The 121,896-nt window shown below is 37.5% G+C and overlaps 1 protein-coding gene across 1 annotated transcript; it reads right to left on the bottom strand.

Annotated features, from left to right (window-relative positions):
- Positions 1–45,525: 45,525 nt before the first annotated feature.
- On the bottom strand, positions 45,526–121,653 carry MYOM2 (myomesin 2). Its single transcript, XM_051615823.1, has 38 exons — positions 121,571–121,653; positions 116,385–116,464; positions 113,607–113,740; positions 112,441–112,560; positions 110,653–110,791; positions 110,341–110,498; positions 109,386–109,478; positions 100,559–100,647; positions 100,428–100,478; positions 100,013–100,177; positions 95,741–95,902; positions 94,629–94,770; positions 92,805–93,004; positions 91,555–91,608; positions 88,828–88,955; positions 85,736–85,919; positions 82,538–82,712; positions 81,169–81,290; positions 78,925–79,112; positions 76,271–76,397; positions 71,837–72,015; positions 71,563–71,677; positions 70,816–70,972; positions 70,606–70,712; positions 68,535–68,579; positions 67,938–68,074; positions 63,952–64,096; positions 63,786–63,845; positions 62,481–62,548; positions 58,631–58,744; positions 57,225–57,312; positions 54,335–54,373; positions 53,547–53,652; positions 51,926–52,089; positions 51,598–51,634; positions 51,450–51,472; positions 50,544–50,599; positions 45,526–46,593 (listed from the first exon to the last, which is right to left on the bottom strand). The coding sequence occupies exons 3-38, from the start codon at positions 113,711–113,713 to the stop codon at positions 46,261–46,263; spliced, it is 4,377 nt and encodes a 1,458-aa protein (XP_051471783.1). The 5' UTR covers positions 113,714–113,740; positions 116,385–116,464; positions 121,571–121,653; the 3' UTR covers positions 45,526–46,260.
- Positions 121,654–121,896: the final 243 nt, after the last annotated feature.

Raw genomic sequence — 121,896 nt, forward strand, 5'->3', positions numbered from 1 at the left:
GAATGGTCAGCCAGTGTAATGATGCTTGGGCAATTAAGACAGAGAGAGAGCATTGCAACCATGAGGCAGCTGATTTTGCTGATTTATCTCTTGGGTATTATTCAGCTAAAAATTTTTAAGAGTTGCAGCTGAACAGATGACTATGTGGGTTGTATTCAAAGAGTAAAAACATGGAGTCCTTAGTCAGTCACAGGTTTGTGGGCCCGATCTTTGACCATCTTAAGATTAAAGTTCTTATTCCAGCTATGAGACAATCTTCTTTTATATTTGCTAGTGTCTTTGTAGGTGGTTGGGAGATTGTTATTCCAACTAAATATTTAGCTGCGGTTGGACATGCCTTCATAAAACTATACCCTTTGTATCCAAAATCACAGAGGCTGTGATATAGTCCTGCCTTTCCCCCCCATCCCCCCCACCCCCCATGCTCTGCTATTCCTACTAGTATTACTTCTTTCTGCCATTTCTACTTACGGCTCTCTCTCTTGATTCATAATGATAAGCATATCTATAGAGATCAATCAGTGCTACCTCAGTGCATTTTTTGTTCTCCAAGCACCCAGGGATTGGAAAGATACAGAAGAAATGCAAAAGAAATCTGGGATATACAGCTAATCCACTAGAATATCAGTCCTCTTGGAAAGCTGGAAATGTAGAATTTAAGAAAGCAGTTTATGTCAGCCAGTTAACAACATCTCATCATTAAGGATTTAAGCCACTTGCTTTCCAATTTAGTTACCGTTAATGGGGATCATGAAGATTTTTTCAAACATGAGCTAAGCACGTATATTTTATTCTTTTTCTATTCTAACTCAAAGTCCATATAGGATATTTTTCCATGCCTTCACTTGAAGTGGTTCTTTCAGTTGATGCATATCTCTTTGACGCTAATAAAAATAAATTAGATGCCTTCATTGGGTTCCGATTCAAGACTTTGGGTCTTCAGACACATATGTGGCTTTTCCATGTTTTTCAGAGGAATTTTAGACATCCATCACACACAACAGAGTGCAGTTGGTTCATATCTTTCACTACACTACTTGAAATAAAAAAGGTGAAGATTCAAAACACGGCACTAACTTACTGCAACTGTTACTTCTTAGTATTGTAATTGTGCCAAGAGATTGAAGGCATGACATGGGACTTCATTAAGCTATACAATGCTTCAACACTAATAGAAAGGTGATTCTTCTAGGTTCTTAAGATGATTCACACCTGGTGATTTAATCCAGCAAATGAAGACTGGAGTATGACTGCTGTCTCTGTTAGGTGGAGCCAGAAACAAAGGAGACTAAACAAATTCTAACTTAAAGATTAAAGCTATTTGGTCTGATATAACCATAGATTAATGCAGGCAGAAACTTGATGTGTTGGGTTTGGTTTTTTTTAAACTAGAAGATCAAACTACAGTATTCTGGGACAACTTTCCTTTAGATATAATAGTGTAAACTGCATTTTTGTAATGGAGCTAAGAAAGTTTGTCAAGTGCTTGGGTTGTTAAATGTCCTAGAGATTTTAAGTAAGGACAGGATCAAACAGGCATTAATGCTCATGTGCATAGTTACCAGAAAGCACAATATGTAGTGTTCCAAAAACTTGAACATCTTTTCACTTATGGATGAAAGAGACAATATTTTAAGGAGATATTTCTGTCCTAGGAATGGCAGTGAAAAATGTATTATCCTGTGGAATGATTTAAAAAAACAAATAAGTAGAACACATAACCTGTCATGAAGAAGGGAATGATATGAAACAAAATTATGTTTTGGTTGCAATGCCATTTGAATGATGGAAAAATACCTTCACTGACTCAACTTTTTTGCCAAAAAAAAAAATACATGTATTTATTCCACAATATACTTCTAGTGGAAGACAGAATTTTGATAGAAATTACAAAACAGTTGACATCAACTTGATAAAATGCTTTCAGCATATTATCTGATACTGAAGATTTATAACCTTCAGTAAAATTTCACTGGCTGATAGTCTGTGCATTCCAGTAGGAATCTGGCTAACCCAATCGTTATTTTAATACATACCTCATAAGTCACAGGTTCAAGTTCAGTCAAAAAGAGTAAAAAATCTCAAAGACTAGAAGAGAAAGGACTTTTTTTTAATCCTAGCTACTTACTTTTTGAAGCTATTTATTAGCAGACTTATAATGAAACTTTAAATGTACTATAAAGGCATAATTTGATGTTGGCATCTGTAAATTTACTCTTATGATAAATATCAATAATTGGTTCCTGCAGTACTTGAGAAATTTACATTTTCATGGAAGCAACTGTTACAGGAGAAACCATAATCAAGCAAGGAAAACAACAGCTAGACTTTTTAGGTTTTCCCAGTTGTGGCATTTTGTTTGATTCATATTTTTAGTAAAAATGGGGTTAACAGGAAGAAATTTCAGAAGTATTTTTCTGAAGAATGATTTCTCACTTTCCTGTCAGCTTCATATATAATAAAGTCTGAACAGAAATAAAGTTAGTTGGGTGAGAATAAACCTTGTGTTCCCTAGAAAACTCACCTCACCTCCAAAGGCCTATCACCATTATAGTAATAATCGTCTTTAGGATATAGTATATTTTTATCTAACAGACTGAACAAGCTTTCAGAACAAATTTCTCCATTTCCCCCTCTTACCTTGCTTTGTTTCATGCTCTGAGAAATCCTGGAGCATGCAAACTCAATGACTTTAGGATAGAACTAAACTTCATGAGCGCACATAACATTTTTCAGTTGCTAATGGGTACACAGTCCACAGGAGCACCCTCGAGCTGCTCCAGCAGAAAACCCTCAAAGCGCAGTGTGACTGTCAGGTCCTCAGCACCAGTCATTCAATTATATCTGTCCTCTGGTTGCACCACACACACACACACACACCCCTAGATACAGCTTTCCTCAGATCAGTTCTGAGATCAAAGCCTCAGACCCTGAAGGTATTTAAATACTTTCTGAATTCATAGATGTTAGATACCTGAGAGCCCCTGAGTCTGCAGGAATAATCGGGTGTAAAATATTAAAAAACAGAGGAATATCAATTGTACTGTCAGTGCAAACTATTAAAAATAATTCAGGTGTATTCCTCACAAACAATACACTATTCTGTGTTATATTTTTAACTTTGGTTTTCCTCAGTCTTAAATATTTTGTCTATCACTAGCTGGGAAAAAAAGTTTTGTAATTTCTGTAAATAACAGCTTGGTTTATTAATTTCAGTTTAATGAGCCTACACCATTACTCAGAACTTGGGTATGCTATCTGATTTTGATACAGTTTTAATTTTAGTCCAATGGCTTTTAAATCAGGTCACTACCTAGTACATTTACCCATCTTCAGTTAGAGCAAATATATCCACATTATGCTTTGTGGAGCATTTCAATGTAGTGGCAACCTCTAAGATTGCATTATAAAATCTTGCAGATAACAGCATATAATTTTATCTAAACAGCAAAAGTTGTTAAACGTAACACATCAATACAGTTTGCAGTCAATTCTCATTACTGTTCTTTACCATTTGTACTGAACACCACAAATTCCTGAATGCCAATAAAAACAGTATTAATATCAACTGAGATCTCAAGATTTGTGCAACTGAAGAATTTGGGCCAAGTTTTTAAAATTCTTGAAGAAAAGAAGCTGCTGGTTTTTTTCTGTGTTTGCTACATCTGATTACCTTTCAGCTCCTGTCATTACTAGTAGCTAAGCTTTACTTTAAATTAATTTCTTATTAAAAGGTCAGGAGTTGTTAGGATTTTTAAATATGCCACAAGGCACTAGAATAAATTCTACACTGGTGGATTTTTTTAAGATATGTATTTTTTAAAATAGAGATTTTTTTTTATCTGTAGTTGTTTGGGTTTTTTTTCAGCATCATTATTTGTTTATTCTGACTGTTATTGGGCTAGTCAGAAACTCACTCATTGCTTTATATCCTATATAGTACCTCAAAGGAAAAAACACTGAAAGGCACATTTAAATAACCTTTAAAATTATATTATATCATCATAAACATCCCATAAGTACTTCTGCAAATCTTAACATCATAAAATACTTGTCAAAAAACCTAGAGGTTTTATGATAATATGAAAGAAGTCCTTGATAACACAATATAAGCAAAGACATCAAAGTCACACAAGTGGAATTGAAATTTAGGAACACTAATCTTTATAAAAAATTGATTCAGATTAAAAAATATCTGGTCTAGAAATAAATCTATCAACAACTATAAACTGATACTGTAATTCAAAAGTGACTATAAACATGTAAATTCAGTCAAATAGCTAGAGCCAAAAATAAAAAAAATCTAAGGCCTTAAATTTAAATATTGAACAAGAATATAGTTTCCAGCATCTTGGTTATCAAGCCTTGAATAACAATATGCCACATATCTGCTGTAGAAGAAATTGTTGATAAACATGAAGTATAAGTCATAAAACTTTGTGCATCTCTTCCCATTTTGCTTTGAATAAAATAAATATTGCTGACATTTAGGCATTTTTTAAAAGTTTTCACTCCGGCTTCATTAGATTTCATATATTACCTTATCTTTTAACATTAATCTAGGACATATCACAGAATCATAGAAAGCCAGGTGTAAAGGGACCTCAAGGCTCATCTGGTCCAACCTTTCTAGGGACTACTACAGTTTATATGAGATGGCTCAGCACTCTGAAGAGCTGAGACTTAAAGCTGTCCAATGTGGGGGAATCTACCACTTCTCTTGGGAGACTATTCCAGTGTTTGACTGTCCTCATGGTGAAAAATTTACCTCTTGTTTCCAATAGGAATCTTCCCAGGATCAACTTGTGCCCTTTACCCTTTGTCTTTTCCGTGTGACTCCTGGTAAATAGGGAGTCTCCATCTTCTTGGTAGCCACCCTTTAAGTACTGGAACATTGTCATAAGGTCTCTCTGAAGCCTTCTTTTCTCAAGGCTGAATAAACCAAACTTTCTCAGCCTCTCCTCATATGACAGGTCCTTCAGTCCTCTGATCATCCTAGTGGCCCTTCTCTGGACCCTCTCCAGCCTGTCCACATCGTTTTGTAGAGTGGAGACCAAAACTGAATGCAATTCTCCAGATATATGTTAGAAGTTGTGTCCAACAATGTGGCCTTCCAATACAAAGGATCATGTTATTTGATTCAGTGATCCACAGACCTGTGCTTCTTGATGGGAAGGATGCCTGCTGCAACTCTTCTGCTGCATTGTTAGACAGCCTCCTAGTGGATGGAGTGGGTTTACTGTTGGAACCAAGAACTCCATCCCCACACATGTAAAGATGTTGATACTGATGTTCTGGCTCAACATGGGCAATTAGTATGCCCAAGCTAAAAGAGCATACAGTAAAACTAGGTTTTCTCTTTTGAGAGAAGTGAAGTGTCAAGACACATTTCTGAGGTTCTGGGCCTTGGCCAGAAGAATCCAGTTTATGAGGGACCACATGATGAAGAAATGTTTTAGGACTTCCTTTTTATCACCTCATACTATGCCACGGTCAAGGACATCCTTAGTAAGGAGAAAAAAAAAAAAGAAAAGGGGAAAAAAAAAAAAAGAGCTCTGGTCATAGATATAACTGATAAAAGTCTGAGTAAGAACACAGAAGCAGCAATATTTGATGGTAAAATAGTACAGCAATAGCTACAACTTAAAAATATTTCTGTCCTTCTAAACTTCCTCAAGTTCTAGGAAAAGTACATAATGTGCACATTATACAATAATCTGATGGATGAAATAACTCATGATTGGTTTAATATACAAAGTGCTTTATACTGAAAAACAGTCTTCATCATTTTCTAATAGAAACCTTTTAAGGGGAAAATTGATGCAATTATAAAAACAGTACTTTATTTTCTTTCTTACCTATTAATCTATTTTCTGTTACACTGAAAGAGATGGTCAAGGTATAAGGGAATCATCTGGTTGGAAAAGATTATTAAAATTTGAAAATGGTCCTACAGTTCATTAAGAACTTTAAAAGAAGTGTAACCTAATCAACATTCAACCTTTATGTTCTAATTATGTGATAATCAGTAATCACCATTGTCTCAGATTATATGAACTAATAAAAATCTCTCCCAGCTGCACAATAAAGTGCCACAACATTAACTGAATTACATAGCAAGTAATTTTTTGTTTTAACATTGTTAGTAGACTTGATTGTATTCTTCAGAGGTTGGTTTTGGTTTGGTTGGCTTTTTTTATTTATTTTTTTTTTCAACTATAATGAGCCAGTTGAAATGGGAGATCCTTTCCAAATTAAAAAAATAAAAATAAAAAAATCAAACTGATTCACAAATCTCCCTTAATTTCTGTTCTACTGCAGTGTATTTAAGAACAGTCTCCAACATAATCAAGCAGTGAGGCTATGGGCTACAAGGCTACATTGGATTGGAGGAAATTTGGAGCTCTCTGCCAGCTTTGATAGAAATCTTAGAACTGAAATGCCACTGAATTAGTAACATTCCAATCTATCAAATCTGTAGATGATTCATTTCTTTCTCTTTGTATTGAACAAGTGATAAATTATTGATTAAATGGTCATATGCTACTGCACCATACTGAGCATACTAGCTCAGTCTGTAATTTATGCTTTTTGCTGCAAGAAAAAACAAAACAAAAACAAACCAAAAACAACAAAAATAAAAACCACCAAAACCAAAACAAAACACCTGTGACAAATGTCAACATTCAGAACCTTGTCATTTATTTTAATTTGTCTGATGTAAACACATATGTTAATTTCCACTCATTACTATAATCTTTCAGTAATTATAATTAACACATATCAGCAGTTATTTTACAGTTGTACCTTGAGCTGTTACTGCCATTTCTGATTCTAAATGTGTGCACCCAGCTGTAAATATCACACAGAAATTGAACGGCTAGTTTTTAGTGTAGCAAACAGTGAAACAACAAACATTAGCCATTCTGACAGTTTAGACTGGAACTGAGTAAACTTAGGTATTTCATGAACTGAAGTGAGGAGGAAAGTTTAAGAAGCAAGATACTCTTATACATAATGCAAATTGTTTACCCTCTTGGCTTCTGCAGGTGTTTGTATTATTTTGCTAGATCTTTACTAAAGATTAGAACAAAATTCAGATATTGGTTGCTAGCAGCTATAAATGCACGCCAAATTTAGGATGCAGAATTTTTAAAGAATACCCAACATGATGAGAAAACAACAAATGAAACACTTTATTTTGGTAAAAAGGAATTACTTCCAACTTTTTTGTTTGTTTGAAAAGAGAAGACTTTGAAAACAAAATTTACCTGTATTTCATTAAATTTTACCAGACCCTTACAATAACATGAAACAGTATTTCTTTCAGATAAAATTCTTTGGATTGCTTATAACACATTTATTCATTATTTTGTTGGAAGAATGAGAACAGCAGGTTTTTTAAATCCCTGCATGCTTTTTATTCCAGCTTTTAACCTTGGCTGAGGAAGGGCTGCAAAGCACTGAGAAGGAGGTGTGCATTCCTGCTGGCATATTCTGCAGGTTTGCAAAAGTGTTTATCAGTTTTGCAGGCTGCAGATGGACTCCTCTTGCAAGGACAGTCTCAACTGTGCTCCAGGACTCTGAATTCCCTGACTGCCATGGTACTTACCTGCTCTCCAGACCAGCACAATAGCATTTATACTACAGAAGAGTGAAACTCAGCAACACCCAACCTTACACTGGCCTCCCAGCACCTTCTCAAGCAGGAACAAGCCCATGATCATTAGGCACCACTGAAAAAGAGAAAATATTCTGTGTCTGTAGATTACACACAAGTGTTTGCTTGCCTTTACATATAAAATGCCCTGGCTTCTTATTTACCTCGGCTGTTAGACCCCAACTGAAAGCACCTGGAGTCTTCTCAGAAAGAAAAGCACACAGCTGAAAAAAAACCACACCGGACAACAACAAGCACAACCAAACACCTCTTCAAGCCTCACAGGACTACCAATAATTTATTTTCACTAAAGGAAGTCTGCCCTTTTGCCACCAACCTCAACCCCATAGTTAGGAGTGGGAAGCACTTCAGGCAGACTCACACCACAGGCTAACATCCAGAAAGGCTGCTTAATGTTGCAGATTAAATGCCTGCTTTTTGTTTTCTGGGCAAAACAAATTTTTATAGTAAAGAAACTCTTCAATAACACAACTGGAAATAAACATGTGCTGCTAGTCAGTCATACTCATCATAGAGACCACTTTGACTTGCAACATCTACCACACATGACAACATTTCATGCCTCCTAGGCACATTCCTTTCCCCTCCACACAACAGAAAATTTGCCAGGTTGTAATGGTTTAATCACAGTGGGTAACTAAAGACCACATTGCTGCCCTCTCTCTCCTCCCCCTGACCCAGGTGGGGTGGAGAGGAGAATCAAAAAATGTAAAACTTGTGGGTTGAGATAAGAACCATTTAGTAATTGAAATGAAATAAAGTTGTTTTTGTTATTAAGTATGAAAAGGAAAATAACAAAAAGAGAGAGAAATAAAACCCAAGGAAAACGTGATGCACAATGCAACTGTCCACCATCCACTGACCAATGCCCTAGCTAACCCTTTGGCCAGCTTGGGTCAGCTGTCCTGGCCATGTCTCCTCCCAGCTGGGGAAACAGGAGCAGTATGAGAAGCTGAAAATATCCTTGGATGAATGTAAGCATTGCCTGGCAACAACTGAAACATTAGTGTGTTATCAGCATTTTTCTCAGCACAAATTCATAGCAGAGCCTCATACTAGCTACCAGGAAGAAAATTAACTCTATCCTAGTTAAAACCAGCACACAGGTGTTCTGCCTTTATCTGTCACCTGCATTGTACGTCCAGAGTCTGCAAGTCCACATCAGACTCCGTTTTCAGACCTTCCCTAGCTCTGACCAGCAATGATGGTGCTGTGGAAAAAGGAAAGACTGCACTCAGATGCTAATAACAAAAAAAATGAGTGTCACTTCAGTCCCAGGACCCCATTTTATCTTGTCTTAGGATATGATTGTCACAGCTTTGGGGAAGAGAAAACTGCGCTTTCTCAACCATCTTCCAGCTACATCTAACTCACTCCCAGGCTCATCAGCCAACAGGAAAGGAAGTCAGCTAGATGAGCCCCAAGCACAGAGGCCAACAAGAGCCTCTACTACATGTAGGTAGAAGAGCACCATGGGATTAGTGCTGGCTTTTTGCTGTGGCTGTCTCTCTTTCTTCCACAGTGAGCAGTATGCACTAGGTGCCAGGCCAGCGAAGACTCCAGGGACTGCCCAGAAGCCTGGGACTGCTGTAATGTTGTGAGGTTGCTGTTCTGTCTTGTCTGTGCATGGCAAGACACCATTCTCATGGCAATTGCGGCAGCTTGGCCAGGATGTTTGGGACAGCAGTTGTGCTTGTAAAGTACAGGGCCAGACAGTCAGGCAACTTCTTTCCTATTGTATCATAGAATCATAGAGCTGCCAGGGTTGGAAGGGATCTTATGAAGTCAACATGTGAGCTGTGATGAAAGGAGTTCCTTTAAGAAAGTACATGAAGGTAATGAGAGAAAACTCTTGCTACAGCTTGGTTTTATTTCATAGCTTGTGCCCACCAAGGTTCTGTATGGAATATTTTCCCTAAACACTGAAATTGCACCAGGGTGAGGTTGTATAGGACTGGAAGAGATCTCCCATTATAAGAGACAATGATAACTGTGGTAAACTGATAAACTGATCAAGGACCATCTTTGAACTAACTCAGATTCCTCTCACTATTTATAACGGAGCTTCTGAGAACTTCAGTCCTGTGGTGACAAGACAACTTCTAATTCCCAGCCTAAACATATTTATAACTGCTTTGCACCCTTTTTTTTCCTATATCAATATTGTCTAAATATGAGAACATTTGTTCTTTTGTCTTCCTCTCATAAAATTTTTTTTCATCCCCTTCTCATCCCATCTCAGAATCCTTGAATCATCTATCACCATTTGACTCAGGTTTGACAACAATGCTCTCAATCCCCTCCCCCTCCCACCCAGGTAGGGAAGGAGAGAGAGAAAAGGAGAGACACTTTACTGGATTGAAAACAAAACTACACAGCTTTAATGAAATACTAATGATAAAGGAAAATATATACAATTATATACAAATATGTTCAGATATGTGCAAAAGCCTCTTGCCTCCCCCCACCTCGAGCAACTCCCACAGCATCTCCTGAGCTGCGAACAGTCCCAAAGAATTCCGGAGCTGCTGGAGAGATCCCCTATTGTTAGGACTCATCTGGGCTAATATTAGCTTAAAAGGTAGCAAAAAAAATCTTTGATAAGTTCGCCAATTACTGAAACAGTATTATGTAGCAAACTCAGTATCTAAGGCTGCATGATTTTATGTTTGAAAATGAGTTTTACTTTATTACATTTTAGAATAAATTTAATTCCCGTGGCTTGCGAGAAACCCTTGATATTTGACAAGAAAAGTCTTGGAACAATAAAGGATCAACAGCTCTAGGTAGAAAGCCCACATCTATGTGTAAACTAAGTGGAAAGATTTTTAAATCCAGAAATTCCCAGGTTTTCTTGGTACCAGATGTGTATCTATAACAAAGGAACTGAAATAAGGAGGAATCCATTAAAAACTCATAACCTCATTTCATTCAGCCAAATGGAGCAATCAAGAGACCAACAGAGGGACAATAAAGTGCTCTGAGTCTATTCTAGAGAAAGGCAGTGTAAAGACCAGCAGTCAGATTTACCTTGCTGAGGAGCTTTCAAATAGCTGGTGATTCTCTATTTTTCTTCTCATTCACTGAAACAGAATTAAATTTAGAAGTGGAATATTAAAGCAGACAAACTTTCCTGGCTATTTGTGGTCTTTGTAGTCAACAGAGCTCAACCCACAGAGAACACTTAAGATCATTACTTTACTAGTACACAAGATGTGCCAGGCAACAAAGACGACTGGATGATTGGGAGGACTGGAGCATCACTCTTAAAAGAAAGATTGAGACAGCCAGGACGGTTTAGCCTGGAGAGGAGAGGACTGACAGGAGACCTTATTAATGCCTATAAATATCTAAAAAGTGGGTGTAAGGCGGATGGAGCCAGTCTCTTTTCAGTAGTGTCCAGTGACAGGACAAGGGGCAATGAACAGAAGCTGGAACACAGGAAGTTCTACCTGGACATGAGGAAAACTTCTTTGCTGTGAGGGTGACAGAGCACTGGAACAGGCTGCCCAGGGAGGATGTGGATTCCCCTTCTCTGCAGATCTTCAAAACCCGCCTGGATGCAGTCCTGAGTAATGTGGTCCAGGCAATCCTGTTTTAGCCGGGGAGTTGGACTAGATGACATTCAAGGGTCCCTTCCAACTCTGATGATTCTGTGATTCTGTGACTTTAAAGAGAGGCCTGTCTAGGCAAAACTTTCATCCATTATACTAAATCATCTTTTATAAGGTAGATGAATCCAAGTTGCCTAGTAAGAGTGGTCCATGGTCCATGTTAAACCTGAACGATGGCAAGAAATCATTTGAGAAAGCACTAAAAAAAAAAAAAAGAAAGCTTTCCAGGAACTGCTCTGGCAACTCACATGACAAAGTTTCAGCAAGCAGGAATGTTCCTTGTCATTATTGCATTTTTTTAACCAGACAATCTAGCAAAAAGATGTAGTCACAGTGTACAACTTCTATCCCCTTCAACAGCATTCAGCTTTGGTTAGATAACTGTTATTCTCTCTATAATGTGAGAGAAGGATTAAGTATCTCAGAAAGTATGTGACTGTAAGGCCCCATAGTCAATACCCAGTTAGACAAACAGCTGAGAAGATTGTGCCTCAGTGTTTCCAGAAAGAGCTAATGGAAGTTCAACTATGTCAGTAATGTGGGCCTGAACCTTTGGTAGGTCCAAATTCCCTGCTCCATCTCTCATTTCTGAAACTGTATTTGGTGTTACCTACTCATCTGATAAAAGCCATATCATCAATCCAACAGGAATTTCCTGCCTTACAAAGACATTCTTATTCTCGGATGTTCTTACTATCCAGCAAATCTTGCACCACCTTTCCACATAAAGTACAGAAAGTGCAGTTCCATGGAAAGGCTGCAGTGTAGATCTTCCCAGAAAAGACTGTTTCCTCATTGTTCAAAAACTGTCATGGAGAACATGGACAAGAACACAGAAGCTGAGATGGGAATTAAATCTATTTGAAAGACCTTCAAAAGAAAGTGATAACTGCAGATGTATTATCTGAGATACCAGATTATTTATTAGAGCTGGTACATGCTCTAAAAATTCAGCCTGAATCTTGTTTTGACAGATTCATTTGGAAAAAATCAGCTATTTCCTTCATCTTCATTGGTTTTACAGATGGGATAGGCTGCTCAGTCAGCCTGGATCTCTCTGGTATGCCATGTAGCATCAAATTCCACTTCTTTTACACTTTCTTTCATACATTCTTTCATCACAGTTTGATACCTAACTTTTGGCTGGAGAAAGGAAGGAAACAAATGAAAATAAGTGATTATTTTTTTTCCTAAGTCAAATTTCCAACCTTACAGACAAGTTCTCATGCTTTAAAACTCCCAAAGCAGGTCATCTATAAGCACAGAGAAAGATAGGAAGCAAAATAATTTCCTCCACTTACATATTCTATTTTCTGTGTAGCTTTTATAATGTGCAAATCATTCAAGTGAAATAGTTTCTTGGATCAAACTGAGCTGAAAAAGCATTAGTGACTGCCTAAAGCTACATAAATAAAAGAACAAAGTGATGGGGTTTTATTCAGTGTTTGACTTTAGTTCTTGTTTTCTTTTCTATTGCTGAACCACACTTCTCAAAACACACACAAAAATAAAAGACACAGAATGTTCGCAGGTCACTTACATAACTTCACCTGGGGACCGAAAAATTTAGTTTTCCAAAATCTACTCCAAACACACGAACCAAAAGATCAGCCACTTAGAAGCACAATGTTTCCAATTTTGAATTCTGCTGTAAAGGAAATACACATTTCAGCATATAAAGTCAGCACCCTTGTAAATAAGTCTTCAAGGCACCTATATCCTCAAATAATCTGCATGAAATTGAAATAATAAGGGAGAATTAGCATGAGGATATTCAGATGCAAGAGGAGTATTTGGGAGGAGGGATCAGGCCTTTAAGACAAAGGTACTTCTCAGCTAAGCTCTTTACATTGCCTATACACATACATCACCTGTAGTGCTCACGAAACAGAGGGCTTTACAGGTAATCTATAGGTCACTCATCTAAAAATATGGTAGCAACTATCTGCCATCACTGGCTGAGTAGCAAACAGACCACCTTATTTTCATTTTCATCATTTCATAATCAGTTTTATTTTCATTTTCATCAGTGTAACCTCAAGCATGCCCTAAACCTGTGTAAACAGACATTCTGTTAAGTATAATTCTTATTTAAATTAAGTGGAAAAGTAATAATTCCACATATTGTAAAGCAAAGTTAGTGATCTCATGGTCCCATTGTATTGCATGCATATTTGTTTATCAGGGTGAAGCAGCTTCTTTTCTCTTTTCCAAGCCCAAGGCAAACAAAGTTAACATTTAATTAGAAACCTCAGTTTCTAAACCTACTGGTGTTGCCTTGCAGTGATCTCTCTGCTCACTGACAAACACCCAAACAGCTCAACTTTCTAAACACTTGTATCTACTGATGTGGGAAAAGATGCCTTTTCTTATTCAAACTTCTTTATTTCAATGTCACCTGAAGAACCACTGAGCAGATCTGGGATGATGGTTTAACCTGATAAACTAGCCACTAGTGTTTTAGTCCTGTTAGTACATATGCAAATGGATTATGATTACTTTAATGGAAGTTTTGTCTACATAAACTTTGCCCTCTAACGGGGGAAGGAGATCTAAAGCTACTCAATTTACATTCGGATCCAGTGGTTCTTAAAGGAATGGGCCTTACTGTACTTTGGTTAACCTTCCACCACTTTGTAGAATTAGAGGCTTCAGGGATCTTCATATCATCTAGACTGATTTCCTGGATATCACAGACCATTTATTTTCACCTATCAACCCTTTAATTAATAGGGGGGAAAACCACAAACAAAACAAACAAAAACAAACTGCTTTATGTTGATGCATCTTACTCCTCAAAAGCTGGAAATGTCGCATAGCAGAAGCAGAGAAGGAGTGAAGTACTGCAGCACTTCAGGGCCCCAGAATAACAGAGAACTAAATAGAGGATGTACACCTCAATAATCCTGCAAGTGCACTCTGCTTCAGATTGCCAAGGAGGGGGGAAAAAAAGGAAGAATTCTGCAACCCTATGAATCTAAATGGCAGGACATTTCTTTGCAGTGCTACGCTGACAGTTATTCGGACTGTATTTTTCAAAACACAAATGATTGTTTTGATCCCCAGACAGGTGACACAGTCCACCTCAGGGCACTGCCTTATGCTGTGTTGGTCACCTCTGAGGTGAGAGAGAGGAAAACAAAAGAAAATAGAATTTATGAGCAAAATATCTACTTGATTGTGCCTAAAGGAAAACTTTCCTTTGAATCCTAGAGAAGATATTAGAAATGGTATTTTCTAATCCAGTTTCTCTTAATGCTGAGCTGCACTTCTATGTGCAATATGAATGTCCTCAGAAGATGAATTAAAGCTTTTTTCTCCTTTGTTTTTACTACCCTCCAAAGTTGTTTATATTTCTCTGAACTGTGGTGAGTCCATGACCTCCCAAGTGTTTAATTACCAGCACTGCAGGTAAAATTCATCTTATCTTAAGGCTGATTTTGTCTAACTTCAACTTCCAGTCACTGAATCCTGCCTTGACTTTTTCTAGGAAAGTTAAACAGTTTCCACCCATCAGATTCAGTTAGGTATGAAAGGATTTCTCAGGCTGCTTTTCAATAAGCTCAATAGATTGTGCACCTAAAGTCTCACGCTCTTTTGCAATTTATAGATCACTTTGTGTGTCTTCCTTCAAGCTGTCTCCATACATTCGCCTTAAGTTACTGAAGCAGATGCAGTGGATTATCATTTCAGCCTTAACAGTGGTGCAGCCAGAGGCAAGCTCATGACCCTATTTCTATTCTTCACCTATAGAAGAATCACATTAGCTCTTCTTACCCTCAGGATTACACTGTGGAGGTCATGGGGAGCTGGTTATTCTTGGTATCCTAAAGGTCTGTTTTCCAAGATTTACATTTTCCCCCTGTAGACTGTCTGCATTTCTTACCTAAACTAACTCATTTTTCAGTATTAAAGTGCATTTTGTTGGCATCTGACCACTTATCCTGGCAATTTATATTCCCAAATCAGAATATGCAGTCCTCATTGCTTATTCTCCCATCAATAGTCATGTCATAGCTGAGTTTGTTTTATGTGATTGGAGCATCTGACATATAAAGAGCATCTGATGTATAAGGAGAGGCTGAAAGAGATGGGACTGTTGAGAGAAGGCTCAAGGGAATCTTATAATCATGTTTAAATACCTGATTGGAGGGAATGAAGACTCTTCTCAGTGGCATTCACTGGCAGAAGGAGAGGCAATGGGCACAAGCTGAAACATGTGAGATTATATCTGAACACAGCAAAACTCCCTCTTACTTTGAGGGTGGTCAAACATCAGAACAGGTTGCCCAGAGAGGCTGTAGTATCTTGATTCTTGGTAGTGTTAAAAACCCAACTGAACATGGACCTGGATAACCTGCTCTGGCCCAGTTTGAACAGGAGGCTTGAAGCAGATAATCTCCAGAGGTTCCTTCCAACCTCAGCCATTCTGGACTTCTGTGATTCCATAAACATTTTATACTGTTTTAGTAGTCTTGAGTCAATGAGGCTCTAATATTTCTTTGGGACTTTCAGTTTTTGCTTTTAGCCATTGAAAACAATAATACATGACTTACCTGAATTACTCTGCTCTAATTGTTGCAGAAGCTGATATGTATGGGCAGACTGATGGAATGCTGACAAGAGCAGGGTGCAACATCAAAGACTGAAGTGATGAAAAGAATACTATCTTAAAAATCCACAGGAAGCTGCAATTTTTTTCAAGAAAACCACTGATATAGACTAGACTGGAAAGAAAACTAGAGGAATGCATCTGACAAGAAAGCACGCAATGAGTAAAAGACAAGTTTTCAAGCTCTTTATTTACTCAGGGTTGCCCATGACATCTGAATTTCCCCATGTTTAAAATTTACCTTGTTGCAGTTTAATATGCTCTTGAAACACTGATTTCAGTCTTGGAATATACTGATGCATTTTGGTGCATTCCTTCTGAAGTTTAGCTCTTATCTCAGTGCATCCTGACACACCTTCACCTGCAGTTGTATTACACTGATTTTGAGATGACTGGCAAACACCAAAAGTGTTCTACTCTTACGCATGTCTGTGAATAGAATCGTAGTATCATAGAATGGCTTAGATTGGAAGGGAACTTAAAGATCAAAACAGGGGTAGAAGTTCATTCATACTGTACCCTGCATCTCAAGTGTCCTCAACTAAAATGCAAACAAGATACTCTCACACTAGGCTGCAATATATACAGGCTTGCACGCCCAGGCACTGGCAGCAGGGAGCTGTAGGGGTGGCCTCTATGAGGAGAGGCCAGGACTGCCTCTTGCCACTCCATTCTGTCTTGGATGGGACAGAGAGTACGTGCTCTGATAACAAAGGGGAGGAGAGGTATTGGTTGAGCCTGGGAAAGGTGGAGGTGGGTGTGTTTTCCTTGTTTAATGTTGGTTTCCTAGTTTTATTGTTATTTCCCAATATCCAAATTAGTAATTAAATATTTATATTAATTTACAATACATTAATTTCCTCAATTGAAGTCTGTATTTCTCACAACAGCAACTGGTAAATGATGCACATTTAATTATCTCAACCCATGAGCTTTTTCACTCCTGTTTTTCCCATTTCTCCCCTGTCCCTTGGAGGAGAAGGAGGGAGTGAGAAACTGCCTGGAACCTTGGCTGCCAGCCAAGGCCAACCCATCACAGACCCCAAGCTTCTGACATGAAGCTAGGTTCTTGAAACCTCACATCTCCTGGGGCTGTAATAAGCGCATGCTTGATTTCCAGTATATTCACTGGAAACAGAATTTGTTGGGGGTAGTACCAGTAACACTGATACAGGAAAACGTGCTCTGAAAGTCTCAGAACATATGCCAGATATTATTTCTAGATGCTGGATACAATAAGTAATATGTACAGGTGGTTTATTTCTTGTGTCTGGACCTACACACCATTTGTGCCTTCAAAACTGAAGAGTAGTTGTCCTAAAAAACCTTTTGGCAGTCCTTCTGTTCTGTAGTTGTACTACAGATTGACCATGAAAAGATGTGCTTCATAACAGATACCCACACAGCAGCCAAGAGGAACATTGGCACCAGGTGTTAAGGTAGCTGAATCTCAAAATTGAAATGCTGTGAAGATCAAATCAGAGCCTACAGAGCATGACAATTATACCAAAGAAAGGAAAAGCTATGAAACCCACTTGGACCACAGGAACCACAACAGTCCTCTGTAGGCAGACTCAATCACAGCAGATTTTACATGTCAGAAATCTGGGCCTTGGGACTTCTAAACAACTGCCTGATTCTGTGAAGCTGCAGGGGCAAGACTGTGGAGTATATATATTAGTGTATACAGATACACAGACACATAGAAAAAAATATTCCTGAAACTAAAACTCCAGGAGAATCAGAAAAAACTCTGGAAACGCCCAGCAATCACCAGATTTTTGTACAATACCATGAATTACTGAGCAACACAGACAGTGTTTAACTATGATGTCAGATCACAGCCCAAGGAGAGAGGAAAGCACAGGACTGATTGTTTAACTCACCATGACTGCCTGGAACCAGTATAAAAAATTACGCAGAAGTCATCCTCATTTCTGTATTATATTCCTTTAAATACTCTTTAAAATTTTCCTTCACCGCAATGGCTACAAGAACCAAGACCACAAGGCATCTAGTGTTGTGCAGTGCAAACTGGGAGTCTCCCACTGGCTTCTGCACACCACATCTTTTCCTGTCTCCCTGCTGACTCCAAACTGTAATTCTGCAGGTCAACTATTCTCTGCCCTATTTGCACATGCATTGGATTCCTCTGTGTTACAAAGTAAATGTATTACAGTCCAAAACTGTTTTTGCTTTTTATCATACGGCATATTGCAAAGATTTTATTCTGTGGAGATATTCACAGAAGACAGACATCGATATGTTTGATTGTCAACATATGTCTGTATTTCCTGTAACTGTATAAATTTACAAATTTACATTTGATGTTATAATTAAATTCTGGTTTACCAACACCTACTTTTATTGTGGTACATTTATCAGGCTTTTTACCAGAATGCATCCCCTATAATAATAACTGAGATTGAACAAGGCTGCTTTTAGGTTTATTTTACCTCTTGTAATTAGCTTCAGGGTGTATTCTCTTCTAAGCAATATTCAGAGATCCAGAATACCTAACAAATCAGTTTAAAAAATTAAACTCCAGCAATTATTCCCCTAACCATATCAATACAGTCAACAAAAATGCATAACACAGTAAAGAACAGAGGAATTAGCTTTTTCCTAAAAAAAAAAAAAAAAAAAAAAAAGTGGTCTGTTTCACTAAACAATTTTTTCCAAGGCAGCAATGTTGTCTTCATACCTAAATTGAGCTTTGGAAGAATGTTCCCATGCTTTCTTTAACTTCATTTTAGATATCTTTAATTAAGAGAAGAAATAAAATAATTATACTTATCAATTTTAAGTTAAAAAGTCTGTTTGTAACTTATAATAAATTCGATTAAACTTTTAATACCATTTGAATGTGTTATTAACTACATGATTGAAAACAAAAAAAGAAGTGAAAAAGCCAGTTTTAATTTTACCACATTTATATACAATCACTAGCTGTAACCCAAGGCTATTTTATAAAATAGGGTATTCTTTTAATTTATCCTTCAGCCAGGAAAATGTTATTAATTGTAGAGACTTACTTCTATAGCTGCGATAAGAATGTATGTCATTAATGTTTCTACAACCTTAGCAACAAGATACTGACGTGGTGGTGTTTTGTTCTGTAGTGTCACACATTTGTTAATAATTCCAAATAACTGTATCTGTTCTTTACAAGCACAGAATGTTCGAGGTTGGAAAGGGCCTTAGGAGGTCTGCAAGCTGGGTCAGCTACAGCCAGTTGCCCAGGACTACAACCAGATGGCTTTTGCATATCTCCGAGGTAGGAAACTCAACAACCTCTCTGAGCAACCTGTGCTGGTGTTCAGTTCAAACTTACGTACATATTTTGTTCAATTATTTTTTATAAATATGTATGTCTTACAAGTATGTGACAAATTCATACTCAGAAGACTTGTAGGAGATGGCAGATACTATTCTAGAGATCCCAAATTCTAAAAGGTAGGGGAGGGCCTCATGTGGCGTTCCCCTCATCTAGCCTCAGACACTGACATCTACACTACTGTCTAGGACACAAAGCACCTTCTTCCAGTTTTCCTCCAGAGAAGAGAGAATCCATTCACTGAATCTGAAGCCTGCAGCTCAGATGTCTGCACTTGAGACAGTCACCTGAAGTACTCATCATAGTCAAAGTAGAGAAATGTTTAAATGTGCAAGACTGTCAAAGGCTTTAAAAGCAATGCAAAAAGTTTACAATACACAGAACACATCACAGAAAAAAAATGTTTGTAGTATGATACCTATTAGTCAAAAGTATCAGTAAGAATTACATGGAATACATATAGAAGATTTACAAAAGTATTCTCAAACTAGATTGATTTACTCATTAAAACGTCCATGTTAGATGTGTTGGTACTACTGGCCATAAAAGGAAAAAAAAACAAACAGCAATGCTTATGTTCCTACAGTTAGTGCCAAACAAGTGTAAATACCTTTCTTCTGGCTCTTCTTTCCTCGTCATTCACCATTTCTAATTGTCTTCTACTCTAGTTTTTTTTTCTTGAAGAAGTCCCATGGGGCTCCTTTCAGTATCTTTTCTGCTGCATATTATTCAATAATTCCTCTTTTTTTTTTCCCCTCTCTTCAACCTGTTATGCAGAGCTGCCTCTGCTACACAGTCTCTAGATTGAGCATGACAGAATTATTGCACCATATTACATATGGTACATGATGATGCCTGAACTTATTGGGTGGGCTCCTGGAAAATAAGTTATTTGCAATAGATATCATTGTGTGAAAAATTAAAAATATATCCTCTTGTAAAAATATACTCATAAAAATACACACTTAAATGCTAAGGCAGACCTTCAACCAGAGTAAATGGCCAGATCAATTAAATTTGCTAATGTACCCTTAAGTAACTGCTTATTGCTTTCTGCTTTGGAAATAAATACGTTGTGGTGTTTTTCTTGAACCAATAGCCTGTGAACAGCTTTTCAGAGGCGGAGAGAATGGATTGGATAGAGAACCACTGCCCCTTTATGCTTACAGTGATCAAAGCCCTTTTGCTTTGCAAATAGTATCTTGAAGAACATCAACCATGCTAGGTTTGTGTGAGTGGGATGACACACATCCCTCTAAGGGAATGAAAGGGAACATCAGGAGGCAGAGTAAATGGCAGTGTATTTACTTCAGCACTGTTCATATATTCACACCAGCTGAGGATCTGGCTCCTGAAGCTCCTTTTCAGTCCAAGAAAGCAAAGTGCCTCATCACAGAGAAACAAACTGCTCAGAGTTGGTGCCATTCAAGACGCAGTTTGCAAAAACAGAAGTACTTTGAAAATACTGGGGAAAAAAGAAAGGACAGTGGTTTTATATCCAGTTCTCTGAAATATTCTCTTCCCAGATGCAGGTAAATCACCAAAGCAGTATAAGATTTACTGCCAGCTCATAAACTACTGAGGAAGCAAAAACCCAAATAGTTACTGATGATCATGCGTGAAAATTAATAACTCTTCTGTTAACCTCTATATCATGTCATAAAAATTGTACAGAGTGGTTTGTGGATATGAGATTTTCTTGTTTTTATAATTCAAGAAACTCCCTCTCTCAAGCAGGCAATCCACCCACTCAAGTAAATGTATAAATTCAAAAGAGGCAGATCCCATTAAGATTGATGTAGTTCAACAGTGCAGAAAATATGCCTTGTTACAGACAAATCATTCTTTAGTTAGGTATATGAACAAGTAAAGTAATGATATTGGTCTTTGCATTTTTTTGAATCAGGAATTGATTTAATTTACAAGCTAAGGACAGAAAATGCTTACAGAAGTAACATTGTTCAATTATATACTGTTCAAATTATGTTGTTTAATGTTTTTCATGGGGTTTTTTTTGGGGGGTTTTGCCTTATTTTCTGTTCATTCATTTTTTTTCAGCATCATGGGACTAATTAATTCATGCTACAGAGGAGATTTTGAGGCAGGTTAGATTTTGGAAAGAAGACACTGAACAGGGAATGACTGCTCAGCCAGTTGCCTAAAAGCAGTTTTTCTTGCTCAAAGAGCAGCTATGTTTATGCAATAGCCTACCTGTAGACTACATCTGCATGCCATGTAGGTGTGCAAGAGGAAAATGTTCAGAATAGGAAAGAAGTCTGGCTGTGGTAAGTCCATATTTCAGCAATCCTCTCCCCTCGTAGCAGACCAGCACAGCAGCAGTCAGCTAAGAGCTGCAGTGTGTGCTGCTGTGACCTATGCCAGGAAACATTTCTGAAGAGCAGAAAAGCAGAAAGCCACCAAGGCTGGTGGCCCAGTGTTTGTTCTAGTCTGCAGTGGACCAGTGTTTGGTGACACTGAGAAACTTGCATTTGTCTGCATCACCTTACCCTCTCGGACATCTGTGTATAAGAATTTGCACTTGATTGCTACTCATTTCCTTGGAAAACATTCTCATCTCCTCTTTTTGTTTAAGGTAAGAAAAATAATACATAAATTACACTAAGGACACTGGAGAAACACAGAGAAAGACAAAGAGCTCTTAGGAACCAACTGAAAGTGAGAGAAGGCAGTATGCTATGATTGACACTTTACTTAGGGAACTTGCTTGTACATCCTTCTTGTTAGAGATCTGCCCTCTATTGCTGACAAAAGCCTCTCTGCAGTCAGAACAAATTCTAACCCATAGTGAAGATGACAGAGCCTAAAATATGCACCTGTTCTAGCTAATCAAACTTTTTCTAAAGTAATTCAACCCTCAGCTTAGCGAACTCTTTTTCTAAATTACTGTTCCTCAAATGAAGGGCTGAAGACATGGAAAGGAGAGGAAAATTTTATCCAAAGTGGAAACACTAGTTATTGGTCTGTGTTGCAGACAGCATAAGCTACAACTTTTCTGCAGAGCCATTTCTCTGGCACCCCTCCTGCCATTGGCAGGCCCAGAAATAAACCAAGAGCTTACTCAAAAGCCAGTGATCCTGGACTCCTGATCTTGACCCATTACCCTTCTCCTCCCTCACACCACAGACCATCTTCAGCAAGCAATGGTGTTCAGTTTTTCCCCTGGGTCTGCTTTCATACAGCTCCAGGCAAACTTGTATTATATTGGCCTGTGAGCAAGCAGTTTCTGCAGAGCACATGGAAACTGTTCCAATTTGAGAAGACAGGCTGGAGCTCCAAATCCTTCTCTCATCAAGCCTATGTCAAGGTCTTCTTGTGCATGGGAGCGGGGATTCAAACAGCAGGCTTACAAGAAGGGCAACAGGCAGGAGCAGAGGGAGTGGACATCCTCTATGGTACTGGCAGTAGGAAATTGAGACTGGCTAATTCTTTTCTTGCAAGACCATCTTAGGTGCAAACTCTGCCATTTTACCTTGATCCTAAATTTGATGTGTTGCCATTATTGTTATGTTCTCTGTTCTGCACTGGAATCACTGGTCTGGATAAACCTTCTGTTCTGGTTTGACTTGGTGGGTTTTTTGGTAGTGGGGGAAGGGCCACAGGAGTGGGTCTGGTAAGAAGCTGAGAAGCTCCCCCTGCTCCAAACCCAGCCAAAGATCCATTAGAGGGACAATAGATGCACGTCAGTGATTAACATACAAAAGAAACGATATCACACCTGAGCAGAGAAGCACCGATGGGAGGAGAGTTGTGCTGGGGAAGGAGAGCTGTGCTGGTGGTTGGTGAGGAAGAAGGGGAAGAAGGTGCCCAAGCAGAAGTTTCCTTGCAACCCATGGCGAGATGGCAGCTGTCCCCCTGCACTCATGGAGGAAGGTGGTGGAACATTCCCTGGGGGCACCAGGAGGGGTGAACTTGGCCAGTGGACTTGGATTTTGTGGCCTGTGGATTTGCTGCCAGTAGACTCTGATTGTGCAGCTTTGGAAGACCCCAGCACCAGGGGAGTTTGTTCCCAAAGGAGCCCGTGACTCTGTGGGAAGCCCAGGCTGGAGTAGCTCCGGACCTCATGGGAAGGACTCATGAAGGAGAGGTTCGTGGAGGACTCTCTCCCATGGGAGGTACCCTGTGGGGAAGCAGGGCAGGACTCTAAGGAATCCTTCGTCCTGAGGAGGATGGAGAGGCAAGAACCTGTGAACTGACTAAACCCCATTTCCCTGTGCCACTGGGGGGAAGGAGGGAGAGAAACCGGGAACAAAGTGCTTTGGGCCTGGGAAGAAGGGAGGAGTAGGGTAACAAATGCAAGCCCTGATCTGTGTGTTGTCTGTGTTCTCTGTGTGTTTGATTAGTGAGAAATTAAATTATTATTTTTTCCCCAAGTTGAGTCTGTTTTGCCCAGGACCTTAATCGGTGAAGAACTCTCCTTGTCCTTTGTCTCAACCCAGGAGCTTTGTCCTCCTCATCCCAGTGTGTGTGTAGGGGGGGAGTTAAGTGATGGGCCATGGGACTGTTCCTTTGTTGTCATATTTCCCAAACCACAACACTTTCAAGCCATCTGTAAACCATATAGGTGGCCAACATGCTTCCTGCAGGGCCTAGATCTATTCTGTATCAGTGTGAACAGTGGAAATAAAAGTCATTGAAGTGCACTTAACTCTGCAGACAAAATAGCGATCCACGGCCTGTGCGTATTCCATACATTCACATTCAAGGTACCAGCAGAAACATGAAAGATTAAAACTTTTCATGTTCTTTCTCGCCATATGTTCAAAGGATAAAAATCTAGACAGAATCAATCATCTGTATAACCCAAGTATTAATTGGAGTGAGACTAGTTAGTTGCCTACCTTTGATGAGAAATGAGATCTCCTCCTCCTCTCTTTTTTAAAGTGAGAGATTTACTGCTCAATTTTAATGGCATTTTAAACGTTTCCTTCTCTTTTAATCTGTGATACTAATTTAATACAGATACTCTGCAGCAGAAGAGCTCTCTGCAGACTGATTGTGATACCTAAGGTGAAGCAAGATAATTTTTCAATAAATTGTAAGAGTCAACCATAAGCTGAATATTATGCTCTTCTGTTGAGCTCAATTAATAAATTTGGACTATGGATTTTAAATGTCAACAGCTGATGTAAACTCTAATAACTTATATTATAATTAGTATCTCTGATGATAAAACTTCCAGTCCAGTCTCTCTTAAAAGCAAACAAACTAAGCTACATCACAATTTGGCATGCTGACCCAATAAAACCATGCTGATTATCACACAGTAATGAAGATATGTCCCATAAATATTCAGTGGCTTAAAACAGCTGTAGTATATTTAAACTACATATTAATGGCAAAGAGACTTTCTAGAAACTCTGCTGAATGTAAGAAAAAAGAAAAATCTTCTCTTTCCACTATCTGAGATCTGATGAATGATACTGTTCTCACTGTTCATTGTATTGAAAGGATTAGTACAGCCACCATGTGATGAAAGCATAAAACCCTCATTATGGAAGTATTCATCTTTGCTAGAAGTTCACTTAAATGAGAAAGCTGAAGCTTTGAAAAGTTTTCTACCATGAAAATAAGTATACAACTGTTTCTTTCAGATCGTGCTGCATTTGGGAGGTTCTAACACAGCCAGAGGTCTGTTGGTACATCTATTTTATCAGCTAATGGCATGACAAATTCAAGAGAAAAAGCTTAAATGAAAGCTTCATGGACTACTTCAACTCTTGTGAGGCTTATGCAGAATAATTCTAATATTTCATAGCATGATTTAGTAAGCTGCACCAATTCCATTCATATGTAGCACACTATGACTTCACTTAGAAACCAGAATTTTGGGTAACAATGTGATAGATAGAATTTTATCAGCAAAGATACACCACGATCCTTTGCCTGAATGCTGGGAATTTTTTGAGGAATTCACACTTCAAAATCATCAGCCTGGTGGGGAAAAGGTTTCCTCACATAGTTTTATATTTACAAGCAACAAAAATAATAATCTATCTCAGTCTGTGTCTTTAGTATTATAAGTTTAGGTTTTGTAGAAAAATGTGATTTTTCCTTACACATTATTATATTTAATTGAAAACTTTTATAATGTTACATATGGGATGAAAATACTGCACATTTAAAAAGATTTTTGAAATTTAAAAAAAATCCTTATAGTGTACAATTGGACCTTTGTGTGTGTAAGATGTTACTAACAATTAACAATAATGATCCTTTGCATGGCTGTTTTGTCCATAATATCCATACTGTAATTTCTGAAATACTGTACCTACTACATATGACTACTCAGGGAAATATTGCAATACTGAACTTGCTCAGGAAGTGTGATTTCAATGGAAGTGTGTGGGTCTGTGTTAGCTCTGGATCTGGGTCTAGGCTGTTTTCACAATGAGTATCAGCTACTTCATAATCAATGATCTAGCTACTACTGAGCCACTCTAAAATATTTGTGAAGGGTCTGAAATACACTAGCCTGGTAAAGGTCTGAGCTAGCATCCTAAGTTATTTCACAAGTGAAATTAATTTTTAAGTCTCTGTAAGCAGCAACATGACACAATATATATGGAATAGAGATAAAACTGGGCAAAGGAAGTGCTTTAATTCTGCTACTATTACTAGCTTTGGCTATGTTTGTTCCCACAAGTAAATTACTTACTTTTTGGTGTACTAATTCACCATCTCCAAATCAAAGATGATAAAACACACCTTGTACAGTTTACAGGAAACTTGCAATTGACTCCTGCCATACACACCCAGTAGCCAGCTCAACATTCCAGCATATGGAACTCACATGATAGAGAGGATCCACAGATCTTCCATTTACTAGACTGGAGAACAGTAGATGTCTTCTACTCAACTTCAGCAAGGCTTTTCACACTGTCCCCCATAAGATACTCATAGGTAGGCTTAGTTAAGAATGGGTTAGATGAGTGAGGTGGATTGAGGACGAGCTAAACGCTGGAACTCAGAGGCTTGTGATCAGTGGCACAGAATCTAATTTTCCTAATGGGAAAAACCTGGCATTAAGGGGAGGGAAAGTGCACACAGGGGCAGAGGTTCCCTCAACTGCAAAGACTGCTCATACTTAAAAGAGTTGAAGACACTGGTACGCACACACACCCTGGTTCTTCTGTCAGTTTTTTCTTGTTTCTCCTCCTTTGCTGTCTTTCTATTCAGAAAGAGGCAGATTTAACTTTAGATTTTTGTTTCTAAAATACAAAAAAATTAGGAAAATGGAGGGGGCATAAGCCTTGTGTGTAGATGGAAAACCAAGTGAACAAAACCAGCTCATGGATTGTTGAGAAAAAGGCTTTGTATGATTAGCTATATACTTGGAAAGAAAGAAAAAAAAAAAAAAAAAAAAGTAATTTTGATATAACCCTACAATGTGAGGCTAACAAAAATTTATCACAAACCAAAGATATTTAACATGCAAGTTACACTAAGGTCCAAAAAATACCCTGATCATGAGATAACTAAGGATGAAATACCAACACTTAATTAATTTTTTTATGGCTTTGAGATATAAGAGATCCACTAATGACAAGAATCTTTGATCTTGCTGAAATAAAAAATTTAAGTAAAACCCTCAAGTAATACAGTCCATGCTTTTCCTAAAATCTAAAGCAGTGCTTGTTACTTCTGTGTATTTTTCCATGGGAGAATATACTGCAATGAAAATTTCCACCCTCACCCTCTCTTTTACAAACTATTGATTCCAATGCAAGTGCACACAAACTTACATTTGCCCTGTCATAACCCACAGCGTACTGTTGAAACTAACAACAAATCCTTCTTTTCACAAGAAAGAAAAAAAAGCATGTACAGTTCTGCACAGTCATCTGCTTAGGAACTGTTGAATTATTAGCCCATTAAATGACTACTGAGTAACAGAGGCCCAGATCGTGGTTCTTGCACCACACTGGCTCCTGCCCTGCTCTGCTGGGAGTCCAGCAAAGGTACAACTTGCTGAAAGGTGAATCTGAACTAGATTTATGGCTTAAGTTACATCCAATCATTTTAAGAAAAGATGAATTCTCATAAGTATCAGACAGTCTCAGAACTCATCAGGTGCTTTTTAAATGTTAGCTGGTAGACTGACTAAAGCAAATCAGAGGACAGTGGTCAAGCAGACAGATTCAGAGAAAATGTTACACCTGAATGGGCCTGCTAATACAGAAGAAGCTTAAAGTGTTAGAGATTAAAAGAAACCCAGTTTGAGAAGTCTGTGATTGGTAACAGAAATCAAGCAGCTTCAATTAGACTTGCCTCCGAGGAAATGTCTGAACCTGCAGTACGGGTACAAATTGCATTGCATTGAAAAAATACAGAAACTGTCTCTTTCAGAACCACAAAACCTACTTTGAACAGACAATAGGCCTACTAGCATATCAAGTGGAACAAATTGAAACTGTCAACATCACAGCAACTGTTTTAAATTGGTAATTTAGCATGACCCTAGAGCAGAATAGAAATTAGATGTTCTGATAACGTTGAGAGATTGAAGGCAGCGATTGGTAGCCTGGCCTGGCAAACAGCAAAGTTACAACAGGCAGAGCCCTTCTAGGAAGAGCAGGCTCACCCACACAAAACACAGCTTTAGGAACTTGTGTAGGTTATGCAATAATCTCTGACAGAATAATCAAGGAAAGTCACTATCAACGAGTAATCACCAGATGAGCGATTTATCACTAGTCTTCTAAATAATTGGTCATGGGGATCGTGACAACTTTGGCTAATATTTTTAAAATGTTATGGAATCAATATATGATCTCTACTGTACTTTGACACATAATCCATAAATGCGTGGAAGGTCTAGTAGCATTCACCACTGCTGTCCTTGTAGTGGTACTGTGTAGTTAAAAATTATGTGTACATTTATATATAAATTGAAGAAAACTAGGCACCTGTTCGTAGCATACTTTTTAACGTTCAATAAATTGACAATTTTACAAATTCGATAAATAGATTAAAAAATTGTTACTCCCAAAATATTCCCCATATACTCAGCAACCGGTCACAATCAGCAGTATATAGAATCCCATAAGAATTTAGGAATCAAACTGTTAAGTTTTGTGATGCCTAGTCTTTAGGCAGGACAGCTAGACCCACAAAACCCAGTATACCAAGGGCAGAGGAGACTAAAGGGAAGCCCCAGATAGAAAGTTTCCGTTTAGTTAGTGCACAAGCACTATCAGGCATCACAACCTTCTTTTGGGGTTTGCAGCCTGGAAACTTCTTAGACCCTTTTCCTCCTGACACCCCACCCTGAAAACAAAACAGAAAAAATAAAATAAATAATAAGATAAAATAGAGCAGGAATTTGTGTTTTCATTCAACTGACTGATGTTTGTAGAAGGAGTGTTTAAGACCAACACTCACCTCTCTGCAAATACTATCTGAAGACACAGGAGGAAGAGACTCACTCAGACAGAGCCTGTCCCATGAGCTCCCTGGCATCGTCACAACTGAGGTACTAGCAGGTAACTTCCATGTTCTATACTAGTTATTTAACAAATGTAAATGGTGAGTATTAAAAAGAAGCTGAGTGAGGGTCTGAGGATCTCAGTTTATGAAAGCTGCCTCATTCATTCAAAGAAAAACAAAGCATGAGGCTGCAGCTCATTCAGTGCTGGCCCGATAAACATAATAATGTGATATTATGCTGAACTGATATGCTTGACTGGTTGCTTGCTGACTGGCCCACAATGTGCTGAAACTGCAGTCTGTGACCTTTCAAGGGTGAAAGTTGCTCCATGGTGCTGACATTTACCCAGGCTTTGGGAGTTTCTGTTTCCTAACACAGTGACTACTTTACGAGAGTTCTGGCCTATTCCACAGGGAAAAAAAAGTATGCGAGGAGGGCCATGTAAAAAGGACTTCAGTAGCCTAGGTTACTGATACAAGGAGAGGAGAATGGAAGAAATCTAGACATGTGGGCTGACTATTATCCCCAGCTCACCAAAATCCCATTAATTTTACAGCTATGGTTTAAACTATGTGGATTTTATTGCACAGATGATCAGTGGCTCTTCCCTGCTAAGCCTGTCCTAGTTTTACATGATTCAATTGCTAACTCCAAACTTCTGTTTGTTGGTGTGCCTGACTGCAGATGTTCCTTCCTGTTCTTCCACTAGATTAATTTCTGTTAGTTTGTCTCTAACAATTATCTGCAGATGATAAAACCTGAAGATCTTGAAATACATTCAGAAAACTGCAAAATATACAAGATTCTGACCAAAAGCCCCTGCAACATAATATATAATACTTGGCAGGCAGCCAAGCAGGCAGGCACACATTCTAACATTCTAATATCATGAGATTGTGAAAACCGTAGAGAGGATGCTGTAGTATTGTCTGATAATTTTGTCAATAACATTTCAGTTGCCTTTTCTTACCCCTATGAATAGTCTTTTGGCACCATTAAAAACATTTTCTTGGACCTAGGCTTTACAATGAAAGCAAAATTAGTGTCCATGTTATTACAATAAAATAGAATGTAAACCAGTAACAAATGCAAATCAAGGGAAAGTATATTGTCTTAGCTTGTGCCTTGAGTTCAAGATGACTTACAGCATTTTACTGAATCAAAAGGGCCAGTAGAAATGGCAAGATTATTCAGAGTGGGGTAATTTTCTATCTGGGCAGAAAAAATTAACATTTCCCATGTTACCTTCAACCCTACAAATAGAATAAGGAAGGAAAGGGAAACAAAATCCTGGCAGAGTCTCAGCATGACACTGGCTTTACATTGCTGCCACAACAGCCATTCAGGACCTCTCACAGCAGCACTTGGAATATTGTAACTTATGTCACTGGTCTGGTGTGATACACAGCTGGCCCAGGGTCAGGGTAATGGCATCCAAAGTAATTTACAGCATCTGTGCACCTCCCCAAAGTTACACTGTGTGCCTCGCGGCTGCAATGAAAATTTTGGATCATTAACTTTAGAGGCATTTAACTTATGCTTGCATTATGACTGCTGCTTGATGGCATCTGACTCCTCTCTGTGTTCTTAGGTTGCCATGACAAACTAAAAATCTTGATGCAATGAGAAGTTAGTAAATCAGATGAGTTCCATAAGAATTTAGGGGCTAGCAGTTCTGCTTCCACTATCTTACCAGATAATCATTTTCATGGCCACTTGACAGGGGCAACAGTTATGACTTCTGCATACTGCCTCATTAACATTTCTAGGATTCAGCACTCTGCAAAGACGCTACTGTTCTTTGACTCATGAGCACTGCACATCTGCACAGAGGCTACACATGGCCAAATATTCATTAACCCACAGTTGGGCACCTGTGTACGTGACTGCCTCTCATCATTACTGGGAACCTTTAACCCATCTCCTTGGCATCACGAGAGTGTTTCTACTCATATTCTAATAAGAAATCAGCTTCCCTTCTTCCTCTTTGCCTTGACTGAGAAGATAAAAAAAGTTTGTTTCATGAAGTCGTAAATGATTATATAACATATTGGTAAGTTGATTTTTTAACTGTGAATGTGAGCTAAACTGGTTGATTTATGCAGCTTTGTAATGAGCACATCCAGGACTAGGTATCTCTTTGAGTTTAGTTTACCCCTCTAAAGAGTAAATATTGAAGATCTGCTTTAATGTTGGTTCAATTCAGAATGATCTTAATTTTTTGCAGAAGGTCTTCTAGAATAGTTTTTATTCAAAAGTATGAAAAACAAGTGTTTGTTTTTCTTTTGTCAGGAGCAGAGATATTATGTGACAATTATGTTAATAAGTATGTAAAATTTTGTCATAGAGTAGCAGAAACTGGGACAATAAAAAGGACAGCAGTTAGCTGCATAAAGAAGCTTATTTACAATTTTATGTCTGAAGATAAGAGTTCTGTCATGAAAATCATACATTGCATTATTGTATATTGCAGTAAGTAGACTATCATTTGAATATGATCAAGAAGGCTTCTTGCACAGCTAAGCACATTGCTGTGCCTAGAAATCAGACCCATGTATGCAGGAAATCTTTGGGTTTTATTTTAAGCAGGTTCTTTTCTGGTAAATCTTGATCTTCATACTATTTGAATTACAGGTGAAGGTAAAATTCATCTCACTGTGTTCATATATAATTAACTATCAGCCAAATGCCTTCAAGTTTATGATAAAATTATAGCCCAGCTATGCTTACCTCATATCCAGTGGGGTTTCATGTGGTCCATCAGGAAAACTAATTCAGTGCAGAGCTGCTATCAGCGTCCACCTCCAGAGCTTCAGGCAGTTCAGTAGCAGCAACCAAGAAGTAGGAGTTAAGACTAATAAATTTATTTGATTCTGTCATGTTAGGAGGGAGGAATCCCAAGGAAAAATAGTGGTGAGGAGCAGGCTGCAGTTAACAAGGTCAGTTCATGTGACCTGAGGGAGAGCTTTTCCCACCCCATGCTACCTCCAAGGAAAGAGGTTTCGTAGCATCTAGTTCTTCAATTTGCTCCAGTGGCAGCAGCCCACTCCCAGATGCTTTTATTTGGGTGCACCTGGGGAGGCCACACTTGTGAATGTTGTGGCTCGAGTGGACAGAATAAGCCCAGTTCTACTGGGAAGAATTAAATGCATTTGATTGGTTTTTTTCTGTTCTAAGCGTAAATTATTGTATTTGCTGACTTCACATTTTTCCAACTTTTTCTAGCTCAAGTTCATGTTCTCAAGCTTTTCTGCACCATCACCAGATTATAAATTAAGTCTTATGTTTTAAATTAAAGCTGATAGTATAGGACTTCGAGTTTAAATTCTGAGGTGGTACAGTAGAAATTGCAGCCTTTGGCAACTTTACAGCTCATTGATGGGTCTAGGAGGTTTTTTGTACGACTTCTTGTATCAGTCACCCATGATTTTTACCAGAAGTTTGAATGTTATTGTAATAAAAATAATGAACACTTCTAATTTTAGTATGATTGTTAGATACCTTTTTTTATCTATCCTGTATTACAAACACCACTTGAAAGATAAACCGTCCTACTACTGAAATGCAAAATTATTTAATGAGACACACTGCTATAAACTCTCTTTTATTCCAGTCAGCCTTTAGCATTATCAAGGGAGTGCAATATCAAATTAGTTTAACTTCTCGACTCACAAGACAACACAAAGAGCTCACAAATTAAGATTCTCCTGCAAGAACGTTTTTGTGCCAGGATTAACTGGGAATGACCAGCTGATTGATAAGCAGAAGTAGTATGGGCAAATAAAGTCCTTGGGGGCCAAAACTTCCCAGTGCCCAAGAAGATATCACTTAGTATGACCTCGTTTCTTTCAATCATATCACAAGCCTGTGACTCAACATTTCAGCCTGATGCTATAGAAGGAGTTGTACCCAACTGAAAATCTCTAGTGATCTCCAGCTCTAAATGCAGACAGCTGTATGTTGTTATACATGTTGTCAGATATTTTTTACACTGGGAAGAGCTTAATCTCTGCTCCCCAGTAAGTGAGATGTCTCACAAAAACAGAGTTGAACTTCCCCTTTTGGTTACTTCTCGTTGTGGTTGAGCTGTGTACCTTTCATGATTACAAAATCATGACAGATCTTGTCCCTGAATCCACGAGCAAAGAAAGGATTAATTTCACTTAATATCACAAGAATATGTGGGAATACTGCAATTGCCTAATGGATTTTTAAGACAGAAAGAAAATAATAGACCAGCCTGAACAAAAAAAAAATACCCACAAACTAAGTTGACTAGCAATTATTAAATAACTTGTTATTTAACTAATATGTAATTATAAAAATAGAGCCTCTGTTTCAATTTCTATTGAAAGATATGTCCCATGTGTTAATTCTCACTGTTGAAAATTAGCTTCTTGCTTCCAATTTGAATTTTGCTAGCCTCAAGGAGGGTTATTTCCTCCTAATATCTGATTTTGAATGTTTATCACTAAGCCATGTTTCAAAGCAATGAGAGCTGAACTCCTCATACTGCTGATATTTTCACACACCATTTTTCTTATGCTCTCATGAATGCTGCATTATACAAGACAGAGAATCACATATTTGTTTCTAGAGGTATATGTACTGTAGGCCCTATGAAGAACTTACCCCTTCAGGGGAGGGTACCCCAGAGCGAAATTGAGGTGTTGTTTTTTTGTTGTTTTTTTTATGGTGGATCAGTCACTGTGTAGAAGTGCTCAACTTCTTTAATTTTTGCCTTTAATTTCCTCTTTAAATTTTAACAGGTGGGAAAAGCTACAACAGATCTATTTTTATCAGGTTGTTTTGTCAGAGCTTCCTACATTCTCACTTGTTAATTTTATTCCTGCTCATGACTTCAGTTTTTTCAAGTCTCACTTGCTCGTGATATTCCGTTTGTGGTATTTTTTATGTCTGGAGTGCACTACCTTTTATCTGCTATCTTGTCATCTTCATTCTGGTTTTCTGGAAAAAGTTTGAACAGTGATGTGTTAGAGCTTTTCACTAAAAAACGTATTCCCGGTAAATAACAGCTAAGATGTTGTCATTCTGGGTTGAAAAGGAATATTATGGCAGTTGTTATCAAGATTCTCAAACGTGATTCATACATAAAAGAGTGTATACACTCAGTCAAATCCTTGTAAAAAAAAAAAAAAAAAAAGGAAGTGATACTTGTGGTCCATCTGGGATTAGCTACCAAAATAAAATTTTAAAAAGGAAAACAAGAGCTACATGAAGTAGCTTCCCATTTCTCTTCCAAATGAGGCACAGGTTCATAATTGAAGTATTTATTAGTTTTAATCAAGAAAATAAAGGAATCTAGTAGGTCAGGGCTTAAAAATCAGAAAATGGCAGTTAAAATATACAAATCTGTTTTCTGCAAATTCAGTGCTGCAACTCCACACAAATGCTCATGGCCACAATGGTAAGGTAATGAAAGCAAAGGAAAGGCTTGAAAACAAAGTACTTCCACAGGTAAGAAAAATACGCAATAGATAACTGGGGGTTGTTTTGTACCATGCCAAAGAGCAAGAGTCATAAACATTAGGGTTATAGCCACAGTGTGTCACTGGAGCCAGATACAGGACACATTATCTCTTATTGTTTTGTCTGTGAAAGATTTTTATTTGGGGAAACCAAAGCAGAAAGCTATATGCAGCCTGACAGGTGAAATAACTGCAGAGAGAATACTGGCAGCTGTGCAGTTCCTGCTCTGCCCTGTTTGAGATCCATCCCACTGCCAGCCAACCAGAAAAGAATGTTTAATCAGGTTGAGTAGCCCAAACATGAACTTTCTTTTTTTGATCATTTTGTTATTAGCATTTGGACAGCTAATAAGGCAAATAAGCTCTCCAAACCAAGGAATTAGAACATCCTACTTCTCATAATGGCTAATATATTCAGATCACTCTATCTATGAAGTTTAGCATGCTCTGTGCTATGGAGATCTTGAGAAGGGAGCAGGTTTAATTACCAGAAAGTTTTAGATTGAGATTTTGTGAGTTAACCTTCAGGGTCTGGTCACAGACTGTCATTTATTTATTTAGAATTGTGTAGCTGAGTCCCTTAGTGAGCTTGGTAGTCCTCACGTGTAGAAGATCAGAGCATTGCAGGGATATATATGTCATAACTAAAAGAACACTTGTTATATTCATCTGACTAGTTTGAACCTACTTGTGCAGTTCAATCACACATCTCTGCTTGTGATGCCAGTCTTTTGCCACCTAACCCTTTCAGCAAAGAAAATTGAAATTCTAATGCTCCCACTGCAAATACTCTCATATAGACATTAATAAACCCACTATCAATCTCCTTCTCCACTTGCAAACTAGGATGAATGTTTAATTTCTTTCTTTCTTCCTTGCATACTCTGGTTGGTGCTATTGCAGAGTATTGCTTTACTATCTCGGTTGGTACCTTTTCCATATTACTCTGGCTTGTGTTCTGACATGGTCATCCCCAGGTACAGCAGCATCTTTCCCTTGGTTTCTCACCAGTGTCTCTCTTCCTGTCACTGCTTAGGTCTTTTGGTTCTCCTGGATTTCACCCATGTTGTCCCACTCACTTGCCATGTTCTGCTTCCTTAGGAGCTGTCAAATAATAGTTTTGGCTACTCAGCAGATGATTTAACAAAATGTAGTAATCTAAGATACGCAGAGATGTCCATGATCTCAGGCTCTGGAAAGAAACACAGCCATGTCATCCAGCCCATGCTGGTGCTCTTACTGGTTTTGCACCTCCCTATCCAGCCTTATTCTGTTTCACTATTGCCTCTTCCACCGAGTACTGCCCTCAGCCTGACTGCCACCTCCTTCACTGCAGTCTCCTTCCCCTCTAGCTCATGCTCCTCCTTGCAGTTTCAAAACTCTCCTGTCTCCCTGCTATTGTCTGGTTTTGCAGCCAGGCCAATATCCCCATGATCAGACGCTTTCTGAAGCTGTCCTGTTCACTCACTCTATCAGCTGCTCCCCAGCATTCCAGTGGTCCCCCCTTCCCCCTTTTTCCCTGGGTTCTCTGTGGTCCCAGGCTTCCCACAGCAGTCTGCCCTTGCCTGCTCTGTCCCACCATCATCCAACTTCCTATTTCTACCCTGCCTCAATCCTGCAGGAAGCAGAAGGAAGAAAAGAGATGCTCTTCACCGTAGCATCTAGTTAGGAGGAGAACAGGCACTGCCTCTGGCATCCCAGAGGAGTCATCTCAGGGAAAAGGCAAGCTGTTCTCAGCTGGAGCTTGACCTGTGCACACAGAACCATCAGACACTTTTACCTCTAGGAAATCTCTACTCATGCGTTAACTACAATTTACCAACTTGGCCAAATCTAGACAGCTTTTCAAGAGGACAGCAAGAGGCAATTTTTTTCTGTAGATCCCCTTTCTCACTTCTCTCCATTCAATCTCAAGACAGATTTCAAGGCCATGTCCCAAAGGCCTGGGAGATTGAAAAAAAGGAGTTTTGATAAAGTTTTAGTCTTCATAAAATGGCTAAGAAACACATTTTGCAGATATCTGTATAAAATATATAAAATATATTATTACATGTACCTCCCAAACATTTGACACATGGCCTCCTATGCCTGCAATAACAGGAACCACTGATATGTTTTCAAAGAAATTGCTATTTTCCTCCCAAATTAAAAGAATGTTGGAAGAAAAACATTCTAGGGTAAAAATCTGCCATGAATTTCATTTAAAAAATGTAATAGCTAATCAAACATATAAGCAACTGCAAACAGGATTTTTAAAAAGGAATTGCTGTTGAGCTTTCATATGTACTATCTTCAGTCAGTAGGAATGCAGATTTCAAAGAGAAATAAATATACTTACATTTATTCACATAGGTAATTCAGTGAAAGAGGAATTTTCTCTTGCACAATGTTGCTACTTAAAATCATTTCAAGAACTGCTCAGATCTTTAAACCTGGCTTTTAGTGTGCATTTTATTGCACTGCAGGTTGCATCAGGATGGCAAAAGTAAAAAAAAAAAAAGTGTGAAGGTACTATTATCAGTTAGCACAAATACTGTAGATACTGTATGCTTTTGTGTTTGTGTGGTTCCATGTGTGTTTTCTAACTTAGTCTCCTTAATAAAATCAGCTCATTTAGTGGAAAATAAAAATTGAGCATTACATGAAAAAGCTTTTTAAAAAGCAAGATATTTTAAAATATACCTGTTAAAGAATCAGCAACAACAAAAAAATAATGAGAGTTTGTGGGTTTAATTTTTTTCATAAAACATATGTATTGCTTATGTATATATTATAATAACATCGTAGATTATTGTGCATGGGAAACTCAAAGAAGGTATTTAACTGTAATTTGTACTGCTTTTTTTTTCCCCTTCTCTTGGTGCAGGCATTGAATATAGACCAGCCAATTGGCATTCAGTTTGTCTGTGTTTCTAGTCAACTATATTTTTGTTGGCACAGACCCAGTTTTGCACTATTTTAGTTGAAAACACTGCAGAGATCTGTTTATCTGTTGATCCAAAATACCTGAACCCACTGGGAATGTTCAGAGAATGAGAATGCTACCTGTGGTTATAGATTTTGCAGACTGTGTAAAAAGTTTATTATGAAACATATATTTCAGACATTTAATATAAAGAGAATCAGAATTTCTTCATTTTTTAGACTTAGTTTTCATTTCCAATACTTCTTTGATTAGGAATTTGAAACTAAAATATTTTACATGTTAATTTTATTTTTGACAACTGTTTATTCGCAATTGCCCTGAACCTTATTAGCACAGAAATGTTTAAGATAGGAGTGCTCCCATTCCCTCCACTACCACATCTTTCCATCTGCTTAAAAGGTGGATGGAGAAGGCATTAAATATATGTGCATTAAATAGCTTAAGAAAGTTAAGTTAGTTCTTGATCCATACCAGTGCAGCAATTTTGTTTACTGCTAATTTTTGTATTCATAGGACAATGAAGGGCCTAATTCAATCCTCCAGAAATCCTTTAGTACCTCCCTCAAATTCAGTGACTCCGCTTCCCATCATCTGTGAAGGAAGTGAGTTATGTCCTTCTTTACTTCACCTTCTAGGAGATCTGTGGGATTCTCTGCACTTATCCTGGATTTTCAGGCACCTATTCAAGCATGGAAACAGGTCCATTGAGGTAACTGATGAGTATTATTTGTGCTTCAGCAAAGGAAGAGATGGTCGAGGAAAGACTGAATATGTGTGAAAAGATAAAGCACACGAAAAAATAAATACATTGAATAGGAAGTCAGCTGAGGCTCGGGAATGTTTGAAAAAAATTCAGTTTAGGTGTGAGCTCAATGTGGGTCACTTCAAGTCAAGAGTGTTATAAGAATCCAAGCCCTCCAAATAGTACACGCTAATTTTTATTGGCAATGAAACCATGCAGTCTTTCTATTCCTTACATTCCCCCTTCTTTTCAGTTATCTGGACCCAGAGAACTCCTGCTTAAAAGGAATAAACATGAAGTGATGCCTATGTGCCAAGGTTTTTGTTGTCGCCAATAATTTTTATAGACAATGTTGGAGAAAACTCATGCTATAAAATTAGAGTAATTCCAAAGAGAGTGTTGGGAACAAACATTCTTCCTACAGTTGGCACTTGCCAATTTTTTACATCTCTGAATAGATCCTGAGGAACTCATAGCCTTCAAGGAAATGTCTAGAGATGTACAGATGCAGTAGGCAGTTTTTCTACATTTTGCACTTTCTTATCTGACGCTTGTGAAGCTGAGTAATAGGTAAGAAACCATGCTATAACAACCAGAACACCAAGGTACACGATCATCTGAAAGAACAAAGATGAATATAAGCAAGCTGCCAATCCTGAAATGCTTGTGGAGCATCTGTAATTACAGCCAAAGTCCTCAAGAGGAGACTTGGGAGCACAGTTACTGCAAAGTCATTGGCCCATGGCATTTTAAATTAAATCCTGTCAGGCCCAAAGGGACTGTGCTCAGATGAAAGAGGAATTACTAGCTGTGCTTTTCGGAACAGAAAAGTCCTATCAGTTCATATTTTGGCATGGACATGAAGCCTGACCAGAGCCCATCAGAAATTATCATGCAGAGCTCTCAAAGTGATGGAAATTATGTTTCTGTGTCTTCAGTACTATGAGGTAAGGAAAAAGTAAAAAAAAATATGGTTAATTAAATGGACCACAATATAGATGACTTTGCGATACAGGAAGCAGAGAGGTTTGCAAGAGATACTCTTGGATTTGTGATTTGTGACTTCAGGCAGTCACAACAGGAGGGACCACAAACTTACTTCAGATGAATAAGCCTGAAAAGAATAAGATCCATAGGAATTTATCTGCCTGAAACCAGTAAAAGGAGAGCTGTGCCTGTAAAACATTATTGTAATTAAAGGGAACACAAAAGCAGGTTTAAGACAAAGTGAAACAAGTCCATATGTAACACAAGGAGGAAAAAAAAAAACACATCTAAGGCAATCAGAAAGCCTAGTAACCAGGCATGAATGCCAGGCAGGCTGGAGAAGCAGAGGATAGACACCAAGATAAGGAGAAAGGTCTCATGAGAGCCCAACCTGTTCCTGAAAGGTCAGAACATAACCTTTAGCAGCAAAAGCTGCCACATATGTTTAGTATACAAGACCTGGAGGTCTATCCAAATGCCAAGAAAATCAGAAAGTTTAAGGTCTAAGCCTAGAAAATGGTGTATAAATTACAGTGGAGTTCAAGTGCCAGTTCATCATAATAGATATTTTTCCCCCAAGTTACCAAGAAATTAGTGGGAAGACAATCAGTGGTGGATGCTGATGAAAAGGCATCATGAACAGGAAAGGGACAACATTCAGAAATGCCAGATTCAGCCACCAACAATCCAGAGACACACAGGCTGCTGAACCAAACATTTCATTTTCATTAGGATTGCTCACTTGCTGAAAGTGGTTATGTGAAGAGCCGGCCGTGGAGGCTCAATTATTTACTTACCAACAGGACGCTAAGTCTTGATGCTATTACATACACATTTCATATGTCTACTGGTGCTTGGACACTTCAGTTACAACCTATGCTAGTAAATTAACGAGTGCTCAGTCGACAGCTCTGAACTTAATTAGCTAGTTACTGTTATTTGTTTAGACTGACCTTAGCAAATTTTTGGTGTGGGTCAGTTCACACACTCCTAAACACCTTCTGACCTGAGGTTAGGATAAGTACTGCTTCCAGCGGGCAGTTCAGATGACATCAAACTTTGAGTTGAATGCTAGAAGAGGCTGATGTAATGTTTACAGGATGTTGGCCTAAGGACTAGATAATCAAGTCTGGCACTGATTTGCTTATTGATACAGATTCTGCCATTAAAAGACAGCAGACTGAATGACAGAGGAACACATGATACTGAGAAATCACAAAGCTTAGAGAGTAACAGAATTTAAAAGAAAGATAACTAGGAACTAATTAGAGACAAACAAAAGACAAAAACAGATGGGTCAGTCCCAGTACCAGGAGGATTCAGATCTTTGGCCAGTTGCTCAGCTGCCGTAGGCACACTGGAAGAAGTTTGACATATGAGAACCTCAGAATCATGCTTCTTTAGCCAGAGGGTGTGCCTGACCAGCACAACAGAGAAACTGCACATGAGGTGTGTCTTATGGGCTTAGCAAAAGGGCACTAATTGACCATGAAAGGTTTACAGCACCTGTCAATTGAGATATTTCCATGGAGTGGTGGCACTGAGAGCAGCAAGAGCAGAAACAAGTTCCACAGTAATAGCAGCATCACAACAAATAAAAAACTGGGGTGAAGATTTACATATTTAAAATAATAGAAGGCCTAGCACAATGTTTTAGTAAAGGCCAAATCATGAGAGTCAAATGTGAGTAGAGACCAAGTGGCAGCTAGAAGTCAGCAAATGCTTGCACAAAGATTTGAAAATAACATGGGTATCAAGAGAAGGCAGCAAAGACTGCAAAATACAAGAGTTCAATAGATGAAGACAGCCTGTAAAACACAGCAAATATTCCAGCTATTATAAAGCATCTCTGTAAACGGAATTTTCAGCAGGAATTTTCATAATTACATTAGAGAAACATGGTGCAGGGTTTGTCACACTTAACTTCAAACATCAGCCATGTCGATGTCTCCTATCCGGTCTGGTTATACTAAGCTCCCTTTACAGTCAGTGGAAAGAAGAGACATGATTCATCTCACTTATTTGAGACACCTGCTTTAGAATGACATGACTTGTGCTCTACTAGTACTTGTTTCTCTCCATTTTCTGCAAAGGGAGTTTCAGTGATTAGCTCAGATGGAGACATCTGCATGCAGCCTCATAACTCCCAGCCAGGGAGTCATCTTGTGTTTTACCTCCCATTAAGCACCACGCAGGTGGCTGATTGCCAGTTTCATATGTGGAAGGCATTTTTTCGCAGATAGCAAAAGTGGCACACGACCATGTGGGGTTCTTTTTCACACATTACCTTGCAATCAGGAGGGCTGGCTTTCGGGTTCATTTACAATAGTTGGATTGGCTTTTAGTGCACTTCTTCATTCAAAATGGTCCAGTGGAGGTCACTAAGTCAGCAGACTAAAATTTTGGTCATCATTTTTACCACGATTTAAAATGGTAAAGAGGTGCTCTGGTTCTGTCTTTAACAGAAGTTGTAGCTCTTTCCATCTGCCTCTCTTCTACATGCTGTGCACACCAACGTCATCAGATGGATAATGGCTCCTCACAGAGGCCTTGGCAGGGTAGAGGGCAAATTCCCTCTTGAGGGACACTGGTGCCCTGTGAAATCTGCAGGAGACAAGCCTGATAGGTAGTTCAGGATACCATGGGAAAGACTTAAGCTGCAGCTATTAACCATATTACTTTTAACTGCAGTAGGGAGTCTAAGTCCCTTTATCCTATCAGATTCTCAGATGTACAATATTAAAGTAATGGAGGAGCAACAATAACAGGAAATGAAGTTACATTAACTTAAAAAATGAGACAAGTTTATTACGAGTTAGCAGTCCTTTAGTGCACCCACACAAAGTTCAAATGGTGATAAAGGAAATGATGTGAGGTCAAGTGTGCTATTTTTAAAATATAACAATCTGATAAACCTTGAGCTAATACCCAAGGACAAAGCTGGTACTGAGTTACTGCACATTCCAAGGAGGAATGAAATATTAATACAGAAGGCTACTGGTAGTTTCTTACAGGTCTCAACATCACTAAATCTTGCAGTGGCAGTGCTGAGAGCCAGACCTTGCACTGTTCACTCCCAGACCTCTCATTAATTTCAAATTGAATCATCCCTCTGTAAAGACTGAACAAAAATTTGTAGGGCATGAGCCTTGCTATATTAGAAACAGTGTTTTGAAAACCTATGGAAGTTGTTAAGTCCGAGAGGTTTGCCTTTAGAGCTCAAATTCCGATCTCCCATCATAAATATAGTCAATACACCATGCTTTTCATATCCTAAGAAGAAACTTGATGTAAGCTGAGTCTTGCAATATTTTACAAGACACACTTACCCTCTTAATGTGTGTCATGCAGAGATTAAGAGGCAGTGTTATGGCCTGCAAAATCACCTGCTATTTCCGGGAAACAGACATTTGCTGGACCTGTCCTTGTCACTGGCATAAGTATAATGTTTTTAATAATCTCCCATTCCCTAAGTGATGTATTTGCATCCAAGTGATGGATATGCTAGAGCTGGCAGAATTTTTCAAGATCTGTTCATTTTTATCTTGCTCTTCTGGTGCCATCTAGAGGTTTTATCCTTAGTGCTATACAATAGAAAATAAAGTCCTTTATAATATTTTGAAAGTTTCCTTTAAATCTGTCTGTGTATTAACATCACTTATGGTGCTTTTATCACTGAACTTTTGTCTCTATACAACAGCAGATTAATGAAGTGTGTACAAGTTTTGAGCATTGGGATGCAAGTGAACCTTGTGGGCTGGGGAAAGATTCACACTAGAGGAAAATATTGTCATAAAAAATATTTTCCTCATAAAAAGCACCTGTAAATTTGCCTTAGGAGGAATTTGCACAGAACTTGTTTTCAAGAAAATAAACAGTAACATACCAAAGCTGATTCAAAGGAAGCAGGTGCTTGGAGAAAATGCAGCCTTGCTAACCTTCCAGCAGAATGCCAAAATGACAGACACAGCCATGAATCTGGCCCATCAGCACAACTGGCTGACATCTTATCTACCTCCCATGACAAGTTGACAATGCCCTGTTGCGCACTGGCACTGCCTAGAAAAGCACAACAGACTACATTCACATCCAGGATCAATTAGTCAATCTCCCTTGACCTTACTGCAGGTAGGTTCATTTGGCATCAAAATTTCTCCAGCAAACCTTACTTTCTCCTCCCCCTTCAAAACCTTTATTAATTAAACTAACAACAACACCAAGTCTGTGAAGTGTGTGTGCAAATGCTAATATGCCTCATCATGTATTCCATTTAACTTGATTAACAGTTCATCCTATTTGTCCCTCGAATATCCATCCAAGTGTATTGCCCCTCTGGGCAACTAGATGCGTGTTCACTCTGAAGAAATAGGACATTTGAAACAAAGTTGACCTGACTCATTTCCTAGCACTGATAACAAGATTTATAAATGTGTACAAAAGACACACTGAGCACTGAAAAATGTTAAATGGTCTATAGGAAGTCCTTAAGTCTTTTGAATACAATGTTGCTGTGAATGATAATTCCTGTACTTCAGCAGAGGATTAACTGTCATAATAAATTATTTCTGTTTGCCTGGAAGGAAATAAGTGAAGCTGACTTAACTAAGAAGGCCAGCTAAAGGTACAACCAAGATGAACTAACCTTGTCTCCTGTGCCCAAGGATACCTCAGAAAAGCTGCCATAACATGCAATAATTTGATAGTCTCAGCTAAAATTAACCCATGTACTGTAGAAGGAGATAAGAATAATATTAAATTCTTGCTGATACTCACTTTGTAAGCTAGAGACTGACTCTGATGTTTTGTGAGCCTGCTACAATAAGATTTGGAAAACCTTAAAGGATTTTAATAAGAAATTAGAATAGAAGAAAGTTCTAGTTATGATATTGAGACATTTGCTAAAGTTCTTTTGATGGCAGATTCATATAAAAATATTTTTTCTTATTTTGACAAATATTTGGAGGATAAATCCTTGCTTTGCATCCTAACATTTCCTAAATAAGCTATCTCAAGGCAATATAATATTCTTGAGTATTTAACTCTCTCAGACACATTCATTCAATGACCAGACACAGAATGTGGTTCCATAGCTACAAGAATTTTTCACCCCGACAAAGTATTTTTCATAACTTTCCATTGTAATTCCTGGCTGTTTATACTGTACTTAAATATAAACTCTCTGTTCATTGGCTCTAAGTACACAGATCTTTCAAAAAGCTGTTTATTTAAAATCAAAGCATCTTTTTATTGTGTGATTAAAGACTATTTCCTTTCAAGAGCTGGCCTGTTTTTTTTTTTATTATGACTACTCACAGATATCAGTGAGTTGCAAAGGAGGTTTGCAGTGTCTTAATTGAGAAATTTGATCCTACAATGAACCCATTCTCATGCTCATCATTATCTGCTCAAACCACCAGGTTCATGAATAGTCTACAGTACTACACCCTCAATCCCTCCTTCAGTGCTGAAAACTAAAATAAAATACAAGAAAAGGAGAAACACTCTCAAACTAGAATTTAACATTCTCATGTGAGAGGTAGGATGCCTATGCCTAGTCTCTTTAGTTTGTTTACCTAGTCAGACAATGTTAAAAAGGCTGAATAGAAGCAGCACTTCCAAACAAAGGGAAGACAGGGTATTTTTGCACTACCCTTGGTGGTCAGAGCTACAGGTTAAAATCCCTGTGGATGGAGAAGAGGGGGAATGGCAATGACTGAATACTGCTCTCCTGTCCCCCAGATTAGTGCTCCAACCTACTGCATCTGACAGCTTGTAAATTGGCTTCTCAGTTCCTCTGCTTTTCATCTGTCTCAAAAAAACAAACAAACAAACAACAAAAAAAACAACCAAACAACAAAAACACAACTTTTTTTTTTTAATCAAGTGAAGTATTTGTTTGCCAGATATAATAATGGAAGGTCTGTATCACTTAGATGAGGAAAAAAAAAAAAAAGAAAAAAAAAGGGGGGCTTGAGATTAAATTTACTCAGAAACTGTTTATTTTCCTGTTTTTCCCAATTATTTCCATATTTTTCACACTTAAGCTCAGGCTCAGATATTCAGCACTGGCTTTCAGCCGTGAAACAAACACAAATTATAGCCCCGATGCTTCAAGCACTTTCAACCAGTTTCTTCAGTAAAAATTTTGCAGAGTACCATTTCTCCAGGCCACCTCTCATTCAAGCTCCCTGTCTCCTACAATGTTTCCTTTTCCTAGCCTTATCCTAGAGACTGGGAGAAGTCACAAGTGAGAAGGGCTGTATCCAGGGTGTTTTTATGACCAGTGTTACTTACCATTAGAAGGACTCTTTTCTGAAAGCTGGTTAGCATATTGCAAAGGTTTCTCTAGGTAGATAAATGGACCTTTATTGAATAGAGAACCTGATCTGAAAAAGCCAGTGCTGCAAACACTCATCTGGTATTGTAGGACAGATATGCAAGTAAAATCACTCAATCCCATTCTATTAGAACATTTCATGATAAGCACATACTGAAAACTTTGCCCAGAAGGACATTACTTCAACCATGGAAGAGTTCTGTTGTTCATTTTGGGTAGGGGAGAATCAAAGATGTAATTGATGTAAATGTAGTGATTGAATTGTATACATGTCTTTTGGTACCAGTTTGAGCTTGCACCTTGACCTGTATTGTAAAGAGTAAAATTAATGTTGCAAGTGCCACCCAGTGTCTGTGATTAACCATAAATTGCATTCTTTATTGAAAGGTGATAGACTGCATGCTAACAGCTGTGAAATGGTGCAATAAACAATAATAAACAATGAAAGGGAGTAAACAGAAGTAGTTAGGTGTGATTTGGAGCAGTGAGTAATAAAGGTGACTTTTAAAGTTTTATTAACACAAAGCAATGAAAACAAATTACAATCACGTGACCTATGCTTCCATGAATAAACAGTGAACATTTTTAAAACTCTGCTAAACAAAAACTCACATGATAAAACAACATCACTACTAAGTAGGGACTATCCACTGGACATACATGATCAAAGGCTTCAAAGCCAAAGGGACTGTCTGTGTAACAAAGCAGGAACCATCTCTGAGTATGTATCTAACTGCAGTTCATGACTTTTATAGATGGGATATTTGTTCTCAGAAGGTTGTTGAGCTGGTTTTTTTAAGAGGGTTGTGGAGGGTGGAAATAGAGGCTTACTGTAGATTTGCACAACCTGCCATTGCATATAGGAGCTTCTGGCAGGCACCTGGCCTTTTGCTATTTGCAAGTCCCACCCTATTCCAGATATTGAAAATGAGATTGTTGCAGATGTGTACAGCACCATAGCACAGCTGCCTCCCTAAAGCAAACTTCTAAAAGCTCCGTTTCCTTTTGGACAGTATCAATGTGTGGGAAAATCTCAACTACAGCTCATTCTACTATGTCTGTCAAATGTAGTGTCAAGCTTTACTTCTTACTTTGCCTTGCCCTTAGGTTTGAGGACTTCTTCTGATGGTGGTATTGGCTTGGGTTTAGCAAGCTGGCCTGGCTGAATTTCAGGCATTTTTTCACCATGTCTGTACACACTTACAGTGACATCCACTGTTTCCCCACCATACTTGTTCTTGACATGGATGCTATACTTGCCCGAGTCTTCTGCAGTCACTCCTTTGATTGATAAACTGGCATGTTTCCCGTGTTCCAGTGAAAATGTGTAATGTTCGTTAAGATCAAAGGCCTTGTCATTCTTGAACCAAACCACTTCGGGGTCAGGATTTCCAAATACAGTACAGGTCAGATTCAGCGTCTGAGGGAGGAAAAAAGGAGTTATTTTAAGGATCAGTCAGACTTGTTTAACCAGAGCATTCTCAGTATTGCTTTCAGGCACTTCTTATTCCTAGTTAAAATTTAAGTAAAACAGGGATCATGTTCTTCAGGACTGAAAAGTATAGTTCCTAATATATTTTTTTCCTTTGATTCAGTCTTTCTACCATCTTACCAGTGACTGTGATGCAGTAATAGCCTCAGGGTAATAGCCTCAGTGTCTGAAGTTGGTAAGTTGTACTGTCATTGCAGTCCTGCCTTCAGGAAACTCCTGACAACCCCTTAGTCTGACATGAGGGTCAGGCAATGATGGGTTTAAAACTTCCTTAAGTTTCCCTGTACATAGCAGAGAGAACTGAGCAAGTCTTTTCTGATCAAGGGCTCCTGAGGTTATTGCTTGAGAAGATGAAAAAAAATCACTTTATTTTTAACGTATATATAATGAATCATCGCACCTTGATTCCAGGTGCTGCGGACTAATAAAATGGAAATATTTAAAACAGAATAAGCAATACATAAATGCTGTAAAAGTGTTACATGCATGTACAACATGTTCAGACAGTAGCTGAAATGATGCAGCAGGCCATCCTGGCAGTTCAAGTATTTTCAAGTATTTTCTAAGGACCAAAATTTTTATGTATTTACTACCAAACCCAAATTTGATCACCATGTGTATGTGTGTATGTATGTAGACTTCATATACTTAGGTACATTGACGATGGAGTGAATTAATCATTTGAGAAGGTGCATTGATTAGTGCTTATTTTGCCCACCCTTTGCTTGAATCTCATTCTGCTCAAAATTGTGCCCTAGGTAATTAAAAGTCACCTTAAGAATTTTCTATCTGTACTATTCTGTTAGGAATAAAAACAAAAACAAACAAACAAAAGCAAACAAACCCACACCAAAAAAAAAAAACAACACACCAAAAACAACAATCAACTGCCCCAAACCAACAAGTTCTACCTGAATGCTTCCTTAGATTCCCTCCCCTCCATATTCCCCTTCAGGTTTTTCAGACTCCTGACCCAAATGGAGCAGAGCAAGTCTATCTGTGTGCATACAGGCACGTTTTTGTACAATGTGTTTCTTGAATTATGACTAATGCATAGGCATGATACAACTCAGAGGCAAAAAAACCCCAACAAAATCAGTAAGTAATTTTAAGTGATCAGAAGTGCCATACATTCAGAAATTATAAGCAGTCTTGCATGCTACATGCCTCCAGAGTGACAAGGAAATGTTGAAGGGAGATTCACATGCTCTGGGTACAACCAGTTAAATAATAGCCTATAGGAACTAACCTTACTATAAAATACCTAAAGGAGTAATGTTGCAAACATGAGAATAAAATGTAATGAAATCAAACTAATGTCTGTGAGATTAAATCTTAGCATCCTTTCTGTAATTCAGGCAACACTTCTTGACTGTTGCCCTCAAAAGCAACCTCATTTAAGAGCAATTAATATTTAATTCATAATAATTTATCAAGTCTTAATAACGTAATATTTAAAACTTACCAGAAAGTAGATGTATTCAACAGTTAATATAGATTGTTGGGACCTATTCTAATTTATTAAATTATAGATCTGATTTTAAATAATTTTTACTCTCCTAAGTAGCACTAGTAAAGCTTTGCCTTCTGTTCATATATTTATGAACTTATACCAAGTTATACCACTTCATTGCATAAGGAAAACTCTGTTTTGTTTTGGTTTTTGCCCTTTTTTTTTTTAATAGTTACTTCTCACACTTGTACTTTCATTATTCTTGAATGGAACCTGTTCATATTTAATTTAGAGGTGATTTTAAAGTTTCACTTCATTGTGATTCAGTTGCTTTGCCTGATTTCAGGAATCAGAGATTTACCCTACACACATTCAGTTATTTAATCCTCACGTGATTAGGCTCCCTTTGAAGCCTTTTACTTCTGGAAACTCACTATGTCACATTTCTTTAATTTAAGGTCCTGGGACTGTATGAGGAAACTGCAGCAAATCTGTGCATGCAGTCAGGGGTGACTTCATTGCGCTGTTTACTTACAGTTAGGCTGTTTTAAGATGTTGGTCATAAAGTGACTTACACCTATCCTCCTCAGTGACTAGCTCTCCGGCTGTGAGGTGCCTCTGGATACCACAATAAAAAGGCACCTCATGTAAACACTCATTAGAGACAAAGGAAGGAATGAGCCAAGAGAAGAATCATCTCTGTTTGGTCCAGAGTTGAGTAGCTTTCAGCATCCACTAGATACCCAGAAAATGGCCAAGTACACAGAAAGTTGAGAGAGCTGTGTGCAGCCTCTTGCTCCAGTGATAAGAAAGGCAGCTTCCACACAAAGTGACACAGCTGTAGTCTCTGAAGATGCACTTCACAAAAGAGACAAAGGCCTGATCACCGTGCTCTTGATAGCCAGCAGATGGTAAGAGTCACATTTGCTCATGAGCCAATCTGCTATATTCATTAAGAATCAAAGTCCATCTAGATCTTTTAGAGGTCAAAAGGAACTGCTTAAGAAAAAATACAAAAATACAGAGAATAGTGGGATCCTATTCCCAGTATACCTTCCTGCTTTCCACGATTTGCCTGGTTATAAGGACAAGGTGTATTGAGAGCACTGTACTTAATGGCCCCTGCTGGACTCCCTTTCATGATATTGTCTGTTTTCTTTTTCAGACCCAAATCTATTTTCACCTAAGGTACTAAGGCACAAATTAATTATGAACCACTTGAAAAATACTTCCTTTTGATTCCTTAAAGCCCGTAATGACCATGTAATTAGGCACTCCCTAGTTCTTGTGCTGTGAGAAGTGTTGGATAATAACTTCGAAGTACCTCCTCTGCACTATTCTCAATGCTGCATATTTCTTTTTTTATCTCTTCCAGTACTTCTTCTTCCCAGATTTAAGAGAATTAGTTTCTCCCCATAAGGAAGGACAGGGCACCCAACAGAAAAAAAAAACTTGTTTCAGGAGAAAGCAGGCAAGAATTTGCTGTCTGTGTGGGAAAGATGTAAACAGTTTGTCTTTCCTGGACTGAAGGTTTGGGTCTAGAGTCTGGAGCTCACCCCCAGGATGAAGAGACCAAGTTCCATTACTTTCTGGCACCTGTAAGGACTAAGAACAGCTCAGACTAATAATCTTCTTCTGTCCTGGTACCCAGAGAGTCTGTACTGAGGTTTTATGAGATCCCACTTTACTATGACAAAAAGCCCATAAAGGGACACCAGTCTGTCAGCATAATGAAATTTCATCTCCATCAGTCAAGCTGACGTAGGAAAGGACTTTGTAAAGATTTACCAATTTCAAGTTTGGTTTTGGGTGTTAACTTATTATTGATGTAAAAAAATGTATATATTCACTAGCCTTCAATCCCCTATAATTATATATTGTAATGTGATTAGTTGCCAATATATAAGAGAGGAGAGTTTAGCCTGTCAGCCCAGGTAGTTTCTTTACCCATGTTTACTCTTACCATGTCTGGCATGCTGAATAAGGGAACTTAGTTTTTGTTTCTGTTACACTAGATCTCAGAGGGTAGATGCTTCTTCTTACCTCCTCAGTTTCCCCCAAAGGGCAGCAATGGACTCTCCCCTTGAAATGCTCCACTCACAGAGCTGAAAGCCAGCCCAGATTTGAGTAAGCAGTTAACTCACAGCCTCTACATAATCAGCAAAAGACCAGCTCCTCTTGAGGCTGACCTTAATTACCTAAGGTCTCAATCAGGCTGTGCCTGCTCTGACCATGTAGGCAGCTTACGATGTAACTATGATCATCTGTAACTTTGCATGTGTCTCAATTAGGTTACTACTACTAGGTGGCTTGAATTATCCTCCTGCTACCTGCTTCTATAAAATCATCCATGTCAGCTCCCCCTTTCCCACTAAAGCAAACCTCTTGGCAGTCAGCATGATTCAATGACAAAAACTGTCTTTACCTTCCCATCCATTATAGTGACGACATCAGGCAAACCACCAATTACTTTACCACGATCTAGGAGTTAAAGAAAAATATGTAGGTCATGTGAAGTTTATAACTCAAAATTACTGATTTTTTTAATGCTTTAACGTGGTGCTCTATTAGTCAAACTTTTGTTTGGACTTACCTTTGGAAAGCTGTATTCTTGGTTAATTAAATATAAAATAATATCACTTTTGTTATATTTTATGTTCTTTCTTTTTAAGGTATTTTCTGGTCTCATCAGATTTTTTTACCCAAGGTTGTAGCATTCTAAACTGATACACAGAACTATGTTGAAGCTACTTGCTGAGTATGACAGTTTGTGCTTCAGGCACAGAGCAAAGCAAGGAGGATGATTTTAGCATCTTGGTGGTATCTAAGATATAAGGAAAATTTGTTGTGCCACTCTCTTTGTGGACAGAAGAATCTTGTCATTACCAGAGCAACTGATATCAAAGTACCAGAATTCCTACAACCCCTAACAGTAACGAGCTTCCCCATTATTTGTGTCTCAGCAAGCACAGCCCAACAGGCATTAGCAGGGAATTTTTTACTTAATACTTAGGTCACGATATTTAGTATCAGCAGCTTTCAGAGTCAACACCTCCTGTGTGATACCCAGAAGCTCATATCTCACAAAACCTTTTGCAGACAAAAGAATATATACTGGAGGCTTGCAAAATGTATAAAACTTTCAGTAAGTTTCCATTGGAATTAAAGACAAACCCTCAAATTACTATTATTATTGCACTATTATATGGTAACAGGGGATTTCTGCAGCCACAGCAGTTTGAAAGCTATGACAGCATATCATGATGGATTCCTTGAAAAGAACACTAAACTAAGTTGTAGAACATCTTTGAAAAATATAAAATAAACTTACTCTTCTCAGCAAAAGCAGCCGCCCTAAAATTGTTGATGAGGAGAGAAAAAGAAATATATAATGTTATTAATGAAATTAATAATATTCTTTTTCTGTAAGCTAAGACACAATTTTTACAGGTTTAAAATTAAAAAGAAATAGTACTTACTTGAGTCGCTGGAATTCTTCATACGCATCATCAAAAGCTGCAACAAAAGAGTTGAGAGAGCTCTTGTCCATGAACATAACTAGCATATGGGGCTCAGTATAAAGATTTAAACACATACCCATAAAACTCTTTTAAAGCCCCACTGGGTTACACAGCAGCAATGCCACCGGTGGTGAAAACAGATACAGACTAAGAACATACCAGCTTCTAAACTGTAACTGGTTTTGACAAAAGGCTTTCGCTTTTTACTGTCATCCACTGATTACGGTCAGTTAATTCTGTTTAATCCATGTAAAACTGCCATAAAACTCTGGTCTTATAAATATACCTTGCCCAGAGAGATCAAGTGTTCGTTTGTAGGATTCCTTGTCACCAAAGATTTCAAAGGTGTAGTTTCCTTTATCCTTTTCAGTGGGCTCCTTTATCTGCAGCCAGGCAACATCCTCTCCTCCTCCAATCTTCATCTTTTCACCAGATGAAATCTTAGATTCCCTTGAAAAAAAAAATAGAAATTAGTCTGACAATTCTTTTCATGTATATTCTCCATAGGAGATTATCCATGAAAAATTAGAAAGGATAACATACTATTTTGCACAAACAACAGAGTGCAATTTCACAGGATATTCTTTTCTTCCTGTTGGAGCTATGAAACACTTTAGAACCACTAGCTTGAGCTTTCATTCCAAAGATTAATTTGTTCACCATCTCCTTATTCTCTTTCTCTTCACATACAGAATCATCTGTATTTATATCTATATGGACATACATGCCTGTATGCAAGAATGGTGCATGAATTTAGAGGTTTGCACATTTCAAACACACTATAGAATACATCAGAATAGTAAACTAGAGGCAAATAACCTTCTGATGAGGAAAAAATCTTTACCTTTCATCAACTTCAAAAATTGAAAAAGAAAACAATACTATATTTTCATATAATTTCTTATTCTTGCAGCAAGTCGTAAAACACTTTTGGTCTTTTTTAAGAACAAGACAAGAAACAGATTTCCTCACTGAAGATAATTATTAAACAGGCCTTTTAAAAAAGTGGCACTACATTGACTTATCATCACTTCCTAAGCCAGAAGTATAATAAAAATGCTCTACTGATCCAGATCAGGGTCCATAATCTGTCCTGAAGAGTGGAAATGGAAGAAGGTATTTAGAGGGAGCATCTAAAGCAGATCACATTCAATTGTTTGCAGAAAATTTTCCTTTTTCACTCAACTAAAGAAAGATTTTTTTTCATTCTTCCTCCCCAAGAATCTTTAGCTGGAATTTTTAATAGATGAAATCACCAGTAGGTTATCATTTATCAGTTAATTGATTTGCTCACATAGGGCTGATTTCACTTCATAGGTAAAGAGCTACATTGATAGGGAAAGGGAATTTTTACTATTTCCCTTTCTGTAAAATTACTACATCTTGTTCAGATTAGAAAATAAGATACCTGGATAGAAACTACTATATATTATATTTTATTTTTTGAATTTTTAATTACTTCAGGCTGTATCAGTTTGAAAAAAATAATTCCTTTCTTAATACAGTTTTTTATTAAAAGATGAGAACAGATCCTTGGAATTCACCTAGCACTGGAGGAGAATTTTGTCTATTTAAAGAAAAATGTAGCCCTGACTAGAAAACTTGAATATTTTGCTGTCTTTGAACCAACCAGATAATACAGTCGAAGACAAAAATACTCGTGTTGAATAGAAGGCTGGAACACTTTAGGTTCTTTTTTCCTGGCTGTTACAGTCCTCCTGATAGGTGATGAACAAGTGTGTTAATATTTCTATGCACTATCTATGTGAAAAGAAAGCATGAAGTGCTAGAAAGAGAAAACTATTAATGTGGTCCAGTTACTAAATGAATGCCAAGGAATAGTAAATAGTAACTCATAAAGATGGCATTTTTTCTCAAATGAAATTGAAAAAGATATTCTTATCTACCTATGAGACCAGACGACTTTCATTTCTTCATTGTAGTACTTTAAGAAACACTGGAGCCTTATTCCTTCCTCAGTGCAAAGGATCTTCAGTGGAGAGGCTGACTTACCTACAAATAATATAATATATCCTATATTATATACAGATCAAACAGGATAATGGAATGAACAGGAAACAGCCGAATGGACTACTTCTACTCTCAGGACTAAAAAAATTAAAGATCTGGGCCACGATTCTCAACTGCCACACAGTGACAATGGCTCAGGCCTCACAAAGGAGATCTGCTCATTAATACTAGGTGAAAGTTCAGTATGAGTTTATGATTTTATTGTCATATACAAGCATTATGACTAGCAAGGTCCATTGTGGAATAACAAGCTAGTCATGTAATTACAATGAAACAGTAGTGTAATTATTCTAATTGAATGAAAAATCTATTCTTGTGCAAGCCCTTTTCTTTCAGTGGAATGTTTCCCAGCTTCTCACAGGGAGCAGGAGCCAAATCTTGTTCTCTCTGTATCAGGGTTCACTTACTAATGAGAACTAGGAAGAAAATTTTTGCTGTAACATTGTCACAGTATCTAAACCAAACAAGCCGGCTGGAATAATGCATTGTTCCGTTTTAAGAGTGTCAATTAGCAAGGGCAGCAGCCTATTCAGAAATTTAATATCATGGCCATAACAGTATAAGCATGATGACTCTCAGAGATTTCCCACAAATTGTCTGCTTCGGGCTCAGATGACTTTAACATGAAAAGCCTACATGAAAACCCAAGACAGCATTTACTTACCACTGAGCCCACTCAATGCCAGAAGTATATCATCATACACTGAAGAGGAAAAAAAAAAAGAAGAAATGTACCATCAAAATTAAATTGGAATATTGCTTTTTTATGTTCAGTTTAATTGAAGCAATACATTACATCTGCACATGCTTGGTCAAAGAAAACCTTAACATTGCAACAGGTCTATGGGACAAATTGGAGACTGTGTGGCATCTGAATTCCATGCTAACTCACTGAGAATCTCTGGTGTGTGTGGAGTCAGCTGTCTGCTGTCAAATATTTGTCCTCAGGCCAGAAACAATAAAAGGTCATTAAAATGGAATAGTTCACAGTCAAAGGAGAGTGCAGGGGAAGATAATGATTGCATTCTAGGTGAAAACAGTTTTCACTTGCCTGATGGCATTTGACAAAGGCAAACCCCTTCAACAGCAAGAGCAAGAAAACAGGTAGCATATCAAGGTTTTGAAACATTACAGAATTAATGGGTTTACAGAAGGGGAGAACACTGGAGACAAGGGCAGGAGAACATGGAAGACTTTCATAGCAGAAGAATCCTATTCAGTGTCACTGTGAAAAAGAGAAGAAATGAGGCACCATATTCTGAATAACAGAAATTCAAGACTGAAGAAGGCATACTCAAGCCTGAAGAGTTTTTATTAATAAGGAAGACAGAAAAATGCATGAAGTTCAGAAAATACTACTTGTATATTTGATCTGTATTGATGTGTATCGGCACATTTATTGTCTCTGCTAAAATAAATCAAGATTCAATTCAGTAATCCCCTGCACAGTCCAATATGCTTCTACTGGCATGTTGACATAAGGACATGAATTGCATACTATGCATACATTACATTACAGATGTCTGGGAAAGTGGGGTTATATTACCTATACTGTCTAAATTAGATGGTTTTTATGAAAGAATGATGAGCAGAATTTACGCAGAGGAAAAATGCCTGAGAGGCTATCAAGTGATGATACAGCCTTCTGAAGCAAAACACAGCTTAAGAATTCAGGCTGATATTCATTTTTTCCTCTTATTTCAGGTAATTCCCCACCCCAATGGAAAAAAAAGAAAAAAAAAAAGTTCAGCTCTTAGGTAACTTCAATTCAATTCTGAACATGTCTTTTTCCCTCTTTTAGGACCTGGCAAAAAAAACCCAGTATTTGGGTCAAATGTCTACATGCAGATAGCATGAATCCAAGTTCACTTTGGTCTAGTTGGTGGGACCTAAGCAGAGAAGGCCAAAGAAGCTCTCTCTGACAAAGCTGAGAAAAAATAATTTATGTTGGCAACAGATCAGACTCAGAAATACACTAGCATTTTTTAAATTAACAAATTTAAATATACATAGAATTACAGTACCTCACTGACAACAGATGAAACCTTATTTAAATGCCTATCACTGATGCGTTTTAGACTAGACTCTCTTATCCTTATTTGCATTTATCTTCATTTGAATGGCAATGCACACTGAGCTTGAACTAATCTGCCCCAAACAATATGCAGTCTTCCAGGGCCCTGTTCTTGCTAAATTTCTGTTTATTCTTCATATTTCAAGGCTAACTCCAACATTTAGGAGATTCATTGTTTGGTTTAACACTGCAGTTCTTGTGGTTTTATTGGTTGACATTTTCAAAGCCTCCTGGATCCACAGAATTAGACACCGTGAATTCTATAATAAGCATTTCACTGTACATTTCCAGCAGAGTACAGTCTTGCCATACCTGAAGTACCATCACTGGAAGGACCCCTGACCCTAAGATCCAGAGCTACTGTACCTTTTGTTTATTCTAGAGGTCAGGATATCCATGGACTAAGGGAATGATATCTGTGTATATATCAAAGGATAGGAAGGGAGGAGGTGGTTAATTAGGATGTACTGGATAGTGTGGGACCCGAGAATGACATAAATGGTATGGAACATGGGATATTGCACTGGTTTTAGCTGGGATAGAGTTAATTTTCTTCATAGCAGCTTGTATGGTGCTATGTTGTAGATTTGTGACTAAAAAAGTGTTGATAACACAGGGATGTTTTAGCTACTGCCGAGTAGTGCTTGCACAGCATAACGGCCTTTTATTTCTGTTCCTCAGACTGCCCACCAGTGAGTAGGCTGGGGGTGCACAAGGAGTGGAATTGTACACAGCTTGGACAGCTGATCCCAACCCACCAAAGGGATATTCCGTGCCATATGATGTCACACTCAGCTGGGGGAAGAAAGAGGAAAGTTGATGACTAGAGTTATGGCACTGGTCTTCCCAAGTCATTAGTACATGTGATGGAGCCCTGCTCTCCTGGAGATGGCTGAACACCTGCCTGCCAAGAAGACATGAAGGAATTCCTTATTTTGCTTTGCCTGCATTCACAGCTTCTACTTTACCTATTAAACCCCTCGAGTTTTCTCTTTTCCTCTTCTGATTCTCTCCTCCATCCCACCGAGGGGAAGAAAGCAAGGGTGTGGGGTTGAGCTGTTTGCTGTGATTAACCCAAAAAACAGCTTAATGATTTTACAATCAAAATAACTCTCAGTCCCCACTGACAGTCTCGCATCAATGTATTCAGCACTTCGGTGCTTTAACAGTTTTTGTACACATTAAATCTTAACAGATCTGAAAGAGAGCTCTCTACAAATGATCTTACATAAAAGGAGGCATCTGTCTGATTAGAAACTTCATTTTTTGCCTGTCATTGTGCTAGAGATTAATCCTTAAAATGCCCAACATCACCCCTCCTAAACTAGTGATGTGCAGTTCAGGCCTCTATAGCATAAGAAAATTGATATGCAAAGGACCCCAGAAATGTTTGCTAACTTGCCAGTTGCAAGGATAGATCTTTGATACCACTTGAGAACATGTGGAGATCACTATTTCAGTATAGAAAACTGAATGTTACCTTTTCCTGATAATTCAAGAGAAGTTACATCATGACCTCTATCATCCGATAGTGTCGCCTTATAAACTCCTTCATCTTTGCGAGACAGCTTGAAGTAAAACACAAGATGTTTACTGAAAACCTTGATAATAGTACAATATTTTCTCAACCCCTGCATGATTTTCTAAATCGAACATTTATTGCAGTATTCATCTTACTACAGATGGAAACTATTAATGGCTTTTGCATGCCTTTCTATGGAGCTGTAGTCAGTTCTTAAGCCTAAAACAGATTTTGATTTCAGGTCAACTGCCTTGAGGAATCGTGTTTTTTCTTTTGTTCCAAAAAGACAAACAGGATTGATCCTGGTCAGTAAAAATTACAAGTCGTGTAGTAAGATGTAACAGAGCACAACTTCAATGCATACAAACTTCAGAAATGTAATATTTTTCAACCAAAATGATTAGGTTTTTTAAACAATCTGTGTAAAGCATAAGAATAGATCTATGTCCTTTAAGTGTACAAATTTTAACTCAGTAGCTTTCATTCAAGCAGCAACTGTAGTCATACCTATGGTAATAACAAACTCATTACCTTTGGAGAGCTTACATTCTAAACTTAAACACAGTAATACTGCATTCAAGGCAGGTTTTTGGTTTTGGTGTTTCTATTTTAATTTATTTTAAAATCTGAAGGAAAGCATATAAACAATTATGTATAGATTGGAGGTTATGTATGTGAATCTTAGATTTACACAAGTCCACAATCAAGTAAATCATAGTAGAAAAATCATTTTATTGAATGACAAGCAACAACAGCAATTCAAGACAAGCAAAACTACTCTTCCCAAAAAAAGTGTACATGAAAAAAATGAACCCAGTAGAAAGTCAGTATCCTCTTGCAAGTGAAATGAAGGAGGGAAATTAGAAGAACATGAAAACAATAAATAAAATAAATAAAAGGAATGCTAATTATGCTGAAAGCAGAAAAACAATCTGGGGATGTTTTGGCATTTGATGAAGGCAGTAACCATACAAACTAAGGCTTCAGATGCAAGTTACGTTATCTTGTTGGATAAATCTTAAGAAGCCATATACTTCAAGTTCATTCATTTTAGGCAGTAAAACTGAAACACTGTCAGAAATTAGATACTTGAACAAATTGAAAAAATAAGGACCAATAAGAAAGAATGAGACAGAGTTCATCTGAGGATGCTGAGGCAACTTAAGCATGAACTGTCTGAACCAGTAACAAAAATAGATACTCTTTTCCTAGCATTAGTCACTCACCAGCTAATTGAAAGGCAGCAAATATGTTTTTTTCTTAAAACTGCACAGAAATCATGATAGCTGGTTTAGTGCTCTGACTGGAAATCTATAGCATGCCAAGCAGAAGCTGTCATTTCTAATCAGTAGGTGATACTTTACCCTGGGAATGCAGAGGTGACATTCTCCCTTCTGCAGATCAGGCACCTCCTCAGTGTCAATCCCGGAACCATCCTTATACCACTTGAAAATAGTCTCCTTCTTTGTGTTTGCAGCCTGTACAACAGAAAAGGCTCATAAGCTTGCATATGTCCTGAAGAGAGGTATCACACTGTAGGTAGTCACACGGGCACTTTCAACACCAGAAGCCTATTTTTTATAACACATCAAATAAAACTAAATAAAAGAACAATTCCAACCAAGTCCTACTAAACAAAGCTTAGTCGTACCATATTTGTTTGCAGCACAGGAATTGGTCAGAAGTATGCAGCTTACAGCTCAGAGCCTTGTCAAATCCTTAAAGGCAATTCTGTCAGTTTCTTCCCTTAGAGGGTTTTGCACCCTTGCTACGTGGTTGTAGTTTCTCTAGAGATATTTGTAAGAATATCTTTGAAACTAGAGCTGCTGAACTCTTCTTTATCTTTTTTGTGTTTGCCATGTCTCCCAAGAGCTGTAACACAGAACCTAGATCCAATCTTAGAGAGTCTTCAGCCAGTTTGCAGATTTATTCCATCTACCTAAAAATGTCTTGCAGGGCTAAGCTGCAGAGAGAAACTGAAATTACTATTCTGAAAGCATCTGAGACTTCAAAATTGGGAGCTGAACCAGAAATCCTTTTTTCTACTACATTGTGTCCTATAGGAAGTACAAAGTCTTGAGGAATCCTACAAAATGCAGTCCCTTCCAACACAAAAGGGCTTAACAATGTAGTGAAAATGCAGAGAATTTGCTTGAAAGTCACAATTGTGCTGTAGTAGCAGCAGCTCACCTAAGCAGTGCATAAATGGACTACCACTATGCCTCAAGTACTGCTATAACTTTGAAATATAAACTGTGTATTAGTGACACTTCAGATATCATTGAATGAATTATCTCAAACTGTGAATTCAAAGAAGCTAAAAGCTCAGCTCTTTTTTGGAAACCCTGGCAATATATTTTCTTTTTCCCCATTTTAGAAGCACTATGGTTTATTTTATATCACTATCCCCATATCCTTCTAAAAATCACAGAAATGCAACGGCATTTCCATGTGTAGCTTGAACTCCCAGACAGTGTGGCTTAAAGGGAGGGACAAAGCTGGCAGGACATTTCTCAGTCCCCAGGCAGTTGCTTTAAAAAGCATCCTTAAAAAAGAACTGAACAAATGGATAGAGGGCAGCCCAGAAGTTAATACAGTTCTGCAATAGTTTTCAAGTGCTTTGCTTGGAGAAAAAAACATGCACCAGTTTCTAACCCTCTTACATCAGAGAAGTCTTATTCTCTAGATGAGTAGCTCTGTGAAAGCTCACTATAGCAGTGACTAGACAAATAGGGAGGCCTCCTATTCCGATTCCTGGACATCTCTATAAAACCTGCTCAAATTAATCACATATATTACTGCTTAATAACCGGTGTGGTTGCTATGGATCTCTGACAGTATTTGAGATCACAACCTGGCCCAAAGCAATGCCTTGCTTCAGAAAAGTGCACAGAATTCTACATTTACCAGTAACTACAAAGCAGCTAATCCTGTAGTCATATGACATGAGTGGCAATTTTATTTGAACAGAGCCCGAAGGAACAAGCCTTTAATGCTTTTCAACCATTTTTCATCCAAGACTGTTAGCACTCAATCTGACAATAAACAGACTGAGTTTCAGACACATGCAATTTGCAGTGCTGAAGTTATTTCATGTTGACATTTACTATGTAAAGTTAACTTTTTCGCTGTTTAGCCACACACTAAAAATCTTGCTTTTAACAGACACAGTTCAAATAAGAATCAAAGTTATGCAAGAGCAGGTAGCTTCTGAACATGCTGAAATTTAGAAATGCTTGAATAAAAATTATAGTAGATGCTGGGATATAAAGAAAAATAAACACACAAGCAAAAGCAAACACCATTGAATTATCATCCAGATAGACAAAAATGTTCCACTGGCATGCAGGGTCAACAAGAAAAATGACATCAATCCCAGTTATTTCTGAATTAAAGCCAATTAAAAGTCAAAGAGATCCAACCACATAGAAAATAAATGGCACGTGAGGCAACGTATATTATTTTTTACATATATAAACATAGCTTATACTCAACACAATCCATGTTTGTTCATTATTACTGTTATGGACCTGGATCATACAGGCAGTACTCTGTCCTACACAAGCTTCCAGGTGGTCTGATTTCCTAACTCGCCTATTTCATGCCATGGTCTTTGAGTAAGTCAAAACAAAAAAAACCTCCATTACAGGTACTTTCTTCACATTATCCCAGGGTCTTTCAAGAGGTAAAAACACCCATGACAATTATTTTTTGTGCAGGGCCACTAAAAAGATACCTGGACCAAGTGCTATAATATGGCCTGGTGAGATAGAAATTGTTCCTTGGATGTTTTTATTACCACAGAAATAGCACAGGGCAGCCACATTTCTAACTTGAATGTTATGTATCTGAAGTTCATTGGTTACATACAGGCTTTATTGTTCAAACTCTTCCTATATCCATATATCAATTTAACAGGTATAAACAACAGCACCATGTGAACCTAATGGCCAGTCGCATACCAACAGTAAGAAACAATATAAGGTCAATGGCATAGTTAAAATGATGAGTGTGCAAACAGCCCATAACCCAGATTTCATTTACATAAAATGTTCTGACCTTATGAACAAAAAGTATGCTGGTGAAAAGCATATAATCAGGTGCCCAGCCTTTCACAGTTTCAGTGGTATAAACAGGCTCAGCAGTCAATGAAAAGAAGGATAATTTCAGGTTAATTTGTAGAGAATTAACACTGGTATAACTGGTTCAGCAACATTTAATTCTCCATTTGAATAAAAGGATAAACGGGGTTCATGGCTAAGGCAAATTCATGTCGAGATTATAAAGTACTCCAGCTATACAGCTCAGCACCAGCAAAGGTACCATGTTAGCTAATGAGTGTTGAGCCCTAAAATGGGGGCATTCAGAATAGCAGCTTCACCACCCAGGTCAGTTCTGTTGAGAATAAGATGAGGTTAAAGGTCTCCTGTGCAAATGTGCATCTAAATTGCTCATAATTAATTATTCAAGTTAGTCTCATTAAAAGCCAAAAACTCATTCAAAAGAAGTGAAGAAAATTAATACAAAAGAGTTCATATTACAGGAAAAGGCAATGAAGAAGAGTTTGATGCCTGTTGAATTCAATTAACTTAGTTATTCAGACCTCTAATTAGTCACTCTAGAAGAGCAACAAAAACAAAAATGTATCAGTTTAGAACGTCATACAAAGATCTTAATAGCAGAAGTTACTCTGAATTCCACACACATTAGCATTATTGAAGATTCAAAATTCACTAGCCAAATATAATAAAAATCATGTTTTATAACATCCATTCTAAAAGCTTTTGTTGCATAATTTTGTAACAGTTGATTAAATAATTGATGCTTAGGTAGAGGAACCTCCAAATGAGAAAATGGTGAGGAAAGAGTTTGAAATCTGGCTTTTGTGACTATTTTTTGAGGAAAGAAGAAGGAAAAAGGACCACTAAGGAATGAATATTTTGTTCAAATTATTTTTATGAAGCACAATACTTAAAAATCATTAGATCACCTAACACATATAGAAATGTTCTGGTTTTTTCTTTCATTTTGTTTTAATGAAGGCTATTACTGAAGAATGGTAAATCAGAAATTTTTATTCAAAAAATTTCTAAATAATTAAAAGAATTTCATATGAAATTTTAATTTTAAAAGTATCAAAATCTTTCCTCACATCTTCCTAACTCAATTTTTAATCAACAAATTCTAAATATTATTTCAAGTGTATTTCCTCACCTTGCAAGAAAATACAACTTCACATTCCTCTGTAACTTCCCAATGCAAAAACTCTGAGAAGTGAGGACCTAAGAAACAAAATTGTGGTAAAACATATGTTTTAGAATTAAGGGTACTTGAAAGATCCAGTGAAAGAAAGAAATGCCCAATTACCAACTAAACATAGGAAAGAAACACAGAAGCTGCTAACAACTGTACAAACAATGTATGTAGTGCAAAGGGAATTAGAGAATAAAGAAATGTATCTAAACACGCACTTAAATGTTCATAGCAAAAAACCCATGCTAGACATTATTTTAAAAATATTCCTTCACCCCACTGAGATTTCAATCTTGCACATACATATATCCTTCGGTAAATTTACTGACAGACATAGCCTTTTTAAAATTATTGTGTTTACTCATGTCAGTAAATTTATATCTGTTAGTGTTTGCAGGATTGGGGCCCGTAATTGCAATATCGAGACCTGGGAGGTAGAAAAGGCCCAGACTTTCACTTAAATCATTGAGAACTGATAAATCTTGAGTTTGTGCTGTAAGTGGTATACTCTGTATTTCCTAAATCTGTTAAAATAAAAATCCCTGCCACCCCAAAAAACTGAAAATAATAAAATTACATTACGTATGCAGAGAATCTTACCTAAGCTATTTAGAATATATGCTTTTAATTATTATTGTTACTTTCATCCTAAAAGCCATGTGCTTGTCACATGAAAATTACAACCTAGAGCTCAAATTCAATTTTAAAAGGATTTCACAGGGATAGGATGCTGAATTAGGAACCCAATACTAATTCTTAATTTCATCTGCAAACAATATCAGTAACAAGTATACAAAAAAACTCTGTAACTGTATCACAAATGTGCAACAAATATACAAGTGGTTCCTGGAATCTTGCCTGGACAGAAAACACAGGATCAGGTTTTTAATCTTCCTTGTCTGACATTATGTTGTCTACTTTTCTGTCAATTATTTTGAAAGGAAAATTTGTATGCTTAATATTAGATGTACTGAAATGCTTTGTTAGATCAGAGCCTACAGTAGGCATACTTCTCATGAATACTGAGCAAAGATAACTTCCTGCAGGGACTCCCACTTTATTTCTCTACTTAGCGAATGTTCTATCACAACTTGCATGCATTGTATGACAATGTTGTAAAATAAGACCCATCAAGGGTGTAGTGTCTCCTCAAACTGTCCACTATATTCATCTTCTAATGGAATCAGTGGAAGCTGGAAGTATTTAGTATTCACCAGGGATAATCATTGGCTGCAAACTGGGCCTAAAGTCATCACTCTGTCTTACCTTGCTTCCTGAGAAATTCCTTATGCTGGAGCTCAGACTCAGCCAATACTGCCTTGAATGCTAAATTTCAGAAGAGATTAATGAAAAATGAGTTGCTCACAAAATTACTCAAAGAATAATTGAAGTTCATTTCTTCATCAAAGTTTCAATGTTTCAGTGAACATACCATCGCCAATGAGAACTAATGAAGACTGGTTCTTTGCCTTTCCATCTTGAATCTGTACTGTGTAGGTACCTTCATTGTCAATTGTAAATCGGTCCATCACCATTTCTATAATGCCATTTGAACGGTCACAGTGTATTTTGTGCCTCTGAAATAAACAAGCAATAATTTACTGTAGTATAGTGTAAACTACTTATGACTACCTATCTTATTAAGCATGTTTTATATGCCTGCCTCCACACTCAATCTTTTTCTTGTCCTTCTAATTGCAAACTATGGAAACAGGGCAGGCTTGCATTTACTGTTGTATGAGATCCCAGAGGTGACAGAAAGCTCTACACAGCTGCATTTGGAATCCTTGAGTCATCATAATACAGCCGACTTGGATTGAAAAAATAATAGTTTATGGCACTGTGTATGTTTGAAGAAGGGCCTACACAGCCAGCTGTTAGCTGCATTACAGCTTTCTGTTCAACAAGGGATTCTGCTCAGCTGATGCACTATTCCTAGCAGAGTCCAGAAATAGATGGAAGTGTTATGTTTGTAGATACAAATGTAGAAATCCATCACAACAAATCCAAAAAGTCACCATTACTAAAGACTTCTGAGACACGTGGCAGCTCAATACTGGATCATATTTTCTCACTGAAACAACTTGTTTAGGAAGGTTATGATTTGCTCATCTGATGCTAGGCATTCTTTTCAAAGAACACTAAAGTGCAAGACCATGGGAACAGAATCTTGTGCTAAACCACTGAAGTTTCTAGGAACTGAAAAGATCAACCAAGTCCAGCAAAAGAGAATTAGAAATCTGTCAAAACATCTAGATACTTGCTAAAGTGCTTGCAGAATATCCAAAACACCAAATTTTGACTTGGATTCAAAGAAAATATGCTTTTCACTGTTTCCTTTTTGTGTTTGCTTTCCATTGAATATTTCAGAAAGACAGATTATTGGCAGATACCCTCAAGGAAACAGAAAATTGCGAGCAAATATTGGACGATACTTGCACAATATGTGTTTTGAATTTTCAGGTATTATTTTAGATACTACTTTTACTAAGTAATGTCCTTTATCATTCAGCAATTAATAGCCATGAGGACTTTGTGTCCCACTAACAGTGATGTTGTTCCAATCTCAGCTAACAAAGTCCTAAAGCAAAAATAATCCACAGAAGTTATTTGGTGCATACTTTTAGGTTACCAGTGTGGTCGAGGATACTATACACAATCTGCTCCATTCATTATGAAACAGAGAAGTGAATGACACCACCTAGAAGGAGTTCTATGCAGTACATTATGATAGACCATGTTACTGTCAAAAGGAGACAATGCCTTATAAACAAAATATTTCAATTAGCCTTTTTATTGGACTTTAAAGTTAAAAATTGTACTGAAAGCCTACAGGACAGAAGGACAGAAGGATGGACGATGGAAGGAAGGGAGGAAGGGAGGAAGGGAGGAAGGGAGGGAGGGAGGGAGGGAGGGAGGGAGGAAGGAAGGAAGGAAGGAAGGAAGGAAGGAAGGAAGGAAGGAAGGAAGGAAGGAAGGAAGGAAGGAAGGAAGGAAGGAAGGAAGGAAGGAAGGAAGGAAGGAAGGAAGGAAGGAAGGAAGGAAGGAAGGAAGGAAGGAAGGAAGGAAGGAAGGAAGGAAGGAAGGAAGGAAGGAAGGAAGGAAGGAAGGAAGGAAACCACTAGTAAAAATATCACTTATTAAACTTTATGTGAGCACTTTATGTGAGTGGAAGAACATTTAAACAGTAAAGTACTGATCCAAAAATAGTAGGAATGACCCCACAGATAAATGTCCTTCAGCTTTGAGGAATACCTCCTGGCCAGCCTCAAGAACAAATTTACTCTTGTATGGACAATAAGCCTGGAATAATAGTGTAGACATAGCCAAGATATTTAGTATTCATTACCGCTACTTTCAAATGTACAAATAGAACTAGTTTAAATCTTAATGGGATAACTGAAGAATGAAGAAAGAAAAAAGATAATGGAATTAACAAACCTGTAGCAAACAGATTGATTAGGATAATTATTTATTAAATAAATTAGAGGGAAGAGACTGAGGTACAATATTCATTCGATGTTATAGAATGCTCGTATAATTTGGATATGCATTTTCTCATTTATAGTTCAAATAAAGATAGAATGTCTAAGAATAAGACAAGATTTAATTAATCAGGAAATTCAGTGTAAAAATTACTTATGCAATGTTCATGTGTAAGAGCAGAGGATATAGGCCAGGTAGGTTGAAAAAAGAAGTTATATACTTCACTAGACTTTCAAAAAGTGCAAATTCAAATGCTCACTTGCCTACAGAGGTCAAGGGCAACACTTGCATTCATTTCATGACTTTTCAGGCAGAATACTAAATTGACATTTGCCAGAAGCAGAAAAAGAAAAGCAAGATGTATGTTTTAATCTGATCCTTTGTCACACTTCTAGATGACTTTTTTTTTATTATTTCTTACTGTGGGGTAAAGGAAAAAAATATTAAAATATTAAAATGGCAGCTGATTAAATAGGGCCCAGTTAATTCCATTCTCAGGTTATTTTGAAATCCTACCGAAACTGTCCCCTGTTAGGACCTAGAAGGAAACATCTATCACTTCAGCCAATGTCAAGAATCAGACTACAATTCACCAGCATAACGGTCTATTGAGCGTGTTCAGTGACTGTAGCCCAGTCTCCAGGCAGGTTTTAGAGTGTAATTAGGCTTCTAACTATTGCCATTATGCAGCAAGATGAAGTTCAATGATTTTATGGGCGCCATAAATACTAGGCTTTTATGTGACTTTCCACAAAAATATCATCAGTCTCCAAATGTAAATGTCACCTGTGGGTTACTAATTAAAGAGCTGAAATAATGCAGCTCCACTTCAAGCCTCCCTCTGATGTCAACACTTCCAAAACATATGCAAACTAAAAATACCTCATTCCGTTCCACTGACATTGCCAAGACAGAATATCGTCATTTCAATACATCCTAGTCACTAATATGCAGGTTTTCAGTGCTATAGTTTATTACATCTTAGAGAGAAACAGAGATGCATTTTACTCAGAAACACTTCTTCTTACACTTGTCAATATGTAATTAGAGTAAATTCTCTTTGATTTTCTATGGTATAAAAATGCTCATAAGCTTCTCTGATCAAAACCAGGCTTTGCATCCTCTGGAATAAACTGAACCTTTTAAACACCTGCACTGGAGGTGAATTCCTCACAGAAAAAGGTATTTCCAGTGCTGCATTTTATGCCCAGTAACTGAAACATACTCCAGCCCTGCAATGACATGACCTTGTTTTCTTCTCAGATCTTCTCAGAATCTGACCACTTTTCTGTGCCCCTTTCTATAAAAGATCTTCCTAGAGCTTTGAAAATGTAGGAAGCTGGTGGCCTGTTCTTTCATCTTCATATAGACATTCAATGCCCACGTAGCATCTAAGACAAAATTTAAAAATAAAAATAGAAATTGACACAATCTAGAAGTTTTATATATATGACCACTGTTGCATTTTTAAGTGCCTCCCACGTGATATGTAAAACTAGCAGCACTAGCCTCAGAGGGTGTCTGGGAACATGTCCTGCTGCTTTGGAGTCCAAAACTGCACTTGAAGCAGCTATTTTGTCTTGAGCTGTTTTCCTGAAAATAATGGTGCACTACTTTTAATCAGAGGTGTTCAATACTAGGCTGTCTCTAATTTCTCTTTCTCTTTAGCTGTTGGTCGTCTAGCTACCCAAAATAAATACAGACTTCTGAGGGTAAAATTTTGCTCTTTTGTTGGTATGACAACCTCCCTTTGCAACAGGAATTCTATACTGCAAAAAATATTTGAGTTAAAGATTCATACTCCTTTCAAGTATTATCAGACCTTAATAACATGGTTTTAAGCAACTACAAAAATGAGTTATCATTAATGCATAAATGTTTATAAAACAAAACCACACACACACATATATATATTACTCAATATATACTTACATCACTGTTTTCAACTTCTTTATCATTAATAACAAATCTGAAGGTAGAATCTGGTGATAAACTTTCAGCCTGAACCCAGAAACGAACTTCTCCTTTGTCAAGAATCTCATAAGCTAATTCTGATTTCAGAGGTAGTGCTGCAAAAAGCAATCAGAAGTCAATAATGCATGAATCCTTGTAAGAAAAAGAACTATTGTAGTAAAATGTTAGTATCTCCCTATTATTTGCAGAATGCTGAATATAGAATACATTTTATGCATAGAAAAGATGTCTAATACACTTTTTGGCTGATTTGTAAATTAATTTCACAAAGGGTGAAAAGAACTGACAGCTTATAGTTTGCTCATTTTTTAAAGAATTGTTTTTTAGCAACCTATAGTCTATTGTCAAAGTTAAACTTCAAAAGACTTTCAGGCAATGATGATTTTATTCAATGCAAACTAATATTCTTCTAAATTAATTGAAAGATGAGGAAGCAAGTTTTTCCATGAAAAATGAAGCTGCTGTTGTCTCAGGAAGAACCTTTTAGGAACTCCCGTCATTAGTATGTAATAATTTCTTCTAGAAGTATCAAATTGATTCAGATCTTCAACTTACTTGGATTCTTTATTTCATTGCTTAATGCCATCAAACGTTCAAGCTCTGAAATTAAGAAAAATATTAATGTTTTAGTTTATCTTGAAAAACAGTCAGAAAACAAGTCAAAGAAGGTTCATATCAGTATCAGCAGGTACTCTCCTTAAGTCTTTTATGTGAAATAGTCAACTCTCTTCAGAAAATTATGCCTAAAAAATGAGATTTAAGAAACTTAAAATCCTGATCTAGGAATTTAGTGAGTGTTCTTATTTCATGCATTTGCATGCACACTCTCTTTCACAAAAGAATCCAAACAAAGGAAAAAAATCTCTATGGGATTTAAACAAAGATGAGGGAGCAAATAGCTTCTAAGCAGTGTATGAGGTTCCTTTATCTGCTGACTTCCTTTCTGATATACCTAAAAAGCTTGTTTTACTGAGGCAGAAAACAAGATTGAGTGCAGGTTAGTCTCAAAAAGGTACGTAAAGTTCTATTTAATGCACTAAATCCTCATGAAGGAATCCTGCATGAGAATCGAGAATAGATGTTCATACTAACCCTATTTATCATATTCATTATTAATAAATAGTATAAAGATGAACATTACTGCCAATTACAAATTTACAGATAATGTAAAGACCAGAGGAAATTAGCAAGGATTTATTACATGGTTGAGGATTTAGCAAAATTACAGGAGAATTCATAGCATTTGAGGAAGTAAGTGGGCAGTGAAATAATGTTTTTCAGTGCTAAAATAGAAAATCTGACTTGTGCAGGGATCTAGTACAAAGAAAAAAGTAATTTTGACTGACAGATATGACCAGGGAAGACATGGGCTAACTGTGGGATGGGAAACACCTCCAGTGTTCTTCTACAGAAAAAAAAAAACACCTCAGAAGGTAGAACTGATGGTGACAAGACCCAGAGACAAAACTAAGCCAGCAAGAATTTCTCATTATAAAATGCCTATCTTTTCCTACCATATTCATTGGAAAACTACAAATATTACAAGTTTAGCCTTCCTAGAAGAAACAGATTTAGATAATGCCTAAGAGTTCATGTAAAATGATGCATGTCCTGGGAAACCATGTTTTTTATGGCTGCACACAGATTTCTTCTCCAAGTCCACTCTGAATGGGAGGTTTGACATGGTTTGCACTGTGATAAAAGTCTTGTCTACTATTGGACTCACACTCAGTCTCATCTCCTCTACTGAAATGACACAGAAAGAGGTTAAGTAGAGGGACTTTCATGCTTAAGAAAATGGGCATATCAATCATAGCCTGTGGACTGTGAAAACAACAATTGTATTTTTGTGCTATTCAAAAATAGCAAAGCTCCTCCTCTTGCCTTTCACTTCAGTCCCCCTCAATGGTAAACAAAAGTCAGACTGAAGCAAATCCGTTGCAACTCCAATGAAACAAAATAGCTACAAGCAAATACAGCAAAACTAATCTAAATTTAAGTTAAAGGATAATTTAACTGAATGTATTCAGATCTTGTTGAAGCAGCATCCTTTTTCTCACCTTCTTCTCACTAATTCTCTGCATCTCAGTTACATGAAATGAAAACTAAACCCTCAGGGTCTGTGTCTGTATAAGACTCCATGGTAAGCAGAGATCTGATGGTAGCTTTACAGCTACCAGAGAAGCAATTATTGAAAGATGGAAAAGGCTATGAAGTCAAAGCGCAGCAAAAGTGACATACTAGAGAAAGAGATTCACAAAACAGAAAAAACATTTACAGACATCCACCTGAAAGAGTAACAGACATTTATAAACAGCATTATCGTCCCAGCATTAAGGAAACAACTCTAATAAACAACTCAAATAGCGCATATTCTTTATATATATATATATATATAATTATTTTTTTTAAAAGAAAATATTGCCTTAAGTTATGCCATCTGTTATTGTTATTGTAATTAGAAAAATAACAGATCACACAAAGCCTGTTGTGTGGTCTTTTTTGTTTTTCTTTAATGCATAGTAAAGAATGTGAGAGTTGAGGGGTTCTTTTCTTTTTCTTGGATGATTTTTAGTGCAGTTGAGGTAATAAAATGAATATGGATTTGAGATGGTAAGGACCTTACCTTCATCATCGATAATGAAGCTGGATGAAATTCCATCTGTATCACTAACTGAGATAGAATAAGTTCCTACATCTGATTTATCAGGATTTTTGAAGTACAGCTTAGAACTAAAATCATCAATAAAGAGGAATATAATTAGAGAGGTTTATCATGTTATCGAAATTTTAACAAGACAAATTTCTAATGATTTTATGGACTGGCATGACTTACTGATTCCCTTCTGTTTCAATCTTAAACTTATCAGAATCATCAATCTCCTCATATGATTTACCCCACGCAAAAACAGATGCATCTGTAGCTTCTTTGCACTCAAAAGCCAGGTAAATATTGCCCTCATCATCCACACCAGAAAAGATTTCTTTTGTTCCTGCAAAATAAGAATCAACTCGTATGTCAAGGCAGAATTTTATTTTAGAGCTGCAATTCAGAAATAACTAAAGCTCACACAAATTCTGTCCATCTTCACCAGCAGACATCAATTTGACTTGCAGATTTTGAGGGATGTTTATGTCATATGCTGACTGAACATCACATACTAGCAAGATTCTTACTCTACTCAAAAAAGGACCACTAAAACTAATCAAGGTTTATTGAGAAACAAATCTATAAAGTGCAAGTGAACATGACAAAATATAAATAGTTGAAGTAAATTACTTTATTATCCTTGAAGCTTTAATAAATTTGTTGTCATGCTTCTTTTCATTCACAGCAAGTAGCACGTTTGTTTATGAGAATAAAAACAGAAAATGCTGATCTTCAAAAATTTCCTGCAGTTAGTAAAGCAAGAAGTCTTGACAGTATCGCTATATCCATATGATGTTTTCTCTAAATTTTAAGGCTAAGGGCTTCTTAACTCTTTAAATACTTATCTGTGCTACAACATCAAATCAGATTGATTAAATTCACTTTTAAGTATTTCAGTATTTTAGAAGCAAAGGAGATAAAACAGTTCATTACCTGGCCTTGCCTCAACAAGCACTGGTTCAGATATCTCAGATGACTTGCCTACCCCAGCGTCATTCACTGCACGAACTTTGAAAACATAAGTATGACCCTCCTGTAAGTCAGTGACCTTGAACAAGATAAAGAACAAAAACAATTACAAAAACAATCTAAACTCTTCTGCTTGGTCTTATGAAGATATTCACAGAAGCCCCAGTTCAAATATTTGTTGTACTCAGATGTTTTTAGAACTCAGTTTTGAATTAACACTAACTAATGACAATGTTACCTTAAAATAGCGCTTTGAAGTAGGTTTTTCATTAGCAGTGATCCAGTCTTCTGTATCTACTTCCTTATAGTCCACTAAATACCCAGTAATGGGGCTTTTGCCTTCATACACAGGAGCTTTCCACAGAAGAACGAGTGATGTATTTCTAACTTCACAAATTGTGAGATCGTAGGCAGGACCTAAAATATTTCAAAAATTGGAAGTTCACTTCAATATACTAAGGTCTTGCAAACTGGCCCTGTTGAGGCCTAAATGCGTAACTTTAATTTTGTTTTGACTGTGTATGCTTTCAGAAATTTCATCCTTTACAATAAACCCGCTATGTGGTATCTAGGTCATTTTCCCATCATAGCTATATACAGCCCTATCTGCTTGGTGCAGTGAGTGGCATCAGTACTTTGAAACATACATTCTTAGCTAGATCTCAGAAACTCCATTTTAAGGGAAAGTTATTAATGTAGAAAATCCTTGCAGTTTGAAATTTTCCAGTAAGTAACACACATTTCTTGTGTATTGTTTAATTCACTAGCCCTACATCAAAGTTGCTTCACTCTGCCTGACTCAGGTTCATAATCTAGCATCAGGGTATTTTTGTTGGTACACATGACCCATGATCCTATAGCCTGATCTAAAACCCACTGCTGCAGTGGTCTTTGGATCAGGTTTCATATTACTCAATGGAAGGATTTGTCTCTGTGAGGTGGATAATGATAGCCAAGAAGAATTTCTCTAGAGGATGTCTGTTAGAAAAAATATTTACACCAAAAAAATACTGGTTCTCCAAGAATAAGTGGGTATTCATACCTTTGTAGCTATCAGGTTATATCTCCCTACTACACGTTCCTTCTGCTTCATTCAACTGTTCCAGTGCCATTCAGTTTAACCTGTGCCATTTATTTTTTTCCTTCAGTGGACTATAAGTCATACCAGTATTCTACCATGCTGAAATGGTAAAACACCTGTGACAAAATCCTGCAATTTGGCCAAATAATGTAGCTGGAAGCTTGCTTCTTGTGCTTGAAATTTAGAGTAAGGAACCCTGAAAGTACCTGAGACTTAGGGATTTTTTCAGTGTTGTCAGTTTGACCTAACGAAAAATATTAGTTTTCCCTATGACAAGTATCACCATTTAAAATAAAGTATAAAAGCCTTAACAATAAATCTGATTGCCATTCCAGCTTACATGATATGAACCAGCAATGCATGAATGAGAAATTTGATGATATTCACAATATTGAGGATGGTATTCAGCAAATATACAACAAAACACCAGTAAAAAAGTGTTTCTCTACAACAAATAAGCACAATTCCAAAAAAAAAGAAACATGTAAGTACCGGTTGCAGACCTTATGAGGATAAATATTAGATTTCTCATGGAAAGACTACAATTTTCAAGGCACCTAAAGCCTTTTCTCAGGGCCCTTTAAAAATCCCAACTTAAACGTCTATATATTCAGAGATAATTAAAATTCCACTGCAGATGCACTTGCTAGAAATCTAGACAGAAGAAGAAAATGTGTAATGAAGTATGTTCTATTCTGAGGATTCTGAGACTACAGACGTTCCATTTTTTAAAGGCATATAAAATAATTCATTAGCTATCATTCCTCCTCACAGAGGCTCACAGAGATACCTAAGACTAGAGTTCTGCAGAAGTATAAAATAATTATGGGCTCTGAGCAAGGAATCTATCACTCACACTGGAAATCATGCAAGCGATTTTGGCCTTGCTAAGGAAACCTCCCTTCCATGTCAAAAGGTGGAAGAATATTTCATTGACACTGGGAGTATATTGCAGTCACATTACATTAGTCTTCAGGTTCTGTAGCAAGCCAGGGAAGAGGTTCAGCCTCTTTCACCCAGTCTTAAATCTCAATTATTTCTTTTCATTATTGCTAAGTCATTGTTTAAAAACTTGTTCTAAAAAAGCCTTGTGAAATATTTTAACGGGTTTGGCAATTTGGATGGAATGAAGAGATTTTTTAGTCACAGTGGGGTTTTTTAAGCAGAAGGAATGCAATACTCTGTTCAACTAGTTTCATAATAAGAAAAATGTAATCAGCCAAGGAGTAGAAAGGTCAGATTATTCATTATGAAAATGGAAATTTCACTCTCTTCATTTCCTGAAGGTGCCTTTTATTTATTTATTTGTATATCATTTAAAATAAAGGATAATCTTTGCTTGTTTATATACTGGACAATTTCACTGTAGAGAGTACAAAACACATATCCTTTCTTTAAGGAAAATAATTGTTCCACTGATGGTGCATTTACACTAAATATTACAAAATTATAAGAAAATGTAATTGATATAAAGGGAGTTAAGATCAGGAGATTAAAGATTTTGTTATTGACAGCTTTGCCATGTCATTAAATCCAGAAAATGAAACTTACGAGCTCAGAAGAATTTAGCTAGAAAGCATGGAGAACAGCTATGACAAGCAGTTTTGTAGAAAAGAATCTGGGCATTAAAAGGAGCAAAATTGGAATTTAGCATAGCAGTTAATGTTTTTTAAACAAGACAAATAGAGGGGGGATTTGTAAGGAGACAAATAATTGCAGGAGGTGTGGAGTTACCACATCTCTGCTCAGCACTGAAAAAACATTTGTCTGCAGTTTTGATGTTGACATTCAAGAAAGACTAGCAGAAGTTCAAAGAATAACAAAACAATATTTGTTTGTTTAGAGATAGGGAATACACAACTTATCAGAAAAGGTTGTCTGAACTAGATTTTGTCAACTTAAGGGAAAAGCTAGAGGTCTGATATAGTCTTTAAACACATAGAAGAGCTGTTGCAAAGAGGAAAACAGCAAACAGGGTTAAATTGCAGGAAGAAAGATTCAGGAATATTAGAAAAACTTTTCAGCTATGAGTGTAGTAAGCTTAGGAATAGATCCTGTTCAAAGAACCTGGAAATGTTCATGGGTAGAAATATGTCAGATGGATTACACCAGTGTCTATCAAAAAGATATGTGTAGCTGATCCTGAACGTGAGCAAGCAGTTGCAGTACATGACATCTGAAAGTCTTCCTAGTAAATGATTCCATGATCTTATTGAATTGCTTCTTGTTCCAGATAAGAATTACTTTTTATGTACAACATAGAAAAGAAAGCTGAGATTTTCTTGCCTTCTTATGCTAATCATGCCTTTTTGAAATCACTAAAAATTCCAATAAATGCATAAAAGCAGACCTAGGGGTTGGATTTTTTTTTTCTTTACTGTGGAAATAAATGCATGAACATTTAGGCATGAAACAGATGTGTATGTATCAGACAGCTACTGATGACATAAACAAGTATTCAAATGGATACTTATTTACATACCAAAGCTCAATGTCATAAATAGAATTTAATTTAATAACACAGCAGTATTTTACAGCATTTTGGGAAAAAGAAGGTAGAAATACATTAAAGTGGTAGGTGCCTGTGTTTTCGTTATGGGCTGTACTATGACACCCTTCGTTTAGGCAAATCAGTACCAGACATCAGAAACAGCTTCAGCAAAAGTGTTGCTCTGTATGAACAAGGGTGTTATAAAATAAGGCCTTCAAAAACCCTTTCATAGAGTATTTACAGAACTCAAGCATTGCTGAAGGGAATCAACTCCCTAGATGTCTAACATTTAGGCACAAATTTATATGCCCACATGAGGATGACTAAAGTTTAGCTTCCTTGGGGAGCGGGGGGGTGACATCTGAATTCACAATACTGCTTATTTAGCATTGCAAGTAACTGTCTTCAGCTACATCTACACTGCTAAAATACCTACAACCTAAACAAGGGTCTGAGCACTTATGCAGTCATTCCTGCTGTGTGTTTGTTAGTACATTTGTCCTAACACTTGGCTAATAATATAATCTCAGGTAACACCTACTTACAGTCTAAGGGAAACAAATGAGTAAGGGCACATTAGTGGAGACTGGGAGATTTTAGCTGTAAAGTGTGAGCTATACTGTGCTACTTCCTCGTATTTCAAGAGACAGGCCCCTGTTGTCACTTATTTATGACCAAAAAACAGTTTTGGAGGCTGAAACTCTGGGAATACACTTAATTATGATGTAGAGAAATCTATATACTGTACAGGTGGTGGATGTGAAGTGGAGCTTGTAGGACTCAAGAGTGAAGAGCTGATAGAGATAAAAACATAAACTAAAGGCTAAGGATTTTCTGCTCTGAGCTGATGTGGGCAGTGAAAGAAGGAGCCACTCATCGAGCTAAGTAAAGATGACCCATTTCCCAGGACATTCAGCGTCTTCTTTGGGGATGTGGAGGCAGCATTTAACAGGAGATCTCAGAAGCAATGGCAATCTCAACAGGTAATATAGCAGAACCTAACCAAAAGGCATCTAGCAGGTTTTGGCTGGAAAATTACATTGACTGTGTTTTAAGGAGTTTCTACAGAATTGGATTTAATAAGGAACTAATAGACTTACCAGGTTCTGGCATAGTCCAGGCTTTACACTTAAAATGCTCACTGGGATCTGAAGGTTGACCTATTCCAACCAGATTTGCAGCAGCAACTTTGAATTCATAGAAGGCATCTTCTATCAAATCCTCTACCTTTTTTGAGAAAATAATTAAATGCATCAAAAGCCATAAATTATATTCTTTTAATAAATTCAATACATAAAATTAATTAAATAAGAATTCTGACACTAGTTAATTATCAGGCCTTACTGCTGTGCTGAAATACTGGAAGGATCTAATTAGAAGATTTTACTGCAGAGATCTACATTGTACTTTTGTGTTTCAGCCACATCATCCTAGGAATAACAACACTCAATATATTGGCATGAGAGACTGTAAAACGTCAGAGCAAAGGTCCAGCGAGCCCATCCAATGAATGACCACTAGGAGATACATATGAGTGAGTGTTCTAACATGAAATATGTTCTTGCATTGCTTATGAATGGCTATTCATAATCCATTCACTTAAGCAAGAGTTCAAATGCTGTTTTGGTCTTAAAAGGTCATAGTGAACTGACCAGAGAAGAAAAGAAAACAACAGGAAAATAAGGAAAACCCAATTCACTAAGTTCAGCAGTGTGCCGATATAACTCTGAGAAAGACTCTCTCAGTAATTTTTTCTGGTTTGTATGTGTCTTTATCGTAATATTACCTACCATTACAAAGTGAGGAAGCAATAACTGGAAATGGGATGACCATAATATATGCTATACCTCTGCAAACGTCCCTGGTAAGTGAAACCTGACTGATCTAATGAGTCGATCACCACATAACCATCTCAGATTTTGAGGTCGAGGTAGACAAGCTGTAAGACATGAGCTGCTTGCCACCTTAATCACCTCATGGTAGCAGCTCTCTTCCATCCTTCCTCTTCCAGACCACCTAAATACAATAAACAAGTCTTCTACACCTCAGCCCTCTGCATAATTTTCTGAAAAATTATATTCAATTCTATGTCTCAAGAGAATGAGACAGCTAAAGGTAGTATTTGTAGTGGAGATACTGAAAAGCTCCAGATTTTCATGACTAAATAAACTATAACTATATTCTGTAGGAAAAAGTAAGACAAAAAGGGATTTTAGTGTGATTTTTTAATAGTAACAAATATATGATGGGGTAGCATCAAATACAAGACTAAAGCAAAAAAAAAAAAAAAAAAAAAAGAAAAAGTCAGTCACTAATACAATTTAGATAGAATCTCCTGAAGATAGAAAGCTATATAGTGATTCACAAGACAGAATGGCAGCTTAGCCCGTAAAAATGGTTTTGAAATCCCAGGTTATTTAGGGAAAGATATTTGTGAGGTTCCCACAGAATTATTTCATCAGAAAGGGTAAAACCTTTAATGATTTCCTGCTGCTGTACTGTGTATCTTAGGGTCTTCTCTGCTTGCAGTATGTCGTAAAATATTCTGTACCATTAGAAGCTGTCTTGCTTTTATTTCCCATCAGTACTGCAGACTCCAGTCATTCAAACTAATATCTACAGATGCACCTTCAGGCACAAATAGAGCTACTGGCAGGACTGAGACTTAAATATCCAATTAATTAAACTTGGAATGATTTCCCTTAGTTTACATTACTCATTTGTTTATAAATGCATTAAAAAATGAAAATGTCTGGAAAGCCTTGCTCATTGCCATTGCCCTTTCATGCCTATCCTACCCACACTTTTTTATTTCTCCATCCATGCTCCATCTGCTATGTCAAGGGTGCCAGTTATAAACTCAGTCATAAGCACACATACACTTGAGTACTGCCGGCTGCCTTCTGTGCATGAAATGTTCTTCCTGAGCTCGTCTACAGCATTATTTTCCACTTTAGTGTCAAATAACTGCTAAAGTCTTCTGCTCTGAGATTTACAGGAAAGTTGCTGACTTGCAGAAATAACTCTAAGAAGTATTTGGGAATAAAATCTAATTGTTTAATTAAATTTAACAAGCATCAGATTGATTAATTACTTGCAACATCCTGTCTTCCTAACCTTCTTTGTGGAAGTCCGCATCAGTTTTTTTCCTCTTTGAAGAAACATTGAATACACTGCAAGTGCAACCAGAAGTAATTTATTTCAAAACTGAAATCATTGCTCTGGTACTCTGGACAGGAGGCAATGAGGCATTATGCTAGGTTTATTAATATACTTCCTTTCCAGCTCAAGGCAGATTTTGAAAGTAAGAAGTGGGACAGTTACATTTGTTCTCAATCCATCTCCATTTCATTTACAAGTCACCAGTTCTACAGACAGCACAGTCATCTGTCCTGCTAAATGCTTCCACCCTTTCTCTGCATGTTATTGCAGTGGTGATACATCTAGTGCTCATTAATGAATATGGTTTATGAAGCATTTGATAGTTCATCTTGTTCCTTGTGAAAAATGTGCTTCACAACTTTTTCCTCCAAAGTTTCCTTATCTGAGTAGCCTTATTGGTCTTAGAATTTCATAGCAGTGGATGGCACTGACTCTCTACTCCAGCTTTAGGTTTCTTGTACTCCAAAATACACAATGGAAGGGCATGGTTTTGTCATAGTAAATAGAAAATAACTCTGCAAGAAAGTAGATGCTAAGAGGAAAGATACAGTAAAAATCAATTCCAGAAAGATAATAAGTAAAAAATACCAACCGTATAAATTGTCTGGGTAATAAGGGAAGAATTGACTTCATGCCAGTTTTGGTGGTTAGCTTCCCGTTTATCCATATAATAACCAAGGACTGGTGAACCTCCACTGTACCTTGGTGCTTTCCAGCCAAGTGTCATTGAATGACCATCACAGTTCAGAAGTGTGATACCATGAGGATATGACGGACAAGCTATAAAGAAATACACATCCAAAGAGTTAGGACAGAGCCTAAAATACTGCAGTGTAGTTGTTGCTTGCAGTTTTTGTATTGCTTTTGTTTTCTGCAGTGTACTGCTATCAGTTGCATATAGGTTACAAAGTAGTTGTAAACCTGACAATCAGCATTCATTTTATCTCCAAACATAAACACAAAAGCTTTTGAAACATCTGCCTAATGTACTGCCCTCAGGGGGAGACAACAAGAAGGAATAGGTCATCTTTGGTATGGAAATAGTAATGCCAGCAAAAGTGTCTCCAGAGCAAACGTCATGCTAGCAGATGGAAATGGATCAGAAGATCTCTTCCTGATAAAAACCAAATAAACTGCTCAAGTACTTTTGGAATACAGTAAGAATCACCCAATAATTATTTTATTATTTTTTTTTAAAAAGGCTATTAACGTGAATTTAATGAAGTCATATAACTGTCTGATCTTCAACTTTCATGGTTTTCCCCTCCTATTCCCATATTGTATGCTTACTTCAGATTGAGAGTGCTTTTGGCCCTGTAAGGACTAAAACATTTATAGATTTCACTAGCTTAACCTTTGTCAACGTAGAAAAGATATTTTTTCATGAGTTTACTTTCAAGAGTTTACTCCCATCTGTAGCAGAAGCAGAAATGTCAGCCAGTCATCTTCCTACAGATTAAGAAAAGCTTTTTAAGCCCCTACTACTAACAACCATCCTTTCTAGTAAACATTGTTTTGTATTTGCCATCCGTGCATGAACGTTTGCAGTTACCCCTTTCTTGACCCTGTTGTGCTGCAGTCAGTACAAGCTAAGCTTCTGCCCTAAAGCACATCTGACACTTTCATTTGAATTACCAGCAAAACTTGAGCAAATGTGACTTACCTCATTCAGAAGAGAATGTGTTAGCAGAGGCCCTTAATACAGTCCCTGATCTTGTAGCTGTACTACTGATCAGCATGAAAACAGATAGTAATCAGCAGAACTGGCTTTTTGTTCTTTCTTTCAAATGTGGTGTTATACTCAGAGGCTATAAAACCTGGCCTTTGCAATTATTACTACTTCTTGGTAAATAAGAATGACCATAACTAGAAATGCCTTTAAAATAAGACTGGAGAGAGATTCTGTCCATGCTATTGAAAGTCACCTATAAATAGTCCTGCTAAATTCCTGTTAAGACTACCAAAAAGATAAAAACCATCCACATCCCATAAACGTGTGTAAGATCCCTGTGCTCTGTGTTTGGTGACATAACCCATGCAACTTCAAAATACACAGTGACAAAATAAAAGGTGCATTTACAACAAAGGGTGATAGATGTGAAAGTGTTTGTGAACCACCTACCCATATGAGACACACTTTGTCCTAAAAAAAACAGAGTAAGTTTGTCAGTAACATCTCATTCAAATTTCTCTTCTAACAGCCGTTCTGAATTATAAAACTTTTAGAGGAATATTTCTGACAGGTATGCCTGTTGGTATTCTCCAGGAAGCGGAGGCCATTCAGTTGAGCGAAAGGTGTTCTACTTTAAATTCTTCAGTATGAAACTGAAACTGAAGTAATGAAAATTGGACCATAGGAGCCCAGATCTGTGTACTTTCTTCCTCTACTCAGCATGTATCATTCCTACTGAAGGTTTCACAATGGATTGCTCTTACACTGAAATTTTTCTTGCAGGATACCAGAGGAAGTAGATTGTGCTTCAACCAGGAGCAGCCAAAGGGAATTTCCTTTTTGGTCCAGCCACACAGTAATGAAGTTTCCTGAGACTCTTCTAAACTGAGCAGATTCCATACTAAACTGATTTGCACCACTCCAGAACACCCAGAAGCTACTTGTCAAACTTAATCAAGATCTACATTTTCTCTGTAACAACTGAGGAGCAGAAGGCAACCTTGTCAGTCTAGTGAATCTAACCCAATATTTCAATCAGTATTATTAATAACTTTTTTTTTTTTTTTTGTACTGCTGCAGCAAACGAGATCAAAGGAGTTGATTGCTGAAAATATGTGCCTCATTCAGGAAGTAAGAAGTTTAGTTGTATGGAATCATACTTACTAAGGGCTGCCTGTACTGTTATAGCCTCTGACTCCTGTGAATTTTCGCTGAATCCTACAGCATTCACAGCTTTCACACGGAAGACATACTGCTCTCCAGTTTCCAAACCATGAACAACAAACCTGGGTTAAATAAAAATATCACCCCATATTAGTATATATTTTACAGGAACCATTCTGTGCTGTAACATGACATCTTGGCAACAATGAGAAAGCTCAACTTCATGAACGCTTCACTAAGAAAAACATTTCCATGAGGGAAACTATGCTATAATGATGAGATGTAGTACAATATAATTGGATGGGACACTGCAATAAAAGTCACAGTACTCATTTACCTTGCTAATGCTGATGTACAGGGTCAGATAAACTATAATACACTCAGTCTGAATTTTGGCTTTCTAAATTCTAATCTGTTCTGGGAAGGGACTGTATTTTTCATTGTATTTTCACAGTCACTATCAAAAATAGCTTTCAGTTTTGATCTGAGCTTCTAGGTAATTATTGCAGCACTATTCAGAATTATTCTATTGTGGGATATGTTCACATATGAAGAAGTGAAATCTTTTTCTTATTTTTGTGCTGACCCAATCCCTTTGACCAATAATTAGTCTCTACATTTTCTCTGATCAAATTATTTGACTGCTTGATCAAAGGATTCAGCAGAATAGTCACCCAAAATTAATTAATCAGTGACAAAATACACCAAACAACTTGATGTACTTGTTATATACCCCTAAGAAAATATAAATCGCACATCTAAACTTTGCATTTGGTGAGATTCCAATAAAAGTAAGCATCATTGTCACAAAGGAAATTATTTGAAGAATCACATAATTAAGTGTGATATTTTCAGAAGGGAGTAATAAAGCATCAGAAATAGACAGGGCTTCCGTCATCACAATGGAACTAGAAACAGGGGCTACTGTCCTTTACTTATAGATGTAGCAGATCAGGAAGCCGTGATGTTTCCGGAATGGGACATAGTGGCAGACATGGCCTTATAATGTTCATGGACTATGGGACTCCAGGAGGAAACACTCTGGACACCTTTTGAGTTCCCGCTCCTTCTTGTACTCTTCATCAAATGCATCAGGTCTGTTTACCTCATAACATAATTCAGACTTTAAGAAAGGATAGAGTCATGTCTCTAGAACCTGTTTTTACTACCCAAAGTCATGGAATAGATAAAAGATGCTTCTCTTCAGAGGAAAAAAAAACAAACAAACAACAAACAAAAACCACAACAAAACAACTCTGCAGACTGTTTTTCTTCACATTCCTCACCCTCCAGGGTAACATGATTGCTTAGAACACAAACTGACTTAAAACTTTGCTACCTCCCCAAAATCCAGAAGTATTGTCAATACCTGTTATATTTAATAGGTTTATGATTACTAGGTTCCCAGCGATTTGATCCCACCACAGAATAGTCAATGTAGTAGCCATATAAATCCTCTTCCTGTTTTGGCTTGTCCCACTGAACTACAACCGATGTTTTTGTATTCCTTGTGGCCACTACCTGACCAGGTACAGATGGGACAACTAAGAAAAAGAGAGAAAACATATATTATTATGGAATACATAAAAATAAAAGTAAGCTGAGGTAGGTGCAACACTGTATGCTTTTATCATATTTAATCATTTCAGCTATGACTTTTCCTACCATGTTAATATTGCTATATGGTATATATTTTAGTATATTATATTTATTTCACAATAAATCTGGATACTACTGTGTATGTGTGTATAAATATATTTCTTTTTCTATTTGTTTGCTTAGATTAAACTTACTCTAAGCTATGAGGCTCTATACTTGTCTGATCTTATATAGGTTTTCTGAGGAGTGACTTATAGAACATATTTTCAAATATCAGTGTGAATAAAGGCATACAGATATGAAAATGTTCTCTCTCAAATGTTCTCTCAAAAATAGGAAGTTTATGTATAGCTTATGTCCCTGTAGCCCTACTGCACCTTTGAGAAATCCACACAAATTGTAGACATATGGTATCATGATTATTAAGAAATACTCTCCCATTTAAATAATGTCAGCCTTAATTCAGAAAAGGACAGCTTTTCAGGACAACTTTAAGCATATGTTTGAAGACTAAATGTTTAGCTAGACAGCTAGATGGATTTCTCAGAGGATTGATTGCAAGGGTTGTCTAGGGATCATCTAGTCCAATTTATCACTGAGAGTGGGATTATCACCAACTCTAAGACGGATTGTCAGTCATGGGTTTGTCCAAGTCTTGAAAACTTCTGACAATGGAGATTTCACATCTTGCACAACTTCTTCTATCATTGCACTCTTGCACCTTTTTCACTAAGACAGTATGTCCTACCTAAATTTACTAAGCTAAATTTCTGGCTGTCACCTTTTTTTTTTTTTTTTTTGTCATCAGGCATTGCCACTAAACTAAACAAGCCCAGCTACCTTCACCTCTCTTCACAGGTCACAACCTCTAGTCCTCTTGCCCCCTTGGTTGCCATCCAGTGAACCTCTCCAGTTCCCTCTACATCCATCCCGTTAGATTAAGGGAGCCAGAACTGGAACCAATACTCCAGGTTCAACCTCAGCAGCACTAAGCAGAAGCAGACAAAGCTTCCTTCAGTCTGTTTCCTCCAGTTCTCCCACTGTAGCATAGTTCACATTTCATTCACTTGCAGTGAAAATTCATTGTTGGTTTCTATTGATCTAAAAACCCTGAATGTGCATAAATAGAACCAGAAAGATCTTAGTAAGGAGAAACACACAGTCTGTATACTGTGAAATATCTATCTGAGCTTTCATAACGTAAGGAACTAAGACAGTCTCTCTGCTTTTCATGATAAGTTAAGAGAATCATCCAGCACTTGCCTATTGGAGTAATTTTATTTTCCTCAGTTTGAAATATTGAAGTACAAGCAGCATGAAACAAAAGAAAGGCAGATTTTTTTGCATCTAGTCTTTCAGGAGTTACTGAATAACTACACCCCTCTGAAACGGCAAACTGAAAGCATTTGAAAAGATTGAAGTCTCTTTGCCCAATTCAACTGAGCCTCTGATCAGTGGCTGGCAGAGTCCTGAAAATTACTCATCTCACCCCAGTGCAGACAGTCCATAGCTGGGTGCCATGGGGCAACTTATGGCAACATCAGCCAATTTATACTCATGGCTCCAGTTGTCACAGTGAGAGCAGAGACATGTAGAGCACCTGTAGATACCTACGTAGAACCACCTAAATTTAGATGTTAATCTCAAATTGAATAATCTTTTACCACTCAATTCAATTGCATAATATTAAGTGTCATTTTGGATGGCCTAGGGTACGCCATGCAACTTCTAGTTTCTGCTCGAGAGAAAACCACCCATAATTGCAGTGTAATGATTGCCACTCCCATGAAGCTGTCTCAGCTATCCTCAGGAATATTAAATGACACTACATACAAGCAACTAAGAGGAGCCATATGCATCTGATGTATTTTAGCTGAGGTGGTAAACTCCATCTCTGAAAATCCTCCTGCAGTTTCCCTTTAAAACAGCATATTCAGCTTTCTGCTTCCAGATATACCTATGATTTATTCTGAACATCTTGCATTAACCCCTAAGGGATAGCCTATTTTCTGTACTAAGTGAAGTAAATACAGTATTTTTCTTCTCTACCTTGGGGAATGTTAAACGGTTTGAATAATTTATATGCATTAATTAAACATCAAATCAAGAATACACAGAAGTAAAATGTTTTAGTTCATCATTTATAGTTACAGATCAAGCTAGAGGTGATGAATTATATTTTTTTTTAAATATAGTAAATATTAAGAAGGCTGTATCTGTCAACATTTAGATAACTACTGTATATCAGACATTGTAAATATGTCTCACACTTCTAGAAAAGTACTATTAGGATATATGCTTTTAAGGTGACAGCTGTCAAAACAAGGGGCTGTTACATGTGACCTCTGCAAAACTGCAAGAGCAAACCAAACATTTGAAGAACACGATCAATAACCACTCCCTAAATTCTCACTTGTGTTTTTGGATGTGGTCCCAAGATACAGATTTCATTTTCATCTGGAAAGTTACCACTGAATATGTAGATATATCTTGTCTTATCCTTGAAATCTATTCATCACAGGAATTCTGCAGCAGCAGTATTTGCAACTCAGAATACTAAGAAAGAAGTGAAAGGCAACCTTATCTAGCTGAAACTGTAGGGAATTAGGTAGTCTATAATTACCTGAGCCAGACAATATGATAATCTAAGTTAGCGATTAACCTCTATTACCTTTTTTTTTTGACAAGTCACACAAATAGAGCACTCTGAAGATGGAATAACTAAAATTAATGTAACTTTTAAACTATTATTTGTCTTAGCATGGAGACATGATCATGAGGAAAACTTTGGAACGCTTTCAAAATTTAGCATCTTGGTCTTTTTGAAATCCTTCACAGTATAGAACACAAATCAATTCAATTACTATTCTTGCAACTGCATTAATCTAATTACAAGGAGAGTTGTCTATTTCTATTTTGTAAAATATCAATTGTATTTAATACTAATGCCTTACAATTAATGCCTTACCAACAGTTTCTTGTGGTTGAATAGGTTCTGTGATTTCAGATGGATCACTGATGCCATGCTTGTTTGCTGACAAGACTCGGAAAACATATGATTTTCCTTCTGCAAGGTCAAACACAGCATAGCGAGGAGATTTTACTGCAACCTGTGCATTGACTCTTTGCCAGCTTCCACTGCCAACCATGGACTACCAAAAAGACACCAAAAACAACAACAAAAAAAAACTGTGAATCACTTCTGTGAACTGTCAAAAAATGAACATATTGCTGAATTGCATCTGTCATGAATTTATTTAGGAGATTTAAGAGAAGAATCACTCTGAAATGCCTCTCTTTAACACATGCAAATTTCTATTGCTCATGCATTCCATTACTCTACAAAAAGGTCTGAACACTTTCCTGTCTCCCTACCTGTCTAGACCTCAATACATGTACACGTAAACATACAGCTAGCCTTCAGTTAGGGCCATGACTGTCAACTGAAACTGGTGCCAAAAGAATTATTCTCTTGTCCTGCAAAACTCACTTGAACACCCAAAGATTTGGTAAAAAGCAACCAAGTCCTAATCCAAATTCTGCAGAAAGCAAGAGAGCAGGATCTTACTTTACTCACTGCTTTATCTTTATATATTCTGCCTCTAAAAGCATTCATCAAATCAAATAATTACTTTTGAATATTGTCAGTGCAGAAGCTGAGCTAATCATAACCACAACTGCAAATGCAAGAGAGCCAGCAAACCAATCCTCTGAGAGAAGTCTGCTGTCCATAAGGTTCCCCCGATAAACTGTTGACCCAAAACAAAACTTAGTCATGGAATCTTTCAGCAAATTTAGCAAAATCCAAGTACCCAGTAAATAGCTTGAATAAAATTTCCTTCAAGCACAGAGACAGGCATAAAAATTAAATGTTTTAAAAATTTTGGAACCAAGAATCTGGGAACAAAGCCCAATAGACTGTAGACTTCTTGGAGGAAGAACAGTGTTTCATGTGTTCTTAGAAACTACCCTGTATATAATGAGGCCTACTGTAGATAAATAATAAAAATGAAAACAGTTGGAACCTATATATAAAAATCTGTTTCATATATACTGAACCCACCTAGTGCTCTCAACAGAAAAAAGAAACATAATATCAATTTTACTCATAATAAAAAAGATTGAAAACATAAAATAAACTTTATTTTGTCATATATTCCATTTTCTTCCACAAAAACATTAACTGTTGCATTTCATTTTCACAGAGGAAAGAATCAACACCACATTTTATTCTGTAGTTTGATTTGATTATCTGTTAAATTGTTTTTTTAAGGAAACATTGCTCTAGAGCATAGAGAACTTCTTGCTATGTTGTTTCTTGATACCTTTAAATATTCATTTTTATTCTCCAAGGCTGAGTCTTCTTTATTTTAAATAAATTAACTAGAAATTGTGCTTTTCTAAATTAACAGATGACTGTGGAAAGCAAAAAACAAACATTCACCTATGAACTGACTGAGCTATTAATATATATAAGATTTAATATGCAAAAAGATTTTAGATACAGGTATTAATTAGTATAATGAACCTTTTCTAATAATAGCCTTTTAGTCCTCATTCTCATTTTCCTTCAGTAATTTTGGCATTTAATTAAGACTTGTTTGTTCATCATTGTCATTGTTTTATATAGTTTCTGGAGCTATATAAAGCTATTCCTGTAAAACAAGCAGTTACATATATTTTCCAATTCATACTTAGAATTAAATTCAACTAACCAAGCGTAGGTGTCCACTCAATGGAAATGTACATCTGAATTTTTTAGCAGGGCTATTTATGTACATACTGGGAACAACAAGATACTTTCACGCCAAGAGTTGGTTAGGAATAAGTAGAGGAAAACACGCTATTTTATTGCATAGGGAAAAAAATAGATACATATTTCTATATAAACTTTCATTACTTCAATATGAAAGAGAGAGTAGGGGAAACCATGGACATGCTTGCTGGAAAATTCAAACAGTGACTGGATTTCACTTTACACCTATTGGTTCAAACATGGATGATAAAGAATGTAGAGGCAGGCTATCAATGTCTTTTGAAGCAGAGATTTTGATGTGACTGAAAAGAAAAAGACGTGAAGGGGCTGTAAAAAGAGAAGTGATGCAAACAGAGTGATTGATTGGGAAATTAACTCTGGAGGAATGTGCTGAAAGAATATGAGAAGAAAACAAAAGGCATGGTAAGGGCCTGAGAAAAGGCCATCACAATATTCAAGACGCAAATTGGATATGTGGCAGTTTTATGGACAGTTTTAATGCTTGTGGATTGTTAAGAAGGGGCATATGCTAGAAGCATAATTCATAAAAACTAAGTGTAGCTTGACATGTAAGAGTTGTAGAGGTCAGGTATGAGGCCCAATTTACCTACTGTAGCAAAAAGGAAACATTATGACCTCTGTCTGTAATCTAACATACCTAACTTAGAAGTCTGGCTTGGGGATGTATGTGTCTATATCTTAGTAGCTTAGATAGGAGAGAACAAACCTCCCCTACTGTGATCACTGAAGTCTCTTGTCAAGTCAAAGGGAAGAGGGAGGCAGCCATGAAGACTCCTAGGGAGCAGTGAACCTGAGACAGGCATCTGTCCCTCTGCTGACCTTTACAGGAATAAATTGGAAATGTCAGGGTATAGCAGAGGGTGCTGTAAGCCTGCAAAAATGAAGGTGAGGATCAAATTATGAATCACTGTTTATTCCTTGCTCTACCACAGGATTACCAGAAACTTGCCTTCCATACAGTCAGACTGCAAACTTCCAGTCTGGCCTGTAGGACTCTCAAATCTTAAGATGTTTCTTTTCCATTAAACTGCTACCTCACCTATGTAGTTTGTTCTCATTTTAGACAGCAGTAAGGAAATAGCCGAGGCACCCTTTTCCCTCATTAAATAGTGTAATAAGACATTTGATTGTTCATGCTTCTCTAACATTCTATTATCAAATCTTGCAAGACCTCAGAAAGTGTTAGTTTTATTGTTCCTTCTGTAGTTCTAAAAATAAGTTGAATGTAGTTGCACACAGCAATGAAACACCTTACAGCCAAATGCCACTGTACAGTACAGTACCTTCTCAATGAAATATGTCAGTGGCTCCCTGCCACGGGGAACAGGTGGATCCCAGCTGAGTACAACATATGTTTTGCTGATTTCTGAGGCATGTACATTGGTGGGAGGGCCTGGAATCTGAATATCGCCTGGAAGAGTAATAAACATACCGAGTGTTAAGCAGCACATTAACCCCTAGGTCAGCACTCATGCTACAGCTTGTCTTTTTTAACTCCCGCCCCATGTAGGGCACTGCTCAGCTAGTAGGGGCTACAATATTATCTGTGCAGTTCACTTGCTCATTTCAATTAAATTTTGAGAAATGAAGCATCAATATTAAATGTTAGTTACTTAATTTTTCAGTAAAAGCTAAATATGCCCCCTGAAAACCTGTACATTTGTCACACTTCTTTGATCACATTTGAATTACATCTGTTGTGAAGAATGCCTTGGAAAAAACCTATTCACTATATGCAAATAAGAGATATTTTTTCATGAAAGACAGAAGTCTTATTATTACACGAAATTATACTAGAAGAAGATATCTGAAAGGGAAGTACAGTAAGGAGAAAATCAAGTTAAAACAAAGCAGAAAAGGAATAAGAACCTATTAGCAATATATCCTGCAAGGGGATGGTATGACTAGCTGAATAGTGTAAAGCACTTCTAAAAACTGTGGATCAGAGACATAAAAATATGTCACCAGCCCTCTGGTGACTCCATCAGTTGGTGTGACTGATCAAACTTCTCTTCCCACTCACCCTGAAGGGTTGCCAGGAATGTGAGGTAGGACTTGTGTTCCCTGAGTCTAGCTGGAGGAAAGCAGCATGGGCCTTTTATGGTCATGCTCACCCACCACAGCAGGAGAAGCTGGATTTGCTATCAGAAGGTTTATAATGATGTAAACCAGGATTAGACAGGAGAGGCTTGGACCTATGATGGACAGCTCCAGGCACAGCTACACAGCCCTGCAGAAACATCCTCTTGGTAATAGGCCATAAATAGTAACTCAGCAGATACCTACAAATATTTTATTTTTATTGCTTGCAATGGAGAAAGAGAAAGTTTTATTCTTTTAAGGTATGTTTTGCCACTTCTCAGGCCATCAAGGAGCATATATCCTCTAAATGCTCAGGACTTGACATTAAAAGAGAGAAAAATGTTTCAATACTAATCTCTAAATCATGGAAGTGATGTTTTAATGGTTCATAAACATCTGTAGAACCAACCAGGCTCAAAATGTACACTGCATTTATTTCATCATAAGTTTCCCAGCCAAAACCAGACCTTTTTAAAAGCAAGCTGACATAGCCAAAGAAGATTTCTTTTTCCCAATGCTTTTTATATTTGATTCTTACAAATACACTTTTTATTGAAGAAAGGCACGTGAATCAACTGAGATTAAGACAAAATTGCCAACATTCAGTCAAGAAAATTACAATAATCCTTCACAGCATAATGCTTAAAGTCAAAAGGTTTCCAATTGTTCTCACATAACTGAATTTCGACATGTTTTCTTACATACTTGAAAAACCCAGACAAATTTTGTAATGATACAAGATGAAGGTACAGCCTCCTCTCTCAGAATGGAAGGTCATGTGGCACTAAAAAAGAAATCAATTTGTGATCTCTGAGATCACTTTTTCATAAATGGTTCCAAATCTTGTATATGAAAGTAAATTATCTAGATAAACAATGGTATTTAGATATTCATACTCCTTTATTAAATACACACCTTCCTGAAACAGAAATCCAAATATCATTATTCATTCTTATGCCAGAGTGGCCGTTTAACATTTTGGATCATTCTCAGGCAGTGCTGAGAGTAGGAGTATGTTCTTCGAAGACCAGGAAGCAAGACAAATGTATACTGAACCTCAAATATGATTGTACTCCTGTAATATCCACAAAAATTCATTTAGGGTACCATTGTAAAAATTGAAAAATTTAATCTGTCCCACTTGTGCACTGAAGAAAACATTCAATGTCTGACTCTCCTTCGAACTACACCTGTTCTCAGGTGGTTTGTCTTTTACTATGCTATTATATGAGTTACAGTTTTATAACCTTTGTGGAAGAGAGTTGGCAAAAGTGTTCTTTTTTACTGCTTAGCTATTATAGTCAACTCTTTTAACAGTTTAAGTGAAAAGATCATTATCCTAGCCCTCAAAAAATCACAACATAGAGAAATAACCAAAGACAGAAGAAATTCAGGCTTAATCTCAAAAGCTGGAAATTATTCCATCAGTGCTCCTGAGGAAAAACAGTATTTAGTGCATAATCTTAACCTGAAGAACAACCTCTCTATTCACCCAGGTATATTAATGTAAGAATTTGCATGGATTGCATAAGTTTTTATGAAAATAGAAATAACTTGCTCAGATCATCAAATTCAGTCCAAAAAGCTATTATTTAGCTCCCAGAAGGAGAGAAGGGAAACGTGGGTGATCAAATACAAGGTTCAGCTGTTTAAACTCAGCTTAGTGCCAGCCAAAAGCAAAAAGATGAAATCTTGTCAGCACATAATTAAAGTAGCACTGTTGAGGGTGGAATTTTCTCCATCGTCGTCATCCTTTTAGACCTCACCTTTCACTTGTGTTCTCTCTTGCAAGCCAGAATATCTGTCTTTATTTACTATTATTAAAAGCTTATTCACTAGGTGAATTTCTTTCAAGCTATGTTTTTAATTACAATGCTAAATTTCTGGGATATAAACAGATAGACTGAAATAACAGAAATGCTGCATACCTTCAAGGTCATCCTTCCTGATCACAATCTTTCGTCCTTCATCCACATGAATAGCTGTTAATCAAAATATTAAATTAGTTTCTTGAAGTAGTTGAATATGTTTACAAATATTGCAAGTTACTGTTCATCAGCTGTTCAAAAGCCTGTATACCTCTATTTCTACGACCCTGTTATTAAATCTTTCCACAGACAGAGTGAACTCAAAGTCACACACTACTTCATTCACTTTCATAAGAAAATAGAGTATGATATGACAGTACTAAAAAGCAGGAATCATACAGTAGATGGATTCAATTCTGTGGCAGATTGTATAATAAATTCGACTTTTTTATAGGAATTAATCATAAAAACCAATGGAAACATAGCATATTCAACTCAAATTTCACAAGCAACATTGAGGTAGGGCTCCGCAGTCTTCGTTATGAGTTTAATTCCTCTCTGAGTAAAAGGAGCACACAAAATAGAAAGTGTGCAAGTACATGATATATAGAATCTGCACAGGGGCTTAGAACAAGGCTAAATCAATAAAACTACTCCCCAGAGCCAGGCAGCTTACTCTATTTATGGAGAAGCTCTCATAAGGCTCCTTTACTGTCTGCAGTGGTCTTGAGTGCAAGACCAGCTTTCAGAAAGAGCTTGTTCATTAGACTGACTTTTTCCATCTGCTAGAAAAGTCACAGTATCAGAGATCCCCCAACATGCAGCATGAGGCTTTGTGCCAGTATTAGCACTTTACTGAGAAAAAAAGATGTAGAAAAATACAAGAGGCTGCAGGCCAGTGAATTCATATGACATTTTTTATACTTCTCTTTAACTAAACCAGACATATTCAATAGCTTTATTAAAAGCTGCTACCAGCAAACATAATGGTTAATAGGATCTGAGTATCTATCTGAGATACCCTCTATCTCAGATATCCTGTATCTGAGGGTCTGAGGATCGATCTTCCCCTCAAGCTTCCAGGGCATATTAGCTCTTCTGAAAACGTTGTTCCTTTTGATAATGAGCATCTATCTTTAAAGCTAAGCAAAACTAGCCATTATTTAGAGTCCCAGTTCCTGCCAAATTGTCTATATGGACCTTGCCATTATAACTACATTACCCACCTTGAAATTAGTGAGATATTCGATCAGAGAAAGAAAGAAACTCTGCTCTTTAAGTTAACTAAGAAAACAGAATTAAAAAAAAAAAAAGTAGGAAAAAAATAGTGATCAAATATTCAACATCTGTTCCAGCCTTGCATAACCTACTTTGTGTTCTCTCCAGGTCAACAGGGTCAAGAGCTGCAACTGGTTCAGACACTCGAGAAGGCCTGCTAATGCCAGCACTGTTCACTGCTCTCACACGAAATATGTAAGATCGTCCCTCGTAAAGACCAGTCACAGGATACTTGCAGATTTTTACAGGAGCATCATTGCACTGGACCCAGTTTTCCAAACCTACTTCACATCTTGGAGTAGCAGAGGATAACATTTATCAGTATCATCCCACAATAAATATACACCATCCCACAATAAATATACACCATCCCACACATATCAAGTCAGAACCACAGAAGTCATCCTCACTAAGTTGAGGAACTAAACCATACACCTTATAAATGAAAGTCACACACTTCATACACTCTTTCCTTTGATTTGACAACCAATTCCCACCTTGCTCATATTTATTCATAACGTAATTGCAAAGGTCACTTTTCTTGCATGGTTTCTGGCCTTTTCAACTCCCTCTGCTTCCCTTCTACTTGGTTCTCTTCTGTTATCTAAATAACAAGTTATTCACTTCTATTTTTAACACGCACCTCCACAGAACATGCTGAAATTGCAACATGCACCTAATATTTTCCATCTCTTTCTTGTTATACTTTTCAGCAAGCATCGCTGTGCTTTTCCCTTCAACCATGGTTGGGTCACAGAGTGTAGGAGGCATCAATAAGCAGAGTTAGGTCCTCATACTGGTTCCTTTGTGTGCACACTTCTGTTTTGTGTCCCACCACTACAACCTTTTGTGGAGAAGACTGCCTTTTGTCCTGACAGTACCAGGAAAAATAGGGTCATTATTAAGAACATGTTGGTGCTGCAGGAATCCAAGAAAAATGTCAAAAGGCACGGCGGATTAGATTATCCCCAAAACAGGTGAAATGCTCCCATGACCTATATACTGCACAAATTTGATAAAAATGGTAGAGACCCCAGTACTTAAGTTAGTTCCCTCATACTGACTGCCATTCATAAGCAAACATTTTTCAGCAGTTCTCAGACAGTTACCTCTGAAATAGACCAAATTACAGGGTAGCAAATACCAATGAGCTGCAAATGTCGCTTTTAAGTGTAGAGCAGTATATGAAATTATTTCAGTAATGTTTTAGCTGATTGACAGTTTCAGTAACTAAGGATCAGATGTTCTGCTCTGACTACAAGGGGCAAGCATGCACTTCAGTGGAAGAGACATGCAAAATAGCACTTGGATCTCCTGATCCTGGGCTGCCTGCACTGAGATGAAATTCCAATAAAGTCCAAAGCAGGAGAGAGGTCTGCCATTCTGATTTAAACTACCAGTTCCTGGGAACCCATGCCCTGAGCTTCTGCTGTACCACAGTTAAGGCAGAAATTAAAAGATAAGATAATAAATCCTAGATTTCAGTTTTTGCAGTATACATGTTAAAGAGACTAAAGAGACTATTTAAGGTGTCCATGGATTCTGGGCTCTATAAATAAAATATTGCCAGGGCTCATCCTCTGCTTTGGCCACATCCACACTCCTGAACACTTTTCATGTCTGATAAAGTGTGGCTGCCTTCAAATGATTACAGGGAATGGCCCCTGGCCCTTGCTAACTCCCAGATTGTGCTCAGAATTGCCTAGGAAGGTACTAGATCATCTGGACTAAAAGTTTGCCAGGGAAAAATCTAGTAATTTAACACAGTAGGCAACTGAGTGCCAGTGCCTAGGGTCTGTAAAACTATATCTAAAGAACCCACATATTGAACAATATAATGGTAGGGGTTCTTTTTATTTGGTATATACAAGATTTTGCCAATGAACACAATTAAATAAATCCCAGTGTTTACATACTTGTCAACAAAATATCCAATGACAGGGCTTTCACTCGTTGTGTTTGGTGGTTTCCAGGTAACAATAACATAGTCTCTGTTAGCATCATGGCATTTAACATCCATCGGTGCCCCTGGTGCTCCTGCAATCAATGCTTCAGCATCTGGATAACAAAGAGAAACAAATCAGTTTTTACCCTGCCTCCTCTGAAACCTACCACAAAGACAAAAGGGAAGATTTTCAGCTCACTGTGCTATTTGTTTATATGAATGGGAGTCTAAAGATTTCATTACAGATTAATTCATTGCACTAATGAACCAGGCCCATAATGTCTTTAATTCCACATAGATCAAAATGTTCATGGATCTTTCTGAGGGCAGAACAGCATTTTAGGCATCAAACACTCATTACTTTTCATGAGAATTAAAAGCCCAGCTACCCCATGTGTTTTTGATGCTCTTTGCCACTGGAAGTTGCAGCTTGGTGATGCTGATGAGATTAAAGAACACAGTAAAGAACGTGTAGCTGAGGAAAATAAAACTCTTCAGGAATAATAAAAAAAAAAAATGCAAATTCCTGGTATATTTCTAAGGCTAACATTTATTTAAACTCTTACAATACCAACAGGCATAAGTAATCAATGTTCCACCATTAAAATACCTTTCAGACATAGTATAAAATGTACAATTGAGGTACTTAAAATTGACCCACCACTACAATAAAAACTTCTAGAAAAGTTGTTGTACATTAGTGGGCCTTTTTCACCTGGACATTTTCTTTCTGAGAAGTCAATTGGGAAACAGTAAGCTTTAGCAATTTGTTTCTAATGAGATCAGGGTTGCAGAGTGCCTCGTTCAGGACACGTTGCAAAACTGATGAAGCCCTTGCACTAGTCATTGCTTTCTCTAGCTCTTCAGGAAAGAAAATGTTCTCAGGAGCCTGCTCCTTTTGAATCTCCCCACTCATGTAAGGTGACTGGTTTTTCTAGCAGAGACTATGTAAGTCAAAGGACTATGTAATACCACAAGGCTGCATTTCTTTTGTACTTCAGTCAACACCTGGGATTGTTTAATAAAACTAATCTATCTACTTCTCTTTTCAATTTTTCCCCAAGAAACAGACAAAAAGTTCACCTCTGACAAACAGGTATGCACTGTATTCGCTCACTCCACCCTTTGTAACCATGCGCAGTGTATATAAACCTTCATCATCTTTATTCAGATGGGTAAAGGACAGAGCTGCCTGGCCTTCTCCAAAATACAGCTTTGTCCACTTGGAGTCCTTTATCAGCACATCTGAAAGAAAATACACATTACTATGCTGGCCAGAACAACATACATCCTAGTGCAACTCTGTGCTATTCAGGGGCACAAACTAACATTTTTACCAGCTTTATTCAGAGTGATGGTGCTTTGATGCAAAGAAAACTCCATAGAGTAAGATGCATCTTTCCAAACTTATTTCATAGGTGAATTTCAGAGATTATGAGGTCTCAGACTACCCTATGCAGTGAGGTAGAATTAGTGTAGTGGGAAGAAGTAGTGTGTAGTAAGAACAGAATTTCAATCAGTGTAATTTTTAATACATTCACAAAGAAAAATATTTTTAATGTTTCAAAACAATGATGTGAAACGTGCCATGCTCTGTAATGAATTCAGGGTGGGACTTTGTTGCATTCCTTACAAATTTTGCTACCTCTTCAGGTCATATGTCAGATTACCCAATTTCTTCCTCCAAGTTTAAAGACCTGATTTCACTTTAATCTGAAGACTGCTATTAATATGCACCAAATTTAAATCGTCAAAGCATGTCTGTTGAACAGTGAATAAAATCAAATTTGAATCTCTCAGGGTGAGAGGTGGTGACCCATGATTAATGCAAATTAATCTGATTGCCTTGTGAAACCAGAGCTAAAGAATTAGCAGGATATTTTATGCTAGTTGAGGGACTTGCTCATATCAGTCTTTTTAATAATTGATTGGATTCGTTTTTATTTTTAACTCCCTCAGACCTATACCATACTAATTTGTTGTAATCAAAGCAGCAGACCTGTATTTAAAGGAGCTGAATATCTAGAAATGTTTATTGTTCTATTGCTTAAATACACTTCAGAGCAGGTACTCAAACAATTGCAAAGGAATCAGTTTCCCCACTTAGGAGCTGAATTGCATAAGAAAGTCTAAAAAATGACACACATTCAGATAATAAAGCACTTGGAAGACACACTACTAAAACTTACTGCAGTAAGTTATATAATCACCTAAGCATACAGCCGTTTTCTGAGAAGCTTACAAAGTAAATTAATTCATATTTCTTCCCATGAGATCCTTAATCATTAAATCCTTTCCTAGAAAATCTGCATGTCCCCTTTCTGTCATGCATGTCACAATAGTACTTAGTGTAGAGAGACATGAAATAGCTTAAATGAAATCAGAAAATATCTTCACCTAGAAACTTTAACCAATGTTCATGAAGAAAAAATGAAGTTGAGTGATCAGCACCTCTGAAAAGGTCACTTATTTAGACTCCAAGCTTGATAGAATGGTAGACACTCTAGTTTGAATATATAGAAACTACAGGCAAGCCTGTGTTGTCTAGTAAGTTCAGAAACACCCATTTCCACCTTTTACCTGGTGTACCTGAGACCAGAAACTGTAGAGGCAGTTATGTTTGGTAAGAGCAGAAAAACTTTTGTCCTTGACACAGTGTTCTCTGTCACTTCTTCCATATTGCACCAAATAATGAACCTGCAGAAGACTAACCCTCAAAGGCAGTGCGACTCAGGCCTCACATGCTGTTTTCAGGACATGAGATGAGACTCTTTTCCTAAAACATTACTCTCCTGAAAATTCATATAAAGGGTAGGGAATTGCTATATACTGAAGCTTCTCATTGTGTGGTTTTTTCTGCTGAAATTTCAGCTAAAGTCTGGACTCCATGATTTTTCCCTCTGAATTCAATTATTTTCTTCTGGATTACAGTATAAATGGCTGCAGAATGCTGATGCAGATAGCTTTATAATGTCAACATTATGTTAGATATCAAGAACAGAAAGCTCCTGTTACCAGCTGAACTCATATCCAGATTAGATACACATTCCTGAAGTATTACTTTGATTCAGTTCTTTCAGAATCTTAAATTGTTCTAAGTGGGCCATTAATTATAGACAACATATTCATGCTTGTCAAATCCCAAACCACTTCAGAGGATTTGATTCAGTTGACTCATATGCCTTTAGGAGCTTAGTAGACATGCTTAATAAGGCTCACTCGTGTGAAGCTTATTAATGCTGAATAAACACATATTTCTCTTGTGTATAATTATTAGAGTTAAATCATACGTATCCATCTTAAGGCTTTAGTTGTAATTATTTGATTAAAACAAACTGAATTCTTTTTTAAAAAATAGTTTGTCTTAACACAAGACTAGAATTAAGTAATACCTCCCCAAAAAAGTCAGAATGTCTAAAGCACACTATGTTATTAAATTCTTAAGCTTCTCATTGTTTACAATTACGCATTTCCTCCAGAGACTCAACACAGGGAATTGTAGCACATAGCAAAGGTTCATAGTGCATGACCTTCTGCTGTTTTGGAGAACAAGTTCTGTCAGCTGAAGCACCTGTACACCTCTTGGAAATATTGTGATCCATGAATGTGCAACAAAGGACAAAAATAAGCTTGTTTGCATCATCTTATGTCCTGTAACATAGGTAGAATAATGGGATGAAATCCTACCTGATTCACTAGGCAAAACATACTGGCTTCAAAGAGATCAAATTTTCATCTCAGGTTTTCACAGAGAAGGTAAACTCAAGTCAAATGAGGGCAAAACCAAAGAGCATAATATTATTACATATCAAGATGGAATTATCTTAGCATCATGAAAGGTTACACTGAAAGTGCCATAAGCTTTTGTTCACCTGTCCGTAGTGCAAGAACAATTCATGTTAGATGGAAAGTGAAATTATATAGGGCATTCCTTGAAAATTAACAGATTGTCATAGCTGCCGTTCCAAATCCAAAATTTCAGAGGTTTGGCACTTTGAAAAACTAAGCCCAGTAGGAGACAAATTAAAGGTACCATTGAAACTGATGGCTCACCTTAGAGTGAGGTGAGCAATTATTTATAGCAATTACAACTACCTTTATATTTCAGTGGAATGGAATATGGGTTCAAGGATGAGACTTAGATTTTAGATTATTCACCAAACCACCAAACAAAAATCGTAATTTTTGTTTTAGTAATATCCAATAGTTCCATCACAAGGAAGGATCCACAGTGACAGATAAATAGGAATGAAAATGTAAGCAGCAGTCTGTTCCCTGAAGGACTGGATGCAAATCTATGTAGAACTTATATGTACATGAAAAGAAAAAAAGAAAAAAAGAAAAAAAAAAAAAAAAAAAAAGGCATAACCAGCAGCAAAGAAAACCATTCTTTTTCTGATTTTCCCAATCCTGAATTTTCTTGACTGCCTTATTAATCTTTCTGTCACTTCTTATTTACTTTGTCAGTTATGGAAATTTCTGCTAGCTTGTCTGGGACCAGTACAAACATCAATCTTGAGAGTCTGCCATTCTAAAATGAGGTCTCCTTGGGGAAAGGTCTCACCATTCATAAACAATCAAGGCTCTCCTAAAATCTTCAGGCAGAATAATTACTTTAGAAATCTACACAGAGCTTGCAGTTGGTGAACAGTGATGAGCTAAATATCTAAAATAGCCTGCAATTTGTTAAACGCTAAATAGTTTGTTTCATGTTTCAAGGCCTTTTTTCAGGTGTGGTGAACAAACACTACTCATGCAGAGTCTGTGTACCATCCATCAGAGTGTATAGCATGCTTCAGTTAGGAACGCTTCACTTGGCATAGCATAGTTTTTCACTGACAAAAGTGGCAAGGAAAGCAACCTACCAACATGGTATTTAAACAGCAGAGCACAGGCATATGTTTCAGGTCTCACTCCTATAAGTATTTCTGAACTATACATTACATTGATTTTAACATCAAATTCACAAAAAAATACTGGAGCAAGATGGAAGTGGAGGCCCACATGTCAGTGTTTCAAACTTTAACTTTCTGCTCTGTGAGTATTCTTCAGCTCAGTGGTCACTGCATTCAATTATGAATCATAGCCAAATCCAAGAAGTGAGTTTGGATCTCCACCTTGTCAGTAAATTATCTATTATGTTATTAGATAATATGAGATTAGAGCCTGTTGATGTAAGTGTGTGCTCAAGAAAATGTTAGCCAAGTCACTTAACTGAAAGAGAGTGCACAACTAGACATATTTGTTTGCTCTGTTCCAAATTTATTTTTGAGAATCTCGATTTAAGGCTGATCTGTGTCCTCAGTGTTTCCTCCACCATTTTCTAGGTAGCTTCTATTCAATGTACTAACTTACCATCTCTATACCACTCAGCACGAGGTCGTAATCTTTTAAGGTCTGGGGTGATCAACATAGTACACTTCAGGGTCAGTGTTTCACCTTCAGTTCCAAAGGTGACTCCAAACTTCTCCAGAAACTGGACATCAATGTGGGTGAAGCAAACATCATACGACAGTGGCACTATGCATAAGAAAAGGAAAACATCTTGACTACAGGTAGATTGTATTTGGTACAACAAAAGACTGAACAGACTATGGAGTGCTATATTATACTAAACAGTATGCTAAAAATGCAACTGGGAAAGCAAAAGCATCTGGACAGCTCCTGTTGTAGCTGAATGCTTAGAAAGCAAAGCCAGAAGCAGCAAGTTGTATCCATTATTCTTATCAGAGTACATAAACTATCCATGCAAAAAGAGAAAAATGCTTACAGTTGAAGGGCATTATCCCAGCTGGGTGAGGCTCTTCACCGTCTCTGAACCCTATAAATAAACATACAATAAACATTCCATTACATGAGCATGATATTTATTTCTCCTTTTAATCATGAAGTAGTACTTACTTCGCACAATCACAGCACAATTGGTTGATGCCTGCCCATGGACATTTGTTGCAACTGCTGAATAGGTAGCAGAATCATCAAAATCAGCTCTGAAAAGGGGGTGGAGGAAAAGAGATTATCCTTTATGCAAATACAAATCTTCTTCATTATTGATATTGCAAACCAAGCTACATCAAACCTATGGTTTCCATGTAAAGCTCTTTCCTGATGTCACACAGTGCAAGATGTGATGAAAGACAATCAGAAAGCTGGTACTGTTTTCTACTGCAGTCTTATCACAGCTTAGTGTGCAGACTGCATTAACTTGAGCAAACTGGAAATTATCTTTAGAGAATGATCAAAAGGAGATAGCTGGAGGATGCTAGTCTGGCTATTCCCTATCTGCATGTGGCCTTCTGCCTTAATCCACCTTGCCCTTTTTCCACATATTTGAAGAAAGACACTTGGAAGAATATTACATGTAATGGTTGCAGAAGTTCCCCCCTCTGGCTATTTCCAGCAGGCACTTTTTGCCTCTTTGATATTTCAGGCAGGTCAGAGGAAATGATACAAAACAAGGGAAACTGACCAAAATTGCTCATGGGCATAAATGTTTTGGCTTAATTAAGTGAGAAAACATATTTTTAATGCAAGGACAATATAATGAAAAATAAAGCAAAAACAGTTACTTATTATAAAATAGGGTCCAATTATAGACTGTCTCACTTATTAAACCATCCCTTGAAGAGTAAGTTACATTAGCAGATATCTGGCCAGATCTTAAGATACAGGTACAAACTTCAATGTCCTGGTTCTTTTCTTGTTTAAAATAAGTCAATTGGGAGAAGAACTGTCGACATAAAATTGAAGCAAAGCAGAGGAAGCCAAACTTTGTGCAAATATATATATTTGGTGAAATTAATCAAGTTTATAGTTCAAATAAACTTATTTGCTATGTTTCTAACAAATATAAGTGGCTACTGACTAAAAAAAAGTATTTTTGACCAGTTTTTGGTATGTAGAATGAGATTTCCTGAATTTTGCTGAAAGAACTTAGCTCAGATGAAGAAACAAGGTAAAATATTTAAATTTTACATTTCAGAAGGAATATTTTTAATTTTAAAAAAATCAAAATTTTCTTCCACTTCATTTTCCTAAACATTTTGGAATAAAATATTTAGGGTTTGAATGAACAAAACTTTTTTTGAGTCCTATTGAATATTTTCTTTTGAACTCTTCCATTAGCCAAATATTCTACAAATATGAGTTTAAAACAGTGTTGATTCTTCTTATTTTGTGGAATTTCTATTAGGTTGAGCCATCAGCTATTGAAAGTGCTGTCTGAAACACACACAAGTAAATCCTGCTTCTGTGAAGTTCAATTAGTAGTGCATTTAATGGAGACCATTCTGAAACTTCCAGTGACAAGATACAATGTTCTGCATATACACACTTAGTTTCCACTCTGAAGAACAAATTTCTACCTTCTTGGCAACTGTTAAATGAAAGGGATGAAATTCTGGTTGCACTTGGCTTCTGAGAGGTTATGTATCCCAGGTGTGAGAGAAGAAAGAATATGTAAAAGTGTTTTATGTGAATTGTGTAACAGCAGGCCAATCTTGGGGTTTGTAGCACCTGTGACAGGCACATGAGACAACTATTTTTCAGCTCTTGCATGTATTCTGGACAGTGTCATATCACAAAAATAATACTGTCGGCACTGTGATATCTAAAACAACTTGATGAAATCTCTGTTAAATTGAGATTTCTCTCTCTAAATGTACAGGACTAACAGCTCCTCCTGGAGGCTAATCTTCAGCCCTACATTTCACAAAAATAAAGTGGTAAAATACAGCTTATCATGCATTAATTATCAAGCCAGAAAAGTCAGTTCTAAGATTAGGCTACTTAACCAAAAAGCCTGCAGTTGGGAATGAAGCCCTTGACAGTCTGACCAGGCAAAGTAAGTCTAAAAAGAATGCAAAAAAATCAAAATACCAAGCTCTATATTAATCAAATTGTTGTTTTCAGAAATGTTTTTTAAAAATGCCAACACCTGCACACATATCTGTATAAAGATTAGCTGATTCTGGACTTGCTTGAAAGCTGACAGATTTAGCAACATCTCTTTGCATGAAATTCTTTAAAAACAGGAATTCTTTTTTTTACTAACCCAGTGTCACAGTATTTAACCTTTGGGCGATAAAATGGAAAAGTAAAGCAAAAGTGCAGTAAAACTGCAGATTCCTTTCCTAAGACATGTTATAATGTCTCTGTACTGAAATATACATAATTCATACATTTCTCACAGTCCTGTACAATACCTTGCTATAAGGAAACAAGCTAACAACAAATGAGGCATCTTAAAAAACTCTTACAAGAAGAGGCATTGTAGAACTGACTGCACAGGAACTGTAAGGCATTCCCTTCAATCTGCACTTCTTCCCTACTTTAAGGAGGTATCTAGAGTATACAGTGAATAGTACGTAGTAAATATTCTATTTAATAACATACATTATATATCAGTAAATGAAACAGTGTTAGATAATATCCACAGAAACTGGATCTTGATCACCTTAGTAGTGCTGATTCGTTAGAACAGCCCTTGGCATCCCTTGATGTTTGCCAGCTTTCCAAAAGAATTCCCAGACACTGGTCAGGAGATAGCTAGGGTCTATTCCCAAAAAAAAGTCTGGGTGTAGCTGTTCTGTCCTGAAGCACAACAGAATTAGCCCATCCCATGCCAGGAGGCCACTGTGGCAGATGATGTGTTGCATTTACTATGGCAAGCAGATTTCAGAAGTGCAGTCCCTAGGCACTAGTGGCAGATGCGTGCCAGACCTTCCAGAAGAATGGTGCACACTTAGATCTGACAGGAGATGTGCTGGGTGAGCCATGCTACAATTGTCAATGAGCAGCTGATCCATCCCTGGGCTGAACACAATGTAGGCAGCTTACAGCACCCATATCATAACTGAGTGATGAGTGCTACCCCACCATTGCTGTATGAAGCTGTTCCCTCACCTAAACAAACGATTACTTCAGGATGCTTTGCTTTTGTCAAATCCAGTTTAACAGCTCTTTAACATTTTTACAACAAGGGTAAAACAACAGCATATCTTAAATAATGTTACCTCTGACTACGACTATAAAAGAGTCGTCATCTGCTTTCAGTGTTCGTTACATGTTCCTTCAAAACAACAGATAAAACTGTCAATAGGAATTCATTTTTGTAGGAATTAAGACAGCATCCAGGATTTAAAGCATGATTTATCATTAGCCACAAGGTAGAATGAAAATAATCTAAAAATTATAGATCATGTATTCTGAACAAAAGCAAGGCCCCAGTCTGTGCTTGACCACTCAAAGCATCAGAAATTTAGGGGTGTAAGAACTGCAAAGTTGTCTCACTAAAATGAAAGAGTCTGAACGGCAGATGCCTGATGAACTTTCCAAATGGATAGATATCTGTGCTCATCTCAGTTCTCCTCTTCCTCTCATAGCCTTGCTGTCTCGTAAGGAACAGCATAACACATCTCTTGATCTTCCTGTTGGTGAGGCTATCCAAAGTATACAAAACAGAATATGATTCTAAGTCTTTAGAACAGACAGGAGATTCATGAAAGGTTTGTTTCGTTGGTTCAAAAAGTTCAATATCTGAAAGCAACTATTTGACAGTTGTTAGTGATGCAGTGAGAATCAATTTTCTCAAGGAAAACAAAAGAAAGAAGTTACTGACCAAGTGACTGACCACACTCTTAGAACATCCTATGGTTTTATGAAGAGAAACAAGGTACGTACAGCTTTTATAAACATACAGGTAACAATTTCTTGATCCAGGCACTTTCTGATGTTTAAGAGGTCCTAACAACTCTACCAAATTTCTGGAAATCACTGCTTTGAAAGTACTTTACAATTCCTTGCTATGATTTCTAACCTAACTCACTGGGAGATAAATGAAACCAGTTTAGATAGCCTAGTACTCAATGAACTGCCTTCAAATCTGGTTTCAGAAGTGAACAGGATTAGTAAGAGCTACACAAGCACATTTGCGTAATACACACTTTGAAAAAAGCTGAGCAGGATGGCAAGGCACATAAGGTCCTGACTCTCCTTCTGTGCCATGTAATACTCAGACTGAGGATTATTCTGGAAGTGATCTACTTCCCTGTAAGGTAAAACCCCTAGATTTTCTAAACTGCACTGTACAGACTGCACAGTGCATTGAGTCAAGATGACTTAGAAACAATATTTGAAGTACCCAGGAGGCAACGTGTGGTCCCTCCCAACAGTTATTCTTGCATCATGATGGAGAATGTGTTTTCCAACCTTTACAAAGGTCATTTAAAATATGCATAGAGTATGTTTAGATAGCACAGAGTGTGAGTGTAGAACTGTATCTGTCCCAAGGTACTAATACTTTTTGAGAAAATTAAATTGCTCTGAATCCACATGAGGTTCTGAAGTGGTAGTGTTTGTGCAGGGAATATTCCCCAGGCAGATATATCTGTTTAAAATGCATATATTCATCCATCTGCCTAGAGTAGATTTAAACACAGGAATTAAGAGTGAAATAACATTTTTTGCCTGAATTGGAACACAATTCAGTGCATGTCAAGAACAGGAAGCAGAACACAGTAAATTACACAGAGTTAAAATTGCCTCCTTTGAATTCAAATGACAGAATTTTCAGAGTTACAGCTGTATGACAATAAAATGTGGAAATACCCTACAGGATTACCATCTCATGTACTGATTCCCTAGACAGACTGAATCTGACTGATTCTTTTTGCTTGGTTGGGTTTTGATTTTACTGAAGAGGAGACCTCTGTCACGAGGTGCCCACTTCCTCCAGCTCCCCACTATTGCAGTTTATAGGGGACTGCGACTGAGAGCTCAGAAGTTCACAGCCCGTTTCGTTTGGGGGGTGCTGTTTGCATTTCAGGCAAGACAAAAAAGCAGAAGTGCACCATGCCTGGTGCCTATACATTCAGTGGTACAGCATGCCTGTGAAACCCTGGGAGCTGCAGTTAATCACCGGATGAACCAGGCCTCCACAGCTCCGAAGCCGTGCCAGAGGCCGGCCGCTGCCGCAGTGCTGGGGCTCTGCCCTGCTTCCTCCTACATCCAGAGTCAGGGCAGCCCCCGCTTTCTGACTCTCCAGATGAAATCATCTCCAGCCTTTCATGCCTAATCAAACTAAAATAGCGCTGGACTGACTGCACAGCGTCATTTGTTAAATGAGAACAGCTAGAAGAGAAGGCTCATTCAATTTTTAAGCCTTTTTTGCACAGCAATGCCGCTGGTGCCGCGGAGCGAAGGGCCCGCTCGCAGGGCGGCCTCCGCTGCTGGCAGCAGGTGTCACACTGCTCTCTGCTGGCTCTGCCACACATTCCTGCTGCTGCACCACAGCCCTCTGCCTGCAATTACAAGCACTCCTTAAGCGATGACAGTGAAACAGGAGAGGGTTCTAATAAAACACAAAATCTGCCACACTTCAAGTGCATGTATAGGTGCGACTGTGCAGCCTCATCACGCTGAGAGAGCTCTGGAAAATCAAACTGCCCTCCCTGCTCCTGCTGCTGTTCAGCGGCCCCCAGCTCTCCTGCCTGCTAGCCAAGGGGTGGAGGATAGGTGGGGCTCCATCAGGAGCATATTGCTGTCCCCTCTATGCCCCAGCCAACCCACCAGGAGATGTAATACAGCCATTTACAGCTGCATAAAGCTGAGTGATTCATCTAAGCAAGCATCACAGTAAACAAACAAACAGGGTACAAAAATCTGTTGCTAAACAAGTCGCAGCACCTATGATATTCAAAATGTTATAATTTTTAATTACTAAGGTATACACTAAGGCAGAAAATATTTTGCAGCTATACTATAAAGCAACAGGGAATCCTCGTTTTTACTACCTCTGATATAGAAAACTTTATTGTATTATGCCTACCCATAGTTAAATATCATATCCTCAGACATATATCGATCACTTCAAACACTGGTAGCTTTCCCTCAGGGGATTCCTCACAGTGTCCTCTAAATCACCTAGCTGAAGTGAGATGAAAGATGAGATGAACCACTACCCCAGTGCAGCTTGGCAATATCTCTTCTCCTATGATTATGGAATGTGCAAAAAATACAAAGAAACTCCAAATCTCTTTAGTTAACTGCTCAGGGTAGACCTTGAGCTCAGTCTCCCAACTGAAGAAGCCTAAAAGGGGCAAGAAAGCCACATTATATGATAATGATAGCCCTGAATGCATGCAGAAAATGTGGTAAATTGAGCACAGAACATCATAAAAACATGAGACAGAGAAATGAAAATGATCTGGTTACCATATAGGCTTATGGGCCCTGGAAGACAGAAAACAGAGGGGGATGAAATTGTGTCCAGTTACTACTTTAAGATGACAAGGTGACATTCTAGTTTTGGTGCCTCAGGAATTTTTCCATTGGGATCAAGGAATACTCATAGGAATAAATATCACACTTGCATCAGAAGGAAAAGTTCACTCCCTGAGCTTCACTGAAGTGCTAGAATGGTAGCCAAGAAATTCCAAAGCCATTTTGAGTGGCTGCAGATCAGATGACGTGCAGCTCAGCACTTTAGTGTGAACAGCTGAGAAGAGCACAGAAGTGGGTAGGCAGAAAATCCCAAAGGTTCTACTTACTGGAAAAAAATAATACACCGAATATATGTGCACATAGCTATGTATGGAAGATCCAGAGTAAATTGACACATTTGTATTAAAACATTAATAATACATATATTTTAACCACTACCTATACATGCATTTTTTTTCAATACAAAAGATACCTACAATTAGTAAAGCATTATCAAAACATTTTTCCATTTGCTGCATGTTGAGTTTCTGTCTTTTGGGACAGAAACTATGGTTGATGGTCAATTTTTGAAATAAAATAATTAGCAATAAATAAATAAATTTAAGGTTATAAATTTTAATTTAATAAATTGTGTAAATATATGGTAAATAAATCATAACTCTGGGCCTATAGACCCTCAGTATTCTTTTAAGTCGAGAAGGGAAACCTGTGGGAGAGCAGCCAGGCATCTTTAGAGAAATAAAGCAACAGTATCTGAAGATGGCAGCTTAGTTAAAAGGGAGTCTGCATGAATACATACGGGTCTGGGACTAGTAACAGTGGGTGATGATAGGTGGGTGTAAGAACCTGAGTGGGTGCCAAAAAATCACTCTGTGGTACTTCTGAATAAATATGTCTGGGTTTGAACACTCCCAAAGTTGATTATGGATGGTGTCTACATCACAGATAACTGGCACAGGAAAGAAAAAAAAAAGGCACCAAAGAAACGTAAGCCCTTAGTACTCTTCAGCCTGATGGTTACAGATCCTAATAAGACAGCATCATCACCGATTCTCATTTCCTCAAAGAGCTGTTTACTCCCAAAATGTCACAAAAGGAACCTATGTACTGCAGATTCAGCATCTGAACTCCCCAAGCTGCTGCTCATGGACACTAACCAAGGGCAATAAACAGAATCAGTCACTCACTGGCAAGAAGGCACCAAAGTTTCATCTCCTGTCACTCACACACATCCAGACAAAGGAGAGCGTTTTCCCTGCTGCAAGGGAGAGGGCTGCAGGAGGACAACCTGTTTTCATCTTTTAACTTCCTGCTGTCATCTCCAAAACTAACATTGGTGGGAAGAATCACCTGTGTTGAGACACCTCAAAGATATAGAGTGCAGTCAGCTCTACCCTTATCCTGAGGGTAGAAGACTATGAGCATCTTAGAAGCACTCATGAAGTACTGCTACTCCTTGAGAAGCATCCCTTAAAGAGCAATGACATAGTGGTTCTTGCTGATAGCTTCTGTACAGGGATATGTTTCTCCCACCCTGAGCTACAGAAAGGTGACAAGTTGGGCTGGACTTTGTTGCAGAATGACAAGGGCAAATAGTCCTTCCCTAAAGCAGAAAAAAATGTGTACTTATTCTCTGTACTAATGCCACAAGGCTGTGCTCATGGCTGCTTCCACTGCTGACAGATGGAGACAGGGCAGATGATGAAATATTTGGCTAGCCATTAGCTACAAACATTCCAGCAGTTTCAGCACAGCTGATGCTCATGTTCTGAAGAAATTAAAAGGGGGGTTTTGTGTCTCTGCTCTAGATGTTATTTTTTTATTTTAAATGTCACAGTCATGTCCTCATTTTTCTTTGGGTTTTTGTATTTTTTAAAAAGGCTTATTCCAAATCACATGTAACATGCAATATTTCTATTGTTTAGGACAGCACAGGATTGTTTTTTGGAAGATGTACTACCCAGGCATTTTCTATACCACAAGGTTAACATAAATTTGAAAAATAAAAGTAATTCAATTAGAACGTTTCTTAAAATTACACTTACCTTTGGACAACCAAAAAATAGGAGATCAAAAAATAAACAGAACCTAACATATAATAAAACAAATACTGATGACTGGGTATCCTTGTCCTGACCAGATAAAATTTTGCTTTAAGAGCTTCATCATGGCAAGAACATAAAATACACAAACAATTTTCCACATTCAATACTTAGAAGATATAATTCCAATAAAAAAGGTAACTATCATTCTTTCAGCTACCTACCACTTCTTTTCCATTTATTTGTAGAATGCTGGGGTTAAATAATAGAAATGTCTAATTTTTAATTTGATTTTCATTATCTAATATTCAGCTTTTTAGTGAACCTAACCTAAATAAGAGTACTAATAGAGAAGTGTGCTGAATTTAACAACCGTCTTGCAGCCTTGCCTGAATTTTTAATTGCATTTGATATAAACAACTTTCTGTAGAGTATAAAACATTGTATTCTCCAGAATAATCTACCTGTTTATATGCAACACATGTACTCCATATTTGCTTTCAATTCTGTATTTTAGTGGATCACTTGCAGGGGTAATCAGTTCCTCATTTTTGTACCTAACAATCAAGAAAAAATGGAACTCATTAACATTAGCAACTATTCACAGCATTAATTTAGTAAATTTTTACATCCAGGTATCATTTACTATCATTGGAGCACTCTCTACAAATCTTCTCTACAAGTATATTTTCCACTATGTATGGCTAGATACACAATGGGGCATGAAGGCAAAGGGGGACTATCATTGCCATAAGAAAATGGAAAGAGAAGATGCACACCCAAACCAGAAGAGCAAGCAGTGAAGTGACTTGAACTTTCTGGTCCACTAGCCCTGACTCAAGATGGGAAGCAAGCTTTGTCTTGAATCACAGTAAAGCACTTCAGCACAAAGGGAAGCAGCAACAGGATTGTGCCTCAGGTTAAATCCTTGCAATCTGGTCTGGGTTCTCACATACTCAGGACAGCACTTGTCTGGAGAGAAGGGCAGCTTCAGGGATGTTACACTAATGTCCACCTCAACAGAGGGTGACACAAAGTGAACATGGATAGAGTCCGTGACAACAGCGGTGTTGTGCAAGACTACCCAGATTTAGCCAGGAGCCTGTGAGCTCTACATGTTTTGTAATTTGCTAATTCATCATCAGGGAATTCGGTGGCCAGAAAGACTGCAATGATTTCCACAGTCTGCCTTCTGAACTACTCAAGTTTGCTTCCCACACTGCACAAGGCCATTCAGCAAGCTGTCCTCCCACCCCTTCCACTGTGGTATCAACTGCTACGATCCAGCACATCCATGAGGATTATAAAGGGGGTTTAACATTGCCATTATGCATGTGACACTTATCTGTTATGCCATAGCTTCCAAATGAAAAAAGCTTAACAACATTTTTTGAAGGCTAGGAAAGGCCAGACTCTTACCATTGTACAACAGGGGTTGGAAATCCTTGAACAGTGAAGCAAAGACTCACAGACATCTTTTCCCAGACAGTGTGAGACCTCAGGCGCACTAGAATTTCAGGAGCTCGACTTATACTTTCCTCAAAAATGTGTCTTTCCAGAGCCATATTTTCTTCTACCTATTAAACACAGGAAAAGAAGCATCTAGCACCAGAAACAAATGGGGTAGAAGAGCAAATTTAAAATCTGCAAAATCAAAATCTGTTAAATCACTATGGGTATTTCAGTACATCTACTTCTGCTTGGATAGAAGAAAAAGGTTCAGCACTGTACCATCCTTTGTACAGCAAGTCTATCCAGATGTTCTCTAGCATGATGCCTGGCTGTGTGAATCTCTTTTTCCAAAGCAGACAACTCACTGGCAAACCGGATCCTTTTCTCGTCACTTACGTGAGACTTTTGTTCATGAGTCCTGTAGGACAACAAAAAATATCAGGTAAGAGTAACCAATATGAAGCTTCAAGATTGTCACTTGTATACTTTAGGCAACTGAGGGCTCTGAAACCATATCAGCACAACAAAACTCCAGTTTAGGAATTATTTTTAGAGTCTGTCTGCCTATCCTGATGAGCATGTCAAATGAATATAATTTTTTCTTAATTTTCTTTCCCATTGTGCATCTGGTGCCACAGCTTCAGGTCTTGAAAGCTGGTGTGGTCATGTTGACATGACACCCCACATCTTAGCCCCCTGGTAATCATGATCAAGAACCTGCCTGGCTTTCCTCTGGCCCCTGATTTTCCTTCCCATGGACACAGAAAGGCAGAGGAGTGAAGGCATATTCTGTGACTTCATGCTGACACCCTAGTAAGAGTTGGGCCTTGCTTTTAGAGTGTCCCTGGCTTTAGCACCTGGGAAACTCCGTTGGCTCCATGGCTGTATCAGCTGATCTCACCTGAAAGATACAGACCAAGTTCACAGGGATTTGCTGAACCATTGCATGCAAAAAAGCTGTCCTTGGGCAAGGGTCAGCAGACAGTATTATAGAAACTATCAGGAAATTACAACTTTTTGAGAAATGTGTGGGTTGTTCCCTGAAAAATCTAACTACATATTTTTCAGAATTCCTGAAAAAAATCAACACAGTTTTTTTTTGGAAGAGCTAGCTCAAGTTCCTGCATTCATGCTGATTCAGGATGCATGCCGTGAGGAAAAATAAGAGAGGTGAAGATCAAAAACTTCTAACATGGCTGTCATTATAGAATATGGCAAGATTCTTAAAACATAACCCAACATGTCATGAAGCAAGTAAAAAGACTTGCATGAAACTCCATGAACAGTAGATAGAGGCATTATTTGTCTAGTATTTTAAAAATATTTCTTTGTACAATTTCAGTGTACTTTAAATACCAGCTTTGTTCTGCCAAGTATTTCTTTATAGTGCTGAAATTTAGGACAGTTTTTTAAAAAATAAATTAGATTATACAAATTAGTTTAATTTCCCTAGAATATTCTGTTTCTGTAGTATATATTTAAAAACAACCAAAGTACCGGAACCATATGGATGTACAAGATTTTCACAACATATTTTCTACAAACAAGGCAGAATTTGTTCTTGTGGTGTAAATTCTCTATGACTTCAGTGCAGTCACTGTACAGCATGGCAGAGCAGAAAAAGCCAAATTCACTAACGGGAATATTGCCATCAGCACATTTACTATGGGATGTCATATCCAGGCTGTAACTGAGATGTGACAGTAAGCCCTCTTGATATTAAGGAAAGAACTCAAAATGTTCAAATTGATCCAAACCAGAATTTCAGAAATAGTTGGGTAGATCTCTTAAAAAATGAGGGTTTTGTTCCCCAGCAGGTTTGAAATGATTTTGGCTTTAAAGCTGTTTTCAAGAGTCAGAGTGGGAATTAAGGGAACAACTCGGAGTTGAAATATGAGCTAGAAAGTGACACTCAGTCATTTAGTATTCCAGCCAAAATAGATTAATGAAGAATGGTGACAGAGGAGCCTCCAGCCTTGCCAACTCTGAAAAGAGCCCTGGCAAAAAAATGATAGCAAATGGGACCACAGCCACTGCATAGGTCAGATGGGACCAACAGAGCTTTACCTTTTCCTGGATTCTTGCATTGCTTCATGAGCCAATGTCCGTGCCCTCCTGGCACAGAGTCTACATGTCGTTTTTCCCAAGCCAGTTGATTCATAATAAGCAGCCTGTCTGGAAGCAGCCCTTCAAATATGAAAGACATTGTTATAACCTAGCAATTCTGGTAAAACATGAACTCACAAAAGTCAGATAAATTACTTTAAATGAGCTGAATGCCATGACTGAGAAGCACTGCTCAGTGAGAAATCTACTTTGCATTCCTCACTAAATGCACTAGGGTGCTGATTCTCACTTGTTCTTCAAGGGCTTAATGCCTATCATCTGTCACTGGGGAACATTAGGCATTTTATTTCCTTCAGTTCTATTAAATTTATACTTACTTTAGTCTCCAATTATTCAAGTGCTATGATAGCACTTCAGTGAACCCCGAGGTTACGAGCCTGTCTAATGCACAAATGATACAGAATCCCTATATAACATCATCTATTTCTAAATATTCCTGCCTTTCTGTACTTCACATAACCTTCTGTATAACCTCTTCTCTTCCATAATGGAATCTGGACAAGCTAGACAGCTAGCTAGGCTAGCTAGTTATCCTAATTACTGAAGAGGAGGACAATGACTCTTAAGCAATCAAGATTCAAAGCTCCACGGTTTGAGATACAAAGAATGTGTATCTTGTGGCTAAAACTCTGAGATTCCACATGAGACCAGTTCAACATTTATTTAATTTTGAAAAATGAAATTGAATTACAAAAACAATAATTAGGAATAGCCAACTTCAGGAAAAGGAATACCCTCACATTATATGAAAGAATATGTAAAAACCTGTTTCTATGATTTACAATAAATTTCATGGCAATTTTTCTTACTTCAGAGTTTCAGTAGCATCCTAAAAGGAAGAATTTCCAACCTGGAGGTAGTATATAGGACACAACCTGAGCTAAAAGGTCTGTGTAGGCCAGTTACAACATAGCTAGAAAGTCTAGCTATGCAGTTGGGTGATTGCAGACAAGGAGAATCCCAATGGAAAGAAGTGGAAAACTACCACTCTGAATAAATCACAGTTTCAGTGGTTGGAGGGTGAAGTAAAATATCTTGATTCTAAGATCTGATCACCCAAAATAGAAACCCCTCTGTGCTCTGTATGTGAAATACATGGCACTTACTTTCTTGCTGCATACTCCTCAAGTACATATCTTGTCTGAATGTTGCGATAGGACTGATCAAAGTGCTTGTGCCTCCTCTGGTAAAATGGCACCGCTACTGACGACATACTTCAGTTTGTTACAAGCAGTAATTCCTGCAGAGAGGGAAACCACATTTACCCATGCATTTCACACACATAGGTTTTATAGTTTTACATACATACATGTACACAATTGTGTGTACATGTCCAAATGTATAAAATTCCATCAATTATTGCAAGTAGAGCCATCAGTGATACACATGGACACCTCCGGATGTATTTTATCAGCCACACAGCGGGACATGGAATCATAGATGATGCAGCTCAAAGAGAATTTCTCAGGTCATTTTCCCCTTCTTTGCAGATGTCATTTAACAGCTCCATAGAAATTTCCAGTGATGAAAATTTGACAGTTTTAGGGGCATTTTTAGGTGTTTCAGCTCTCTGCTCTTCAAACCTTTTACTTTGTCCCTTGTTGCAATTTATGCTCACTGTTTCTTGTCCAATTCACCATGACAACAAAAAAAAACCAGCCTGTATTCACCCACTTTTGTAGCAGTCTGTTGAAGATTTTGTTCACGTGTCCTTTCAGCTCTCTTGCTGAAACTAAACAATCTTTTCTCATGGGTTATTTTGTCTAGACCTCCAATCATTCTTGTTGCCCTCTTTTGGACTTTGTCCATTACATGGCATAGTTTGATCAGTATTTGGATAGAAGGTTCTCCAGAATGTTCAGGAAGCTTCCGTAGGCAGTGAGGGAGGGAAGAGAAAGTTTACTACTGATTTGGAGTTCAGCAAGTTCCCAGCCATGGTGCTAAAATAACCTAGAGGTGCCCATATCTCTTTAGGTTCATTAGAAATACGATGACAACTTCTTGCAAAAGTGGAGAATGTTACCAGCCGTGTCCAGAGCAAGGTGCCACTTTGTGTAACTACAGTCTGCTGAATAAGTCTTGGCTGGATTGGGGGCTTTTTGCTCATTGGCCACTTAGCCTAAATGGTGGTGAGGGATTCCAAGGGGCAACTGAACAGCCAACACGATCCCCAAAAGATGTCTGCACTTCAGTGACAAAGGAAGCAGTTTCTCAATACAAAGCAGGTTAGGCCAAATCCTGAAGTTTTCAGTCAGCCAAACTCCTGCAATAAAATCTAACTTCATCCTGAAGGTAAGGGGAGTGCCCTAGTTGTTGTACTCCCATGAAGAGCAGAGTCTGTCAGCTGCCATCCAGAAGCTGGGGCACAGGAAGAGGCAAGGCCTGAGACCCACCGCTGGGCTACCCTTGGGAAGCGAAGCAACAATAGCTCATGCAGGAGCCATGTTAAGGGGGTGTCAGGCTCCTAGGGGCAGCAATGGACTGGACTGACCCTGTCCAGCCTCCTCCAGGGCTCCCCCACCCTGCCTATGGCCCAGGACCCCATTTCAACCTCCACTGCCAGCAGTCGCTGCCCCAGCAACACCAAAGCAGGTACGGTCTCCAGCTCCCCACAGCCCGGTCTTGCCCTGCCATGGGCCCCGCCAAGAAGTGCCTTCCCAAGAAGGAGACCCTCAGACCCTGACCAAGAGTCTACATTTTTCACAAAAAGTCCTGTCAGCTCTAAGGGATTTGAATAGAAATCTTATACACTCATTTAGATACAATATAAATACCTCTTCATTTCAAAGGCACAGGTGCAGTTTTAGGCCATGTTCTCTTTCCTATCAAATACCTGGAGATACGTACTTTGGTGACAGAGATGAACAATACTCACATTAAAATTTGATTAATAACTGTTTCAGGGGGAAAAAAAAGTTTCTGGTAAAATGAGATATAGCTCAAAATTTAAGAACTTCACTCACTGTTTCATTGTCAGCTCTCAAATTCCATGTATTTTTTTTGTTTTCAATTATCTTTTTACTGCATGAAAAGCATATGCAATCAATGTACTTCAATAAAATATTGCTGAAAATGGGTTTCTAAATGTTTACTACTTATTCTGAAAGAAATAATATTTTGTCACATAATGGAATTTTTACTAGCATCTCATGTTTCAAAAAATCATTTTCCAAAATCCCCATTTGAGAATGAGAAGCAGTGGTAAAATTGTTGAAAAACTACAGATATTATCAAGACTTTTGCATTAATTATAAAGTGTTATTTGGTTACATTTTTTCTAATCATATTGCTAGCCAGATTGTATATGCAGAGGAAACAATTTTCTACATTTTATTGCAGCATTTTTTTCTTGAAAAAAAAGAGCTAAACTCCCTATACAACATGTCATATTTTTAGAAAGCAGAATGGAAGATGATTTAACAAAAGTTTGCCATTCTTAGTTTATCAAATCAGTTCATTTTATGTGTTTGTTTGACAATTTTGCCAGAACTGTATACAATCAGATCCAAATTAATTAAAAAAACAACCCACGTTTTATAGGCTAAGAAACTGAACTTTTAAGCATGTTAAAATATCTGTAACTATCAGATTTCCAGCATATAGCACTTACTAACAAAATGACATGCTAGTTATTTATTAAGCAGTGTAACAAAATCCAGCTGTGTCTGGTTGTCAGTTTCAGGTATTCAAAAGCTGAGTCAGATGCACCCAAGTCATGATGTCCTCGTATCAGCTAGTTTTACTTTCTCAACAAAAAAGGTCTCTGCAGGATAATACAGTAGGCATACTTAATAGCATTATTTTTAAAAATCATGAGAGCTAAAGAGATGAGTTTTTACAATTTAACACCTGGTAGCTTCATCTTTTGAATAACCTATAGTTACCTTTTCAATCCTTTTTCAAGAGCAATGAGAATGGCACGTCACACGTTCAGGAATGAGAGGTTTAGGCAAAATACCAGACACTGCAAGAGAAAAATAAAACAAGTTTAAAATAGTACTGTAGGACATAAAAGAAATACACTTCCACATTTCTAGCAAAAGAAGAAAAGTCAGCATGACCCAAGCTTGTCCAGCATGGTGCAGCACCTTACAGAGATGCTAGCTAAGTTGGAGCTGATACAGACCTATGAACTCATCATACGACATATTGTCTTAGATGCACCGACCCATGAGCAGCCTTGGCTTCTCCAAGTTTTGGTATCTGTACATGACATTTTGCTATACCTGCAGGTATAAAATACCCGTTTTCTTCCTGCTAGCTGTGTGACTATTGTGCATATGACATTTAACTTCCTTCTTAGTTTGTATGTTAACCAAACAGTGGCACAATGTTCCCTCTTTTCTATTTTTAATTAGCCCTTCCACTTAAGGGAAGGTGCAAAGGGCAAACCCACAGATTATGCTGACTCAGCTGTTCAGTGCTACTCATGTTTACATGTGCCAGTTAAATAATCCTGTGAATTTATCAACATGTAATTTATGTGTTGCTATGTTTATAACTCTCACTGATATCTAATGTAAAAGGGTTGCAGAGTAATGCCCATGTGTTTGGGTTATTTTCATTTTTGAGATGGGAGAAAGCATCTTTGCCATTTACAGTTCAGCCTTTTCCACTAAATGTAAATCTTACATTTTAATTAGCATATTTTGGTCTATTAGTCAGCACCCAGGATTTCTCAAAACTAGGGTTCAGATATTTTTCACATTTACCCAAACACCCTAAGAACAGAAAAAAGCTTAGCCATCCACCCCAGACTCCATACAAGCAACTAACTGAGCTTGTTATCAGCCAGACTCATTTTGCCTTCTGTTAACACACAGGGGAGCTGCCTGGCAACAATTCCAAATGCAATAATAACCTTCAGTTAATTACAGTGATGCTTGCAGAGTATGTATTTAATACTTAATAATGCTGCAAAGACAGGTATCTGAAGAGCAAAATCACAGCCTCACTGTAAAACCAGCTTCAGCAGAGTCTGCAGAGCATGTAGGGTATTTTGAGTTCAAGATAAGAGAAGCTTCTATTGTCTTCATAGAAACAACTTGTTGACTACTTTCCCAGTTTTCCACTGATACACAATTATGTGATATGTTTGAAAAACATAGTAACATTTAGCCAACCTTCCACTAACAGATAACATGACATGCAGATGACAGCTTGGCCCCACTGAAGTTAACAATTTAGGTGAACTGGAATTTTATTACTGGTACTGGCTGAAAACCTAATTATATTGGCATGTCAATGGGTGGAACTGACCCAAGAGCAAGATGTGTACAGTAGTTTGGCTGAGACATTGGGGGAAAAAAAAAAACATTTCCCAAAGGGAAATTGAAAATTCAACAAAAAAAAAAGTATAAATAGGCCAAGTGAAATACAAAATAATTTTCTGATAAATTCTGACAAATTATAAAGCACAGCACAAGTTTTATTCACCATGTTCTACTGTTATGTGACTGCAAGAGTTACAGAGAACTTGCTGAAATATACTGCCCATGTGTCAAAAACAACCCTTGAACTTCACCCATGCAGATCCTATTATCTTCCCTGCATTTAAAAAAAAAACCTAGAGTTACAGCACAAGATGGTCCTGAAACATTCTCATCTGACCTTTACTTCTTTGATGGAACACAGCACAATTGTACACTTTAAAAAAAAATAATTAAAATTATATTATTATTCCTGTTTATGTCAATGACTGTAAATGCTTGTGATATGAGCAGGACCTAAACTGCACTAATCTATGTTCTATATGAACCACTCAGAACACTGTTAAACCCAGACAAATATATTATGTAAGCCAAAATATTCTGAAGGATTAGTAATATAAACCACAAATTAATTAGACTGTTCAAATCGGTTTACATAAATGAATATTTTCACATGCTTAGTAGCATGTATATAACAATTTATACTTGGTCATGAGTAAAAGGCAGAGTTCCCAAGCCAGGATATGCATATTTTCATGCCACAGTAATACTGATCTGAATAGAAAACAATAATCTAGGACAATGTGACAAGGGGCCACATTCTTGAGCAGAGAAGCAAAGAGTCTGATATAGACATTGTTGGTTTGATAAGTGAGTTAATTTAAGATTTAAAGGACAGGCAGTAAATTCTAGCATGATCATTCACATAGCCTCAGAGAGCAGGCACACAACCAAATAGCTTGACAAATACCATGGGAAGGAGAACGTGGCTGTGCTCACCATACATAGACAACTTGCATTCCTGGACTCAGGAGGCTCTTGTCATGAGTGATGCACTATACAGCATGTACTTTCTCTGCCTGACCTGTCAATGTTGTACCATGCAACATGTACTTTCTTTGCTCATCTCTGTCCTTGTCCTTCAGCAGAAGTGCCGAAACCAATTAGAAGCCTCTTGCCTGCCCTCATGTAGCCTATCCTCCTCATTTTAGCTGAAAGATCAGTACATCCTGATCCTACATGCATATCCTCATTCTTGATCTTCCTCTGTATCTCATAGTTCTTAAATATCTTTGACTGTATGCTTTGACTTGAGACTTTGTCCTGTTTTTCCCATGACATAGGCAACATTTCCTCTACCTGTCTGTAGTTCTGCTCATTGTTCTCCACATTGTTCAAAGTTAAGTGTTTTCAAGAAACCTTGCCCTGTTTTTAGAAGCCCATTTTGCCATTTAATACTTCCATGGTACATTAAAGCCCATGGTATTTAGCTGATAAAATATGTTTAATTCCATACCACCTATACACCACAATGAAAGATAAAAGGAAAAGAAAAAAAAATAATCTAGTCATCAGTTGCTTCTAATGACCAATTAAAAAAATTACGCTATTGCCTAAAAAACATAATTCTTTCCAGATTATTATGTCAGTCCTGCAAAAATTGCAGTCAGTAATGAGAACTTTTTCACCTGGGAAACTTACTTTGGTAGAAACTTTTAGAGCCAGCATGAATCATTATGCAGCTCATAGACACTGCAGTCTAAGCCAGAATGGGATGAAGATCTGGTAACATCTTCCCCATTTTGGTAGCAAACTTTTAAAACCTACTATATCTCTCCAGCTCTCCAGTCTTCTAGCTCTGTGTGCATGTGTGTGTTTAGATCTTACACAGATAATTATGTTCTGTGTATGAAAAAGGATGTACTTTTAAAAAATCCACACAATCTACTGTCATTTTCAGATGCTTCTGTCTTTCCCATTGAAGAGTTTCTTCCTTCTACGTAACAAGAATTCTGTTTTAAAATTTTTTACCACAGAATGCAAATGCTTCTGAAATTTAAAAAGTATATGGAATTCTTATTTGCTTAAACCATAGGGAATTCCAGATAATGCTCACAGAGTTTTGAAATTCCTTTTCATTTCTGACATCTTTAGCTACCATCATAGCTAGTCTTATGTTTTACTGATCATTCCTCCTTTGTATGGGAATAGCATTATCCTAGTTTCACAAATCATTTTTAAACAGAAATCTTGTGGGCAACATGCTCAATATGGTTCAAATCATTCCTAGAAGTATATGCATTATCCTTCTCATTAGACCTAAAAAGAGAGTTCTCCCATCAATTTCTACTCATCTTGAATGTTCAGCAAAACAACATTATCAAGCAGCTGACGATGCTGGCCATCACAGATAGGTCTATTCTTTATTAATAATTTAATATGTTTTGAATGAGTAGGCTTTTAACATTTAACATGTTTAACATAACACCACATCAAACAATTCTGCCTATAAACACAGGTAGATCAAGCAGTTTCATGCAATTATTTGGCTTTAACACATGTATTATCAGTTATAATACACACCTTGACATTATAATAGTTCCTAAATGGGGACTATCTTCACCCTATAGCCATAAGAGTTAGTGAGGAGGCAATTTGGAATATACCATGAGCAGTCATGGTCACAGTCACAACCCTTGATAGAGTTAACCACCAGCTATGCTCTGCAGTAAATATGCATGAGGTAGAGCCATAAGTACCCTTCCCTCATATTAGGTCATTTTTATGAAGGAGACCACCAGTTCTTGTATTGTTTTGAGTCTAAAATATGTCATTTTGGCTTTTCTATTACTCTTATGATAGAAGGAACACAAGCCCCCAGTTTGACTCCCCTTGTCATATCCTTGGTATAAGCTAAACTGTATAAAGTCCAGAGAGAGTACTTCTGTAGACATTTTCTCATTAATTCATTATTTTACATGACTGAGATTTAAATTAGGCTGAATTTGGCCACATTGACTTGAAACCTTGCCATTCTAACACTCCAAATGCACAGTCACATGTTCCCACCAAGTTTTAAGATTTCCCTTTACTTGGTGAAGTGTGCTACATTCCTTCAGCTGGACAGCAAGGAATGTGAGACAGTAAGATCATGAAAGTCAGTCACTTCCCATCATCCCAACCTTCATTATCCTTCTTTATCATACTTTCATTGGTCACAGCAATTACCAGCACACAGATGTAGTTTCATGAGCATGATTTCCCGAGACTCTTATCGGTGGTATTTAGCTGGAATTTTCATGTGGCACAGAACACCTCACATAGCCTAGCAATACAACCACCAGAAACGCATCTTCTGAAGAAATGTACTTGAAAGTATGGTAGACAAAAAATAAAAGTAGGGATTTTTTTTGTCCTAGCTACCTCCTATTCTACAGCATGACAAATAGTTCCATCAGCTACCATAGGATTTTATGCTTAATTATTTATGCATACTTCAGATAAATCTTGGTTTGTCTCTTTATACAGTATAAGCACACAAGAAAGTGGCACTGCCAATATTTGTGCAATTGAAGAAGCACATATACCAACAGAACTAAGGACTGGTATAATGTAGTTCCTTATATGCAGAATGAAACAGGAAATGTAACACACAATAAAATCAAGCTGACAGTGCACAGGTGAAAACAATTTTACCTTAATTTTTTTGTTTGTTTTTTCATAAATCAATCTGTGTCCTGATTATTGCTTGTTTTCCCTGAGGAAGGCAATCTACTTTTTACAGAAAAGCACCCAACGCTCTCCCCCAATCACTCCCTTTTGTTCTGACCAAGAAAAACCTAGCTGAAAAATGGACTTACCGAGGGACACAGAAAAACTGTGAAGCAGAGAGGAAGACCAGCCCTTCTCAGCTTAGTAAACTCTGGCTGAGGAAAACAAAAATAATTCCTCTCTCTAAAGGCTACTACCCCTTCACTCCCATTTAAGGACAGATGAAATGCTATATTTAGAACTAACCAAGTGATTCTCCCTAAACTGAGGTCAGCATAATATGCAATATGGGTGTGAAGAAAAGAATAAGGCAGAAGAAAAGTCCTACCTACATACACAGTTTTATTATACCACATTTTAGTGAATGACAGACCTCATTCCTAAAAAAAAGTTGCTGATGTTAAAAGCAGGGTTT

The sequence above is a fragment of the Apus apus genome, chromosome 3 (genome assembly GCF_020740795.1).
Source record: "Apus apus isolate bApuApu2 chromosome 3, bApuApu2.pri.cur, whole genome shotgun sequence".
Taxonomy (NCBI): domain Eukaryota; kingdom Metazoa; phylum Chordata; class Aves; order Apodiformes; family Apodidae; genus Apus; species Apus apus.

Bases quoted from the DNA above. Each gene is read 5' to 3' on its own strand.
- MYOM2 (XM_051615823.1), bottom strand. From the start codon at position 113,713: ATGTCGTCAGTAGCGGTGCCATTTTACCAGAGGAGGCACAAGCACTTT. The intron at 94,771-95,740 runs GTGAACTTTTTG...TTTGTTATCCAG, and splicing joins TGCATACCTGTTTGTCAGAG to ATGCTGAAGCATTGATTGCA. The intron at 50,600-51,449 runs GTAAGTTTATTT...TTTAACTCCTAG, and splicing joins GGCTGCTTTTGCTGAGAAGA to ATCGTGGTAAAGTAATTGGT.